General features: G+C 41.9%; 4 protein-coding genes across 12 annotated transcripts in view; 1 reads left to right on the top strand and 3 right to left on the bottom strand.

Annotated features, from left to right (window-relative positions):
* emsy (EMSY transcriptional repressor, BRCA2 interacting) overlaps window positions 1–26,074 on the top strand; it is a 30,028-nt gene extending 3,954 nt beyond the window's left edge. The window contains exons 6-24 of one of the 7 annotated variants that reach the window (XM_080749145.1): window positions 502–657; window positions 1,368–1,627; window positions 2,365–2,617; window positions 3,379–3,603; window positions 4,155–4,304; window positions 4,716–4,889; window positions 5,598–5,788; window positions 6,338–6,517; window positions 6,671–6,721; window positions 7,057–7,270; window positions 8,568–8,744; window positions 14,821–14,976; window positions 16,628–16,842; window positions 17,564–17,728; window positions 18,185–18,463; window positions 18,942–19,214; window positions 21,369–21,678; window positions 22,144–22,310; window positions 23,958–26,074. In XM_080749145.1, the coding sequence (XP_080605271.1) occupies window positions 502–657; window positions 1,368–1,627; window positions 2,365–2,617; window positions 3,379–3,603; window positions 4,155–4,304; window positions 4,716–4,889; window positions 5,598–5,788; window positions 6,338–6,517; window positions 6,671–6,721; window positions 7,057–7,270; window positions 8,568–8,744; window positions 14,821–14,976; window positions 16,628–16,842; window positions 17,564–17,728; window positions 18,185–18,463; window positions 18,942–19,214; window positions 21,369–21,678; window positions 22,144–22,310; window positions 23,958–24,152 (3,791 nt within the window). In that variant the 3' untranslated portion in view covers window positions 24,153–26,074. Of the gene's footprint in view, window positions 1–501; window positions 658–1,367; window positions 1,628–2,364; window positions 2,618–3,378; window positions 3,604–4,154; window positions 4,305–4,715; window positions 4,890–5,597; window positions 5,789–6,337; window positions 6,518–6,670; window positions 6,722–7,056; window positions 7,271–8,567; window positions 8,745–14,820; window positions 14,977–16,627; window positions 16,843–17,563; window positions 17,729–18,166; window positions 18,464–18,941; window positions 19,215–21,368; window positions 21,679–22,143; window positions 22,311–23,957 lie in introns of all 7 variants that reach the window. The other 6 variants (XM_080749143.1, XM_080749142.1, XM_080749144.1 and 3 more) reach the window with 6 other exon arrangements.
* Window positions 26,075–45,212: 19,138 nt separating this feature from the next.
* lrrc32 (leucine rich repeat containing 32) lies at window positions 45,213–50,542 on the bottom strand. 3 transcript variants are annotated; one of them, XR_013963038.1, is made up of 4 exons: window positions 50,405–50,542; window positions 48,876–48,989; window positions 45,728–47,742; window positions 45,213–45,544 (listed from the first exon to the last, which is right to left on the bottom strand). XR_013963038.1 is itself a non-coding variant. In XM_080748563.1 (3 exons), the coding sequence occupies exons 2-3, from the start codon at window positions 48,966–48,968 to the stop codon at window positions 45,832–45,834; spliced, it is 2,004 nt and encodes a 667-aa protein (XP_080604689.1). In that variant the 5' UTR covers window positions 48,969–48,989; window positions 50,405–50,542; the 3' UTR covers window positions 45,213–45,831. The 3 variants fall into 3 exon arrangements, 2 of the variants coding, with proteins under 2 accessions (XP_080604689.1, XP_080604690.1); XM_080748563.1 differs by having other exon boundaries at window positions 45,213–47,742; XM_080748564.1 differs by having other exon boundaries at window positions 45,213–47,742; window positions 50,410–50,458.
* A 19,300-nt stretch (window positions 50,543–69,842) lies between these two features.
* mpzl1l (myelin protein zero-like 1 like) lies at window positions 69,843–82,161 on the bottom strand. Its single transcript, XM_080749112.1, has 6 exons — window positions 82,037–82,161; window positions 79,386–79,555; window positions 77,753–77,960; window positions 76,707–76,836; window positions 73,927–74,032; window positions 69,843–72,857 (listed from the first exon to the last, which is right to left on the bottom strand). Exons 1-6 carry the CDS (start codon window positions 82,110–82,112, stop codon window positions 72,756–72,758), a joined length of 792 nt encoding a protein of 263 aa, XP_080605238.1. The 5' UTR covers window positions 82,113–82,161; the 3' UTR covers window positions 69,843–72,755.
* A 3,059-nt stretch (window positions 82,162–85,220) lies between these two features.
* On the bottom strand, window positions 85,221–132,931 carry rabep1 (rabaptin, RAB GTPase binding effector protein 1). The gene is made up of 18 exons (XM_080748833.1): window positions 132,825–132,931; window positions 126,775–126,903; window positions 125,838–126,041; window positions 123,920–124,080; window positions 119,265–119,384; window positions 117,718–117,853; window positions 116,361–116,539; window positions 113,006–113,122; window positions 111,983–112,447; window positions 110,339–110,443; window positions 99,924–100,040; window positions 97,657–97,755; window positions 96,685–96,825; window positions 95,896–96,085; window positions 93,063–93,118; window positions 91,874–91,972; window positions 90,356–90,472; window positions 85,221–86,709 (listed from the first exon to the last, which is right to left on the bottom strand). Exons 1-18 carry the CDS (start codon window positions 132,871–132,873, stop codon window positions 86,608–86,610), a joined length of 2,586 nt encoding a protein of 861 aa, XP_080604959.1. The 5' UTR covers window positions 132,874–132,931; the 3' UTR covers window positions 85,221–86,607.
* Between the last annotated feature and the right edge of the window lie 11,248 nt (window positions 132,932–144,179).

Below are 144,179 nucleotides of genomic sequence, written 5' to 3'. Positions count from 1 at the left end.
TATTGTATTTATGCACCATTTGTGCACTAACTAGGGATGGGACGATACGCAATATTATCGTTTATCGTGATAAAAAACACTCACGATAATCGTATTGTGGAGATTTTACTTATCGTGATATCGCCCTCCGTCATGCACTGGGATCAATTCATCTTTTATTTGCCGAGCTGCATTAACGGTACCACTTAAACCCTCTATAATTGGTAAAATGTACTTATAATATACGTACTTGATACAACCTTTTTTCACTCTATCAAATGTCTTTGCCAAAAAATTGCCGATCTACAAGCTCACAACGCATCGCACCGTGACGCGTTGTGAGCTTGTAGATCTGCTATTTTTTGGCAAATGTTCCGTCCCAGGATAATGGATTTTGATTGTCGCGATAATATCGTAAATCGTGATTTCTTTGATCACAATAATCATGATATAAAATGTTCATATCGTCCCATCCCTAGCACTAACTAAACTAAGGGCATGATGTTATTATCTTCCATGTAGTGGTGGTGTGTTACTCCTACACCAGCACCACGTGCACCCCCACCAGCGCCACGGCCACCAGCGGCACCATGGGAGCCGCGGTGAAGTCTCCACGGCCGCCTAGTCCCGCATCCAACGTGGTGGTTCTGCCCAGCGGGAGCACCGTCTACGTGAAGAGTGAGTCTCCCAAACAGTTTCTGCTTCGACACCAGTACAAGAACAACTCAGCAGTGGGTCATGGAAGCAATGTCTCTATGGAGAATAACATTGGGCCATCTTAGAATCGTCTTGTATAAGAATTGTGGTAGAAAAATAAACATATTTGATACTGTCTCTTTCTGGCGAAAATGTCATTAATTAGACGGCGTAACATTTTCTCTCTGTCAGTTGATGCTTCATACCCATATGAGTCAAGCCGCCGTGCTCATTTGTTTATTTTTGGAACACAGTTCTTATATGACGCGATATTAAACACGTCTATGTGAATTCAGAATGGGGTGGGAAATGGGACCCAGGAATGATGCATAAATTACATCAGACTTTGCTAACTAATTAGAAGCGCAATCCCTTGTTTCACAATCCCTGCAGTCTGTACTGCTTCCCCCTGATCAGCCGGTGCGCCTGATGGAGGGGAAAGGAACTGGTTGGAATAACGTGTTCCTTCCACGCGCTACGTCCAACAAGGGAAACTCCCCCGTCAGGTGAAAAGAAGTGGCCTGCTCACTCCTCATGCACTGAAGGAAGCAGGAGCTCAGTTCGAGGCTCTCAGATTAGGCAATTGGCACTGGTTGAAAAATGGGTTGCAAAATTGTGAAAACAATCATAGACAATCTCTTCAGTCTTTACCTTAATGTTCCCACTTCTCCTTCATCCTTTCCAACGTCAAGGCGTCAGCTGTTCGGACGAGGACGAGAAGCCTCGCAAGCGCAGGCGGACCAACTCGTCCAGCTCGTCCCCCGTGGTGCTGAAGGAGGTGACCAAGGTGGCTCCGCCCATGTCCAAGAGCATCACGGTGCCGGTGAGCGGCAGCCCCAAGATGAGCAACATCATGCAGAGCATCGCCAACTCCCTGCCCCCGCACCTGTCCCCCGTCAAGATCACCTTCACCAAGCCCACCATCCAGACCACCAACACCACCACGCAGAAGGTCAGTCCATACACGCTGTACATACTGTCCCGTGTTGTCTTACTTTTTATGCATAGAAAGGATGATCTTCCACAAGCTGTGCAGTTGAATAATGCATTATGTATATACAGCCATACATACTGTATGGCTCACTGTATGGCTGTATCTATTTTTGGAAACTTTCATCTATTCTAAACATTGCACATTCAGTGAATTATTCCAAGGCTTTTTTGTTCAAAAGCATACAGCTCATGAAAAGTCAATTTTTCAAAATATTACAATAATACACAAGACCACTCAAAACAAGGATTTATAATAGAGTCGACCTTCTCAGTCAGAGTTGCTTGAAGTGGGTAGTTTCCTCCATCAATTATGAGTTATGCTATGGCATCTGCAATGCTTTTTTACACAATATTCATCTTTTTTTTTAGATTGAGCTGTATGTAATGAGGGAGTTTATTTATATTTTGAGACGATACGTTCTTTGGAACTATAACTTGCCCCTACAGTTTGTACATTACAATATGTCAACCTTGGAATAAACATCGCCTATTCCATCAAGTGGTAGAAGTCGTAGAGTAATGTTTGTGTGTGTGCACATGGTGGTGATTATGAGCCAGTGTTAATGTCTTGACTGAGATATTTTGGTTGCACTGATGATGAACAGGAGGTACAATGGCATGCAAATACTAACATATTATGAACTGGATTACTCCAAAACTGAGGTTTGTTTCCTCTTGTGTCGTGTCCCCGATCAGGTGATCATCGTGACGACTTCTCCCAGCTCCAACTTTGTTCCCAACATCCTGTCCAAGTCTCACTCTCACCACCACAACGCTGCAGCCAACATGGCCAAGCTGGTGTCCAGCTCCATGCTCACCGCCTCCACCCACAAGCAGACGGTGGTGTTCCCAGGCCACTCCACCCCCTCCACACACGCCAGCCCAACGGTGGCCGTCACTAGTGTGGTCCCTTCCAGCCCCACTGTGGTCATGTCCACTGTCGCGTCCTGTACGTTCTTTTTTGTTTGTTTGTTCTGCACTAAAATGAATACATTTTTTGAATGTTATCCTCTTGTGAACAAAAATAGAAGGTTCTTAGGTGGGAAGCTGGCAGGGGTTTGTGTCCTTGAAACTGAAATTGTGGTGTGATCTCTTATGCAATCATTAGTGTAGAAGTTCACCGTGAAAACTTTAATTGTTTGTAATCTGGGGTTGGCCTCTGAAAGTGTGTTTCGATGACATCAGCCTGAAACAGTGAAATATATAAAAGAATAGAATCCTGTAGAAATATTGGGAGAACATTTTGCTCTAAACTTGTGATTACAGGGGCATTTTGATTATGTTTTTTGTTTTAATGTCAATAATATGCTACACAGAAATTCCTGAAAAATGACCTTTCCCCATTTTCCAGGCAAAGCATTTACTTTATTAACTCATTCACTGCCAATAATATTAAACCAAACCACTAACCATTGCCAGCTATTTTTTGTTTTCCCTTACCCAAGTAGTCACAGAATATTTTTCGATTTTTCGATCGATCCCCCGATCGGAACATGGACTCTCTGTGCTTCCATGAAAAAAGAGCTAGTCATTTGGGCCATCAATGACCTGATGAAGATCCTGTGAAATCAAAACATCAATAAAGTTTGCATGGAAAATGGTATGCAGGCTCTACCTCCTCTTCATATTAGTTCCATTGCCCCAGCACCCACCTGTCGATGTGTGTGTGTAAATAAGCATGCTCAAAATTGGTCTTTCCCATCTTATTAGGTATTCCCTCAGCTGGTGTGAAGGTGGCCTCAGCCAGACTCCCCTCTCCTAAGACTCTGGTGGGCTCTCCCACCCAGATCCTGGCCCAGTTCCCTAAGCAGCAGTCTCCCAAGCAGCTCCAGCAGGGCTCCCCCATGAGCCATACGATCACCAGTATCAGCCAGGCTCAGAGCTCCAGCACCTCGCCTGGCTCCAAACCCACCATCCAGATCAAACAAGAGTCCGGTAAGAAAGATCAGACCGTTTGGGAAGAGACAAAAAGTGCAGTGGTTTTCAACCCTTTTCATAATTATTTATTCTTCATTTGAGCCTCAGACCACCATTTGATGAGATGTAGCCTCTCAGACTCAAAACGAGTATTTTATTATCGTTGGATAGGATTTTTTCCCTCACAGGACAGATTGATCAAACAGGCAAACGTTGATCAAAATAGCAATTCTTCAATATTCTCTAATTGAGTAGACTTATTGTACATTAAGGAATGCAGATGTTTAACAAGAATGTAACTTTTGAGAGCGTAGCCAAATGGTTTCATTTGACACTCAAGAGTTAAAGATCTATAAGGGTCCATTTGGTTATCAACTCTCCATCATTTAGCTGGGGACCACCTTTAATCTCTTCAAGGACCACTAGTTGAAAACCACTGCTATAGTGCTTTGTTCATATTTCATATGGGAAATGGTAGACCCTTAACCTGTTATTCACGAGTCTGCCACCTGCATTCTGTGTTCAAATGAGAAAAAGGGTAAAGAAAAGTTCATGTTTTGTGTGTGTAGGAGTGAAGATCATCACCCAACAGATGCAGCCCAGTAAGATCCTCCCCAAGCCTTCGTCTGTAGCCCTGTCCAGCAGTAGCTCCACCCCCATCATGGTCGTCAGCAGCAACGGAGCCATCATGACCACCAAGCTCATCTCCCAGCCCACGTGTGAGTGTGTGTGTGAGCGCGTACGTGTGTGCGCCCGCCCACGTGTGCGCGTGAGCTAGAGAGATCGACACTATTGTGTTCCCCTTTTTTTGCAACATTTAGGGTGGATCTTTTTTTTTTTTTTTTTTTTTTTCCAAGTCATCAATATATACAGTAAATGTATTGGTTGTGCTTCTACCGTATTACTAGGTGTTGCCCCTGAACGTTTAGTGTGATGATGGCATATTGTCCCTTTTAGGCCCATATATGGAGATCCCTGATGTCATCAATATTAAGCCCATATCTGGGAATGCCCATACAGTATATGTACATATTGTGTCAGTCTCTGTTGTTTCAAGATTATAAAACAATTCAGTAGTAAATATTGGATTGCGCTTAGTTTCCCTGGACCCTCATATACTCTCTCAACAGCCACACAGACCACCTACTCCAGACCCACGGTGAGCCCCAGCATCGGCACCAGAATCACAGGCTCCACGGCCGGAGCCACCTACGTCAAGACCACCAGTGGGAGCATCATCACTGTGGTGCCAAAGTCTCTGGCCTCACTGGGGGGCAAGATCCTGACCAGTAGCATGGTGTCTGGTGAGCCTGGGAATATATATTTACCAATGACACTTTCTGCTAGGGGTTGGCGATATGGTGATAAATAGCGTTGAAACGATACAATGTCTCCACGATATGCCTTTTCAGAGATATCGTATATATCATGATACAATGAGGGAGCCTTCATTGCAGAATTAATTTAAACCTGCATTTTGGTCTAAATCAGTAGTTCTCAAACTTTAAAATGTCAAGGTCTCCCCTTAACTCTTGACAGTGTGTATGTGAATGAAATGAATGAAAATGCATTGCATTATAACAATGACCAAAAATAAAACTACTACTACTACTACAGTATACAAATGAAACCAAATGGACCCGTTTGACACAGATAATCTCAATATTCTCTGTGCTTCCGCGGGGGGAAAAAGTGAGTCAAAATGACCCTCCGTTTTCCAGTTATTGGCAGTTGAATATAACGGTCTAACCCAACATGCAGACGAAAATCAGGGAGCGGAGAACTCGACTAACATGGAAGTAGACAGAGCCTAGATTTTGCAATCACGTGACCTGTAATTTCTTTTACACTAAGACGTGATTGGCAATGTGGGCTTTCGATAAATAGACGAGAAAGACGTGATTGCCAATCAATGAATGAGTTAAGCGATATCACAGTCGAGGCTACAGCATCAGTAAGGTGGCAAAAAGAAAAGAACAATTATATGACACTGATATAACCCTGTGTTCCAGGTACGACCACTAAGATCACCACCATACCCATGACCTCCAAGCCCAACGTGATCGTGGTCCAGAAGACCACGGGCAAAGGAACCACCATCCAGGGGCTGCCTGGCAAGAGCGTTGTGACCACCCTGTTAAACGCTGGGGTCAGTGGAACTATGAGTCGAGTTGAGTTTCCATTCAAGGACTTTCAATTCAAGGTGTATTGTATACGTACAGGATTATTGAAGGGCATTTACACAAACAATTATACACAACACAGATCTTACTGTCTTACTGCAGTGGTTCTCAACCTTTTCAGGCCGCGACCCCCAAAATGATCACATTTTGAACTGGGGACCCCCCACCCTGAGAAGCACTAAGAGTTAATACATTTTGTATAACACGGTGAAAATAGCAGATCTACATGCTCACAACGATGTAGATTGACTATTTTCACAATTTCTGCCTCTAATATTTGACAATTTGGCCAATGCTTAATTTGCCATTTTAGAAGTATAAAAAAGTCCTTAAATTGTCACTTTAGAAATGTGCACCCTCTATACACTTAAACTTAATGTTGGTTTGTCTACTGTTGAGTGAGAAAACAATGTTGCACATTAAGTTAATCGTCTGGGAACCCCCCAAAATAATTTGGGGACCCCCCCTGGGCCCACAGGTTGAGAACCACTGTGTTACTGTAGCTGTTGTTTGCATGTAGACTGTGTAATATGCTGCACACTGAACCCTGTGCCTTTATGACGCATCAGGGAGATAAGGCCCTCCAGGCCGTCCAGGGAAGCAAGCCAGCCATCATCACAGCCTCCAGACCCATCACCAAGATGATCGTCACCCAGCCTAAAGGCATGATCTCCGGCTCCCAGGCCACCACCACCACCACCAAGATCATACCCACCAAGATAGTGTACGGACAGCAAGGCAAGACACAGGTCAGTAAACCGAGTGTCGCGCCACAACCTTGTAGATCTGCTATTTTTTAAATGGCATTTGTACAAGAGTCTTTGAATATTTTTGACCCGATTCTATAAATGTCTTCTAAATCCTTCTTCTAAATCAGTATTTCTCAAATGTTTTCATGTCAGGGACACCCAAAATTACAAGTATTTGGCTGCGGACCCCCATCTCAAAATATGGTATGTTGTTCCAGGGACTAGAAGCAAATATTTGAGTTACAAATGTTCGCTTTTAAAAATATATATTCAAAGACTTGAATATTTTTCAAAAATAGCAGATCTACAAGCTCGCAGCGCAATGTAGTATAGGTTTGCTTTCAACTAATGTTCTGTCTATTCAACTTGAGGTTCAGTTTTATTGCCACATCACAAGTTTAAAGGTCTCTAAAAGTGTGTGGTGGGTCTGCTACTTTAGCTGAATGTCTGCCCGGCCCATATTGGGGACGATAGGGTTAACGTGGTTGAAACAATTAAAATAGCTTATGCTATATACTATGCAAATGATCCCCCTGCAGGTGCTCATCAAACCCAAGCCAGTGTTCCAGACGGCGGTGATGAGCGAGCAGACCAGACAGCTGGTGACGGAGACGCTGCAGCAGGTGGCTCGCTCCTCAGACCTGGGCCACGTCCAGAGCTCTGGAGCAGAAGGCCTGGCCAAGGATGAGTCCAGCAGCCTGACGGAGAGCAGCGGCGCTGCCCCTGAGGAGGCCTCCCACAGCGGAGCACACGGTATGGACAATCTACGCCACTGTTTTTTCAAATAACTGTGTGCATTTCATTCTCTGTTAGTCATAGTGGAGAAGGCTCATATATTGAGGTTGCGAGGTTAGAAATCCGTTTTTTGTTCACATGTCATTAATAAAAGTGAACTAAACCTCCGCTCATCCCTTAACAAAACACTTAAATGTTCTTCAGGCAGCATGATGCCCTGATGGATTCCAAACGACCGAAAACTATAAAATTGAATATTTGCACAGAGGTTTGATTGTATGGTTGCTGCTGTTCGTCTGTCCTTGAAATGTCAGTGGGCCTCATTTACTGACTTGATATTTGATATTTTTATGCAAAGTAATGCAAAGCATCACTCCAGTCTTAGCTAGACTAACCCTGTGTCTTCCAGAGTCCTCATAAAAGTCCTTCTGCTTGTTTATAGAGCTCTCAATAGGTTAGGGTCAGCCTGCATCACAGAATCCCTGTTGTTTTTATGTTCCTTCAAGAGCACTAAAAGTTTATTAGATAGTCAGGCTTATTAGATATACCTACCATACTGCCCTTTCATGCCTGCTGGTATGTATTTATGGGTTGCATTTGTAGTCCTACACCAGCCATTTTGAGGACCAACACAGGTCTTTTGATTAATGTAGAACATTGGTTCTATGCCAATCAGACAAATTGAACACCTGTGTTGGTCCTCAATATGGCCGGTTTAGGACTACAAATGCAACCCATGAATAGGGCAGCAACAAGGGATCTCCACTCCTGTCTGTTCTGGGCCAGTGTTTCTTGTTAGATAGGCATGAGCATAATCCTACCCAAAATAAGATTGTAGATGCAGTGATGCAGCTTCCTTCAAAATATACTCCCAATCCAAATGATGTAAGGCATGACTTAAAGAGATTAGAGACACAGGCTCTGTTGAAGTCTTTAAACACAGCTGAAAATCCTACAGTATATTCTTAACCAAGCTTTTCTGTAGAATTTTTTCCCCTTTATTATTAATTTATTTTAATTATGTGCTTTACTTAGAAAGGAAAGTATTTTTCTTGTTTGCATCCTTTGAATCTGTTTGTCCAGTTTTTGTCTTTGAGCTTCATGTTTAGCATGAAGCGCGGCATACAAATAATGTTTATTATTGTTATTATACTAAAAAGCTGGATATTTGGGAGGCTTTCCAAATGTCTGGTCTTGCAAGGGCTAGGACACATTTGGATGATTCATGCTGAAAACCTTCTTCAAAAATATGACTTACAACAAAAGTGTTGTATGAAACCCCCTATTTAATTTGACCTCCGTTTGTATTTGCCAGACCCTCAGCCTGTAGTACACGTGGTGTCCTCCAGGGAGCAGGATTGGACCGAGCAGGAGGTAGCGATGGAAACCAACCCCAGTACTACTACTATCATCTACCAGGATGTGTCCGGAGGGGAATCCCAGTCTGCCACCTCCACCATCAAAGCCCTGCTGGAACTGCAGCAGACAACAGGTCATTATCTATCTCACACTGAACTACAGCAGACAACAGGTCACTATCTCAATACAGTAGAATTCAAAGGAGCTTTATTGGCATGATAAAACATAGGTTACTTTACATTGCCAAAGCCAGGTGTCAAAATATAATACAAAACTGTTGGAAAAGGGGAATGTATATACAGTACAGTTAGAGGGGTTACATCATTGTGTAAACAGAGCTATGTCACATTTATTCGTTATATACAGATATGGCTTTTTGAAACGAAGAGCAGCAATCTTTTGCAGTTGCGTTGGGACAAATACAGCAGCATTGTATTTCTCTAAATGATTTAAATACCTCAGATTTAAAATGTGTTTAAAGGTAGTAGTTGTGTTTATTTGTGCAGTAGGTCTAGACCGGTCACTCAGTGGTTTGTAGTGCTTAGGGTGGTTGTATTCCATTCTTTAGCCTTCTTTTATCGCAACAGTTCACAAATCTTGCTGCTGTGTTCGTACATGTATTTGTTTTTATTTCTCCCAGTAGGTATGGAAGTTTGTTGTTGTTTTACATTTGGATGTGAAGTCAAACAAAGTTATCATGCACATGTATTTTGAATTTAAACACAATTGAAAATGAAATGATAACATTCTGTAACATGTGTATTAGTATATTCAAAATAGCACACCTATCATCTATCTATTAATTCACAAGATCTTTGTATGTTTGTCTTCACTGTCCCGGACATAACTCGAGTGTCGTCTGACCTCATACGCTGGGGGTGTGCAGTGGTGAATGGCAATTCGGTCTGGCAAACAGTTTCAGGGAACCAGAAAACCACAAATATCTGTATCTGTCTGTCCCCGGGTCTGAACGGGACCTAGGGCTGTCACGATTATGACATTTTACATGACGATTAAGTGTCCCTCAAATAATTGTGATTATCTATTTAATTGTGTTTTTGTAGTTGACAATGGACCAATCCCCAATCACATACACACCCATTGTAACTGTTACAATGGGTGTGTATGTGATTGGGGATTGGTCCATTACATTTCTGTTTGGCTTGTAGGCTTTGATGTTGCACATGGCAGATATGCACAACCTAAATATACAAAGAAATGACTGACATACAGTATTTGACCTAACTTTAATTTATTCTTAAAAAAGAACATTGATTGTGGAAATATCCGATCTACAAGCTCACAACGTGACGCATCGCGACGTGTTGTGAGCTTGTAGATCTGCTATTTCCACTATTTTTGAAAATGTTTGAAAATAATATGAACCTTTTCCAACCTCGAAACGATTATAACAATTATGACAAAGTAATTGCGAATAGACGATTATGTAATAATTGTGACAGGCCTAACGGGACCCTCCAATTCTGCAGAGGACGCATCGAATCTCTGTCAGCTTGTGTCACATTTTCGCCGTTTGCAAAGTGGCAACCTGTAAAAATGAACTCCTTTCGTAACATAACAACTTTTTTCCATACAAATGGACAGTCATTGGTTAAGTCCTTTATATGAAAGTATATCACCCTGGGGAAATCCTTGACATAAACATGTTATTATAGACTGAAAGATTATAGAATATTTCAAAATTGGCAGATTTACAAGCTGCAACCCGTTCCTGTAAATGGCCTATTTTCGCTATTTCTGTGTGACAGCATTGTATGCTGTAAATCTAACAGTTTGTGCAAGGATTAGCCTCAGAATCATGTGTAAAATCCACATTGATATAGTCGCAAAGCTCTCAAATACTCAAATCTGATGTGGGAGTTGAGAAATCCATAATTATATCCAGACAATGCTTTTTAACGAGAGCCTGGATGCGTGCCCGTTTGAAATATGATGGAACAGGTCCCGTAGGCAGAGAAGGAAACGACATTAACCCATTTAGGCCTAGGATTATTAACTGCTTTAACTATTGAAAAATAGCAGATATACAAGCTCACAGCGCGGCACCGAGTGCCGCGCTGCGAGCTTGTAGATCTGCTATTTTTGAAAAAGTCGTAAAAATGTGTGCAAATATATGTATTTTCAAAGCGAAAGTTTGTAACTCAAATTTTGCTTCTGGGTGGTCCCTGGAACTAAATATGTTGAATGGGGGTCCGTGGCCAAATACATATCATTTTGGGGGTCCTTCACATGAAAAAGTTTGAGAACCACTGACACAGTAGTCTCTCAAGAACAGACTAACTGAGCTCCATTTAAGTGAAAAGGACCTTTTCTTTGACGATGGCTGGCCAGATTACTGACATAGAAACAGGTTTTTCAAAAGATCTTAGGAGGATTGAAAAGACACTTATAGAATCGGGTCAAAATTCTAATTTTCACGATTTAAAAAAAATAGCAGATCTACAAGCTCGCAGCGTGGCACTCGGTGCCGCGCTGTGAGCTTGTATATCTGCTATTTTTCAACAGTTAAAGCATAAAATAATGATACACAAAATGTGTACCCGTTCTGAATGGGTTAAAGAAAACCGTTCCAATGGGCTCCTTTTTTATGAGTCTAGTTGTATGTAGGAAACACGATGAGCATTTCTTATTAAAAATTAATTGGTCATCTTACTTGAATAAGAATAAACCAAAGTGTTTGTGCTGATAATTGTAATAGCTGAAACATGTACTGGTACGTGTCCAACTGTTGTGTTCTAATCACAATCAGGTGTTGGAATCCGATTTCATATGTTCTCTATTTTCTTGGTCAAGCACAACCGTTGGAAACCACATTGCGGGCACACGACCGTGTTTCCAGTAAAATGCACGACTGGAAACTCAATTGCCAAATATATTTCATAATCCATCAGCCAAGCAGCGCTCGCACCGACTCAAAACCCGGGCGTAGACCAACACTAATATAAATAAATAGATATCATCAATCATTGTGTTTGGCTTCCCTGCATTGAGAGTTTGTCTTTTTGTTGAACACAGAGTGCAGCGACGGCGTCTTTTGACCGGTTTGGGTGTTGGATTACTGATAAACGATACTCTTTTGCTTACCACCACCGCAAAAAAAGAAACAACCTATGGAAGTTGCATCCATCTATGGAACTGAATAAACAAATGCTCTGTTGTTTGGAAAGGCCTAACCTCATTGAAGGCTATTGAGCAGATAATACAACATGGCAGCCTTTTAAGGAATTTCCCTCAAAACACTGACCCCATTATATGTCATTAGATAGATAAATAGAGATACCGTACACCTTTATTAATCCCACAGGGGCAATTCAGTTGTCATGGCAGTGCCCGAGTAAACAGTAAACAGGCAGTGGTTTTCAACCCTTTTCACATCAAGGTAGGGGTGGGCGATATGGTGATAAATATCATTGAGACGATACAATGTCTCCACGATATGCCTTTTCAGAGATATCGTATATATCGTGATACAATTGAGGGAGCTTTGTAAAAAATCCTGTTTAATCGTTAATACAGAGATTCATTGCAGAATTCAATTTAAACCTGCATTTTGTTCTAAATCAGTAGTTCTCAAACTTTAAAATGTCAAGGTCTCCACTTAACTCTGACAGTATACAATTGAAACCAAATGGACCCTTATGGGTCCATTTGGTTTCATTTGTATACTGTCAAGAGTTACATACTTGTAAAGTTCAATTTAGACCTCCCAAAAGGAACCCAGAGAGTCTAGTTTTTGTCAAGTAACTTGAAAAATAACAATAAAAAACTATGTGAAAAAGAATTGTGTATCGTGATACAGCTTTGGAAAATATTGTGATCAGAGGCGTAATTTGACCAATATCTAGGGTGTTGCAAGGAATGGAGTTTGTCGACGCGAGTGAAAAATTTTGTGTTTTATCCGATTTTGGGTGTTTTTTTATTTCAGTTTGGGTGTTTATTCCCCACACAACAGTCTAACAAAAAAATAAGTTATTTTCTTAACATCATTAATTTTCAAGCCTAATATGTGTAATCTTTGAGTACAGTTTGGATATTGCAGGTATGTACAGGTATATTCATAGCCAGACAACCAGAGAGAGAGAGAGCTGATCACTTAACATTCCAATCAATCAACTCAATATTGTCGCCAGCTGGTTTCTGAGTGAAACCTAGACTCCAACAGTGAGCAGTTGGTTAATTCTTTAAAAAATCATAACTCTTGAATGGGCTAGAGACTTACTTTTTTCCCCTAAATGCTCAGAAATGCTAGGGTGAGGCCCAAATGACGCCCCTGATTGTGATATTGTATTTTTCCATATCGCCCACCCCATTATTTATTTGGCTTTTGAGCCGTGGACCACCGTTTGATGACATTTAGCCTCTAAGACCCAAGACTTAGAATATTTTGTAATCTGTTTGATACGATTTTGTCCACAATTCCTTGCTGGAATGATGTGGTACCTTTGGAGAGAAAAAAGTCAATCAAAATAACAATTGTGTAGACTTCTTGTAAATTGAGTAATGCAGGTGCTTGACAATAACTTCTTCACTCTTGAGAGTGTAAAATGAAACCAAATGGACCATTTGGTTACCAACTCTCCATCATTTAGCTGTGGACCACCTGGAACCCACTGGTTGAAAACCACTGATATACAGGGATTAGAAATGGGGTAAATGATTGTTTTACAGAGGAACATTTGGTTGACTAAATATTAAAAACAATAAGGTACTTTCTCTCTGGTGGAAGCTACAGTATGGTATCAATATTGTCCTCAGTTGTATTTATTCTTAGATAAGACTTTTATCTTTAGTTTATTTATTATATGGGAAAGTCCACTGAATTCTTGAATGTTCCTTTTTCTTTTTACAGAAACCGCCTGCTTCACCCTTATTTAATTACATACATTGACACCTGGGACATGCCCTGTACCGACACACTTTCTCTTTCCCTTTCCGCTGGTGGCCTGTGGTATCGCATTCTGACATTCTGGTCAAAACCCAGATCTCTTTACTGTAGTCTACCATAAATGTGAGTCCCACATTCTATAGAAGGCATCAGTTGAGTGTAGCAGGCAGGTAAAAAGATTCCAATGGTATGCACCGCGTGATCTTATCTTTGTTGGTGGTTTCTCATTGATCCAAGACAACACAATATTTTTCTTTTCCGTTTGCACCAACTAAACCCTATCAACAATCTTGGCCCCCTCCCCTTCCCTCTCTACACCAAATCTCTATCCCCTGAAAATAGGTGATCTACTGTACAGACGGTACTCATACAGTACAGCAGGGTTCCCCAATTAGTTTTCCCCAAGGGCCGAATAATGTCTCGGGTACCAAGCCGAGGGCCACAACATTGCAGGGGGCGACGGCGGCGTTCCTGCTACTTCAGCGACAGTTCAGATATCGTCTTTGTCGGGTGAAAATCTTGTATGTCCAAAACCGTTAGTTTTGAATTTATAATTTTTGAAATGATTTAAACTAGTGAAAACAGCCGATCTACAAGCACACGTAGATCTGCTGTTTTCACTACTTTTGTGCGACGGCCTTGTATGATTTGCGAAAGAACGTACAAATTTGGAGATACGAGATTTCCAGCCGACAACGACGATATATTAGTGTTGTTGCTGCTCTTATACCACCATTATTACTGGGGTTGGTGTGGGCCAGACAGTAGCCCCCCACGTGCCGCAAATGGACCGCGGGCCGCTTATTGGGGAACCCTGTCATACAGTATACGTCACTTAGTTGATTACTTCTACTGTATGTGGAGAGCCTTCGGACCATGTTTATCTCTCATCCTCGCTATAGCAGCTCAGAGCAGAGCAACCCACTCAAACTAAAGCAAACAAGCGACCCAAAAATATTCCCAGTTCTCTCTCGCTCTCTCTCCTCACAGCTGACTCTTCCCTCCACATTGTGCAGTTGTTTCCCCTGGACCCAGCAGCTATCACATCCTGTGTTTTTGGCAAACGTTGGCCTATTTTTTGCGGAATGTTGTCCTATTGTGACATTCCCAGAATACTGTAGGGACGTTATAACACAAATGGTCTCAGAAATGTCATAAAAGCTTAAAATTTAAAGCCTAAAGCCTCAACCTGTGATTTCTTCAGCAGGTTTGGAATGCTATTACCTATTTTCAGGCATGAGATTTTATTTTGCTTTATTCCATGCGCTAGGATTTTAAGTGAGAGTTTTGTCCCCCCTGACAGTGAAGGAGAAGGGGGAGGCCAAACCCAGGCAGCACACCATCGACCTCAGCCAGATGGCAGTGCCCATCCAGCTGGCACAGGAGAGGAAGCAGAGCCAGGAGTCGCCCAGACCCTCCACCTCGGAGGCAGAGCCCAGCACAGAGTACCTCACAGCAGGTGAGCCTGGGCCGCATGTATGCATACGATACCGACTTTGGAGAGCCACCTATGCCAGGGGTCTTCAACAGGGGGTCCGGGACCACTACTAGGGGGTCCTCAGCGTTACTACAGGGGGGGCTGCCGTATCTTTGTGTAATCGGATATTTTCTTTTAAGATTAACCACTTGAACCCTGCTTCATTTCTCTCTCAGCTAAGGGGTCCTTGGGCTGAGAAACATTGAAGAGCCCTGTCCTAGAGATGTTTCAAGATACCAAATATTTCATATATTTGAAAATTCGATTAATGTTTCTATTTTGAGGACATTTAACATACAAAGTGAACAAGGGGTTGGGCAGACTGCTGTCTGTCTGTCTTGAAAAATTGTTAAACATACGGTAGACATAATAATAAAACCTTCACAAGAAAAAATGAACTGTCCACTCGGTCTAAGAATACTGTGCTTCACAACTCCTTTTAGTGCTCACAGGCATTTTAATCAGAAAAATGTTCTTCTGGTTGCCTAGTAACTGTGCCAGTTCTAACCAGCTGCAGCCCAGACTTGGTCCAGATTCAGGTTGCTGCATAAGGTTCCAAGCAGGCCTGGGATTTCTTCATTTTAGGGGCAAGGCCACTTGGCCTTTGGTTTTGTCAATTCTTTGAGGGCACAATGGCCAAATGCCAGGGCAGGAACGCAAATCAAATAAAACACGATTTTAGTCCATTGAAAGAATGAATTGAATTTAAGGGTTAAAGATAATAAATAAATACATTCATGGTATTTACAATCTGATCCATGCTCAGCCCTGCACCAATCAAAGTCACTTAAACTCAGTGGAGTTAAGATGACAAGAAAGAGACACTGGTGTCTACATGACAAGAAAGAGACACTGGTGTCTACATGACAAGAAAGAGCCACTGGTGTCTACATGACAAGAAAGAGACACTGGTGTCTACATATTGACAAATGAGACAGAGGAGAAAGTGGTGCAGTCAGCTGGGGCATTAAGGCCACTGGCCTCAGGTCATGGCAGGGCAAGGCCAAACTGAGGATCAGCGACCGCCGTGGCCTCCCTGTCGTCTTTGCATTCACTTTGAAGTGCTGTGTGTGTATGCATCGCCTCCTCGTTCACGTCTCGCAAGTAAAGCCTGACTTGAACTTCGTCGTACGACGTGTCTTTGGTCACAATAATCGTGATATGAACAGGGACATGCTGGGCCCCTGATTCAGCCCGGGAAAAAGAGTTGGAGAGGCCCTCATTGCGCGTTATAGAGAGAGATCTCTACTCAAAGATTTGTGACAAAGTGACAAGCCAGTGGGCCAATTACATGAGTTATATTTCGTCGTTTCAGGTGGAAACCTTGTATGTCCAAAACAGTTTGTTTTGTATTTATCATTTTAAAAATGATTTAAACTAGTGAAAACAGCCGATCTACAAGCACACAACGCCTCGCACCGTGAGGCGTTGTGTGCTTGTAGATCTGCTGTTTTCACTACTTTTGTGCAAACAGTTTAATTTTTACTTTTGTGCAAACAGTTAAATTTTTTCCTAATGGCCAGCCTGGACCGGCCGGGAATGAACCGGCCGTTCGGGAGTTGTCCCGCTTTTCCCAATAGCCAGCACGTCCCTGGATATGAAATGTTCATATCGTCCCCATCCCCACACACAGGTAAAGGTGGCAGGGTGGGTGTGTCCTCTGAGGACGGCGAGGCGGTCCTGTCCTCCAGCCAGCAGCAGCAGCAGCAGCAGCAGCAGCAGCTGGTGGTGAAGCCCTTCAAGATCATCAGCCAGGTGGCCATGGTGGCCAGCAAGGCTGTCCCCACGTCCTCCTCCTCCGTAGCAGCAGCAGCCGTCCCCTCCTCCGCCTCACACCTCAGCCAAACGGTGAGGACACACGCCAAGACATAACTCCACCACACATCACTAGGGCTGTCACGATTATTATATTACGACGCGTTGTGAGCTTGTAGATCTGCTAGTTCCACTATTTTTGAAAATGTTTGGAAATATATGAACATTTTTCAACATGTAAACAATTATGACTTTTATGACAAAATAATTGTGATAGGCCTACACATCACCACACCACAGTAGGTTTAGTCCATCGCCATATAGGCCATGCAAACTCTTTGTGTCGTCCTAGTCACTAGACCATGCATGTTTTGAATTCACCAGGACAGGTTTGTGTGTTCAGGACTTTATTGCTAGAAACAATACTGTCAGTCTGTTAACCCCTCTTGTGGGACACATTGTGTATGGAGCATGTATGCACTTCACACTGGGTGTGAAGTGAGCGGTTAACCCATCTATAACACAGTTGTATGTATGTATGTATGCATTGCATGCATGTCCCCACAAAAGTACAACATCTGTTTGTCCCCATCAAAGTAGACCAATCTGAATGAATTGACTTCATTTCATTGTAATTAAGATATTCGATAGAAATCTATAATTCTTTTAATGCCAGATTTCGGCAATATGTCCCTGAGCTTCTCATGAAAACTCAGATTGCTTCGTCAGAACTACCTGTTGTATGATGCTACAGGTTGCACAGGGAAGCCACAGCTTCATTAGACTGTGTGTCTGTCGTTTTGTTCTTGAGCAGCAGCCTTCCGACAGCGTCGTCAGTAAGACTGAGACGGTCCTGGAGGCAGGGGAGCTGGAGGGAGACACCTTGGACCCCCAGACCGGGTTGTTCTATCGCTCCAGCAGCCAGGCCACCATCATGGAGCACCTGCAGCAACCCACCCTGTCCTCAGTGGCAGCAAAGGTACCCACATTCTTTACCTAAGGAAAATTAGCTTAATGTAAAAAAAAATCTCACTCAACAGTAAACAAACCAACATAAGTGTACACAGGGTATCTGCACATTTATAAAGTGACAATTTAAGGATTTTCAAGACGGTTTTAAAACCAAACTGGCCAAACTGTCAAATATTAAGTAAGGAAGAGGCGAACATTGTGAAAATAACAGATCTACATGCTCACAACGCCTTGCACTGCGAGGCGTTGTCAGCATGTAGGTCTGCTATTTTCACAATATGTATCTGTGGAACCGAGTCACATTAAATATAATACCTACAATTCCAAAGGCTTGTCAGTGTGGGGGTCCCCAGTTCAAATATGTTTATTTTTGGTGTCACGGCCTGCAAAAGGTTTGAGAACCACTGCTTTACACCACTGCCTGTCCTGTCCTCAACCCCCCCAGCCCCAGCCCCAGCCTCAGCCTCAGCCCCAGCCCCAGGTCCAGCTCCAGGCCCAGCCCCAGGTCCAGCTCCAGTCCGCCAGTCAGTCTGAACCCGAGCAGAGACGCCAGGCCATGCCCGTCGCCCCTGCCGCCACCCACGCCCCGCCCCCACCGATGCCCCAGCTGCAGAGCAAACCTGCCCAGCCCAGCCAGCCCTGCTCCTCCACCTCCTCCTCCTCCGCTTCCTCCTCCTGCGCCTCCTTCTCCCCCACCAAGAAGATTCCCAAACTGCAGCGAGAGCCCCTGTCGCAGACCAAGGTTATAAATAGTTTGGGATTTTTCCATTGTTGTTTAGTTTTAGTAAGTTTTGACTTTGTTTTTCTTTTCTAATTTAGTTAGTTATGATTAGTTTTTAGCACCGGTTTGATATTATAAATGTTCTTATTTTTGTGACAATGCTTAGTTTTAGTTTTTATTAGTTTTAGTTTCTTTTTTTCATACTTTGGGTTATTTGTCATGTGCAGGATTCAAGAAGGTCAGAGTAAGTATGCCTATTGTGTAATAGAAACGTGTAGAAAATATATACTGTATTCAGTTACCTAAGGGAATTTTGTCTATAATTTCAGTTTGTTTCAGTTAGTTATGTAAACAACGCAGTTATAGTTGGTTATCGTTTTATTCTCATGTTATAGTTTTTATTTAGTTCAGTCAACAAAAAATGTTTTCCCAATTTCAGTTTTCGTTATTTCTTTATTTAGTTTTCATTAACTATAACAACCTTTGCTCCCGACCCAAGCCCCTGCTGCAGACCCCAAGTCAGAGTCCCGTCGTGGTGGAGAGACCGTCGCCCTCCACCGTGGGCCCCCCAGGAGCAGCGGTAGGAAAGGCCCCCGGTGGGAGCGCCGCCCCCCTGCTAACGGCCAAGCCCCCCCTGGTGACGCCCCAGCTGCCCAAGCTCCAGCACGCGCCCACCTCTCTCCACAGACCCATCCACACCGTCATGTCCCAGCCCCCCCCGCTGCAGGCACACCATCCTATCAGCCTATCAGAGAAGGCCTCCTCCAGCCAGGTACATACCACCAGTGGTGGGGAAAAATTGCCTGTTTTAAAACTTTTACTTAAAGGCGAACCACCCATTTTCAACATTGAACCATGTCATTAATATACCTTTGAGTTGTTATGTGAGTTGTTCTGTGTTGCGTAGAACTGGAGGATTGATTTGGGGGATTGTATTGCAAAGTACACCGTGATGATGTCATTTTGTGATCCAACTCTCGTTAACTGGTCTGGTTGTCTGTCTGTCTGGAATGATCTCCGCACTCTGAGCGAGCCGGTCGGTAATGTTACATCGCGTCGTGATCAAAATTTAACATCGCAAGGGTACAGATGGAACCAAAATAATCCTTGGAAAATTGTTTATTTTGTTAAAATCAGTTTGTGTCTCTACTCTAATATGTATTTTTAGACACAATAAGCCCATTCCCAAGATGCACTGCTAGCTTTCATGGGCAGATGTGACTTATGGGGGCTAGTAGTGTTACTAAATAGTAATCATGAAATCACAGGCTTATTGTATCTAAAAAAGACATATTTAGCCACTTGTACGCATGCCCCCACCCACTGAAATCAAAATAGATAAAGTAGCTAAAACGACAGAAAGCAGAAAATGATAACATTTTAACACTCATCTTTTCTTTTCTCTAATTACAATCTAAAATATGAACTCTTGTTGTAAAAAACCCCACAAAGTTGTCGTTTAAGAACTAACAGTTGAGCTTGCTGTTTTCAATTTATTATTAGACAACTGGCAATAAAAAGCTGTGTGTTTTATTATGTGTGCGCTCGGTGGGCTGAGGCTATGGTCTTTTAACCGCAATACCTCAACAAAATGTTATAGCCCTTCAGTGACATTCTATTCTACGCAATATGTACCTTCTGCCAGAGGGTTATAAAACCTCTTTCTGCCTGGGATTTTCATCAACTCTGGTTGTTCAGAGGATTGCAGCCTAGTAGTAGAGATACACTGTTTAGGAACTCTGTAACCAGGCTGTCTGGAACAGTGGTTCCCAAGCCTTCCGGGTCGAAACCTAAAAAGAGAGATTAGACCGTTTGCCCCAGGACCCAAACTGGTGAAAATGACAGATCTACAAGCGCACAACGTGACGCTTCGTGCAGCGTTGTGAGCTCGTTGACCAGCTATTTTCACTACTTCATTTACTGCCATTTTGAAACAGCTCCCATCAGGGCTCCCCGCCAGAAGCCTCCATAGACTTCATAGTGCATACTTTATAGTGCACGGATCATGCACGCCCATGCACAGATGATGCACCATGTTTGTGCAGTTTGTTCACAGCTTTCAAACAAAAAAATCCGATTGGAAATCCGTTCAGGCATTCTTGAGATAATAGCCATTATGTTTTACATGTTATGTAATCAAAAATGGCCGCCCTGTTTGAAAGATGGGGTTGTATGGGGGTTGAACATGCAAAATCGCGATTGAAATCATGCGTACTAGATTTGATGGGGTCCAAAAATAATTTTTCAAAAAAACAAAAATTCAATTTTTTTTTTTTTTTTTACAAACTCGTCATACTAGTCATAGGCAGAGTGGACACACTTATATAACTCGTCAAACTAGTCATAGGCAGTAAATGAGTTAATTGTTATTGTTTTTTTGTTTTTGTTTTTTTATTCATGGCATTTCTTTCATTTGTTTGTTTGTTTAAAATGTATTTTTCTTTTTTTTATGTGGGAAAAGAAAATGGGATTTTCAGTCTGTGGCCCTCAAATTGGTCCCAACCCACAGGTTGAGAACCACTGGTCTAGATCAGTGGTTCTCAAAGTGGATTCCAGGGGCTCTGTGGGTTCCTTTAGGGGGGTCTAAATGGACCCTTAAGCCTCTATCATGTCCAAGGTGAAGAGCTATCACCTCACCGCGGTGTAGTTTTCTAGCTATCACCTAAACATGTATAACAAAGCCTAGGTGATAGCTAGAAAAGTACACAGCGGTGAAGTGATAGCTCGTCATCTTGGACTGTGATAGAGGCTTTACAAGTTTGTAACTCTGACAGTGTACAAAAGTTAATTTGGTTCCATTTGTACACTGTCAGAGTTAAGGGGGAGACTTTGACATTTGAAAGTTTGGGAAACACTGGTCTAGATCTCCCCTTCACGAACTTCATTTTTTTTCTCTCTTTGTTCTCAAACCGCCCTCTTATCCCAGCAGCCAATCATCACGCAGAGTGCCACCGTCACCAAGATCACCTTCGGCAGCAGCCACCACTCGTCGGCGGTGTTCAGCAGCAGCAGCAGCAGCAGCAGCAGCAGTGGCGAGGCCACCGCCAAGCTGGTGGTCCCTGAGGCCAGCTCCTCCTCATCCTCCTCCTCTTCTGGAGGAGGGAAGCCCTCCGTGTCCGACATCCTCAAGATCTCCATGATGGAGGCGGAGATCGACCCCAGCGTGGAGCCCATGGTGGTGGACTCCTCCAGCGACTGCAGCCCCCTGGTGGGGGGGAAGCCCCTGGCCGTGTCGGGTAAGGATGGGGACGATGTGAACGTTTCATGTCACGATTATTGTGACCAAAGAAATTGCAATTATCACAAAATATCCCCAACATCCATTATCCCGGGCCGGAACATTTGCCCCAAAACATAGCCGATCTACAAGCTCACAACGCATCGCTATCTTTTGGCAAAGAGATTTGGTAGAGTGTGAAAAATGACTGTATCAAGTATGTCATTTTCCATATTTTTTTCTGTTGATGTATTGATGCATTACCTTGATACTGGATAAAGAGCGTCTGCTAAATGCCTAAATTGTAAAATATAAATTGTCTAATTGGTACCGGATATGCAGCTCGGCAAATAAAAGATGAATTTATCCCAGTGCATGACGGAGGATAATTTCACGATAAATGTAAATCTCCACGATAACGATTATTGTGAGTGTTTTTTTAATCACGATAAAGGATAATAACGATTATGGTCCCCATCCCTAGTGTCGGGGGGACAACAGTTCATCAGCAGCTCTGGGTCTTCCTCCCTGCACCACCACCACCACCACGCTGCCCACCACCACCCCAAGGCCCAGCACTCAGGCCCCTTCAGCCGCCTGCAGGGGGGCCTCACCGCGCAGAGGAGCAAAGAAGACCTGGATGTCATTGAGGTATACGTATATAATAAAAACTATTCCCACAGTAGCCTCGGGATCCAGCCATTTCAAGAAGAAAAGCCTGGGCTAGCCCCCCTGTAACTGTGGTTCACCACATTTTAATTGTATATAACATGTATGTAGCCGTTCAGATATCTTATTTTACATCAGTACTGTTCATGTGAACTGGTTTGTTTAGGCTTATCCGTTATAATTATAAAATCTCTATTATTTATCACTCGTTATCCACTGTGGATCACTTCCTCATTTACTCAAAGCGGACAGCAGCAGGAGTCATGTCCCCCTCCGCGTCCATTCCAGACCCCGGAGGACCTGGTGAGATTTGCCGGGGGCATAGAATGTATGCGTTAGGCGAGACTATTCCCACAGTAACAAACCATGAACCTTTGCAGGTCACGAATGTTAATTTCAGAAGGTGCGAGCATATTTCTCAGAGCACACACACAGCAACACATCTAGTTGGAAATAAAATGCTAAGTGACAATTTAGCTGATGCAACGCTACCATACTTGGGTCAATGTAAAAGTTGGATTTTCACAATATATCGGGTCATTCCCTCTTTGATGGAATAATAATTGTCCACAAGGGGGAGTTGCGTTTCTGCTCTGTTGAAGGGACGCTACATAGAAATGAGTGGACTTGCAGTGTATCTCTACCTAAATAGAGTGATGAACACTGTAATGAACTTTTTGCAGTCCACTGTATTGAATCTCTGTATGATGATGTACAAATTACAGCAGACTTTGTCGTCTGCTGTCTTGATGGCCAACACCTAAATCCCAGTTTTCGCAGTTTTTCCCAAAGCCACAGGTTGCACACTAACTGCATATATGAATCATTTTATTTTCGTGTCTGGCTGCCTTTCACGGCCCTTCCCTTACAGGATTATTCAGACACAATTTAAAGAAGTAGTTTTTCCAGTGCCTACATGCTGACACAAAAATGATAAGCTAAATAAATAAACAAGATAATGGGTTATTATATTGATGACATCAGGGATCTCCATACCGGTATATGGGCATAAAGTGCTTATAGTTATCAAATAAATATTTAACTAAATCACCTTCCAGGGACATACCTACATGTACTTAGTTTTTCTTAAATCATGATTTATCATGATTATACAAATAGAATAGGCAGTACAATAGAAAGTGGGTTTCATCCTCCACGATATCTACACATAGTCTTTGATCTAATTCTGTTCCAGTGTATGGTCCCGTTTCAATGTGTAGTCAAGTGGCAATATTCCAGATTGAAAGTGTGCACACAGAGATCACTGGCTCTTAGATACTGTATTAGATTGTAATTTAGGTTTGGCATTTATTTCTTCCAGCCATTTCGCTCTATATTTTACCCAGTTCCTTGAACATCCCCACATTCACCCTCTCTCTGCCTGTGGATGTTTATAACCGTATGTATGCCAACATTTACCCCTGAGATCACGACTATTCCATTTCACATGGCATCGAGGCGCCAGCTTACCTATCTGTTGTCTTTTGTCCCTCTCGCCCTTCAGTCGTCACCGTAGCTACAGCATATCCAGTTTCTTGCTGCGGTGACAGCAGTGTATTTTATCCTATATCGTCTTACACTTAAATTCCCTCATTCTTCCTGCTTTCTCTTTCTGCTCTCCTCCTGCAGGTGATCCCTCAGTACTCCATCCTGCCAGACTCCAGCCAGTCCAACGTGGTGGTGGAACCCAGCGGCTTCCTGGAGATCACCAACTACACCAGCCAGCAGCTGGAGGAAGACAGCCCCATGGAGCAGGAGGTGGACAGCAGCAACGACGAGGCCCCGGCCACCAGCCCTGCTGACGACAGCTCTGACCAACCCTAGACCACCCGCCCTGCTGAGGATAGCTCTGACCCAACCATAGGCCACCAGTAGCTCTGGTCCATAGCGTTAGAAAGAGTTCTCCTTAACGCTATGGTACTGACGATCCCTTGTGCCTGCAGGAAAGGCTGCACAGCCTCTTGTCTGTAGTAGAAAATAAAAAAAATAGAGTTTCGCTACTCGCCAAAACAAAGACGGCTTTAGGGAGTTGGAAGACTACTTTCCTTTGTTGGGACACTCTGAGCCCCCCACCTCATGTCTAAAATACACTTGTTGGCCAGAAAAGAAAATATTTCACTGGAAAATCAATTTTCTATTGACAAGATCTGTACAGGCCGGCACAGTGGAGTAACTAAAAGGATTTTCTTCCAGTGAAATATTTTCTTTTCTGGACAAAATAGTGTCATTTAGACGTGAAGTGGGGGGGCTCCGAATGTTCCCACTAATGAAAGTAGGCTTTCAACATCTTTGAGTAGCGAAGGCTGATTTCAAGAGGCTGAGCAGCCTGGGCTACCGCGGCTGTGAGCGGCAACGCTCATCGGTGACAAGGAGAACTAACTCCTAACGGTATGGACCAGAGCTAGCCCACTAGCCCACAGAGGACCACTCTGACCAACCCTAGTCCCCCCACCCCCCAGACTGGTAGCACCACCACCAGACATCCACGGTTCTCTACTATACATGACCAAACCCAAAGGTCCAGTACAGCAGTGGTTCTGAATCTTTTTAATGTCAAGGACCTCCGGTTTGGTATGCATTAGGCCACTGCTCTTCTCAAACTTCTGAGACTTCCCCTTAACTCTGTTTCCATTAGTATACCGTCAGAGTTACAGACTTGTATGGGTCAATTAAGACCCCTGTGTAAAGGAACCCACAGCGTCCCTTGCATTATGCCAAGGAGCCCTCCCTTTCGATACTGACAATGATTTATCTCTGGGACAGAGGTGTTTTATTAACTTTGATAGTGGACAAAATGCTAAGGTCTTTTTAAAGTCCTTTTTCGGTTGAGAGGAATGGCGGTCTCAAAAGCGTCACCATGATGATCAACTGATCATGGTATTGTTTTGGGTTTGGATTCAATAATGTTTTAACTCGTCGTTATGCAGTGAGATGCTCTAGATATTCAACATAGGATATTTTTCTTTTTCTTTTTTGTACAATAACGAAGACTCGAAAATCGTTTTTTTTTTATTTTTTATGATTGCTTATTGAAGGGCATCGGCCTGGATGTGACATAGTGGACGGTATGTGAGTGAGCGAGGAGGAGCGCTCCCTTTCAGCTTCATCACGGTCGCCTGAGGAAGAAACATTCAGAGACACGTACGAGTAGGGCTGTCACAATTATTACATAATCGTCTAATCTACATAATCACGATTATTTTTCATAATCGTCATAATCGTTTCCATGTTGAAAAATGTTCAAATATTTTTTTTAAAGTAAAAAATAGTGGATGTATCGCGACGCGTTGTGAGCTTGTAGATCGGCTATTTCCTTTTAAGTATAAAGTTGTCAAATGTCATTAATTTCTTTGTATATTTAGGTTATGTGTCATATCTACCATGTGCAACTTCAAAGCCTAAAAGCCAAACAGAAATGTAATTGTCAACGACAAATCGTTAATCGCAATTATTTGAGTGACAATTAATCGTCATGTAAAATGTCATAATCGTGACACGAGGGGAGGGGAGATGACAGAAACGTTGCTCACGGGACAAAAGCGTGTCGACAAAAGCAGCCCTGTACAGTTTTACTGTTGAATCTCCTCCACACACCTTGCATTGTAACCCCTTTTATTTCAGTCACTTTGACCTCACACAAGATGCATTGTTGCAGTGTTTTCATCACCGTTTGTTTTGAGTCTTCTTAAAGGAGTAGTTCACCCCCAAAATGGCTTTTTTTCTATTGATTACTCAGGCCATGGAGAGTAGAGTTCAATAATATTTTTTGGTTTTTGTCACATTCCTAAGACTAAAATGTGATTACAATAAATGTACCCCCATTGATTCCGGATGGTGACCCGTTGTAACAAAAAACAAAAAATATTATTGAACTCTACTCTCCATGGCCTGAGTAATCAATAGAAAAAAAGTCATTTTGGGGGTGAACTACTCCTTTAATAACCCTTAAAGCCCTGTTTTATACTTTGTCGTACGATGGTACGACGATGGTATCTTCAAGCTCACAACGTGACACTTTGTGAGCTTATTGATCGGCTATTTTGGCTGGTTTTGAAATGTTTGGACAATTTCCCCCTATAATGAATTGCCCAAAATGGGGACGGCGGTTTGTCAGTGGTTAAGAGCAGCGGTTTAAATAGATCCCAGTTATTTGTTTTTGTACAAAGTGACTATTCCAGTACAAATGGACGTGTTCTCTTAGTAAGAAAAAAAACTAAGAGACAGAGACAAACAAAAAAGGCAAACACATTTGTGACTGTGTAGAATAGTTTTGTAAAATGTGAAAAAGATGATGGAGCAAAATTAATTTCTTACCAGAATGTAAAGCTGTAAAACCACCCGTTGGGCCCAGGAAGAAGGAACAAGGCCCTCGACGCGCGTGTTTATTATCGTCCATTTTAACCCATGTGCTGTAAAGTGATGACAGATGTACCACTTTTGTAAAGATAATGTTAATGAGAAACATAACATGTTGAGTGTTTTGCTTTTTGCATAGTGCATTCAAAAAACTATGCATTTCTTTTATACATTTTCCAACTAGAGAGGACTAGTAAAACTGTTATAATAATTTACTCTGCTTAATAAACCAGCTAGTCGAATACGTCAAGATGACTTTGACATGTTTGTTTACTAGATCAGGGGTCTTCAACGTTTTCAGTCCAAGGACCCCTTAGTTGAGAGAGAGATGAAGCAGGGACCCCCACAACCTTTTCAAAGATTCCATATACGTAATTTCATTGTTTGACAGCACAATCATCAGTGTGTTTTGGATTCATGTCAATTTGTGTTTTCAGATATTTAACCACTTGAACCATCAATACTTAATAACTTGACCTATCATTCTGTACTTGGTCTGCTCTTTTTCCCCTCTACACCAAAGCTTTTTGCCAAAAATAGCCGATCTACAAGCTCACAACGCCTCGCAGCCCGATGCGTTGTGAGCTTGTAGATCTGCTATTTTTGGCTAAAGTTCACAGAATATGTATGCTAGAAAAAAACTTTCAATCACGCAAAGATTTGGAGGACCCCCTAGGGGTCCCGGACCCCCTGTTGAAGACCCCTGTACTAGATAATTCAACTTTTTTCCAGTCAGGAAATGTTTATTCCGGAGCACGTGCGAGGGGCTGTTGTAGATTGTTTGTTCACAAGGAGTACATTATTTTCCACAACAGGTGCATACATAACGCAAGCAAGCAAGGAGAATTGTACAGCATACAAAATACGGGATTTACTGGAACAATTAATTACAGGGGTCACACAACGGACTGACTCTCTACACAACACAGACTTTGGATTTCTTGTAACTTAAGAAGATGAATTAGTGTGGTCTTTTGTTAACGGAAATCTCTTGCTCAGTCAAACCAGTTAATCTGAAGCAGTGCCAGCTCTGCCAACCTCGTTGTGACCTTGCTACGGTGTTGATGACTCGTTTTGGTCATAGTCTTTTAAATAAAATGTAATTACATTTTAGTCATCTGAAAAATGTTAGTCTAGTTTTAGTCGACTAAATCTACAGACAAATATGTATTTTGGCGGGACTTGACAGATTTCTTTTTGCTGAAAACAGCAGATCTACAAGATCACAATGCGTCTCAGCACGACACGTGAGCGCAGCACCAGAGTGCAACAAACATAAAATTACTTGTCTTTTAGTTCTATTGGATCTTTTCTCCACTCTTCCCCAAAAGGGTAGTTTTTAGTTTTTATTTACTTTTTGTGTGTGAAAAAAGGTAGTCGACAAACATTTTGTTGCTAACCCAACAAGTTGCTAACCCACAGAACCCATCGTCGTATGCATCAACTGCAACCAGGTTTGTTCTTAACACTTTGCCTGTGGTCTCGGAACAAGCATCCCAGCAGTAGAGGAGCTACATATCATGTTCAGAAACATTTTGAAGGTTATGAATTTATGGCATTCATAATTTATGTTGACTGTGCCTACCTTTCTCTCTTGACAGGACATTAATTACAGTTGGCCAGACACACTTGGAGGTTCTTTAGTTTATGATGACCATATTGGTCCGCTTACTGCGGTGGTTTATGCAACACTGAAGGGTTGTGAATCTGCTAATGCTGGAAGTCGAAACACACAAATAACTCATCATGGCAGAAAGCCAGCCACGAGGTACATTTATTGAGAAATGAGAAGTGCAAATGTGGGTCAAGTTCCTTGCTTACGCATTTAAACCGAATGAATGGACATTTTGACATTTTCAACTTTGACCTTTTGGAATAACTGAAGAGAGAGTCTTGACTTGAGATTCAGGTAAACTAAAAATGTCTCAAATCTCTTCACCACAGTTAACTGTACCAGCCAGATCTGGCATTGAGGCCAGTCTGTTTCCAACAAAGAGCAACATCAACGCTCCACAGTTCAAGTCCAATGATTACACCCGCAAATCCATCAGGTGAGAACATCTCCCTCTGCGCTCTTGCACTTTTTACCACAAAGAAGTCATTATTGTCTCAATGTCTCTTGTGGGAGTCGACAGCCGGTCTGTGGGCTTGTTTTGGTGGTGACTGTGGATTCTTTGGGTTGAGTGAGCCGGCCACACCGTCCAGCATGGGTCTGTTCTTCCCTGACTTTGAAAGTGATCCTGGGGGCTGCGGGCCGTCCTGCGGCCCAGCGTTGGTTGGAGCTGACCCAGAGACATGTGGCTCTGTTTAGGAGCATGCTAACCCCGCCGCTCCCCTCCCCCCTGCACCCCTGCCAAGATGAATGTGTGCCGCACGGTTCCAGTGTGGCTATACAGCTTTCCTTATGCTGCTGACTCACCTGGCTGTGAAATACCCTAAAATAATCCTACCTATCATAGTCCCATATGTCCCATATCGTCGGGTGGAAACCTTGTATGTCCAAAACCTTCCTTTTTTTGTTATTATTTTTAAAATGATTTAAAATAGTGAAATTAGACGATCTACTTGTCCAATGTCTCCAATGTCAAATTTTTTATGAACTATACATTCCAATACTGTAATTGAAAATACTGAAGGAAAATAATTTCCTCTTACATTGTCGTACTAAACAAGGTTTAGAGAAAACATTGCAGAATGGAGACGCATCAGCCCCAAGTACAGAACAGGATATGGGAAATTCCGAGCTTATTTATTTATAGTGCAAATACCAAATCTGCCAGCTTTTGGAGGAGGGTTTATTATAAGCAATGACCTGTATTTACTTCATGCATTGGCTCAGTGACCAGCTAGATTATTCACGCTTCATTTATTTATTTAACACATTGCTGCTTTAGTACATGGCGTGATGGGGAAAGAAACCAGCTACCGGTATGTCCAAATATGTACACTTTTCAGGAAAAAAACAAAACATGTTTTTACAACAACACAATACTGCCTCATCAAAGTCGGTAGAGTGGGTGACTGTATAGTATACGTTTTTTTTTATCATCTCTTCACCCAAATACAGCTCCAGTGGAGTTTTTTTTATAGCAGTGGCTTGAGGGTAGAGCGGCCGGATGGCAACCGCAAGCTAGATTACCTGTTCGATCCCAGGCTCCCCCAGAGTTGGTTTTGAAGTGTCCTTGAGCAAGACTCTGAACCCCTAACTGCTCCTGATGAGCAGGCTGGTGCCTTGCACGGTTTCCTCCGCCATCGGTGTATGGAGAAATCTATGTAAAGCGCTTTGGATAAAAAACACTAAAATAATACACCATTTACCTTTTTTTTAGATGGAGATGAAAAAAGTTGAAACATTGAGATTCTGTTTCTGACAGTGACGATACAACACACACACAGAGCAGGATTTGAACTCAGACTATTCTAACACAATGCCAGCGTGGTATACTGTACATGCATGAACTGATTGAGCCAACATCTATTGGGTGACTACTACCAGACTTGGTCCCAGACCTAGCTGGCAGGAAGTTGTTCGGTCAGAATCTAATTAATTGCTTTGATTATTACGATCCCTCGTAGCTCTGAATCAGTAGTATATAGTCTACTTCACCATGACTCGCCTCATCTGTAATGCATCAGTAGGACGAGTCAGAGTGATGGTAATGCTGACTTCAGCATGCACAGGAACTTTCACATATTATTCACATAGTCTAACGCACACACGCACACACATATGCACGTAGGTATATGACAAATTTGTAGTCGAACAACCAGTCTTGCGAACACAATTGGCATGTGTTCGGGGGAGAGAAGACAGGCGGCGATTGTGTTATTGGTAATTGCTTGTACTCCTATGGGCTGTGGCAGTGTGTCATCAGGGAGTGTTGGGCGGGAGGAGGAGGATGAAGGCCCTACGTCCTCCTGGTGGGGGAGTCAGTAGGATGCAACGGCAGCGACAACAGGGACATGTGTGTGAGGAGAAAATACTAAATTTGAAAAGTGGGTAAAATATTATCGGCTACCCTAAAATAAAACTAGAAGGGTACAATTCTGGGAAATTGCAAGTGTTTTTTTTTGTTTGTGTGTTTTTTACACACCTAGCTTATCCCAAGGGGGAACTTCGACACATTGCTGGCCTGGCCTGGAATCGTACCTGCGACAATCATTAGCCATTAGCCAACATTAGCCAAAAAAAGGAACATTTGCCAAAAATAACAGATCTACAGTACAAGCTCACAATGCAGAGAAGAATGTCAGGTCCATGGACCCCTTAGGTCACTGGGGGTCAGCGGCGACCTGCCTCACAGCTTTTTTCTCTCTTTTTCTATTTTGTCTACACTTTTAGTGCACATGAACTCATTATAAACTAATACTTCTCTGTTAGCTGCTGCAACATGGGAATTGGAGATAAGTGTTAGTTTAATACAGTACACGTATCTTTGTGAAACAAAATACCTTGTTCAGTGGGAGGTGAAGAGAAACAAGCTAATGTTCCTGCGACAACCAGGGGCTCTGGTTCCCCAGGCGAGCTCACTAACCACTCAGCTATGGCCGCTGCGAGGCGTTGTGAGCTTGTGGATCGGCTATTTTCGGAAAGAGGTTTGGTATAGAGGGGGAAAAAGAGTGAAAGGTTAAGTTTATTAAATATCGATGGTTCAAGTGGTTAAATATCTGAAAACACAAATTGACATGAATCCAAAATACACTGATGATTGTGATGTCAAACAATGAAACTATGGAATCTCTGAAAAGGTTGTGGGGGGTCCCTGCTTCATCTCTCTCTCAACTAAGGGATCCTTGGCCTGAAAACGTTGAAGACCCCTGGTTTAGGCATTGCTTGTAGTTGTACCACAGTAGAGGTCACTAGAGCCCGTTCTGCAGAAGGGGCTGAGCCTTGTAGCTCATATAGTCTCTCCTCAAGACTTATGGCCACCTCATGGGCATTGTTTAAGATGAGTTCAGCGGAGTGTGTGTGTGTGTGTGTGTGTGTGTGTGTGTGTGTGTGTGTGTGTGTGTGTGTGTGTGTGTGTGTGTGTGTGTGTGTGTGTGTGTGTGTGTGTGTGTGTGTGTGTGTGTGTGTGTGTGTGTGTGTGTGTGTGTGTGTGTGTGTGTGTGTGTGTGTGTGTGTGTGCGCTCCGTGGTACATGCTGTTCTGTCTGCGACGTTAGGAGGGGTGTAACCCTTTCCCCTCCTGTGTGGTTAGGCTCTCCTATATGCGGGGTAGCTTTTGACGGGGCATAAATTATATCGCACGAAAAGGAAGGAAGGTAGGTTGTGAACTTGTGAATATAACCCCCAGCCGGTACTCTGAAATAACGGAAGGGGAACACGGCTAAATTCAAGAAAGAAAATAGGATTACCAACTCAGAAGGAAGAACTACTCTGTGGAGATGGTATCAGTCTGTTGATGTCTTATAAACCTGCACTCTGAGTAGAGTTCAGAGTTCGAGTTACGTGGGTGCCAGTGGGGTCTTAGCTCCCATAGTTAAAGTCTGGGACCCCATAGTCAACAACCCCCTTTGGGGTCTCTTTTTTTCTAAGTGTGTTTTTTTTTTTTTTTTTTTTTTCGTTTTTTTTTTTTTTTTATGTTCCATTGGAAGAATTTATATTATTTATGTTAACTAGATATACTAAATAAACATGTTAGACAGTAAGACTGAACAATGACATCACACCGTTTAATCCTACTATTCATTTTATTATTATAAATCAGGCGCATTTAATGTGGGGTGTGAGTCTTCCTTTACCGTCCGGGTTATAACACACTCGCTGCAATGGTTCCTACCTTTCCCCCAGGGCCGAGGAGGCCCTGGATGCAGACCTACCCAGCTGCGTGGTCTCGCCATGGCCTGGGCATAGGCTAAGCTAGGAACCACAGCATCGAGTCTTTGCACTTCTAGCCACGGCCCGGACGGCAAAGGAAGGCGGACACGCCGGACAGCAACAAAAGACAAAACAACCAAACAAAACAACGCTGTCTTAGCAAGACTGTAGCCTTAGTGTGCCTGTGCCCGTGACAATGTTTTTTTTAGTAAATAAATATGAACCCGACCCGCCTTGTTTTGAGAAAGAAAAATACCCATTTTAGCCGACTTTATGCTACCAGAACGGGAACTTTTGGCTGGATGGCTCAGAGCTCAGATCATCAGATGGAGGAATTGGGAACTGGAGGCTGAGCAATAATGGTGAGTTAATATGAACAGAAAAGACTGCCTGGAGTTGTCAACATAGCCAATGTGAAGCCCGAATTAATATTGTGAAAGGAAAAATATGATTTAATATAGGAAATACCCGTTTTAGCCGACTTTATATCCGCGAAATACCCGATTTAATATGATTTAATATAGGAAAGTACCCGTTTTAGGCGACTTTATATCCGCAATTACCCGCCGATTTTAGGGCTCCCATAGCTCTGTGGGAATAACTCGATCACTGGTAGAGTTCACTGCATTTCATCCGTGTTCATGGTCATAATACACTGGAAAAGTTCTCATAGCAGTTTACTCTCTGGGAGACGAGATCAGTGGTCTGTCTATGACAGTGGTTCCTAAACCTTTCAGGTCGAGACCCAAAAGAGAGATTAGACGTTTGCCAGGGACCCAAATTGGCTATGTCAGTGTTTACTGTTGAGTGAGAAAACAATCTTATATATACAATTGAGCAAAAGCCGCATCCCACTTCCAAGCCCATTCATGCCCACTTCTCATCCACTTCAACTCAACTTCAACTCAACGGTAGGGAGAACGTAGGGAATAATACCGCCCATAACTCTATCATTGGCCCCCCGTTGCCATGGTGACCGGTGATTGGCTCGTATTCCCAGCTATGGGACCGGCGGATCCAATTTCAACCGAGGGGGGCGTAGCCAGAACACACACACACACACACACACACACACACACACACACACACACACACACACACACACACACACACACACACACACACACACACACACACACACACAAAAATAGCTAATAGTTAGCTCACAACTTTCCACTTTTCTCTTTCACCTCAATCGCAGCAGTAACATCCGTATACACCACTTGGCTAGGACTGATCACGTGGCACACGGAGTTCTTAACCGGAAGTGCGTCCGGCGGTCAAATATGTCCGACCGGAAACGTGCGCTGCGCCACAATAGTTCCGCCACAATAGTTCCGCCACAATAGTTCCGCCACAATAGTTCCGCCACAATAGTTCCCCCCCAAATTTTTTTTTTTTTTTTTTTTATTATTATTTTTTTTACTTTTTTTTTTCTCCAAAAAGTAAAGAAGCGGGCGTGGACTCTAGATGTGAGCGGCCCGAAGGGCCGCGAACCTCTAGTGTTTCACATTAAGCCAATCATCTGGGGACCCCCCAAAATTATTTGGCCCACAGGTTGAGAACCACTGATTTAGTCGACTAAAATCATATGATATTTAGTCGACTAAAACTAGACTAAAACTAGAACATTTCAGATGACTAAAATACGACAAAAACCAAATAGTTTTGTATTCAAAAGACTGACTAAAAACTACATCAAAATGTCCTGTCTAAATCAACAGTGGTGTGTGTGTGTGGACAGTGCAAAGGGCAGTCTGGGTTAGAAGCAGTGTTTATCTTGACAGCGTTACACCCAGACCACCAGCACTGCCCATAAAACACACCGACCGCTTAACAACAAACCAAATCAAAACTAGGGTTTTTTTCAGGACGTCATGTTCCTGGAGACGCCTCAAAGCCAGTCGAACAAGCACTCCCCTCCTCTTCACATAAACAACAGATGGAGTGCGTACTGCGTACCATTCCATTGTCCTGAGTATTTATCCTGTTTGTGTTTTGTTACGACCCATGTCTCTCGTCTCCCTTGTTTGGACGTTGGATTTAAAGCAGCTGTCGAGTGGTACCCGAATCTCAAGATATTAAATGATTGTTTCTTTATTATTCCGGGATTCCGTGTGGAATTAAACGTTTCACTGGATTTGTATAACTCACAGCAGGAAATGAGCGTCATTAGTCAACCCCTGACCTCTCTGGTGTTCCTGGGAGATAAAGCAGGGCATGGAGTGGACACGCCGGGGGATTACTTCCCTGTGAATAATGGGATGGTGTCTGCTCTTATCCTGCCAACATTGCTGAGCAAGAGCCAACGGCTCGAGCCTGGAGACTGCGGAGCAAGGCACAATCACTCAAACATGCGCTCACACATAGGCCAATAAACATACGTATAGATTATCACAGCCAACCCTCCTACAGTAAGTCAGTCTCTTGACTTGAAACAGATGAGCGACTGGACTGAGTCATCAGCTCCAGATTGACCTTAACCTTTCCCCGACTCGAAAGGTTTTTTTTTTTTTTATACGTTAGCAGTGCTGCTGAGGTGGGGACAGTGGTCGCCCTTTTGGTCAGATAAGTGACCTAATGGTCACTGTTGATCCCAGAATAGGGCGAGAATATCTGCGAGGTGAAAGTACTGCTACATGGTCACTGCATGGTTTGTTTTGTTTGTTATTGTTTTAGACAGTACAGTCCACAACAGTGACACTACTGTTTTGGACTGTAGCGTCTCTGTCACGTGGTCTTATGTTTGTCTATTATGTATTTGTCCTTATATGTCTGGTTTAAATGTTCTTTTTAATATCCCTCCCGCATGAAGCTACCCCTCTGGGATAAACAACATTTTTGGAATAGAATAGAATAGAATAAATAGTACACAGTCTCGCCCGAAAACCAGAACGCTCGCCTCGGGCATTAATCTGGCGGAACGGTAGAACGGTCCCTGCCTGGTATTCCTAAACGTATCCTCAGTAAACTATGCCTAAAGTGCGACGCGTTGTGAGCTTGTAGATCTGCTATTTTCAGAGCGCAACACCCGAACGCAACCAAACATAAAATGTCTTGTCTTTTAGTTCTACTGGATCTTTTCTCCACTAGTCCCTAGCTTTTTAGTCTAGTTTGTATTTGTCTTAGTTTGTCATTATAGCCTAGTTTTCATTTAGTTATCTTTTAGTTTTCATCAGTGAAAAAAAGGTAGGCTAGTTGACAAACAGTTTTGGTTAGAGTTTTAGCAGACGAAATTAGCACTGCCACACACCAAAGTCCCTTATTGTCCTTTTTATTTTTTCCTCATCCATCCCTCCCTCTCCTCTCTCTCTCTCTCTCTCTCTCTCTCTCTCTCTCTCTCTCTCTCTCTCTCTCTCTCTCTCTCTCTCTCTCTCTCTCTCTCTCTCTCTCTGTGTGTCCCATACACCACCACTCCCAACAATTGCATACTTAATGATGTCATGGTCAGTCCTTGAATGATCCGATGCGCCCTAAATAACTTGCTATGTGTTGAATGATGAGAGCTCTCTGTGGCTTGTATAATGTTTTGGGTCTGGGTTGGAAAATGTGACTGGTTCCATCAAAATCTTATCTCCCGGTGAATCAATGATCCTTAGTAACAGAATACATTATTCCAACATAGTAACATTGTCTGGTTAACTTGAAATAAATGCGTCCGGGTGGCACAGGGATTAGGGCCGATGCATACTCCACTTTTAGAGACAGATTTATTTCGGTTCGGGGAGTACATTTCCATAAGTTCCACAATTTACAATTTAGGCTTTTAGCAGACGCTTTTAATCCAGAGTGACTGACAATAAGCAAGGTAAAACATCAATACATCATTGTCAATACATCAAATGCATAGAAATAGTCATCTAAAAAAAGGAAAAGAGAAAATAGATAGACCAAGCACCTATTCAGTAAAAACTATTCATAAAAAAACAACAAATGCTATCTAAATTACATGTATGGTCATTGAGGGTATAGTAGTAGTAGTAGTAGTTAGTAGTAGTAGGCTAGTAGTAGTTAGTAGTAGTAGTTAGTAGTAGTAGTTAGTAGTAGTTAGTAGTAGTGTCTGAAGAGGTGAGTCTTCAGACCACCTCCATGATGCCTTCACATGTGTTTCCAGTTCAAATCTGCTGCTTAGCCAATCAAACAAACTATGAGAAACTTGAACAGGAAACGGGTACGTATGCCATCCAAGACGGAAATAGCAAGACATGCCATATCCACTTTACTTCCCGTATCTGCGTGATGCAACCGTTGTGAGCTCGGCTGCGGCGCCGGAAATGCCGCTCGCCTTCTGCGCAATGCACGATGGGATGTTGGAAAATTGTGGATATAATGTTTGCGATGATGGGAAGCCAGTTGGGGAGGTCTCTATAGGTCCACTAGTGTCTCCTACAGGTTGGGAGAGATAGCGTGTTCCTCCACACACCATCCTCCTGCCGAATGTCCTCACTGTCAGGAGAACAGATGACTCCATGTGTACAGGAGGAGGAGACGTGTGGTTTTCTAATGTCTACACCCAAAACCAACATATTAGGTGTTGGCTGTGACAGGGACTATACATGGGGGGGCTGGAAATGACTAAATGCTCAGCATGCTCAACATGTTAATCGCCCAACATGGGCCATTCACAATGAGCACTATAACTATAACTACCAGTAATACTCCCCAATTGGGAGATAAGCACCGTCAGGTCGCATGTATACACAAATTGGCCTGTAAGTGGCATGCAAAAAGCAACCTCATGGTGGCGCTAGAAGAGGGTAATGTGAGTTTTCATAGACCTGACGGTTGCAATAACTATAACTAAAAGAATATAGTTTTAAAAAGCTTTTAAGTCAAGTGAATGGAAGAGTTCACACCGCCTTTAAAAAAGAAAATACAATGGTGAATGATAGCTATAGTTATCTTTAGTTATAGTGCACTGTGTGAATGGCACTTTAATATAGTCCCGGGTTTCTATAAGGTGGCATATCATCCGGTTCCGGTTCCTTTTCCCATAGCTTTGTGTGATTGGCAGATTTGAAGCAGAAACACATATGAAGACGTCATAGTGTTGCTGTCGGGCAGAAACCTCTTACCTCCATATATCAACATTTTGTGTTTTTACTTCATAATACTACAGTGTCACTCAAAAGTAGCAAAAATAGCTTGTAGATCGGCTATTTTTAGTCGCTTTTACATTTGAATCCTGAAATGTCACTGTTTTGGACATGTGAGGTTTCCACAACAACGATATGTGTTTTCTAGTCTCATATCATGACATGGATATACAGTAATATTGACATACTGCCCAGGCCCTGTCCACTGCATGGACCAGCCTGCTGTAACAAACTGCTTACAATGGATGCGTCTGAAAGCAGCTGTTGGAACTAGGGCAGAATAACTGTCACTGTTCTGCTTGTTTCTCCCTTTCTCTTTCACACAGTCAAATCCTCAGTGTTAGTGTCACTCTAAGAGCGTACAAATGTACACTTTTTTTGTGCGCTCACAGTTACAACGGGTAAATGAACACCAAGCATTTTACTGTGTGCTTTTTTTCCCTGAGTGTTATGAAATGTTCTGAGTGCTTCCAGACTCCCGTGACAGGCAGCAGAGTCTATAGTAGGCTCTCTTGACACTGTAACTCCTTTTTGCACAGAAATGTAACTCGGTGTAAAAAAAGGAGCCAGTTAATTCCATCCCTTACTGCAAAATCCCTATGGGAGTGTAGAAATGGACCCAGGGGCCAATTCTGAGCCCTTAGGTGTATGGGATAGAATTACTTGAATCCCTGTTCCCCCCCAGAACCTCTCCTGTGCAGTATAACCTCTCTTTGCTATCTTATAAAACAGAAAAAAGAAAACTTGAATTTAGAAGAAATAAAGTTTAAGTGTAAGAGTCCTAGCGCTACCTTGCACAGGCCTCTAGTCTGTTGTAAAAGAGCTCCTTGATCTCCGCAATCCTGCGTAAAATGAAGGCTAAATTAAAGAATGATGACTCAACATGTGCTCACACAACTTAGAAAGAAAGTGAGGCCTGGTTCCAATTAGCAACCGCAAATATTTGCCGTGCTCCGATGTGATGTTATCTCTGTCCATCTCATAAACAAGAAAAAGGGGCAGGAATTCCACCAAAAGAAGCGCAAGAGTTCTATTTGAAAACTGTAGCTATTATGTCTAGACTGGGCAGTATGTTAATACCTCACAAAAATATTTGAATAAAGTTGTTTCTTCAGATTATGGATTCGTTTAGTTTGTCCGTAAGTTTATGTTAAATTTGTACTTCAAAACCTCAAACTGTAATGGAAGACCCTTCAGGGCTGGAGTCCTCTCAGCTCCACTCCACAGGGGAGAGAAGGTCCACTATTGTCTGGTTTATTTTGGGGAGGTAATGCCATGGAAGGAAAAATAAATCAACCCTCCCTGTAGCGATCCCCCAGTGTGGTCCGCTAGCACTTCCTAAGGTATTTCCTGTGACCAATATACTCGTCACATATACCCACGTTTATATTGACATGCACCGTCTACCGGTGGTGGAAAATGTACTCAAATGTTTTACTTTTAAGTAAAGGTATCAATACCGCAATGTAGAAATACAAGTCCAAGTCCGGAAATTAGAAATGTACTTGAGTAAAAGTACAAAAGCATTGGTATCAAGGTGTACTTAAAAGTACCAAAAGTAAAATTATGCAGAATGAACAGAGTTTTCAAATAGATCGAATTTCAAATGGCCAAAATGTAGGACTTAAGTAGTGTGTTTTGTAATAATAATAATCCAATAAGTAACAAATTAGTAAAGTTTTCAAATAATTGTGGTGGAGTAAAAGTACAATATTTGCCTCTGAGAGTTAGGGTTAGTGGAGTAGAAGTAAAAGTACAGAAAATGTGAAATACTCGAGTAAGTAAATGTAGCCTTGTATACTCAAGTACTGTACTTGAGAATACTTGTAATGTTATGCTACTTTACACCACTGCTCAAGCAAATTGTAAATGGTATCACTACAATATATTGATAGTTGAGATGTTTTAGAGCTGATGCTCTCTTATATTGCCAGAGTTGTTTGCAAAGTGTAAGGTTAAGGTAGTCGGGCAACAACAGAGCAGTGGTAGAAAAAGTACTCCCATTTTAAGTAAGTATCAATACTGCAATCTAGAAATACTCTGTTACAAGTAAAAGTCCAGTAACAACAATGTACAAAAAAAGTCCAGTAAAAATGTACAAACTGTAAAGTAATGAATTTGCTCATAGTGGCAACAAGGAAAAAGTGGCTTCAAGGCAAAGGGCCCTCCTGCAAAGATCCAAAAGATCCTTAGTTATTATAGACCTTTCTCAGTGCATATGGCTCTATCCAGGGACATGCTGGGCCCCTGATTCAGCCTGGGAAAAAGAGTTGGAGAGGCCCTCATTTTTTTAATTTTTTTTTAAATATTTTGTTGTTTTCGCGTGGAAACCTTGTTTGTCCAAAACCGTTTGTTTTGTATTTATCATTTTAAAAATGATTTAAACTAGTGAAAACAGCCGATCTCGCAACGCGGTGCGCGGCGTTGTGTGCTTGTAGATCTGCTGTTTTCACTACTTTTGTGCAACGGCCTTGTATGATGAACTAGGGCTTTGCTTTGCGAAAAAATGTATACATTTGAAACTTGGAGATACGAGGTTTCTGCCCGACAGTGACGATTTACTTGGAACGAAGGCCGATATTTTATTTTTATTTTTTTCCTAATGGCCGGCCTGGACCGGCCGGAAATGAACCGGCCGTTCGGGAGTTGTCCCGCTTTTCCCAATGGCCAGCACGTCCCTGGCTCTATCCCATATCCATGACAATCTTTTTTCTTTTCTTTTACAAGACGAGCCCACATGGGGTTTTGTCCAATTAGCAGACAGCTGGAATCAATTCAAACCAGCCCTCAAATCCAACAGGACAAAATGAGACAGATAGCTTCATAGCTACTTACTTGAGCAAGAGCAGTTAACATTTCTCTTCACCTCCCACCGAACAAGGTATTTTGTTTCACAAAGATACGTGTACTGTATTAAACTAGCACTTAGGCCTATCTCTTATCCCCCTGTTGCAGAAGCTAACAGAGAAGTATTAGTTTATAATGAGCACTAAAAACAAAGTGTAGACAAAAAGAGATCATCGGTTATAACAATATTTATTTAGGCTGGGTTGCCTCTACCCAGGGCCTGCAAACTTTGGAAGGCAGTCATAGTATGGATGGAATGGAATCAGAAAAATCTGAATCTTGATCACATGACTCCAGAGATAACGTGTAACGATTTATTTTTTTATTTTATTTTTTTGAGTTTTGATTTCTGATCATGATACTGAATCAGAAATCAATACTAGTCTATACCTATGGATGTGCACAATCAAAGGTATTAGCATTCTTTGAGTTATGTAGGCTATGGGCGTGTGTTCCTATGACTTATTGATCTCTGCCTATAGCTACATCAGTTACAACACGCGCGCACACACACACACACACACACACACACACACACACACACACACACGTGCACACTGTGCAGCTCCACTCGTCGTGATCAGGGGTCAGCGTCATGCTGGCTTGCATTGGACATTTTTGTCAAAATTCCATTTTTGCCATGGACATCCAAAATGAGGGGACAATAATAATTATTACCAGAAACACATAATGAGATAGCCCTGAATGACCATAACCATAAGGTCTGTAACTGAGATGTGCCGTAGTGTGAAAGTAAATCAGTGTCATACAAGAAAACCTGGAGACTTGACATTTAGTAATTGGATATTATGATCAAAATAAGAACATTATAATGGTGTGTAAAAAATAAAATCTAAATTTTGTTATGGACAAGACCAAGTCTTTTCCACGGACACATTGGTCCATGTACGGACATATTGATGACCACTGGTTGTGATTCACAGAGAGCTTGTCTCTGCAGCCGTGAGGGATCAGCGGGGCTGACACTCTTCTCCGTTGCATCAACGCGTTGTGAGCTTGTAGATCTGCTATTTTTGCCTAATGTTCCCCCCAGAATATGGATGCTGGGGTTCAAATGGTTAATAACAGGATTATGTGGTGGTCACATGTTAGCTCCAGGAAGATGTTTTATTTTGTGTGATGGTCACATGTTAACTCCAGGACACTATCAGTTTGTTTTAATAGCTGTTTGAGCTGTTACTGCAGTTCTGTTTGAGTTTTGAACCTCAACCTAGAACCTTCGGTATATAATCCCTTGATTTATATGTGGAGCCACACTGGCATGGATGTTACAGCTGACCTGAGAATGTAATACTTTATCATATTCTTTTAGAATGTAGATGGACAGTTTCTATGGAAGCTTTGAACACTAAAGGTTTATAAACCCCTGATTTATCTCTTGAGCCACAGAGACATGGAAGAAAAAAAATACCCCTTTATCATTTTAGACGCACAGTATTTCTACATAGTGGTGGTATTGATATTAACTTAAACTTAAACCCTCTAGTAAAACAGACCTGAGTTGCAACTGTAGCTACTTGGACTCATTTGGACTCAAGGTCGCTGGGGGATCTCGCCTCTCCTGCATTTGGGGTCCCACTCCCAGGGGGTGGTAATTGCCCCTAGTGTTCATATTTAACCTCAAATTCAGTTATTTTATGCATATTAATATGCATATATCCAATTAATATGATTTTAGATTGACACTGAGTGCATGCATCTCAATCCATTCCTGTCCATCTACATGCGATATACCGCATATTTAACATTCAAACAAAGAAAAAAACGAATTGAAAAAAATACAGCCCCTCACATATTAGAAGGACAATCTCAGTCACCAGTTTGTTTTCAATGAATCTATCATATTTCAAATTGAGTTTGAAGTTACAATAGGTTTGTATAGGAGGAGGAGGAGGAGGGGGGGGGGGGGGGGGGGGGGGGGGGGCGTCTGATAGAGTAAATAAATAGTTTTTCACTGTCACTGTCAGGGGTTGTGACATATAGAGTTTCTGCAAATAGAGGTGATTACGGCAAACAACTGTCTATTGCATAACTTGTTTGCATTATCAGATTTAGTAATTCGTTGCAGACGGAAAGGAAGGGAGGATGTGAACTAGAGTTTTGTTTTCTCTCTGCAAGATTTGTACGTGTTGAATGATCAAAATAGTTTTATGTTCTTTAGTCTGTGTGATCCTGTGAGAACGACTTATGGCCCGTGTTTGGATCATGAAGCTGAGAAACACTAGTCTAATCTACATGTTTATCTGTTACTTGAGTGAGCCAGTAAAGAATTCATAGTCTGCTGACAGTTTCTTGTCAATGTCTTGTCTTGTACACAGTAAAATCCTCACTGTTAATTTCAATTTTACTGTTTAAATGGAACCACAAAGGCTGTTAAGATCAAGATTTGTCTTGATTCAATTAAAAGAAAATGTCTTCCTTCAGAGAAAACAATACAAACAGATTCTGGTTACAATAATAGTGTAGCATGAAATGTAAATGCTTATATTCATGTATTATTTATTTGTATGTATCTGTATTAATGTACTGCTACCATATGCAAACAGACATCACACCAAGTAACTGGATTTCAAGGTCAGTCAGAAGAAATTGTATGCAAAAAAGAAAGAAAGAAGGTCATCAATATCACCCCTCCCAAAAATGACACTTCATTTACTTTACAGATAGTGTGTTTCAAAGCTTGTCGGGGAGCTGTTTACATGTGGCATGTGTAAAATCCTCTTAAGAAAATCTAAACAACAGACTTTCCACTTTTCCACAGAAAATAAAGTGTTTCCTCCTTTTGCATAATATTACTGACAGGAGAAAGTTTTTCCTGATGGAGTGTGGTGTGTCCCACCCATGTCCCTTCCTCTTCCACAGGGGGCATTTAGGGGCATTCTCCCATTTGGACATAAAACATGACTCCAATCATCAACTTCCTGCACCACCCTCCTCCGGACTAAGTGTTTTGTTATTGTCTAGAAGAGATGGGGAAATGGAGGACTTTAGTCACAGAGGGGAAAGAGGCCCTCATTTCATACATCGAGATGATGTTCGATTCTGAGGAATATTTGAGTGCCTGTTTATTTAACATTACCAGTAAGACGCACTAAGGGCGAGAAACAACAGAGACCGACACAATATGTCCGGATATGGGCATTCCCAGATATAATATTGATGACATCAGGGATCACCATATGGGCATAGAAGGGACAATTACGTAATTAATTTGCAAGTGGGACTCGCGTCGCGACAACTACACTGGTTATCATAAGACTGACACAATATGTCCATATCTGGGCATTCCCACTTATGGGCCTAATATTGATGACATCAGGGATCTCCATATATGGGCACAAAAGGCACAAGGACAGAATTCATTTGCAAGTGTGGTTGCCGTGACGCGAGTCACACTTGCAAATTAATTCTGTCTTGGCCATATATGGAGGGTGACATGAGGCGTGACTGACTGAGGGACTGACTGACTGACACACATGAGCTTCAGGTTCTTCATAGTAAATGCGACCTACGGTCACAAATATTGGCTTCCACGTCCTTGTATTAAAAGGTGCACCAACTGACCATATACAATAATAGCCAGCAAGCTTTAAACATGAATAGTTCAGGTACCATACTGTAACTATAGGTCTACATCTCTGAACAATGGACCTTGATTGTGACAAGAATATAAGTCATGTAGATTCGTGAAGATTTGTAAAACAATGCTGCACATTATGGAACTGATGAATAAGTGAATCTTAAACACTTTCAAATTCGTGGCCCCATTCAAAATAGTGAATATTGCATATCTGCAAGCTCACAATGTGACGCAGTGCAAAGCGTCGTGAGCTTGTAGATCGAATATTTTCGTGGACAATTGTGGCCTACAATAAAGTATATAATTAAGCGGTTAATGTTATTAATCTTTCAATATGTCGTTTCTTAAAACAGTTAATATAGAAGCAAGAAAGCAGGCACGATGACCGAGGGTTTGTCCGGGAACCTACAGTAAGTCGTGAGCTAGAATAAAAACCCAACATGTTATGATTAGGCGATTGCAAAAATGTATCATACATTTTCTGTAGTATTAATGTTGAAGGAAATTGCTTAACTTTTCAAACATTATAGTCTACAATGTTATCATCAGAAGACAAAGCATAAGTGAGTGTTGTTATTGAGTTTGTTATATGGAAACTGAATGCTGAGAACAGGATATTCCATCAAGATATTTGTCATATGTTGGCTATTTCATGTTCAGCATGGGGGGACGTGGCCGGGGGGGACCAACAACCTTTGCTTCTACTTATGTGCTGATGTTCAATGTCTTATTTATTTCAAGTGCTAAATTTGAAGGGAAATATATACCCTGCATCCTTGTCTATAAACGTCTCTGTGGCTCTGGGCCATATGAACCCTGTAGAACCATTAGGTCATCTGGGGCTGGCCTGCTAATTGTTCAATGGTGAAGCAGCCTTTCACCACAAACCTGGAACAATATTCCATGTTACATCAGACCAACCATAGCCGTTTTTAAATGCAAGTTAAAAACCTATTTATTTAACATTGCTTACTCCACCCCATGATTTATATACTCTTATTTTAATTGCATGTATTATATATTTTTATTTTATTTTATTTGTAGCCTAAAGAACTTTAAATATCCTGGATGCATGTATGAAGGTTGCTGTATAAATAAATGGTCTTGCCTTGTATGAACATACAAGTATAATATATACAAACACAACTCCCCTGAAGACTGATGTACAGTAGTAGTATTTTATTTACATAGTCTACTGTGTATCTAAACCACCATCAAAAGGAATGTACAGTACACACAAAATATTAAAGTGCAAATTATGTTTGTAAAAAAAAAAGGACACCTTGCTTATGTGCAAAAATAGATTATAATGATTCCCTTGGACACTGCATGTGCACAGTCACTAAGTCACAACATGACTCCCAAGTCATCAAAACATTAATATAGCATTATTGATCATTCTTGCTTCATGAATAATTTAGATTCACCACCTGTTAGTGTTTTGTGTGTGTGTATTGTTCAAATGTGTTTCAACGCAGCAAAAAACACAATACATTCTCCTATTGGCAGGGGTGAGATGCCATGGGCTTGCGTGGGCTCGGCGAGCCCACTTATTTTGCTGCACGCACGCGCGCCTCATATGCAGTTTTATGCACACACTAATTAACAATAAAAACAGCGTGCACGCATGACGTCATGAATTTAGAGGACCCACACTTCTAAAATTCATATCACGCCACTGCCTATTGGACCGCTGAAACTCGCCATAAGACCATAAATAACATCCAGTCAGTCTCTAGGCCTCCAGCTCATTCCCGCAGTCGTGACGAGGACACGCAGCTCGCTAGGCGTTGAAGGTGTTGTTGCGCTTGGGTCTCCTCGGGTGACACAGCTTCGACAGCAGCACCAGAACCGCCACCAGCACCAGCGCCACCACCACAACGATGATGACGCTCACGCTCCTGCTGTCCAGCGCGTGGCACATCTCCTGCGTCACCTGCTCTATGTTGACGGGCTCGGAGTCCTCCAGGTGGACGCAGGTCACCGTGTCGATGTCCGGCACCACCACGGCCGAGCGCTGCTGCACCATGTGGAGGAAGCGCAGGTTGCTGCAGCAGCGGAGCGGGTTGGAGCCCACGTAGAGCGTCTTGAGCGAGCGCTCCAGCACCAGCACCGTGTCGTACTCCAGCGTGACCAGGTTGTTGTTCCGCAGGTTCAGCGACTCGATGGACGACTCCCTGTTCCACGCGGGCAGGGTGGTCAGCCCGTTGGCGGACAGGTCCACGAACTTCAGGCCGCTCAGGGAGGACAGGTCTACGTTCAGCGTGGATATGTTGTTCTCCCTCAGCAGGAGGCCAGCCAGGGAGTTCTCGAGGCCGCCGAGGGAGTGCTGGTGGATCTCCAGGCCCGGGTTCAAGGACAGGTCCAGTAGCCTCAGAGGAGTGTTCTGAAACGCGTACTCGGGGACGACCATCAGGTTGTTTCCGGAGAGGTATAGGGTGTGCAACGTGGCGATGGAGGAAAACGATGAACAACCGGGTGGATGGTGCCGGCCCTCGCGGTCTTCCAGAGGTGGCATGCAGATGCTCAGATCATTCTGCTGCAGATGCAGGGATCTGATGCTGGGGAGTCTCTGGAATGTCAGCGGGTCCATGGTGTGGAGGGCGTTTCCTTGTAAATAGAGCTCTTCGAGGGACCTGAGTGTGTTTTCCGCAAAGGACACGTTCTGTAGAGCGTTGTGGCTGAGATCTAGGATTTTCAGTGCGTGCAGAGGGCTCTCACGGTGCACAGAAAGTGACCCCATGCAGTTATTGCTTACATTCAGGACCTCGAGGGATACCATGGTGCAGAAGAAAGACTGTGGTATGCTGCTGATCTGGTTGTAGCTCATGTCGAGGTACTTCAGCTGGGAGAAGTCCTGGTATCTTGAGCTCATGCCGGATGGATTGTGAGCTAAACATGTGTCGCCGAAGTTCTCCAATTCCTCCTCAGGTCCTGTTCGATCGACACTCTGCACCTGGTTCCGTGACACATTGAGGTACACAACTTTGTTCCTTCGTGGAATTAGAGGAAAATAAGACATTTTGTTTTGACTAAGGTCAAGGTAGAGGAGCTCATAGGTTACGTCGGAGTCTTCCGTTTGAAATACCTCCATGCTGTTCTTACTAAGATTGAGCACCTTTAACTGAGCGAGATTGAAATCGGTGATGCAAGTGATAGAGTTCTTTGACAGATCCAGTTCGGTCAGATATGCTAACGCGTCGAACGCACCGTCCTCAATGTCCAATATGACATTATTATGGAGGTTGACGTTCCTCAAGAATAAGGATCCACAAAAGCTTCCCTTGGCTACTTTGGTGATGCTATTTCCATTCAGAGAAAGATTTACCAGCGAGGGAGACTGGCTTATCAAATAGTCGGTCATCCCCGTATACAACCCATTGTTTGAAAGATCGAGTGTCTCCACGGCCGTGAGGGGCCCAATGTTGTTTTTTGACAGAGCAAAAACAGCTAGGTGATTCCTGGACAAATCCAGTACTTTTAGATTCACCATGTCTTTGAACAAGCCAGGCTGGATGAACTGGATCTTGTTAGAATGGAGATTTAGATGACGGATGCCAGTGTGGAACGCAAGGGTTTCTTCAGTCAGGTTTTGCAGCATGTTACGTGATAGGTCCAGCGTTTGTATACTATGAGGAAGATTGGACGGTGCCGTTCTGAGGTTAAGGTCACTGCAAAACGCATCCATCTGGACCTGTGAGCAAAGAAAGACAAACACACAAGTCTGATTATCTCGGCACACTTCCAAACGACTTGACTAAGACATATTACAGGCCAAATGTTTTAAAGCCTATGTGGAGAGTCAGTGTATCTACAGTATGTTTCTTGGCAGCCAGCCGGAATAATGTGAGGCTTGTTGTGGGGTCTTTCTCTGTTTCAGCCAGAGTTAGAGACATTATAGCGTCAATCGTTCAGTTTGGAATGTATTAATTGATTTTGTATAACAAGTGATTCAATTCAAGATATCATAAATATTTGTAAGAAACAAAGAAATTAATTGAAAATGAATTGACCCCAACCCTATTTGTTGTGACATCACTGCTGTTTTATTTATACAAGAGAGTTTTACAACAGTGTTGTTTTACTTTTTCCATAACTGTTTCAAACACACAACTTATTAGTGTTGCTTATAATTGAAACCATATGGACAGAGACCCTTTCTCTTAAAACAGCTCATAAAACTGACTCTCTCTCTCTCTCTCTCTCTCTCTCGTCCTCAAGTCAAGTACACTTAGGTTCTTGGCATACTTGTGGTATCTGAAGTCAGTGGCATTCCACAGTATCTGGGCCATGAACAACCTTATATGAGGTTCTCAATGTAAACAAGCATTCCTCATGGTGTTGAACTATAATGCTATAGTTACTAGTGTCGTCCTATATATTTTACAAATTTTGTTTTGGAAAACAGAAAAGACAAATGGCTAAATGGCAAGAGGCTAATCTATGTGTGCCTTAAATTCACCCCACCTCCCAGGGATAAACACACTTTAGGTATTATTAAGTTATACTGAGAACAAAGTCATTTAACTGGTTCCATTTTAAATCCCGTTCAGGTCTGTGTTGAGAGGAACAGGATTTGAAATATCATTTCTCATTTGAAATATATACCTGAAATCTCACTTAGAAAATACCTAAAGTAATTGGACACTGAATGTCAACGGTACGTTGATGAACAGTACATTCTTTCTCAGACTGTCTTGACTAATTTTTGTTCACCATTATACAGTTACACAATGTATCTCTCTGTACAAACACAAGCTACTCTGTGGAATATCACACACCACATTACATGAGACACTTTTGCAAGTGAAGTTCAACTCTACTTACAACTTGGCATGGAGAGAGCTGGCGTGCACTGCGATGCAAGGATGCTGTCACATAGCTGACAAGAACCGGGAGCAGCAGTTGGAAAGCTGCCATGGTGCTGGAGGCCAGAAGAGTCTAAAAAATGAAATTGTGTAGAGCTCATGAATGCAGGAAGTGTGCTGAAGGTGATGTGAAAGGCTTGCGAAGGGAAGGAAGAGGGAAGTAGTCCTACCTAGAGTGTGACACCGTGACTGACCTATGACAATGCTGTGCATGCCCTGAAATACAATAGGGGGGAATTCTTTTGGTCATTGTTTTCCGTGGCATTGCCCTCCATCATGCTACGTGTATCATACTCCCAAGGAAAGATGGTCTAAGCTTACAAAAGCTCACGGCTGTAAGTCAAATCCAAGCAGATTTTGGTCAATAATGCAGTGAATGAAGCCAGTGTGAAAGCTTGCGGTAAGACCTTTTGAGATCCAGCGTGTATGGTATATATATGATCTTGCCACTGCCACCTGTTATTTCGTAGGCACGTTTTTCCTCAACTTCCTCCTAAAATGTTGAAATGTTTACCCCTGAAGGACAAAGGGTAAGCAGAGTCATTGGCCGGGGGATTTCATAGATATGGGTCTCATCAGGTGTACAGTATCACAATGAGGCAGCTGGATGAAGTCCATGTGTCTTCTTTAAACCCGTGAAAGATTGTACTGACGGCTCATCTGGTCTCCTGTCTTAAGCAAGACCTTCAGTAATTACTGTGACAGTGTAAGCATGTTGTCATGCTCTGTGGAAGGTCTGTGGCACAGCTGGAGAAATCACTGATCCATTACCAAAATTAGAAGGACTATATAGTGGTGCCTTTAGCTGTATAACAAATTCTGCTTTCGTGCTGCTGTCAGATTAGATTCGAGAGGACGGAGAGAGAGAGTAAGTGGCTCTGCAATGATCATTTTGAACAAATATTGGGCATGGAAAATTTGGTTTGTAGAGGATGATGAGAAACACCTGAAAATGTGTGGCGCAATAATCATAAAATGCCTGAAAAGCAGCTTCACAGTACACAACTTCCAAGGCTAAACCAGAAGCATTACTTTTCAAACTTATCTGTTTGACTTTATAAAGTCATCCACCCTTTATCCACTGCGATTTAAATTGTAAGGTATGACATCGACACCTAATAAAGGCTGAAGGAGTATTAAAGAACGTTCCTGTTATAAAGCTTGTGTGCACACTGCTAGGAATGTGTTCATGAAAAGTGTCACCAATGTTAGGTCACAATGAGCTGTGGTAATTCAACATAGATGTTGAAGAAAATAAGGAGAAGGTGTTGAGAGATTATGATAGTTCTGTCCTGACACCTATACTATACTGTACCACTTTTATGCAAGCCCAAAGTTTTAGATCTGATTGGTAATCATTAACAGCTACTATTTCATGACAGAGAAACCACCAATACTTCCAACACACATTCCACTTAACCCACCCCCCAAAAAGCAAGCACAATCCTAGAGCACCATTTAAGTAGATGACCCATACAGTATATTTACCTCACTTTTAGTTGAGTACTTCTATGTGGAGAGCCTTCGGACCATGTTGATCTCTCATCCTCGCAGCCCACTCAAACAGCGCGCACAAGCAAACAAGCGACCCAAAAATACTCCCAGAGCTCTCTCTCTCTCTCTCTCTCTCTCTCTCTCTCTCTCTCTCTCTCTCTCTCTCCTCACAGCTGACTCTTCCCTCCACATTGTGCAGTTGTTGCCCCTGGACCCAGCAGCTATCACATCCTGTGAGAATATCCTGCATCATTCCTACCCCCCCCTCTCCCCTCTCCCCCTCCACTTCTAAAGGGAAATGCCATATATGGGATTTGGAAGTCTGGGTCCTGCTGCTGAAATGTAGTAGTCTCTCTCCCTGCTGCTCCTCTGAAAGACTGTCCCATCTGTCTCTGAGAACATTAGGATTATTCTGCTCAAACAGGATGGATAGTGGTTTTATCCTGGATCATCTGTGTGCATAGGAATTTCTTTCTTTCTTTCTTTCTTTCTTTCTTTCTTTCTTTCTTTCTTTCTTTCTTTCTTTCTTTCTTTCTTTCTTTCTTTCTTTCTTTCTTTTCCTTATATCCACATAATAGTACAAACTGAAACTGATATTTCGTTTTTAGATTATTTATAAGGGTTAACCCTTCTCAAACTTCTCATGTTTGCCACTTAATAGTTGGGATGGGTAAATGCAGAGGACAAATGTGAAAATGTACAGTGACAAAAAGTAAGTAAATGTATTGTAAATGATTATTAGCTGGTCAGCAGGACCAGCTCTTTAAACAGATTACATTGTCCTGAGACATTCAGGGGACCTAGGGGACCTATTTGCCGATTGGCTGTCCATGTCACATGGTCACCGAGCTCATGATCCATTGGCCAGGCCCTCCAGATCTGTACTGCTGTAATGACATATTTTGTCCAGCAGGGAGCACCATTCCTTCACACTGAGGCGGTGCCTGTGGCCAGCCTGCTTGTGATAAATGAAACAGAAGAAAAGAGAGGTCTATACTTGAGTAAAAGTACAAAAGTATTGGCATCAAAGTACAAAATGTTTGTATGATTGCTTGTAGATCGGCTATCATTCTTTGATTTTCACAAGTCATTGTTGACATCATCATCCATTTAAGCTTTATAATTAGCTTCATACTAACATTAACATTATTTTTCTTCTTTCAATTCTAAACGTAGAGATTAGGTTATGAAAGGAAGGTGATTAGGTGATGAAAACTAGCAAAACTATAGCAGCCATTCACTTTAATCAACGCGATGCATCCAATGTAATTGTGATGAGGATGTCAAACAAACGTTAATCACGTCGTATTTAATTATACTTCATCTGTTACAGATGATTGTCCAAATAAACCGTACGTTATTTAAACTGTGAGCCATTTATAGACAATATGCAGTGTTGCCCTGGGCATCGTTGTAGGCTGTAGTAGGTGATGTGTCACACCATCTGCATACCATCTGCATTAACATATGAACTGAACGAGTATGCAAGTTGTCAATGATTTAACTCTATGACCATGATATGGGCTTTGGTGTGAAGTCATGAAAATATCGTACCCTACACAATTTACAAAAGCAACACAAAGTACATTCATTGATGAGCTGCTTCTTCCTGTCATCTGATCAGTGTCCACACAGTAGATTAATTCGAGTTGCATTTTAATATCAAATGAAACAGAGCAAAAACGATGTGCTGAATGAACCAATGCGAGTCTTTGAGAATTACAGTTAGTATCTTCACAAATAATGAGCACATTTCTAGAGACACGGTAACACATTCATTGTACTAAATGACAAGAAAGCATATATTTAGAACGATATGTAGCAGTGAAATACCACAATATTTTGGAAAATGCCTACAATCAATACACTTATTTGAACACCTTGGTTACATTAAGTTCTGCATAATGCGTACTTTCTGCTTTTGGTACATTTCAATACAAATACTTTTTATACTTGTACTCAAGTAAATTTTGAATACAAGTCTTCCACTTGTATGATACTTAAGTAAAGAATGCGAGTACTTTTCCCACTACTGCCTAATAAGCATGCTAGTTTTAGTAAAATCAGACATCACAGATAGATTTATAGAGTAATAGGCTATATGGCAACTGTAAACTTAGCAGGAGTCCTCCAGGCTATGGGGGAAAGTAGCTGTTGGAAAAAGTACTCAAATGTTTTACACTTGCTTTTTTAAAAGTATCTTAAAAGTATCAATACTGCACTGTAGATGTACTCAGTTATAAGTAAAAGTCACACACACACACACACACACACACACACACACACACACACACACACACACACACACACACACACACACACACACACACACACACGGGGGGGGGGGGGAGTGACAAAATTCATAGATCTAGAACACAGACTTCATAGATATAGAACACAGAATATGTACAGTACAGTACAGTGAGGTACAGTATACAGTACAGTAAAGTACAGTAAGGTAATACGCAGTTATTACTGTTGTTTGAGCACGCCCGAGTTTTTTCAAAACTTTTTTTTTCCAAAAAACATTTTTTTCCAAAACTTTTTTTTTTCAAAAAACATTTTTTTTTTTTTTTTTTCAAAAAACATTTTTTTTTCATCTGACCAGCTTATATATTGACTGTGTCAATTCTTGTTATTATTATGTTGTTGTTGGTGGTGGGGGTTAGATGTAAAGTAGGTGGAGGAGGAGGCATGAGTATTGTATTATTTGTCAGTATCATACAAGGCTTGACTGGAAGGATGCTGCTGTATGGGTTCAGAATGGGAGGGACATTCCAAAGGTTTCACCACCAGTGGCATCGCGTTTGGTTGGAGGCAAAGCTCACTGTACATGCAGAATGCAGATGATACCCAACACACTTGATACACTCCCTGGGGGATTGTCTACCGTATTTCCCTGCAATCCTGGAAGTTTTTGTTTATCTATCAGGCTCAGTGACACCGGCCGACGGTGCATTCATCAGCTTTTTTCTCCTTAAAGCAATAAAGTATCAGCTACACTGAAGGGCCACATGGCCACTCTAAAAACAAACAGTGCTAAATGGCAATCAAATTGGTTCTTTGGCTTGTAGCCTAACTGTAGGGGAACCACTTTTAGGTTCCTACTAAGCTGAAGAACAAGTAGAGAACCTCAAAACTAAAAATGCAGGGGTGTGTGTGTGTGTGTGTGTGTGTGTGTGTGTGTGTGTGTGTGTGTGTGTGTGCGTGCGTGCGTGCGTGCGTGCGTGCGTGCGATGAGAGCATAAATCAGTAATCCAGTGAGAGTGACAGATTCTCTTTTGTCCTTATGTAGAAAATATCCCTTTCTTTCCTTTAAAATGTTCTTGCTCTTGTTAAGAGAAATGGCGCCCTCTTGTGCTGTAACCATACCCATGCACAGATGGCAGCATACACTGTCATACCATCACTCTTCAAACATGTTGGGTGGGTTATCAACAGAGGTCATCTCCATGCTGGCTTGTGGTGGACATGGTTGTCAAACTTTGGCCACTGTGACGGACATACAAAATTAATGGACAATAATATTACACACAAGAAACACACAAAGAGATAGCCCCAATTTACCCTAACATGTCTATAACTCTGAGAGTGTACACATGGAACCAAATGGACCCGTACGGGTACATTTGGTTCCATTTGAACACTCTCAGAGTTATTCTTGTGGACAACTAGTACTAGTATGCCATAGTGTCATAGTAAATCAGTGTCGTAGGGGGGAAAAAGGACTCCAGTCAATGACACATACAGTAGGATATAGGATTTAAGAAGTACAAATTATGTGACAACTTAACTACAACTACTGTGAAAACACAGGGAACTCAATTAATTGATTTTACAAACACGTGAGTTCATCAGCTCTATGGCCAGGGTACTACATAGGTGGTCAGAAACAGCACGAGAGCAAAGCCCGCCAGCAGGCCGGCGTTTTGGATGACATTAGAGGTCAGGATGAGGCACCAGTTGCCCTCTGCCTCCTCGTTCCCCTGGCTGACTTCCTTGCTGACCTCATTCATCTCTGGGAGCAGGTGTGCCAATGCCATGTAGAGGAACATGCCTCCAGTCAGGGCAAAGATCTGAAAGGATTCAGAATGGGTCCACTTGCAAGGCCCCACAAAGCCCAAGTAGCAGAGGTAGGCTAACGTGAAGTGTAAGACCTGAGCCTCTGTGATGCGCATGCCAGCGTTCACCCAGATAGTAAAGTCACTCAGCTTGAGTGGGATTTCCAATAGCAGAATGGCCACAGAGGTACTGATTCCAAATTGGACGGAGACGGCGAGGGAGGCGCTGATGGCTACGGCTTCAATCAAGTTCCTCAGTGCCATTCTGAAGATCAGGCAGTAGATGCCACCAGCAAAGGCCCTGGATAAGAAGAACAGGTAGAATCCTCCACAGACATAGATGGACGTGGTCACGGAGGCCTCGAGGTCAAAAGCCATTGGAATGAGTTGACACATGGTGCTTGAGCACAGCGTGCCAATGGCCAGGGCCATGAGAAACAGCTGCAGTCGCTTGCACCAGGTTCTCTCTCTGAATGTCCGCACGACGATGGCTCCCATACTGGAACACATTAAGATGAGGGTCACAGTGGGGTATCCGATAGTAAGCCAAATAATAAGCCACGCGTCTGGGAGCCTGCAGAGAGATCCGTCAGAGCTGCTGCCGTTGAGCTGTCTCTCGGCAGCAAGACCAAGCTGATGAATCATGGTTTGTCTCTAGGCTTCAGTGAGCGCTGGGAAAAAAAGAGAGGTCTGGAGAGAGCTTCGGCGTCTTTGGAGATTAGGTCTGAACAACTCCACTGACCGAATGCCCGAGATCTTAAATAGGAGGAAGGCATACAGTAGGTAAGGGGAGGGCAAGACAGCTCGAGATAACAGAATACAATAGCTGACTTCTAAGCCTAGTGTGAAACACAGATTTAGCGGGGACAAACATCTCTGTGCTTTAGATGTATAGCTACTCGTCAAAACATGGGCAGAAAATGTGCTGTGTCACAGTCACTAGAAGCAGAACTATCAGGACAGAGAACAGGGGGGTACGTGACACGCGGCAAATGGTCCGACAGGCCGCAAAATGGACAAGGCACTCGCTGTCAGGTCAAGTGTCAGAGCTCATGTGGAACACATCCAAACCACTTACAGTAGCTATCAGCTAAGACATGCCATCGTCTGAAGAGAAAACTATAATTTATTTTACCTATTCTGCTAAATCTGAAGGATGCCAAACATAAGAAGTACAACAATAAAGAACAGCCTTGAACCTTGACCTAACAGGTCAGATAATCACACACGTACGCTTAAAATAATACTAGGAAATTACTGAATGTCAGAAAGTTGAATTTTAAGGTTGCTACACAGGGCGCTATGGCCTTGGGAAGCAAACAAAAAGTATCTCGTCCACCTGTTTTGTGTGGGTGTACCTGCAGATGTTGTTTTGCCCACCAATGACTGGGCAATGAACCAGCTCAGTGCAGTGACTCATCCAGAGCTGCCAACATTGGACGACCCAGGAGATTAGAATTTTAACTTTACTAACTGACGGCTAAGATAAAAGGACACATTTGCAAAGTGTTGTAGTGATGGTGTGGTGGTCTAATCCTCAGGCTCTATGCACAGAGATTCCATGTTGAAATCCCAGTCTTCCTGGAGTTCACTGCTGGAGTCTTTCAACTTATAATAATTTATGGGTAACACACAAAAGAACTCTTCAACAACGCTAAAGCCCAAACCACACCAATGCTTTGTCATGCAACTCCTTGCAACAAAAATATTTTGAGGTCAACAGCACTTGATCTATTATCAGACTCTCAGAGATGTTCAAATCCCTGTTCTCCTACAGTTCAATGTTTTCAAGTCTAAAAAAAACAACAACTAAAGAATGCTTCAACAGTACTAAGAGTAACAGACATGAGCTATTAGTGACTGAGGCATAGTATGGTGGCCTAATTATTGGACCCTCAGCTTTGAGGCCTGAGTTCAAGTCCCAGTTGATCTGTGGTTCAATGTTGGGTGTCCAACTTTACCAACTAAGAACATATGAAATAATTGCCTGGTATATAAACCAGACTGCACTCAACACCACCCCCTGGCGGAAAACGAAGTGTGTGAAGTTTGCCTGGCGTTGCCAGCCTCTATCACACACTTCATTTTGGGAAGAGAGTCTGGGATTTCAGGAAGAGTTTTCATTTCTGGGGTTTGCCCCAAACCACATGCGTCTGTACTTCTACAGATTTTGTCCAAAAATCACGCAAATCGGTAGACAGTATCTCTACAGTCATGTGATCGACATGGATCTGTCTGATTGTCCATATTCCATCCTGATTGGCTGAGATTGGCTGTCAAAGTTTGTAAGATTGGTCAGTTTTGGACAAAATGCCTCAAATCACAAACTTCATCATGTTCTGGACGGTAAGCAGACTCTGATATTTTTCTCTATAATTTCATGAATAGACTAGAAAGAAGAAGTGTGGTTGCCGTGATGCGAGTCACACTTGAATGTCGTTTTATGCCCAAAAATGTATTATTTCTATTATTCCCAGGGTATTTTTCCACCCCAAAAAATACAATTCATTAACTTTAAGCCTTGGTTTTCATTTCTGTGATTTTCTGAGTGAGTGTGTCCGAACAATTCTCTCCTGAAAAGGGGACTGGTGTGATGTCTCACCAGGGCCCATTTTCCTATTGGACCCCCTCGAGAAGGGGGCGGTACTTTTTGGGAGGCTATATTTTATTGAGACTAGGCCTATATGAGGTGGAACCATGAGGTAAAGTGGTACTAAAATTGGAACGATACAGAGAAGATAAGTACGGTGCCATGCTATAATTGGAACGATACAGAAAAGATTAGCATGGCGCCATAGTATCAAAGACAAATGTGGTCTAGAACCGCAAACCGTGAGCTTACAAACCACTGACATAGGTCTACTGCCACAGAAGCATTGAAATGCTTTGTAAATAGCCATAACCATAGTAGTTAGACAATACCATGGGAGAGCATACAGGTCTTGATCACATAACAGTTGATATGCATTCTGTATTGCTTAATGTTTGGATGCAATCTGTTAGAGAAATATAACATTGGATTAGTGCTGTTAAAAGTCCTTGTGTTTTATTTAGTAGCATTATTTCAGTGTGTCCTGTTGTTTATTAGATTTTACGTTATTCTTGTGTTCCTTTCATTCTGTAGGCATTATTGTTCCTATATTTCCTGTTCTACTCTGTTACTGTCTTATCTTACCTCCCTGTGCTTGCTAGTTTTCTCCACCTGTGTCCTGTTAGTCTCTTAGCCAATCCCTGTGTTGATTGTCAGTTGTGTTCACCTGTGTCTAGTTAACCCTGTGAGTATTTAAACCCTTAGTTTAGTTAAATGCTTAAACAGTGTTCAGTAGCAGTAGCTACAATTTAGTGGTCTCAATATATGCCTATGTTTATTCTTGTGATCCTGTGTTTGGTGGAAAAAAAACATTGTCTATTAGATCTGCTCTGCCTCTTGACTAACACTTGAGTTACAGTGTAACTCTTACACCCTGATTAAAAGGGGTTTAGTATGTTTTATGGGAGTATCTATGATCTATGTCAGTATCTATGAAAAATGTCACTTAACGTCATGCTAAAAAAACAATGTCATACTTTCTTGTGAGGCTAAATTGTTTGCAGTACAGCTATCAGTTGTTTGTTTAAATAATTGGTGTTTTTGCAATAAATACATAAAATGGAAGTGGTGGTTTTCAATTTACGTAATTGATTAGAACAGCTCAAAGCAATGCAGTTCAGAAGTGTTCTCGAATAAACTTAATTTAGCTAATCAATGAAGCTATGGTTATAATACCACATTGAGAAACTAGTTGCAAACATAGTCATATTTTTTTATTCAAAAGTGAAAACCGCAAATGCACTTGATTTAACAAAAAACATTAAAGAAAAATGACTTGGTTGAAACTGCTATAGTCTTTCTTGATCATCTGAAACTAATAAAATGTGCTTTCAATGAACGTGTAAATCTGGATGTTCTAATAAGATGGTTTTAAAGAACAACCTAAATTGCAGTTGTCATAATGAACCCTGGTCATAAGAGGGTGTATCTAGTAGATTCAGTCACTCTGTCAGGGGTAGAGGTGTTTGCTGTGGATTTTCATCAATTGACCTGTCGGCTATCCTTTTCACTTTAAATATAACCTCAGACATAGTAATAGTGTGAAAATCCTGGTGTTCCAGTGGTAAAGCAGAGGATTCACAATCTGATGGTTGTGGGTTTGATTCTCACTACTGGAAAGTCTTCAACTTTGGTCTTTTTAAGGCGAAGAGCATGGAAGCAGCCCACCGCCCTCGTCCACACCCTCTTTTAGCTCTGGTAGGAGAGGGAGGGGCCCAATCTCTTCTTCACGCCCTCTTTTAGCTCCGGTAGGAGAGGGTGGAGCATAGATAAAGCCTGCCTCCAGGGGGAGGAGTTTAGGAAATTTACATATTGCCTGCCTCCAGGGGGAGGAGTTTAGGAAATGTACATATTAATTATTAATTATATAATTACATTTTAGAGGAAATTTACATATTAATTATTAATTATACATTTTAGAGGAAATTTACATATTAATTATTAATTATATAATTACATTTTAGAGGAAATTTACATATTAATTATTAATTATACATTTTAGAGGAAATTTACATATTAATTATACATTTTAGAGGAAATTTACATATTAATTATATAATTACATTTTAATGTATGATATTGTTGAGGGGATGGTTATTGTTTAATTGTGGCTTTACCCCATTGCACTTTTTTTGGTTCACCCTTTATTACATTTATTATTTTATTGAGGCTTTTGAGTTTTTTTTTACTTTGAGTTCTGTTTGAGCTTTTGAGTTGGCTTTTTGTTTTGTTTGAGTTTTGAGCCTGCAACCTTTGATAGATGAACCTTTGATTCATCTTTTGAGCCACGCTGGCATAGGAGGACAATCGGGAATGTTATATTTAACCCACCTTTTAGAATTCAAATGGACAGTGAAAATGTTTGTCTTGAGTTTCAAACCCCAGATCTTTCATACATAAACCCTAGACTTATGTCTTGTGCCATGCTGACATGAAGAAATAATCAGGAAAGTAATATTTAACCCACCTTTTAGAATTCAAATGGACAGTGAAAATGTTGATCATGAGTTTTGAATCCCAGAACTTTCATATTTAAAGCCTTGACTCATCTCTTGAGCCATGCTGACATGGAGAAATAACCAGGAATGTAATATTTAACCGACCATTTAGAATTCAAATGGACAGTGAAAATGTTTGTCTTGAGTTTCGAATCCCAGATCTTTCATATATAAACCCTAGACTTATGTCTTGTGCCATGCTGACATGAAGAATTAATCAGGAAAGTAATATTTAACCCACCTTTTAGAATTCAAATGGACAGTGAAAATGTTGATCATGAGTTTTGAACCCCAGAACTTTCATATTTAAAGCCTTGACTCATCTCTTGTGCCATGCTGACATGGAGAAATAACCAGGAATGTAATATTTAACCGACCATTTAGAATTCAAATGGACAGTGAAAATGATTGTCTTGAGTTACGAACCCCAGATCTTTCATATCAAACCTTGCTATATCTTTTGAGCCATGCTGACACGGAGAATTAAATAACATATTTAAAAAGAACTTGGTTGAAACTGCTATATTTTTACTTTTGATCATCTGAAACTGATCAAAAGGTGGCCATAGCTGAATGGTTAGGGAGCCTGCCTGGGGAACTGGTTGTCCCTAGTTCAAATCCCGGCTAGGATAGCAATGCCGATGTGTGTCCCTGAGCAAGACTCTTAACCCCTAATTGCTCGCGCGCTCCTTGTGGGCTGCAAAGCAGCTGGGTTGGGCTGCAAATACCGAATTGCCCTCGCGGGAGGAGTAGGTAACTATTATTATTAAACTAAGAATTTGTGCTTTCAATGAAAGTGGAAATATGGGTGTTCTAATAGGTTTTAAACAACCTAAATTGCAGTTGTCATAATGAACCTTGGCCATGAGAGGATGTATCTAGCAGATTCATAGGCCTATGTTTCATTCTGTATTAATCATAGTGTACAGTAGCCTATTTATATTTCATAGTGAATCTATTGAGGCATTTTTATTTTTTGAATTGTATTCTTTTTTTTTCTTGTACCCCATCACACGTTTGATTTCATCAGCTATCTTACTGAGGCTTTTGAGATTTGATTTTGAGTTGCTTGGCTTGAGTTTTCGTTAGTTTTGTTTGAGCCTTGAACTAACAACCTTTGGTAAATTAAACCTTTGATCTATCTTCTGAGCTACATTAGCTTAGAAGATACAAATGTGAACGTCCATCCTGATTGGCTAAGATTGGCTTCCAAAGTTTGTAGGATTGAGCCGTCTTGAACAAAATGCCTCAAATCCCAAACGCAAAGTGCAACTAGAAGCAGCGCTCTTCCGAGCACAGGTCTCCACCAGGCCACACAAATCGGCCTGTTATAGCGCCACCATGAGGCTGATTTAAAAAATGTGGGGCAGAGGTTCTGAATTAGCATCCAGGGAGTGTGTGTGCTCAGTTTGGCAGCGATCGGGCCAACGGCGCCGGAGATTAGCTGGTAACAACCAGGCCACACAAATCGGCCTGTTATAGCGCCACCATGAGGCTGATTTGAAAAATGTGGGGCAGAGGTTCTAGATTGGCATCCAGGGAGTGTGTGTGCTCAGTTTGGCAGCGATCGGGCCAACGGTGACTGAGATTAGCTGTTCACAAACTGCGAGGACGCACGGACGCACGGACGCACGCACGGACGGACGGAGGGGAAAACATACTCTCCCTCAGCCTTCGGCTGGTGGAGACAATTATCATGAAATCGGGCACACACGTTCCCACTATGTTGAGGAGGAAATGCCACTTCAAATTTTTGAAATCAGCCTCATGGTGGCGCTATAACAGGGTGATTTGTGGTTTTACCTTGATAAGCAGAATTATGATACATAATTCTGTGATTTGTGTACGAGGCTCATATGACCATATAAGGATATATTATGAACTGAACTTACAGTATAGACCACATTTTGGTCTGATACTGTGGGTTCAGGCTAATAGATTACAGGTCATAGTAACTTTGGTTGCCCTGACTACGAAATCATGATATACTGTATGTCACAAGTGGAAAATTACCAACTACGTGTCACTGTCTTCCTTCAGTTCCTTGTTATGATCTGGGAACGAATCAATGAGTCCCACGATCTTATACTGTCATAACTGTACTCTTTATATACATGTTAAACTTCCATTTTGGAGGAGAGAGATTTAGAAAGCTGCCACTAGGATGGTATGCTCACTGTCTGTCTTCCTTGTCTGCTCTCTTAAAATACAGCAATCTAAGATATACGTCCTTTGGCTCGTGTCTCTTATTTTGGTTATGGATTTTATCCATATTCCATACTTATTTAACTTAATTAATAATTTAACAATAATGGTCCTTCGTAGCCGCATACAGTTTGTCAACATTGGCCGACTGAGGGACGGAGTGTTCAGGCTGTTTAGCCATGGTTCACTCTCTCCCCCGGTGGAACAATGTTGCAACACGTATGAAAAAGTACCAGCCTGGAATCTCTACATTGCTGTATTTTCAGACAAAGGTTTTTATTGGACAACAGTGTTATCTTAGTTTTGGATTAATGTGGACCCGCGTGGACATCCATCAGCACCGAACCGTGTGACGAAGGGTTGGATATCTCCACCGATGCTCCCCGTGTGCGGTGCTTTGGGATCTCCACGCCTGGCAAATTCCTAAGATGATTAAGATAAGTACATATTTACTTAGTCCCCGTAACGTGTCGTGTCTTTGAATTTTGAATTAACGATGTTAATGTAATGATAATTAAGATGATTTTGAATAATGTTTTCTCCCCGTCTGGAGGAGTCCGAAAGCTCCTAATAATGTTTTGGTTTGACACGCGTCGTAAATTAATCCTTATCTGCTAGATACAGAATGGTCGTAAATCTCTTTGTTTCATCTTACAAAGTTTCAGGGAGGTGTGCACAATCCCTATTCTATTTTATCTATTTATCTGTTTGGTCTCGCTCTCTCGTTGTGATGAGGAAGCAGAGACAAATATTTTCAGACTTTAACTTTTTTTCGGTACAGTCGTTTTTGTCGTCGTCTTCCACAAGTTGTTGTTCAACTTGTTGTTTTGTCAGTTTGTTTGGACCCTATGAATGGTCATTATTTGTTTGGCTTATAACCTAGGGCGTGAGCTTTCTAGCCAGCCTGATTAAAACCGTGCTCCTTAGTCAGTTTGTGGTTATAGCTTGGTTGTCTGGACCCTATGAAGGGTCAGTATTTGTCAGTTTGTTACTGTTATGTTCACTGTACCGATAATACTGTGTTTACTCAACGCCTCTCACTCCCTCGCTTGCCCTCGCGAAGCAGAGTGGGGGAGTCAGAAGCAATATGTTTATCTTTAAGACTGTTTTTATGGACCAGTTCTGTTTTCTGTAATATTAAGTACTTTTAAGAAGTTTTAAAATATGTCTGAGAAATTAAAGTTAAGATTTAAGACTAAGAATAACTAACTCAAAGTATGATGTCTAAATTAATTTAAACTATTGTAATGTTAAGATTTTTACCTAATGTTAAGTTTTAAAACCTACCAGAGGCTTCTGGCTGTGTCTGAGTATAAATTGTCATTTATTTGATGACTTCTCTGTGAGAATGAATTTACTGTACTGTATGTGTGTGCGTGCATGCATGTGCGTGTGGGTGCTGCTTCAGTAACCCCCCCCCCCCCCCCCTCTCTGACTCCCATCTCTCTGACCATGAGTTGTGAGCGTGAGTGTGTTGCGTGAGCGTGCATGTGAGTGTGTGCGCACTTCTGAGTGCAGCGTGTGTGACTGTGTGCATCTGCCAAGGTCAGATTGTTTTTGTGTCTGATATCATGTTTTGGGAACATGTCTCTGTTTAGACCTCCTCTCTTCCATTTTCGTCAACACTCTGATTGTTTTCTGTCTAAAGTATTTTGTTGATGTTCCATCCTGTCTGTTATGATAAACACTTTAAAAAGACTTCATTACCCATAAATCTCTTGTTTGAAACTTCCTGTACCCTGGTTACCATAACAACCTTTAGATTCCATTGCTGGGAAGGACAAGGTCACGTCCCCTTGTTTCGCCTTGGGCGTCTTACTGGTACTAGACACAGTGTCTAGTAACTCACTACCCCTTAGCCCTTATTGATTTTCAAATTGAATATTTGAATAATTGAAATTATTTATGTAACTTTTACAACTATTGTTGTAAAAAAGGGGGGAGTGGGTTTAATATATTTACATTTAATTTGGTTTTAATTGATTTAATTTGGTTTTTCATTGATTTAAGATTTATTTGAAACTTAATTTGAAATATTTCTGTTTTCATGGGCTTGAGACTGGACGGAGAGAGGAATGCAGTGTGGGGAAGGAATCGGGTCACCGGAAAACAACCACGACTGAGGCGGGGTGCAGACGAACCACCACCTGGACAGGCCAGGACAGTGCATGCCAATCCACCGCATCGGCACGAGTCAATCGTGCCTGGTCGGTGAGTTTCTGTTGCACTGTTGAAGTTATGCCATGTAGTACAAACACTACCTGAAGAATTAAGTTGTCGTGAACAAATAAACTGGCCAAAGGTTCTCTGCTCCGTAGGAAACACCTGAAAGAAGACGACCCAGAAGAACCCACAGCTTCTGCATGTCCTCACCGCCGTCTCTCCATGCCCCACCGTCATCATCGTCATCCGATCACTGGACTTATGGACTTTTTTTCAATCTTTTATTTGGTTTCATTCTTTATTTTTATTTGTTTATTCAATTTTAATTCTGTCTTCATTCATCTGTAAAAAACGATGAAATATTTTCATTGGTGTCATGTCTCTTTAACTTTAAGGATTTATTACAGTCCTCTTTTGAAAATTTGAATTTCTAAATATTATTAAAGTCTTCATATTATTAGTATTATTACCCTGATAAAATGTTTAATGTGGAGGTCATATGAACCTCATACAAAAATTAAAGGGTAGATTGATAAGCAGAATTATGATAAATAATTCTGTGATTTGTGTACGAGGCTCATATGACCATATAAGGATATATTATGAACTGAACTTACAGTATAGACCACATTTTGGTCTGATACTGTGGGTTCAGGCTAATAGATTACAGGTCATAGTAACTTTGGTTGCCCTGACTACGAAATCATGATATACTGTATGTCACTAGTGGAAAATTACCAACTACGTGTCACTGTCTTCCTTCAGTTCCTTGTTATGATCTGGGAACGAATCAATGAGTCCCACGATCTTATTGCGACCGTCAGGGAGCAGTTTACTATGAAAACCTCCACCGTCCGTCCGTCCGTCCGTCCGTCCGTCCGTCACACCTTTGTGACCATCAACAAACGTCACACCTTTGTTGATGTTTAAATCGAAGAGTCTTGGTCAAATACTTCAGTTGGTTTCTGCACTGATCATTTATACCAGTAAGACTCCCTAATCGGGAGATAAGCGACCGTTGGTCGCTTATCTCCACAAATAGGCCAAAAGTTTGTTTTACCAATTATTACACTCTATGTGAACATTTACATCAACAAATCCCAAGTACTATGCAGAACGACCCATTTCAAGTTTTTAATGTACAACAATATTTAGAAAATAGGTCTACAAGCTGACAGTCCTCGTCCCTTATATTCCCATAGGTTATATGGAGATCTCAGTGTTTGTCAGTCCTTGTTCATTTATGCCCATATATGGACATCTCTATATCTACTGTAACAGTCCTTGTCCCTTTATGCCCATATATGGAGATCTCTTAACTGTAAGTCCTTGTCCCTTTTATGCCCATATATGGATATTCCTGATGTCATCAGTATATGAACATATATGGGCTTTCTGATATGCCCATATATGGAGATCTCTTAACTGTAAGCCCTTGTCCCTTTTATGCCCATATATGGATATCCCTGATGTCATCCGTATATGCCCATATATGGGCTTTCTAATATGCCCATATATGGAGATCTCTGTATCTCCATATATGGGTATAAAAGGATACTTCAGGTCTGACATCAGGTTTGTTTATATTGGGTTGCTAGGTTTGACATCACAAACTCTATGGGCCATCTGACCTAGAAATCTATATTTGGGCATAGATGACTCATCGTGACCTCATCACACGTCGACCGCACGTGTGACGTGCGGTCGACCGCACGTGTGACCGACGGACGGCCGGTGGAGGTTTTCATACTAAACTGCGACCTTACGGTCGCAACAATTCAGCTGTGTTTGCTCGTGTCATCATGATGAGGTCATAAATCAGCCATGCCCAAATATAGATTTTACGGGTTTACATGCTTACTCAGTTATTCGTTATGTGAAAGTCCTATGACGTCTATGATATCTGACATCATCATACATACATTCCCTTTTATGCCCATAAATGGAGATCCCCTCTGTAGAACCAGCCACTGACATCACTGTAATGTCAGGGGAACCAAATCCCTTTTATGCCCATATATGGAGATCCCTGTGATGCCAGGGGAACCAAATCCCTTTTATGCCCATATATGGAGATATGGAGTTCCCCGTGTTGCCAGGGTAACCAAATCCATTTTATGCCCATATATGGAGATCCCTGTGATGCCAGGGGAACCAAATCCCTTTTACGCCCATATATGGAGATCCCTTATGTCATCAATATTAAGCCCATATCTGTGAATATCTTTGGGTACCAGATGTCTCCATATATGGTTAAATGGTCCGATATACATCACTGGCCAGAAGACCAAGAAATGGTGCAACCTCGCCCTTTGCTTTTCTCCCTATAGGCATCTTACTGGTAGGTAGTTTAATGAGGAATGCAGTATGGTGGTAGGTAGGTAGTTATGGCCTTTGATGTAAGATTTTCACTTTCTAGGATAACTATATTTGCTATTCCCAGATGATGCCCTTTTAGGGTACCCCTCATGCCCATATATGGAGATCCCCAGGCTTTACTAATTAACATAAGTTTTATGCCCATATATGGAGATCATTGTCCCAATGTCATCAGATATATGGGCATAAATGGACACAGGCAAACTAGATGGGCTGTATGGATATCCAGATGTGTGATGTAAGTGTTTTATTCCAAATGTGGCACCCCACAGACATATTTCCAGAAACAAAATCCCTTTCATGCCCATATATGGAGATTTCTGATGTCATCAATCCCAGGCCCTGTAAAAAAACATGGTTGCTATGGTATGAGCAACTTATGTCTCCATATATGGAGATTCAACTTCAATGAGTAACCATGGCAAACTGTCAACTGCCCGTATGTCTTGATAATTGGTAAAACAAACTTTTGGCCTATTTGTGGAGATAAGCGACCAACGGTCGCTTATCTCCCGATTAGGGAGTCTTACTGGTACTGTCATAACTGTACTCTTTATATACATGTTACTTCCATTTTGGAGGAGAGAGATTTAGAAAGCTGCCACTAGGATGGTATGCTCACTGTCTGTCTTCCTTGTCTGACTCTCTTAAAATACAGCAATCTAAGATATACGTCCTTTGGTCTCTGTTTTATTTTGGTTATGGATTTTATCCATATTCCATATTTATTTCACTTAATTAATTTATTTAACATACCTATAACTCTGATCAGTTTCAAACTTTGGAAGCGCACTCCCTAGACTCCTAGAGGCCAAGGAAAAACTCTTTCACTGCTTTTTCACATCAGCCTTTTATAGCGCCACCAAGTTCAAGTTCATTTATTGTTTGTCCCCGAAGGGCGATTCGGTTGCAGCAATATATTAAAGCATACTCTGTCACAAAAGACACATAAGACACATAGAGCAATAAAAACAGGGTAGCAGTTCATGATCTCAGCCAAAAGTAAAGAACAAAAGAAAAAGCAACAATCATAGGCCATATATTGAAATTCGCATCATTTAATTTCTCCCAAAGCAACAGATTACCTCCTCCTCATATCAGCGTTTAAAGTCTTTATTGAAGCAGGCACAAAGGAGAACTTATGCCTGTTTGTTGTGGCCACTGCACACTCCAGGCGAAGGCCAGAAGGAAGCAGCTTGTACTCACAGCTGAGAGGATGAGAACTGTCCATACGAATGGACTTGGCTTTCTTAAGCATCTGTCTTTGGAAGACGTGATCCAGGCTACTGAAGTTTACTCCAGCGATCTTTGAAGCCGTTCTCACAATTCTTCCAAGGTGTTTTTTGTCTTTTATGTTCAGGTTTCCATACCAACAGATGATGGAGAAGGAGATAATAGATTCAATAAAAGCACTGTAAAACAGTCTCATTAAAGATTTGTCAACGCGAAATGTGGCAAGCCTCCTTAAACAATAGAGGCGTTGCTGACCTTTCTTGCACAACATTTCACAGTTAACGTCAAATCTCAGCTGAGGCTGATGTTTGCAAAACACATTTCTGTACACTACACTTACAGATTTGATGACTGAAGCAAAATAAGACATCTTTAATAATGACTTCTCATCTTTAAGTCATTACTTAAGTGAATATCTGTATGATCTTGCCCCCACCCCTAAAGCAGGGGGCCTGGGGGTCCTCCCCCTGACAAAAATGTAACATAGTAGATGTCATTTCCCGTGTAGGGTGAATTTTGGGAGTTTGATACCAAATCCAGGAGAAATGCCAATCCAGGAGCATGGCAGGAGATGGGGTCAAAATCCAGGAGCGTTGGCAAGCCTGGACTCATCTGTGGAGTAAAGTAACAGGACATCTCTCTCTCACTCTCTCACGCACGCACGCACGCACACACACGTGTAAATAGTATTGGCCCAAATTTCACTCAATAGCTCCCCAGGGTCCCCAACAAAGTTAGTTACATCATAATCATTTTAGCCACTTTAACCATAAACGGACCATTCAGAAATGGCTCATCTACAAGCTCACATGTTAAACCCTGGAAGTCCCTGGGACAAACTCCTTTCCAGTGGTGTAAAGTAATTATGTACATTTACTCAATTAGTGTACTTAAAGGGGAAGACCACCCATTTTCAATATAGAACTATGACATTACTATACCTTAGAGGAGTTGTATGGAAATAGAAAAAAGTTCCCCCCCTTCTGTATTGCCTAGAACTGGAGGATTGATTTTGGGTTTGTATTGTAAAGTACAACTTGATGACATCACACATTGTACTTTATAATACAAACCCCAAAATCAATCCTCCAGTTCTAGGCAACAAAGGGGGGGGGGGGACTATTTCCACACAACTCCTCTAAGGTATATTAATGACATATTTCAATATTGAAAATGGGTGGTCTTCCCCTTTAAGAACAGTTTTGAGGTATTATTACGATGCAACGCATTGCAAGCTTGTAGATCTGCCATTTCAAAAGATTTCTTTTATACATTTGAAAACATGAGTACTTTCTACTTTTGGTATTTAAGTACATTTTGATACCCATACTTTTACTCAAGTCATTTTTTAATTTCCGGATACTTTAACCACCACTGCTCTTTTCAGGTGGGGGTTGGAGGCAAAATCCTATCAGTTTGGGGGTCGTTGACACTAAAGTTTGAGAACGATGGCACACACGGTGCTAGTGCTCTTCCTGTCTGAACAGGATGTGCAGTGTATCATGATGACATGATCACTACATCGCTTTCCTGTTCTGACTAAATAAAGCATACTGTAGTTGTCTAGTAAGCAAGTTCCCAAACATTATTGGCTCAGGTCAACCCTGTAAATAACTTTTTTCAACCATGGCACACTGAATTACATTGTTACTTTATAGAACCTCACATGTCATATTACAGTACGTAAATAAAACATATGTAATCTTTTCCCCTAAGATACAGTATGTCACAAGGAAAACTGGAGAGAACATTTGTTTCAATTAGGACAGACTGAAAATAAATGTTATCATACTTGGCGTTTAACCGCTTAAACCCCAGCATTCCTATTCTGGCGGGAATATTAACCAAAAATAGCCGATCTACAAGCTCACAGCGCGTCACAAATTGGGACTTGGTGAACTGTAGGCTGAAAAAGAACACACTCAGTACAGTTTAACTCAGGTCTGTTTTACTAAGTATAGAGGGTCTAAGTGGTTAACTGGGAGAACCACCCATTTTCAATATTGATCTGTCATTAATATACCTTTGAGTTATGGTTTTTCAGTTATGATTTTGTGGTTTGTATTGCAAAGTACACTGTGATGACGTCATCACGGTGTACTTTGCAACACAAATCAATATGAATATGAAAATGGGTGAGGCACCCCTGGACTTGTGCCAAGGCACCCACTTTGAGAAACCCTGGTCTAGCAAATGTACTTGGCAACATTAAGTACATTTCTGGAACAGGAAGACAGCCGAATAAAGTGCTGATCAATGCACATTTTACAGTTGATAATAATCACAAGCACATTGGCCAGGAATAGGTTTTTTATAAAATTTGAACACTGGATACAGAGGAGATTTTTTTATGCGTATAAAAAGGAAAATACAATAAAGAAAAATAAATGAATCTTATCTTTTCTATTCTGAGCAGATGTTCAAGTAAAGCGTATGAAATGTAAAAGGCACTAAATGTACAACATTCCAGTTTTTAAAACACATAAAACACAAAAGGCAAAAAGGTCATTCAGGAGATAAAGGAAAAATAAAGTCACAGGGCATTTGTAGTCTTCAGAATGCAAGACATAGTGCAGATATTTTTACAACATAACATAACGAAACACTCCTTAACCATCCCAAAAACACAACATACTTTAAGACACACCAGAGCAGGAGGACTACCACACAGCCAGCGTTCATTCAAACTTAAAAAAAACGCCAAACAACATCTGCTGCACTTGAGATCTGATAAACTGAACATCTTTTATATTTTTATATATGACATCACTTCTACACAAACAAGAGCAAAGCGGCCGGCGTTAAGATGTTTTGTCAGCGTCATGCACACCTTTGCTTTTTTTTTAAATGAAGCCCAAAATATTAAATAGAATTAAAATAGAAAACATATCTGGGAATCCATTTACCGTTTGTGTACTGTGTCTGTCAAATAATTAAGAGAAAACATAAAGCATAATGTACTTACAACTTCCTAGTGCCTAAATATATTTCTTTCTAAGACAAGACGTCGGAATGAGTTACAGTAAATAGCACTAGATCTTACACAAGCAAGAAATATATACAAATATTGGTCAACATTTTACTGCATTAAGGAATCACTAGATGACACCAAAGGCAAGACTGGGTGTGTACAAATACGGTGACTTTGGGCAGCCAAACATTTACAAGGAAGCAATTGTTAACAAAAATGATTTTTTTTTTAAGAGTTTCAAGACATACCAGTGATTTGGAATGCAATTTAAAGCTTAGAAGCATCTCAAAAAGTACAAAGCTAAATATGGGAGTGTAATATTATATATTTGGCCCTTTACAATAAAACAAATAACACTTTTAAAGACATTTGTACAATGAACGGTGCCATATTTTAATACGTGAAATGCCTTACATGCAGTGTTTTTATAGTTTTGTTTTGTTGATTTGTAGTTTAAGCATGAGCAGTTTCTATTTATTTTACATTTCACCTTAACTGAACCTATTTTAACATATATTTAGAATGACGCATAAATAGTCAACCTCTTATATTCAACTGCCCTCAGGATCTATACTATAGTGACGACGACACAAACCAAACCTTTTTTTTACCTTCAGCTCTCCGTATCAATCATCGAAAACAAGCATTTTTAGATATGACGGAAATCATAGAAATTGCCGTAATGTGTATGTGTGTACACCATAATGCATATTATTTATATATGTACATTTTTCAAACAAGCACCGATAGTCAGAGCAGCCACTCATATAGTATGGGGCTTTTTTAGTGTGGTAGAAAGCCAGAGAGAAAGGCAGTATTTTCAAAAAGGTACCACAACAAAATGCTAGAACCTTAGCACAACATTTTTAAGCATTCACAGTAATAAAATGTCAGCCACACCATTATTTATTTTTAAATTGCTCAACTATTATTGGTTGAGTACCAAATCTATTTTGTAGGCTGCATGACTTTTCAATACAAAATGTTCACTGTCTGCTACCAAGCACAACAGTGGAGAGACCGATTTACAGTATGTGGCATGGAAGTCTTTAAATTGACAGGATGTTATGTTCAATACTGCAGTGATTCTTGAACCCCTTGAAGGGGTTCCGGGGGGTCGCCGAAAAAACAAGAAATATTGCTATTCGAAAACCGGCGTTCTGATCCTAGATGGGCTATTTTCTAAATATATTTACAAATCTTGACAAAATATCGACAAAGCTTCTCTTATGGTAGCCTGGCTCCAGCCCCTGAATTGCTAGCCTCGCGTTCAGGAGTAAAACTAAATGAAACTTCAGGATGAGCGTCAGGCTCCTCTAAATGGGGGTCTACATATTTGGGGGTCCTTGACCATACATTTTGAGAACCACTGACATTACATACAGTACACCCAAACCACTGCTAATGGGGCACGGTACCACAACTACAGCCAGCTATCACCACACTGGTGACAACTACTTATGTGTTGTATGACAAATAGCAAAATAGTGATCTACAAGCTCTGTGAGCTCTTTCACACAAACATATGTTTTGGACCTACAGTAAAATAAAGTATTTTGCATACCTACAAAAGGTGACAGTAACAGAAAAATCTCCTGCACACAGTCTTCAAATGCAACAAAATACTTCAATGGGAATATAACAATGTTTCGATCTATTTGGCAGATAAGCCTGATGAAGGTCTAATAGACCGAAATGTATTTTATTCTTTGCATTTGAAGACCGCTTGTGGGAGTTTTTCCTCTACCTACAGTATAATGACATGCCCAAATGTAGGGTAAAAATTAAAGTGGTAAAAAAAATCAGCTGACATTCATCTGGTTGTTGCAAATGAATGGACTTCCAGCCACCATTTCTACTGAGTTGTTTGATGTGTTGATGTTTTTGTATCATCACGATCCCTGCACTGTAAAAGCCAACTCAAGTATGTGGACATGCAAGTTGTCACATGCTCTTAACCTCAAACTGTAGTGTTGTTTGTGTTGTGTTTGTTTTTTAAAGGCCACTGTCTTGGTCCCTTAATGCTAGTTTATTACATGGCATGGAATGGAATGCTTTCAGAGGACAACTAAAAATTAATAAAAATCAAACCTGTGCCGATTCTTTCCTCATCCTTTTACACATATAACCCCTCCCCTCCCCCAGCCCAATCCCAAGAGCAGCTGATAGAGAGGTCTGGTCTTTTGTTTTGTTTTTTGTCAGTTTTCTTTTTTTTTGGTCCACATTTCCACACACCCTCTCCACTTCAGTTTTTCCTTATGTCAGCGTAGACCACTGGCTCCATCTTATGGAATGAGTTGGGAAGGTTGGTGCCTGAGTGATCCAGTTGGGCGTATATCACCGGCCCCTGTTCAAACAGAATGGAAAGAGGGAGAGAGGGAGAAGGAAAAGATGAGGAAATTAGTTGGCTCGACAGACAAGCACAATGGGAACCTAACAGTCGTGACATTTGTGATGTATTTTTACCCTGTTGTAGCTACAGTACCTTTTCTTACCCTGTAATCAGTATCTTTGTTGACTTAATTTGACCCGTGGGATCAATAAAGGTCTTATCTTATATCAGCTTGAAGTAGTACATTATAGCCTTAAAATAGTTATTGTCTTCATTTATTAAGTTATAAGTGATAACCCAAGGCAATAAATAAAACATTGAATGTGTTTTGTGTATATGTGCTTCAGAAAACTCTTTGCTGTGATTTGGTAGTCAAGGTAATTTTAACATCAATCTTTGATGATTGATGGATTTGTCTGGTCTGTCTGGACTGAAACCATCAGTTTTAAACTCAACATGAACTAATACAAATTATGTAACCCCAACCCAGGACCGGGACTAACCGTAACCAAAAGATTCGTACCCAACCTGTTGAGTTGTCATGGTCCACAATTCGGTCTCGAATGACAAAATACATGTCTTTGGCATGAGACCAGGTTGCATTTGTTATACACTCACCTTACATACACCTGCACATTACCTCAGCAGAACATCCACTAATAGACTCAAATAACAATTCAATAACACATTTCCTTGAGGGAGGAAAACCTGCCCTTTCTAAATCTCTCAGTTTAATTTCAAACAACCAACTGGTATATTAAAGTCAAGTCCTAATTTGACACCCGAGAGTTTGCAATTGATGGAATTATATTGCTGATACTGCATTCTTGATAAATTAGTTCCAAAGCCAGTGTTTTCTTTTTTGGCGCCATACAAGTCAACAATAAAGCATTAGGTAGTTCAGACCGCTTTGATTTAAGTTATAATGCTTATAAATGGGCTATTTTTTGCCACGTGACACTGTTAAGTATGAATCAGGCTTAAATCCATTTCATTTAGTCGTGAGTCTGTGGTCTGAGACATGCTTCAGCCACCTCCTGTGTTGTGTTGAGGTGGTGGTGAAGGTGGAGGTGGCAGCTCCTACCTGCACGGGGCCTGAGGGGCTGCTACATCTGGAGCTCTCCAAGCTCGACTCCACCTTCTTCCGAGGTTGAACCGCGTGAGAGCTCACGCTCTCCGTGGAAGTACATCTATTTAAGGTCGTTTGTGTGATTCAGCAATTTGGGGGAGGGGCAGTTCAGGAAGCATTGGTGGTGTGCGGCGAAATGGCAACGTTTGACAAAGACATATGGAAAGACAAGACAAAAAGAAAAAAGACAAGGAAATAGATGACACATGGACATGAGATGTGAACACAATAGCATGATTGTTGCTGTTGGCTGGGCACATGGCAGATATGCTTTAAAAAAAGGAATGCCCAGGCATTTGGCAAACTTAAAGACAATGCATGGGGTATGAACGGGCATGAGTATTTGGATATTATCATTATCCTAATGCAAGATGGTATTACAAAATGTGCATAATAAGGATGGGAGCTTCTGTATTAGGCTTGATGCACTTAAATGACCAAGTAAATCAAATATTAGGCTACATTGTGACAGAATGGCAAACAGAAAATATGCTTGTTGCACAATGGTGGTTGTAATGTGTTTCTCTTTTCTTTGTTTAAGGGCTTTTAATAACATATCCTTCCTAACATAACCTTTTCAACTAATTGATAAATGGGGAAACATTATGGGTCATTTTTTGATCAACATTTATAACTCAAGCCAACCACCATGCCCCTAGTATTGTATCAGATTAAATATCTGTGCAATTAATAACTTAAAGAACTGAACCTCTTCAGTAGAGCCTCAACCTCAATACACAGTAAATTCATCTAGTCTCCATAGTCAAGTGCTTTGTTTCAAAAACTCAAGATACAGTATGCATTCACATCTTCCTATTTCTTCTATCACATCTTTTCACTTTTCAGTGGTTAAAATATGAAAACTTCAAGGTAGTTCAACCCATTCTCGGTGCAAGCTAATGTAATCCTGGATATTTCTCTCTCTCACTCACACACACACACACACACACACACACACACACACACACACACACACACACACACACACACACACACACACACACACACACACACACACACACACACACACACACACACACACACACACACACACACACACACACACACGTTAATATAACATGCAACATGGCATGCATGTAATAAGAAAATAAAGAACATAACAATGACAGAAGCAAGGTGTGAGTTAGTGGTTAGTTTGACATGGAATAATGAAGGTGGCAGACACTGCAACAATTGACAGATGAATATTCGGCATGAAGCGAAGCTTGGAGATTCGAATGTGTTGTGTGATAATATAATATGTTTCGCTGAAAACAACAAACTTAAAATCATAATAAATTAAGACTTTACCTCCAGTGATTTACCTCCATTTTCATTCTATAATTTATCTTTAGGAATTTGGTTAACTCACAGGCCTGACCTTTCTCTAAAAATCCAATCTGGTAATGACTAAAATGAATAGTTAAAAACATTGTGGGCCTTGTTGGTCGACATTGCTTTACATTTTGCATTTGCTCTACAGGAAATGGAACACGGCTTCACATTTGTTTTTAGAACTTGAATTAATTCACAACACTTCATTTGAGAGATTAAATATCTCCTCTTTAGAGTCAGCAACTGTTAATTCCATTTGCATGCTTTCAATTAAATCTGCAGGCATCTATTTAACAGCTTAATCCCCATTTCTACAAATTCATAACACGTGAAGGGAGCTTGTGGATCCGCCGCTATTTTTGCTACTTTTGAAAAGTTGTTGAACATTTGTCTTTTTCACCTATAACATGAGTTCTAAAATAAGTTGAAAGTGGTTAAGCTAGGCTTATGATGAGACACTTCAAGTTAGAGACGGTTGCATTAAGCATGTGAGATAAACAGGGTCAAACTATATTAGGCGGATTAAATTTAGCATTCCATTTGCAAAGCGTTTCCCTTTAACACACACTTGTTATTGAAATAATCACAAAGCCAAAACACAGATTTACTGAACTCACCCATGCACCCATGCAGAAAGACATAAGGATGTGACGAACTGTCACTGAGTGACTAAGAAAAACCCAAAACCATAGAAAATAGGAACAAGAACGGGGGGAAAAAACGTATTTATGATCCCCTCAAACACACAGGCCATGAGCTCCTTTCAACACAGACACACATAATGTACCGGTGTATGTTCTGTACACAGGTACATTACAATACCTTTTTAAAGACAATGTAGTTTAGAGCCTGACCGACATATCGTCTGGCAGGTATATCTGCAATTATTGACTGCTGGGATCGGCAGTCAATCATGCAGCTCCCTTTAAAAGTCCCTACTTTTAAATAAGCATAATAATAAAATAAAAAAAATAAAACATTTGTAAAATAGTAATCTAAAAAGTAAAGTTAATTTTTGTATTTCACATGTATTTGCTTGCATGTGTATGTATTGCGATAAAGAGCTTTGATAGAGAAAGACATCTATCAAAATGTTATTTGTGTACTTAATAAAAAAAGAAAAAAAGAAAAAGAAAAATGAGGATCATCAGACCCAAACATCTGCCATCGTTCAGGCTCTAATGTAGTTCTTTTCTAACTAAATTTGCCTCAGCTCCACTAATTCAATGTTGGACTACACAGAGTGGATTGTGGCAATGTAAAAAAAAAAAAAAAGGAATCCACTGCCATGTGCAATCACTCAATACTGCATCACTTGAAATGTGAGACGATTATGATCTCAGGGAAATCGGCCCATAATTGTGACATCACTGAAAGGACTATTAAGTTGAAGGACGTACCCTTCGTACTCGAGGCGACTCTGATGCCTCTTTATGATGAGGCAGGTTACCACGGCGATAACGATGAGTCCGATGACGGCACCACACACAGCTCCCACGATGACAGCAGTGCTGCTCTGAGGGAGGGACTCTGGACAGGAAAACAGCAACGTTAAAGGAGAATTACGGACTAGCCGTTTTATTGCATATTATGTTATGATATCGCAGAATGATCGGTGCAGATTTTTTTTCTTTTCATCTCAAGTCTACCGCAGCTTCCGACCACGAGTGGTGGGACGTTAACGCTAAATCGCTTATTTGTATCGCTTGACAATTATAATTTTTTGTTTAAATCTGTCCTTCATAATGGCAGAGTTGTCACCACAACGTTTTGTCAATAATGGGCTGCCGTAATAAGGCGAACGGCTGCTAGATCCCAACCACCCCTACCCCAGTCAGAGCTAACGTGCTAGAAATGTAATTATTTTCTCCTCTAAGACTGGTTAATGGATGGAATAACATCGGATTAGGGTAAGAAACGCACCAATCTGGAATTCTCCTTTAAACAGTTAAACCAATGGTTCTCACAGGTCCCGGAACCACCAGTGGTCCAAATATCTTTAACTCTGGGAGTGTGCAAATGGAACCGAACGGGCCGCCACAAGTCTATTTGGTTTTGTTAGCACACTCTCAAGAGTTAAATTAACACTGAACAGTCAAGACTGGGGTCCCACTCTTGTGACAAGTTGTTTGTGGCTGTGCTCAAATGTATTTTCCTTCTGAGAAATATGAGCCCCACACACCACATTGAATACTCAACAAATCATTGATAAGCCTTGGCACCAGGCCAGGAGACCCACAGGGCAGGAGCCCATCTCCTGTTTCCTTAGCGTGAGGCAGCATGATGTACAAGTACACCCCCTGGACATGACACTAGCGATCAAACCCCGACCTCCCAGTCTCAGGGCAGACACTCTAACCACAAGGCCCCTGACTGAACTGTGCTCCCGCCTCCCATTAATGATTTGACAAACCATGACTACTATAGCATAATGAATATTATTTACCTCTTAGAACGACCTTGAGCTCTGTGCCAGACGGCGTGCCCGACACATCTGGTGGGTTCTTCACGTCACAGAAGTAGGTGCCGTTGTCGTTGAACTGCGCCTGGACCAGCTGGATGGAGGCGTCCTTCTTGTTGAGGTCTCCAATAAAGTGCACCCTTTCTTTGTACATATCCGATGGGAAACCCTTCCCATTCCCAAAGTAGAAGATCTGCAACAACAAGGGGTAGGATGAGACCAAGCGTCCCATATCTAGGCATGTCATCATGACAGGCAAACATTTTCCAAAAACACTGAAGATGTCCAATAATCTCACAATGTGTCTCCGGTTTGCATTGATTTATTTTTTGTAGCGATTATTCAATCGATTACTTTTTCAATTAATAGAATAATCAAGAAGTGCATTCATTCATTCATTCGTTGAATCAAGGTAAATTCCAATAGATTTGTTATTATCGACTAAATTGATTAGCCTAAATAACCACTTACCACTTATGTATTTTTTGACATACAATGGTGTCATACAAAAATAGCAAGCTTGTAGATTCAGTTAAGAGGTTTGGTGTAGAAGGAAAAAGGGAGGGGACCAAATGAAGAGCCCTGGGATACCCCCCATCATCAAGTATATACTGGGTTTAAATGGTTAAAGAGGTTTGAGGAAATAAGAAGTGCCCTTGAGCAAGACACCGAGCCCCTATCTGCTCCTACAACTAGATGTCTAAAACGTCTAACTACTCCAAACCTGAGGCTGAAAGAAAAACTAAAATTGTCATTGCCATCATCTCTTCACCAACTGTAATGAAAAAGAAAAACTTGTTGTAGTACTTGTTGCATGCATGTAACAAGTTCTCAAATAATGCCCAGCCAATAATGCCTAGTGATTTAATTAAATTGCCATTTAGAGAAAGGGGAACATGTAATCCAAAGACTTATTATTGTGACGGAGACATGGTGTTTTTTCAGCTTCTGAAGGGGGAAGTGAGCTGTTTACAGGAAAAGGCTGGAGTGGGATTGAATCCTAAACCAGCAGGGGGCCAGTGGTTCCTTCCAGAGGCGGAAGTCTTTTAACCCCCATTCCCTGTGCAGTAAAAACATTCCCATAGCATTTGAGTCAAACAATATTTGAAAGTAAATATTGTCACGTTACACTGATGTATGAGGGCTGCTTTTTGTTCTACACTTGAATCGATATGATTAATATAGATCAGTGGTTTTCAAACAGTGGTCCGGGGACCACCAGTGGTCCTTGAGGGGGTTCCAGCCAGGTCCCCAGCTAAATGATGGCGAGTTTTGACTCTTATAGATGTTTAACTCTTGAGAGCGTAAAATGAAACCATTTGGTTAAACACCTGCATTACTCAATTTACAAGAAGTCTACACAATTAGAGAATGTAGAAGAAATGTTATTGTGATCAATGTTTGTCCTCTCTCCTATGTTACCACATCAATACAGCATGGAATTGTAGACTAAATCTTATGCAACCAGAACAAAATATTTTAGGTTTTGGGTGTGAGAGGCTAATCTTGTCAAATGGTGGTCCGTGGCTCAAATGCTGAATAAATAATGGACCTTGACATGAAAAAGGTTGAAAACCACTGTTTTAAGAGATTAAGAGAGCAGATGAGAAAGGCTTACAGAATAGGGAACTGCATCGGATCCAGTAGGTCGAAACGTCCAGCTCACTGTGGCAGAACTGCTGACTACTTCACTGGACTTAAAGGAACACTTAAGGGTTCCTATGGTACCGTTCTCCACGATCACCTCTGCAGGGGTGTAAATGTCCACTGCTGATGCAGGCCTCGTACCTGTTGTAAAGATGGGGAGCACCAGTTAAAGCAGGGCAATACCAAGTCAGAAAAGTATATAATACAAAATGTTATGGACCGGGGCTACATTATAAATCATGTTCCTTCTTCCTTCTAGTTCTAAATGTCCCTAATTACACACAACGCAATGATTTACCTCCATGCTATACGGCTTGAATGAAACCGGGTTAAAAGAGGAAGCAACAAACTGAAAGAGGGTAGATGATCTGGGCGAGTTATTTTGCCCTACATTTTGAAATATCCAATGAACACAAAATGTTTCAATATCTCATTGACATAAAAGATTTATTGACAGTAAATTACATTTTTCTTTCCTAGAACACTGGAGCTTGTAGTTGTAAGTTGTACAGTATGAAGTCGGGATTCCGGAAAACAACAGACAGTATCAGAGCCATCTTTCCACATCATCATACTCCTTCATAAGTTATTCATTAATCCAAACAGCTGTGTAACTGTTCAAGATTGCATTGTGAAATAATATAACTATAAATGTGAGGCAGCAAGAATCCAACATCTGAGCCAAACTGTCAGTGCAAGGCATCACAATTACAGATCAAATGTACTAGTACTGACTACTGACTAGTACTGGTTCTCATTTTCATTTCACCCCCCATAACTTGTGGAGTGTACAAATGGAACCAGTGTGTACACTGGTTCCATTGTGTACAATTTGGTTCCATTTATGACACGCTCAAGAGAGTTACAGACCTGTTATGGTCATTCAGAGATATCTCTTTATGGCAGGGGTCTTCAACATAGACTGTATGGTCTTCAACAGGGGGTCCGGGACCCCTAGGGGTCCTCAGAGTTACTACAGGGGGTCCTTCAAATCCTAGTGTGATAGAAACTTTTTTCTAATTTTTTCTATTAACCACTTGAACCCTAGTGTTTATATTCTAAGAACTTTAGCCAAAAATAGCTGATCTACAAGCTCACAAGCTTGTAGATGCGAGGCGTTGTGAGCTTGTAGATAGGCTATTTTCGGCAAAGAGGTCTGGTGTATAGGGAAAAAGAGCAGACTAAGTACAGAGTGAAAGGTCAAGTTTATTAAGTATTGACGGTTCAAGTGGTTAAATATCTGAAAACACAAATTGACATGAATCCAAAATACACTGATGATTGTGCTGCTGTCAAACAATGAAACTACATGGAATATATGGTCCCTGCTTCATCTCTCTCTCAACTAAGGGGTCCTTGGCTGGAAAACGTTGAAGACCCCTGCTTTATGGGTTTCTGGTAATATTATTGTCCACTCATTTTGTATGTCTGTGGCAAAACCTCCTTTTTTTTCTTTTTAAACAAATATATCCACTACAAGCCAGCATGGTGATGATGACCCCTGAGCATGAGGCCGTGGCCACATTTAACCCTTATCTTGTTGCTATCATTGTGTTCAGGACAGAATAAGTATGTTTCTGCTGAGTGGGATTCTTTTGTTTCCGTTATGTTTCTGCTGAGAGGAAGGGAAACTACAGTGGACAGGCGGATATTTGCTTCCTTAAAATGTGTCTCACACACACACACACACACACACACACACACACACACACACACACACACACACACACACGACATTGAACAGCTAAACTGAACCCATGATATTGTCATAGTCTGTCAAGGCCGCCAAAATTACATTATCTATTATCATAGCCCCAAGTATCATAATTCACCAGATAATAATATTGTAACAAATCCCAGGAACTGGAGGCAGAGACGGATACAATATGTTGCTTTTAAGTTGACTAATGGGAACTACAATAAGACACACGTTACTACAGCAAAAAGGAAATAACCAGACAACTTGAATTTGTTTACGTTGCAGAAGCTACTAGCATTAGCCAATAGTAAACTGATAATAGTCGAGGTGTTACGCCGAATGTGGTGATCTATCGAACTCTAACACTCCCGTCCCGAGGGTAGTGTTTTTTCAGCGAATGGTAACGCCAGCCAGCCATATCATAACCGTATTGTAAATTATCACAACCCGCAAACATCGACTAACGTTAACGATTTTCAGGTTCAAACAAATACATTTAATTAAAACATTCTATCAACTCGTACGGTCTCACACATTCACGTGACGTCAAGGTTCACGACAAGACAAAAACAAGGCAAAACAACGACCCCTAGCGGCCACACAATTGGATAGGTCACCCATTCCGGAGTAACAACAAGGCAGCTCCTTGGCTGTAACAGTAGCATTACAGTGTTTCTGTGACTAATGTTACATATTTAACCGTTACGTATAAAAAATAAAAATAAACCTTGTAATCCAAAACGGATGGCGTCGGTTAACGTAAAAAGGCCCAAAGTAACTTTAAACATCAAAGAGATGCTTATCAGGATAGAATTAACCAGAGATAACGCTAGCTACTAACGCCCTACTGTCCCAAACCAAACATGTTTCACAAAACCTTACAATAATTATAATAATAAGCAATATTATGGCTCGTTACTTACCGAATACTACGCATAGCGTCAATCCGCTCAATAAAATACATTTCCAAGCAGGGTGTAGCAACCTTCTCGGCTCCATAATGTTGTAAATGTAAACACCAATATTTCCTCAAACACTGATTTTTTTTTCCTTCTCCTGAGGTGCCAGCTAGTTTCACCCCTTCTTCTTGTGACTTCCAGGAAGCTGTTTAGATGCATCGCTGATGTGTTGCTGCCACCTAAAGGCCCCCATGAGTATAAAGCAGTGGTTCTCAACCTGTGGGGGGTCCCCAAATTATTTTGTGGGGTCCTCAGATGATTAACTTAAAGTAATAAAATAGTGAAACTACTCATTTATTATTAGTCCAGTCATTTTAGGGTTAGACCTAGAACAAATTGCAATAGTAGCAAACTCAACTGATTTTGTATCCTCATTATGTCCTTAGTGAGGGAAAAAAAGTCCCAAGGAATCCCACCGGGGCAAAGTTTTGAAAACGACCTACCTACCTTCAATTACTATACACTACAATATAACGGAAAAAAATGACTGAAAAAAATCTGCTTTAAGTGGGATATGAGGGGTCAAACTAGGTGTTTTTAATTATTCTGAATCCATTGCAAGCATTTGTTTTGCATGAAAAACATTCCTTGGGCTAAAAACGGACCCCAAAAGACTGAAAATTGATGAAAATTGATGAAAATTGACGTTTTGAGTGGCCATTTCTGGCCCAAGGAATGTTTTTCGTGCAAAACAAATGATTGCAATGGATTCAGAATAATTAAAAACCCCTAGTTTGACCCCTCACATCCCACTTAAAGCAGATTTTTTTTCAGTCATTTTTTCCTTTATATTGTAGTGTATAGAAGTGAAGGTAGATAGGTCGTTTTCAAAACTTTGCCCCGGTGGGATTTCTTGGGACTTTTTTTCCCTCACTAAGGACATATTGAGGATACAAAATCAGTTGAGTTTGCTACTATTGCAATTTGTTCTAGGTTTGGCCTAATTTTGGCCTAAAATGACTGGACTATATATAGAATGTCCCATTTCAGGTTTTCATTATTAAATGTAAATGTACTTAGTTACTGTTTACACCACTGACCTAAACCCAACATAACCTAATCCTAAACCCAACCCCAAAAGCCAGAAACCGCACTCTCAGACCAGAGCAGTTTAGAACTGAAAGTTCTACTCTTTACTAACAAACCTTCAGGCCGCATTAAGTGAACCATCATCATTGCACTATGGTCTTCTTAAGCCCGTATCAGAGTCGGGTCCGCGGTGGTGTAGTGCCGTGTAGTCTTTTTGAGTCATAAAACTACAACGTTAACGCTCAAAAAGACTACACGGCACTACACCGCAGTGGATAGCCTTCCACCGCGGACCCGACTCTGATACGGGCTTTAGATTTTACGCGTAATGAAAAAATCTAAATACACTGGAATTTATTGTGTTATCATTTGTTACAGTTACCGACAGCATAAAAAAGTTCAAAATGATTTACATGGACTTCGATGCTATAAAAGGTACTGTAGGCTTACATTTTACTATGATGGGTTTATTAAATATAAATGTACACTGAAACATGCTGATAATTGAAATTTAAAATAAAGCTATTACTTTATTTGTGGTTTTGCTTTTGCATATTACTGCATATTAGTAAATCATTCTTTGTGTAACCTTTCCTAGACATGTTATTGTAGGCCTACAGTATGTGTCAAAATGGATGTTGTATATTTGATACTTAAATTGCAATACATGTATAGTAAATATGGGGCACATTCAATTTCAAATTCAACCTGTTCTAAGCAAATGCAATAAGACCTTCCCACATCACATACATATCAATCCACAAATGGTAACCAAATGAAGCAGTTTAAAAACAGGGTGCAAAATACATTGTATGTTGAGTGTCTTCATAGCAGAAATCCATGACCACGGTTTCAACATTGTGTTGCTAGGAGACGTGAAAACCCATATCAACATCCACATAAACACAAGAATAATGAATAAATTAAACAGAAGCTCTGGATCGCCTGAAATCATCTATAAATCTTGCTAGAAGTGAAAAGGACTTCCTGGGATTGTGGTTTTCACATTGAGCTAAAGGGATAGATGAATTAGTTGTCAACAATACTGCACATCTCTGTGTGCTCATTCATGGTTTTGTAAGCAGGAGTCTTCAACAGGGGGTCCACAAAATCTTTGTTTGATGAGATGATTTTTTTTACATTAGTCACTCGAATCTTAGCATCCCTATTCTGACTCGAACATTAGCTGAAAATAGCAGATCTACAAGCTCACAAGATGTGAGCTCTTTAGGTGGTTAAATGTCTGAAAATCCAACCTAAACACTGACGACAGTGCTGCCAAAGAAGTCTATGAAGCCATCTATGAAAACATATTCTGCAACACAGTTTTTTACAACATCTCCCCCTCATCTAAGGTGTTCTTGGCCAGAAAAAACATTGAAGAACCCTGACCTAGAGGTCTGATAAGAAAACAGTAATCAGTAAGATTATAGTAGCGCGTGGCAAATTATATTATCCCCCTGCTCTCTGCTTTCTGTCCGTTAGCCTGGTTAACATTTATGGAATGGGTTTCAGTACACCGTTCACTTTACTGGACTCAATAAAGATGATCTAGTAAGAGCATCTCAGCTGATTTAAAATAGCACACAGATAACATGACAGGTCATGACATGATAAGTCATTATTAGTGGTAGAACTGGAAAGAACAGATGTAACTGCCCACACCACTGCCTACAAGATCCTCAGTGATTCACTGGCAATGCAACAATGTTTTTTCGGTGCTTATTTTCGAATAGCTCTTAGACCGTGTATATGTTTTTGTATTTTGCAAGTTTTGTACAGTAGTTAAAGTAGACACCCTAATGTTAACTTGGCTTGCTTTAATCATTCATTAATACTTGTGGTTTATCAGTGAATAACACACCTACTGAACAATCAGTCGTCATTGAAGTGCAGTGACAACTGTCTTATGGTTCTCCCAACAAAATAATTGTAATACTATCACTAGTTAATTTTATTGTCGGTAGAATTCAACACAGAGCTTTCTTTTCTTTTGGATAGTGAACGTCTTCAGTATTTCAGTCACATGGCTTAATGAATTGCTGGAATGATTCCTCCTTTAAAATGGGTCTTCTTCCCACTGAGCACCAAACTTACAAGATATATTCCTGCCTTGGGATTTCCGAGATGTTCTCAAAGCAAGCGGCAAAAGATGTTTAAAGGAGGAGCCCTACATATCAGACAAGTTTGAGCCAGCCGTCCGCATTTAGAGTTTAAGAAATCTTTTTGCTTTATTGAAGCAGATGCAGAGAACAGCCATGGGAGTCAGTCAGTGTCACGTGACGTCAGTGTTGGAATTAATAAGCTACCATCATGAACTAAGCAGTATGATTACAAAAAGAACGCCTGATTATTTAGGCAGTCCAAGGATGGTTGGGTATTACATCACCGATTACACTTAAACCTGATCTATACCTAAGGTAGTTGCATGTTGCTGCAACGCACCAAGAATAGCAGATCTACAAGCTTGCAAACGAGTCGCGCTGCAACACATTGAGAGATTGTAGATCGGCTAGAATTGGTGGTGCAAAACACACATGCACAACTACTGTAAATATAAATCAGGCTTTACATATGCCAGGACATTGCCCTCACCTCAGTAAACAATATCTTTAGTTTGAGTGAAACAGTGCCGGTTGAGTGTTCCAATTAGTTCAGTGATAAAGTAAAAAAATCATGAAATCAGGAGGGAAAAAAACAACAACCATTAAAACATTAGCTAATGTTTCTTCAGTTTTAAGTCCAGTAGCTAAGGGGAAAGGATGAAACGCAGGACACAGTAACACAGACAATGCACACAACGTTCCACTTTTTCCTGGGAGAGTTATCTGCAAATCTTTCTCACAAAGTTCCTTCATTTAGCCTTTGCCACAGGGTGAAATTAACAAACTTAAGTTAGAAAACTCACGAAGCAAACAAGCCTAACCCCCACAACGCCCCGACAAGGGGACTGCCATCAGAACCCGAACATACACACAGTACCACCGGCGGAGGAAGTCGTGTGCATGTGATGCATACGAGTATGCATTCAACTGTTTGTTTACCTGGGAAGAGAGAGGGCGGCAGATGAAAAGTGCATTTTCTTTAAGAAGACAAATTTTTTTCTTTCTTTTTTTGGTTGAGCTAATACAGATACAGTCATATATCTACAGTAGAAACAAGGGACAGAAGACAGACACAGGAAGGTGGAACTTCCACTTGTTCTGTCGCAGACAGTTATCTTAGTTATTTACAATTTGTCATAGTAGTAGTAGTAGTAGTAGTAGTAATAGTGTTCTTCATTATTCTATCTGTGGTGTGTCTCCAAGAGTCTTAAATGTACAGAAAAAGGTCTTCCTTTTTCTCCTCAAAATCGCGACTTGTCCTTTTTTCCCTCCAAACACGTCCTTCCATGGTGGTTATGGGGAGGGCAGGGGGGACAGGGCAGAGAGGGTTATTGGGACCAGAGACAGAGGAGGATGAGGGGGAGCAGGCCTTGACGCTGCAGTTCTCCGTCTAGAACGGTATCATGTGTCCGGGAGCTGGTTGATGTCGGTAAGGTTGGTGTCGTTGAGGATGATTTTTATCCGGTCCAAGGATTCCGCCTGTCTGATTCGCTCCATCTGTACCTGGAGGCATGGATGGACGGCAAGGTTATTTTTCATTTGTTTTAATTATTATCATTGTTTTTCTTTTGGACTTAAAAAAAAAGAAAAAAAAGAAAAAAGAAAAAACATCTGAAAAAATGGCCGATCTACAAGCTTACAACTCGTTTATAAATTGGCTATGTTAAATTGGGACTCCCTTTTTTCCAGGTGTTTCACCTTGATTCCATCTAAACGCTAACATTTAACTTCACAAAATCTATGCCTAAACCTAAACCTAAACCTAACCTCACAGATATTATAACATCAAAACCCTGTCCGTCTTGTCGAACCACCTGGGAAAGAGTGAGACCCATTTTACATTGTGGCAATTTTTGTCAACAGGGCTTAAAACTGGCACAGCTAAATGACTTTTGTATGAAATAAAATGAAATGGCTGTTGGCTATTTTCACTGACAAGCACACAGGACTTTGTCTGTGAGTTGGTGCATGTGTGGGGGTTTCTGCTTGTGTCTAAGAAGGGGGGCTCCAAGGAAATAAATATTGGGAACCGCTCGTGTGTGAGACAGTGTGACACATTATGCAAACCACAACATTATTTTGATTAGTGTGGTTGCTGTAGGCAACCAGACTATTGTTCTTGTACAATTTTATTTCACCTAAAGTAACCCTTTTTTCTGTAAACTTTTCTGTAACCCCAAAAGTCCATTGAGTTTAGGGGTCGTTTTCTGTAACCCAAAAACCCCATCAAACATATAATTTTCCAAACTCACTCACGCTCTAACGCTCAACTCACTCACGCTCTAACGCTCTAACGCTCACGCTTATCTACGTTTATCTATTCACTCGCTTCAGCAACTGATCCCAAAGTTCACATGGTATTGGCCATTAGCATTATACCAACACTGACGGAGCCCGAATTTCATTTCTCCCAAATTAAAGCAGTTAATTAGCGTTTTCTTAACCACTTCTGTTGAACTCTGCTGTCTGTTGCCAGGGTTACGGTCCGTTCCTCCAGACCATGGGATCTGTAGCCCCACACACACACACACCCCTTTCTCTCACAGTTAGGAATGTTTCTGTCTCTCTCTCTCTCTCTCTCTCTCACACACTTTCACCGGGTGCGTTTGACATATTTTGGAGCACATATCTTCGAACGGGTAAGGTCTAGTTGAGTTGAATGGACTTTTTCTGTCCCTTTTCTGATTGGACATTATATTGTCCAATCAGACAGGATTGGTGATTAAGCTTCACGTGACATCACAATATATGCAACCACACTTGCGATTTCCCAGAATTGCACCTTCCTAGTTGCGTGCTCGCTTTAGAGAGCACACAACGCTTTAGCTTAGAGAACACACAATAGTTGTCCGCCACGTTTTTGGCATCCTACACATTTCTACACATTTCTACATCCTACACATTTCTACACATTTCTACATCCTACACATTTTTCGAGCTAGAAGTTTTGTTCAAACTTCAACTTGTTTTACGCAGTTATTAGTGCTTGTACTTTTCTCTTAATTTTCTTTTTAATATTTTTGCGATTCCCAGTGGATTCCTCTAGGAAATGGATTCTGTCTTAGCATTTATATTACCGCTTGGGCTCGAGCTGAATCGAAAGTCTGTCTGAGGAGGGATGTGTACATTTTCTACTGTGTAAACTTTGTGTGTTTTCAGCGAGCAACTGCTTTTCTAGCTGTCCTCCCTTTGGCTGGGTGGAAGTGACATGCACCCACTTGCAGCCAGTCTGTTTACATTATGTAGCTAGAGAGCTAACATTAGCTAGTCTAAAAAGCGCACAATCATTGTCAAGTACTATTGTGCAATTCTGAAGCGGGTGACAGATCGCATTCTGTCTGCCACAGTTTGCCAACTCATGAGGCTGTTGGCGGCTCGCTCGGGCACGCCTCACAGGCCTCGGTTGTTGGCACACCTGCCCTGCTGTCAAGTCATGTAAAAATCACAGCGGTATGGAGGCATGGTTTGCATAACTTGAGTTTATAGCATGTACACTTTGGCACACACTATTGAGAAGCTTATGAGACCTTCATATATCACAACCTTGTATCTCGATAGTTAATCTTTTTATGCTTTTTTTTTGTAAATTAATGTCGTACAAGATGTACAACATTAGCTAGTGTCCTAGCCTGGCTCCAGACCATAGACCCGGCTCACCCCACATAGTAGCCATGAAGCTTCAGTCTGATAATCAGGCTAATCTACAAGCTCACAATGCATTGCATAACGATGCATTGTGAGCTTGTAGATTAGCTTTTTTTTATGTGAAAGTGGGTTTTTATAAATATGTATACAAATGTATATACACATCTACCAATGAAAGTATTAATCAGATCCACGAGGACACTTTTTTCCATTTCCTGAAAAGTAACCGGTTTCCAACTACACTGCCTCGGTTTCAAATCGGTTGCTGAGCCAATCAAACAAAGCTACGGGGAAGTGAAGGTACAGTTTGTCACTTTCTTGAAACCCGGGGTTACAGTTCTACACAGAGCCTGGTATAATGTGACAAATTAAAGCTACAATTTAAGCAATTTCAGACCACTAGAGGGCACCAAATAGTAACTTCATTGTTTTAACTGGATGTATTAGGCCTGTAAAAAATACACAACATAATGCCTCTACTTTGAGGGTGAGCGTTCATGTTTATCGGCAGCGCAGTTAATGGGTTGGGACATTTGGGCTGTACTGCCTGAGGATCTGAGGCTAGCGAAATCACCGTCTTCCTTTAACTGCAATGCAGTGATCGGTTGCAAAGCCCAACTATACAGCACAGATTCATTGTCTGCTTATGGCCATAATAACGACAAGTATGGTGAAAGTCTACATCTACTTTGCCAACATGAAAATAGGGGTCGTTGAGGGGGTGTACAGTTAAATGACTGATCGTTAGGAACCAAAGTGACCCTTGAGGGTATGTACAGTAACTCAGGGAGTGTACAAATTAACCAAATGGCCCTGTGCTCTCCTAAGTAATTTTAGGCCTAGAATTATTGATTGCTTTAACCAGTGAAAAATAGCAGATATACAAGCTCACAGCTGCAAGCTTGTAGATTTGCTATTTTTGGAAAAAGTTGTGAAAATGTTGTGCAAATCTTTGAATTTATGTGTTTTCAAAGCGAACGTTTGTAACTCAAATTTTGCTTCTGGGTGGTCCATGGAACTAAATATTTTGAGATGAGGTTCCGTGGCCAAATAAATATCAGTTTGGGGGTCCTTCACATGAAAAGGTTTGAGAACCACTAACATAGTAGTCTCTCAAGAACAGACTAACTGAGCTCCAGTTAAGTGAAAAGGACCTTTTCTTTGACGATGGCTGGCCAGATTGCTGACATAGAAACATATAGGTTTTTCAAAAAATCTTAGAAGGATTCAAAAGACACATAGAATCGGGTCAAAATTCAAATTTCCACGATTTAAAAAAAAATAGCAGATCTACAAGCTCGCAGCGCTGCACTCGGTGCCGCACTGTGAGCTTGTAGATCAATACCGGTAGTTAAAGCATAAAGTAATGATACACAATATGTGTACCCGTTCTAAATGGGTTACATTTTCACTGAGGATTTTACAGTGTAGATCGGGGTCCCAGAGATGCACTACAGATGTGGGTCTCTAAGTGCGGTCCAGGTACCCTCTGACACCTGCTTACCTGCAGAGTCTGAGAAAGCTTGACAAAGTCCTTCTGCACCTGCTCACTGACGTCTAACTCTGTCTGTAGCCGCTGGGCTTTGTCTTTCTCCTCCAACGCGTGGCTCTCCAGTGCACTCTGGAAGCAGAGAGACAGGCAACATTATGACACACACTAGAGCAGGGGTCTTCAATGTTTTCAGGCCAAGGACCCCTTAGTTGAGAGAGAGATGAAGCAGGGACCCCCACAACCTTTTCATAGATTCCATAAAGTTTAATCCTTTGACAGCACAACCATGTCATGTCAATTTGTGTTTTCAGATATTTAACCACTTGAGCCGTCATTACCTAATAAACTTGGCCTTTTACTCTGTACTTAATCTGCTCTTTTTCCCCTCTAAACTTGTAGATCTGCTATTTTTGGCTACAGTTCTCATAATATGGACACTAGGGTTCAAGACAAGCAGCATGAACACACACACACACAAACTTGTAATTTGGGAGGTTGGCTTTAAGTTTAGTTTAGACTTTGGAATCGTCTCCAGAAGGACATTAAACTGGAGCATTGCATCCCTTTGGGGGGGATTTAAAAAGTTCAGTACAGACTTTACAAACTGAGGTCTGATGCCATTTGTATTTTTTCTGTGTTTTATTGTATTTTATGTTGTAATCCACGCTTCATTGCTTTCTGGGCCAGGGTTCCCTTGTAAAAGAGATAATCTAATAATAAAAGGTACGTGCACGCGCGCGCGCGCGCGCGCACACACACACACACACACACACACACACACACACACACACACACACACACAGACACAGACACAGACACACACACACACACACACACACACACACACACACACACACACACACACACACACACACACACACACACACACACACACAATGCAAGTAATAATGGCAGATGGGTGCAAGGGGGAAATACGTGATGATGAGTGTGTGTCTTAAAACTCTAAATCACTCTCCAGCTCAAGGTAGATACATTATGTTATAATGAATGATATAAAGTTCAACGCAGATAAAATATTAATGTTGCACAAGTCTTGACTTGAGTAAATAAAGCAATATGAAACCTGTCTGTACGCTGTTGAATTGCATTAAAACTACAACTCATACAACAACGCTTATTTTAATGAAGAAAACGTTATTTTACCCAGTCTGTACGGTACGGTTGACAATGTCAATAAAGTCCAAACAGATGACATATTATTTATTTCAAGGATCCTCCGTAACTCTAGAGAGTTTGTACACTCTCAGAGTTACAGACCTGTTAAGGGTCCATTTGGAAGCCCCTCAAAGCACCCTGAGGCTCCCTGGAATCCACTTTGAGAATCACATGTTTAGACAGTCGTGCCTTTGTAGAAGTTCAGACATCGTTGCAAATAATTACCCCTCTCCATCAGGAGACATAAAGTTTACCGATTGTAGAATTACATTTAGTGTGCGACTGCAGAATTATATTTATAGAAAATGTGATATGGTGGAAGTTTTGTCCCATCTACGTGTACAAGCTTGGCACCTTGGCAGTGGTGAGATCCCTGAGCTGTTGATCCAGACTGGTCCTGTCAGCCTGCAGACGGTTCAGTGCTTCACTCCTCTCTGCCAGGCTGCTCTGCAACTAGACAACAAAACACCATCAAAACGTTAGAAAAACGTGCCAGTACAGTACAGTATATACAGTCTTCCTTTAGTAACAAAACAGAGTGGCTGGATTTTCTTAACCACTTTTCTTTGTTGTACAACATCATCATGTAGTTAATTGATAAACCTCCACTGTTCCATCTCCAGAAACATTCTGTGCAGGAAAAGCTTTTTGATTGAAATGCTCCTGTATCACGTTTGATTAACAAAGTCACCTTGTGAATCATGTGTACATTGTTTACATCGAGTTTCAAAACCTCCACCACAGGCTTTTCACCTTCTCTACAGCAAAAATGCTCGAGGCTCCAAGGCCCATTCTTTACACTCCATTGATTTTCAAACTTTATGTGCCCAAGGGAAACCATTGAGCAAGTCAAAAGCTCTCAAGGTATAAATCTCTACACGGGATGGCCCCCTCATATCTATCTGAACTTTTGCACGATTATATTCCAGCCAGAGCATTGAGGTCTGCCAGCAGCAGCTGCTCTTGACTGTTCCTGGGCTAAAACGCAGGGGAGATCCCTATGGGCATAGGCTCTGGAATATCCTAGCCTTTACTATTAGACATGGCCAGTCTTTTGAGGCTTTTAAATCTCTTAAGATCTTTCAATGGCCTTTGATTAAACCTGAGGTTATTGCACTCATTTCATTTCATTTGTGGGTGCATATGCATGTTTTTATTGACGTTTTGATTTTACTGTGTACAGCACTTTGGTCAATCTCCATTGTTTTATATGTGCTCTTTAACCCAGTTTGGACGGGAACCCCTTTTGGGGTAGCTGTTTTTCAGAAAAGTAAGTAAAAAACCATATATTTTTTTCAGAAACTAAGTTCAGGATTTAGAAGGCTTTTAGAATCGGCCTCAGGTCAAAATGGGATAGATAAAGGCCCAAAATAGGAAAACCACGTTTAAAGTGGTAGATTTGTTTTTTTCTCCAGGTTATATAATGTACCTACGCATTGATGAATTAGTACATACAAAGTCACAACATAGTAAATGAAAACATTTAAGATTCATATTTTTGCTGAAAAAATATTGACAGGTAATATAAATAAGGAATAAATACCTGTTCCTTCTCTGTCTTTACTCGCTCCAACTCCGTCTTCAGGCTGGAGAAGGACGCTGTGGGAATAAGCATCATGACAACTGGTTACCACTCACACACACATGATGCTCTCTATTCATGCCCTGCAGTGCAGACTCCTGGAAAACTGGGTTGATTTACTGTACCAACAACACTTTAAAACTGTGCCATACAGGGGTGGAAGAAGCTGCTACACTCAAGAGGGTGTGAGATTTTGTGAGTGAGGGGGAGATCGGAGAAAGACAGACACTAGACAGATGGAAAGAAATAAACATAAGAGAAGGGGAAGACAATCTACGTACTTGTCAAAACCCAAAAACTATTAGACAGACATCAAGGGTTAATAAACTAGAAATTATAAACTATGTTTGTTCACACTAAGCAACACACACAGTAACGTGCCAAAGTGTTTAGAGCTATAAGGTGCAAACACCTGTGAGACCACACACATGCTATTGCATACACGTACCTTGTTAAGACTAAACAAAACACAAGCAGCTTTGAGTCAAGTTTATTTATCAAAAGTGTCAAATCACACAATCTGATTGGCTGATAGATGTGGTATAATAACCACATAACATGGCTAAGTATGATGGCTAATATCTACCAGTTCCAGGTCATTTTGTGGACAACAAATGGAAACCGTTACTGAAACTGTATACAACAAGGTGAAATCCACAACAAAACGTAAGATCAACTGTGATCTCTGCGGAGGCTTAGCGATGGAGGAGACGACAGAGCAATATCTCTCTCTTAAAAAGTCCTCCTCAAAAGAACAACGCGCAGAGAAATTGATTAAACCTTGGGGTGAGCAGGAGTAAAGCGAACGCCATTAAAGACATATGCTTAGACGACTGGTAGTCAGATAAAAGGTGAAGTTTACATCTTCAAACAGAATCAAAGGAGTGCTAAATGATGTTTTAAACTAAGAGAGTTGAAATGGAAAAAAAGAAAGAAAACATTTTTTTTCACCCTTTTTTAGAGCATATCCACAGTCATAATGGGGACATAAATAACAAATTAAGTCGAAAAAGCATCAATCTTTGTGTATTTTTCTATCAAAACTTCCTTTCAAACACAAATCACAATCGAGTAAAATAAATTTGAACCAATGATGAACAAGCCAATCAATCTTCCACACAGAACTAAGTGTCATTCATTATGCTAGACATTAGATGGAGGTGCTGCATGGTGAATGTCTAATTCTTTCAAAAAAGCAAAACAGAACACAAAAATATGTTTTTGAAAACATTTGCCGCGACAGAAAACTTGATTCAGCAATGCCTTGTTTGACATTTTGTTTGTTTTTGACTTTGTATGTGGACTGACTTGTCATCCAGGCAGGTAATGGAGTCTGATGCCAATGACCAAAATCAGCGCTCATATATGAGAGTATAAGGTCTGCATCTGTATGGTGTCTGACTGGAAATTCCATGCGGTGCAACTCACTGAAACACGCACGCACGGCCCCCATTTTAATAGGAAATACACATGGAAGTGTAACACTCTCAAAATACCATTTAAGGTGGTCTTTAAACCTTGAACGCCCCCTAAATGTGATATAATGACTAACGCCCCTTAGATGTGATACATCATTGCCTTAGTTATTATTGCTTAATTAGGCAATTATGCCGCATATGGTCTAATTACTATAATATCCATCAGTGAAATGCTGCTACTGCCTGATGTACAGGAAAGGACAGCATATATCAAAACCCACAGGAGATAAGGTGGAAATTGTTTTGTGAATCATTCACGAACACGTGAGGAGTGAGCAAGCTGAGCATGTTTCAGTCTCATACAATTAGTAGTGTGACAGCTATTAACACATACATACACACACACACACACACAGTGAACTCGGTGAAAAGTCTGATTCATACCTTCCAAGATGTCTGAACAACAGTTATCAATGGAGAAGAAAGAAGAATAGAAACATGGATATGAATGAAAAAGAAAATATCTCCAGAAAGGGTGAACATATTGATAAAGGCAATGTCACTGTGTTGAACACAGATGTGAACTGTTCTGGCCACACACATTTCATCTTCAACAATAAGATTCTGGAAGATGTTCTTCACATACTATAAATGCTGAAAATGGCCGCTCTAAATATTGTGGGCAGCAAGAACAACATAACTTCCCATGACAGCAATACAGCCTCTGAAATGGGTCTTTTAAAATTAGTAAACAATATGCATGCATATTATATATTACAGATGAGAGTATGCCTCTGGTATTGTACAGTTCAACCGTATGTTTCAATACTGCGCAAGTGTGCCTACATAAGCGGTTTCCCCAGTCTATCAGAGACCTGTTCTAGGGGACGTGTGAAAACCCTCGTAAACATCTGGGCAGCTGCTCACACTGCTAGGAAGGTGTATGATGACATTGCTGAGCTGGTAATAATGGATGAAAACAATTGTTTGGTGGTTTTGCTAGCTGACAGCTGTTTCTTGATAGTTTACGTGGTATGCAGGGGCAACGGTCCCAGGGGGTGTCCCAATCTAAATGATTGATAGTTAGGAACCAAAAGGACCCTTGCCGGTCCATAACTCAAGAGTGTACAAACGGAAGCAAATGGACCCTTACAGGTCCCTTTGGTTGCATTTGCACACTCTTGGAGATAAATTACAATTGAGGATGTCTAGACTGAGGTGCCAGAGATTTAAAACAAACTTTATTAAACAGGGATCCGTGGCTGGATGCATATTAAACTGGGGGTCCATGAAATAAAATAATAAGAGAATCCCTGGTTTCCATCCTGGAACCCTGTGGGATGACTACACAGATGTGGTGGACAGGACTAACTCACCAATCTCCTCCTTGCATCCTTCTATCTCTAGCTGCAGCGTGTCCTCCAGGTTCTCCTTCAGACACTGCTCCGCCTGCAGCTGCTCCTTCAGGAACAGGATCTCCGCCTTCAGCTTCTCCTCCAGGTGGTCTGCAGCCGTCCTCAGCGCCACCGTGTCCTCTCGGAGCTGCAGCACCAGCGCTTGGAGCTCCTGGCAGGGGACAATACATCCACGCGTGTTTTTTTTCGATAGACTGGGCTGTCACACAAATTGTTTTATTTCTACTGGAAAGTGGCAATAAAAGATATGATTGAGTGGAAACATTTTTTACAATTAAATGAGTTGGTTATAGATAGGGCACTGATGTCTGATGTAATTTATGCATCCTACCTGGGTCGCGTTTCTTCCCCCCATTCAGAATTAAGTAAAATATCGAGTCAAATACGAACTGTGTTCCAAAAATAGTTATCCCGGCACTAAGCTTTATGTTACTGTCACAGAATTAATTACTGTACATTTTCGCCAGAAATAGACTGTATCAATTATGAACGATACAGAGCCACCTCCCCCGACAATATCACCGGGACAGTTTGTTTATTTTTGGAGCACAATTCTTATACGAGACGATTTCAAGATGATCCAATGTTATTCTCCGTGGAGAAATTACTTCCGTGACCCAGGGGAAGAACCAGTGATTCTGCACTCTATTAGTGGAATGAAAGAAGACTACATGTCACTTCTCATGAGAACACCCATGACAACAATCAAAGTGTGACAGTCACAGAGTTGTTGTCCTACAGTTGACCTACTTGCGTGCTAGCGGGCATCTGGAAGTCCTCCTGCTGTTGGAGGTCTATGTGCAGCCTGTGTTTGCCCTGCAGGCTGTCGTTGTCCCTCTGCAAGCGGCTCAGCTCGTCTGCAACCTGCTCCCTGGACTGCAGCAGCACTGCCTGAACACAGCATGAACAGCAGAGTCCAGTCAAGTGTCACGCTTTGCTTCCCCCTTTTATAATTCATGGACAATGAAACCAGCCAGGCTACTGACTGGACAGGAATTCATGAGAGCAAAATAAGCGCTTTTTTGTTGCAATGAAACTGACTGGGGTTCTCAAAACTTCGGCTCGAGACCACAACATGTTGCATCGTGACACGTTGTGAGCTTGTAACTCTGCTATAGTCACTATTTTGAAAATGTTTGAAAAAAAAAAAAAACATTCATAGGAAAGGTAACATTTTTTTTATATTTACAGCATTCCCAAACACAGTTTTATGACAGAGAGCTCCTCCTGTATTATAAGAGGGGCGACACTCTGACATTTGTTTTAGAGTCAAAGGCACATACAGTCGGAGGAACATCCAAATGATTTGTCAGATCACTTTAGTTTGAGAAGGATTTGTTTTGTTCTGGTGGAGAGGTAGACAGAGCCTGAGGAGAGTGTCTATAGGGAATACCAGAACGCTCGCTACAAACACAGTCGCCCCGGGCGCAAATCCGGCATCTTCGGAACGGTCTACACATGGTATAACCTCAGTAAACAATGCCTTAAGTACCTAACCTTATTCCTGACTGTATCCTCCTCAGTAAAAAGGTGCCAAAAACCTAACTCTATTCATAAACTATGCCTAAACCTAAAAGTATTTCTAACCTTATCTTCAGCAAAACAAAGACAAGAACACAAGAACCGCCACAGCGTGCGGTCGGCAGAAAAACATGGGGACGAGCGTGTTTTGGCGTGAGCATTCCGGTTACCGTGACTAGGTAATGTGGGGCTGCTGCTCACCATTTGTTCTTGCGTGTGTCTCTTAGCTTGACTGAAAGCCTGTTGCAGTGTGCTGAGCAGAGCCTCAGACTCCTGGACTCTCTGCACGAGGCCAGATACCTAGAAAACATCACACAAACAGCCATCTCAGAAACACAACAACAGAAAGCTCTCCAAATATGAATCACGTGGCCAACCCATGCCAGTGTATAAGACACACACACACACACACACACACACACACACACACACACACACACACACACACACACACACACACACACACACACACACACACACACACACACACACACACACACACACACACACACACACACACAAACGTTAACAGTTTATTAACACTGTTCACAGAGGTGGCTCACATATCTGTGTGGTTTTCTATATAAAACATTCAGTTATGCAGCGATTTATGACTTTTTTGTACGATTTAGTATGCTTATTGATCATTTATACATTATGAATTCACCACCCTGTCTTCCTTATTGCACATTATATTTTACTTAAAATAAACAACAACAATTTTTCAACCGTGATTAATTCTCCATATTATCAGAAACTATCCTTGAACAAATATATATATATATATCCCTTTTAGATTGTGGAACTCTATATATTCTATTAAGGTTAACAGATTTAAGTACTCTGAGGCAAAAAGCAACCAATCCTGCAACCCTACTGTACACACTACACAGTATATGGTTGACTAAATAAAAATAGCTAAATAATGATTTAACCTACCATGCATGAATCAAAATGCTTGGTCTACAAACCCTACATGCAATATACCTAATGGTTGTTTACTCATTGAACCCTTTGGGCAAATGACTAACAGAAATCATCATTAAAGTCAATCATGCATGTGTGTACTGTACTGTATTGTTGATGCTTTCATTCAGACCTTTAGGTTAGTGCGTTCCATATTGTCCAGAGTATTTCATAGCTGGCGTCACAAGGGGTAGGAAAGTGGGACTGAGTTACCAAGGCCCAAGGTGGAGGGGCCCTAGTAACTTTAGCTATTGAAAAATAGCAGATATACAAGCTCACAGCGCGGCACCGAGTGCTGCGCTGCGAGCTTGTAGATCTGCTATTTTTTAAAAGTCGTGAAAATGTGCGCAAATCTTTGAATATATGTATTTTTTAAGTGAACATTTGTAACTCAAATTTTGCTTCTGGGGGGTCCCTGGAACTAAATATTTTGAGATGGGGGGTCCTTCACATGAAAAAGTTTGAGCATCACTGACATGGAAACACATCTTGGCACACATTTTCACGATTTTTCAAAAATAGCAGATCTACAAGCTCGCAGCGCGGCACTCGGTGCCGCGCTGTGAGCTTGTATATCTTCTATTTTTCAATAGTTAACATTCATGGGGGGCCCGCAGTGAATCCTTGTACCCAGGGGCCAGAATTTGGTGTGACGCCCCTGATAAGGCTTACAGTATATAGGTCTGATCAGAACACTCTTTTCATTCAAGTAACCAAGGATCAACTTGCTTATCTGGTTCAGGTATGTACGACCAAAATATCAGCTGCCAACGGGGTCACTCAAATAAATCACCACCCAGGTGGTCATGAAAAACTATGTTTTGGCTGCAAGGAAACCAGGATTCAAGATGAAAGACGAATAATTAAAGTCCATAAAGACCATATCGTCACTGTCGGGCAGAAACCTCGTATCTCCGAGTTTCAAATGTGTACGTTTTTTGGTAAAGCAAAGCCCTGCTTCATCATACAAGACCGTCGCACACAACTAGTGAAAACAGCAGATCTACAAGCACACAACGCCTCGCATAGTTTAGTAATTTCTTTAGATGATAAATACAAAACGAACGGTTTTGGACATACAAGGTATCCACCTGACAATGACGATATGAACCTTACTGTATGGCAGATCTTGTTTGCCAAAAAGACCATTGTGTAAAAAGCTAACTCTCTGCAATGAGATGGGCAATGAGACTACAGTATATATTATGGCAATAAAGCGTTATTTATATAACGTCACACAAGCGTGTCGCTTGCCAAAACGAACCGATCTACAAGCTAACGTGACACATGACGACACATTGTTGGCTTTAGATCTGATCTTTTTGACAAGTGGACTTGCATGTAGCAAGTACATTTTAGAGACCGTTTTAAACTCATACAGTGTGTGTGTGTGTGTGTGTGTGTGTGTGTGTGTGTGTGTGAGAGAGTGAGAGAGTGAGAGAGAGAGAGAGAGAGAGAGAGAGAGAGAGAGAGAGAGAGAGAGAGAGAGAGAGAGACCAGACCTTGGTGGTGGTCTCCTCATTGACCAGCTTCACAGAGTCTTCCAACTCCTGCTTCTCGGCCATGGTTCTATCCAGCTGATCGTTGGCCTGACGCAGCATCACCTGAAGTTTTTTCACCTGCATGGGAGAGACATTTAAACATACTTTTTACTAAATTACATTTATCTGTCGGATATAGTTACATTACAGATTTAGATTATTAATGATTAATCAAATTTTCAAAAATCAAAAATCTTCAAAAATATAAGATCTACAAGCTCACCACAGCTTGTAAATAGGCCCAAGTATAATAGGGCTAAAATAGTCAGGGAAAGTTAGCAGAATATCTGTCAAATCTGGGAATAAATTCCTTACCAAACGATTTCTTCACCAATGTGTTCATAAAGGTGTCTAGTAACATATCTAACAAAGATTGAAATTCAACATCCCAAGCAAAATGTTTGACAGCTAGGGTAATTCTGGGTCTCATTCACTTACTATACACTGTACTATGTGTGTGTGTGTGTGTGTGTGTGTGTGTGTGTGTGTGTGTGTGTGTGTGTGTGTGTGTGTGTGTGTGTGTGTGTGGATCATGTGTACCGATTTTTGTGACATTTGAAGAAAATATGTAGGAAAAGGAGCAAAAAGTGTGTTTTGGAGAAAATTCAAGATGGCAAATGGGCGTGGCCTATATGGGGAGATGCGTCATGACCCAAGGAATCCAGGGAAAAAATATTTTTAATTTTCCGACCTACGGTTCAAGAGTTACAGGCCAAAACGTAAAGTGGGGTGTTATGGCGCCACCATGCGGCCAAATGACACAATTATTTTTTATTTAATCCTTGAAATCATTATGAACCTCCTCTCCAAGTCTTGAAACTCTAGCCCCTATGGTTTGCGAGAGACAAATAATTGAATGTGAGTTTTTGCGATTCCCATTATAAGTCAATGGGGAAAATTAATTCACTAATAAATTAATATCAATTAAACTATAGAACCTTTCTCTTAGAAAAGTAATAGCCCACGATTCCCGAGTAAGCCGGTCGATTTGACATATGGCGTGAGTGTGTGGTGGCAAAACTGTGGGACTAGTGGCGTGCCGAAGTTTAGGAAGTTCAGGCTACATACACACAGACAGACAGACACACACACACACACACACACACACAGACAGACCCACACAGCCACGTATAGGGAGCCTGTGTTTCACACAGCTCCAAAAATCACTCCCAAATATATGCTTTAAGTGGGATGTGAGGGGTCTAACTAGGTGTTTTTAATTATTCTGAATCCATTGCAAGCATTTGTTTTGCACGAAAAACATTCCTTGGGCAAAAATGGACCCCATACACCTTGTGAAAAGTGATGACTCATCACTAAACCATCGTTTTTGTGCGTCTCATTTTGGCCCAATGAATGTTTTTCGTGCAAAACAAATGCTTGCAATGGATTCAGAATAATTAAAAACACCTAGTTAGAACCCTAACATGCTACTTAAAGCATATTTTTGGGAGTGATTTTTTCCCTTATAGTACAGTGTATAGTAAGTGAATGAGACCCAGAATTACCCTAGCTGTCAAATATTTTGCTAGGGATGTTGAATTTCAATCTTTGTTAAATATGTTACTAGACACCTTTACCAACACATTGGTGAAGAAATTGTTTGGTAAGGAATTTATTCCCAGGGTTTTATTAAAATTCCCTGACTATAAAGAAGTAGTTCACCCCCAAAATGACTTTTTTTCTATTGATTACTTACATAGCGTAAGAGACTTGAGTTCAATAATATTTTTTCGCTTTTTTGTCACATTCTTAACTCATTCCCTGCCAGGCCCGATAGTCCCGAGATTATTCCAATGTCTTTCCCCGCCAGGCCCGATAGTCCCGAGAATTAAAAAAAAAAAAAAAATTTTCAAAAAATTCTTTTTTCAATTTTTTTTTTTGACCCCCAAAAATGGAGTAGGCATGATAGCAATCGCGAAATTGCATGTTTAACCCCCATAGCAACCCCATCTTTCAAGCATGGCAGCCAGTTTGGCAGCCATCTTTGTTAAACATAGTGGCTGTTATCTCATGAATGCCTGAACGGATTTCCATTCGGATTTTTTTGTTTGAAAGCTGTGAGCAATGTGAACACACGTGGTGCATTATCTAGGCATGGGTGTGCATGATCCGTGCACACCCAATTACATGGAAGTCTATGGAGACGAATGGCAGGTGGGAGTACGGAGGTATGTTAAAATGGCGGTCAATGTGTTAAGACAATAATTTGATTACAATAAATGTCCACCCATTGAATCCGGATGGGGGCCCAAATGCAGACATTTTTACTTGTTTACCACCATTTGCATGAAAATAAAAGTGACCAGAAGTATCGGTTCTCACACATAAATTCTTATTTTCAGTAAACATTTTCAGGGCAGTTTTGACAAGGCTACGTACGGTTCAAATTCAAATTTACTGCGCAATCAAAATTGGTCACGGTGGAACGGCTCCGAGTCACCGAAAACCCCACAAGCTCAAAATGTCATCCATCCACTTTACAGCGCTTCTGAGTTCATGTAAAATAAGAAAACAGTTTTAAACCGTCAAAACCGGGAAAGCATCCGTGTCATTTGTAGACTTTAGCGTTGCCTGTTACAAAAATAGCAGATATACAAGCTTGCAGCGCTTCACTTCGTGCTGCGCCGCATCTGCTATACATCTCCTATTTTTTATTCTTTTTTGGGAAAAATCTCCAAATGTGTAGAGAACTACCGATTTAGAAGGCATTTGTAGAATCGGCCTCAAGTCTTAACCCATTTAGGCCTAGAATTATTTAATGCTTTAACTATTGAAAAATAGCAGACATACAAGCTCACGACGAGCGTGTAGATCTGCTACTTTGGATAAATCTTTTTAAAAGCGATCATTTGTAACTGAAATATTTGCTTCTGGGTGGTCCCTGGAACAACATATTTTGAGATCGGGGGTCCGTGGCCAAATTCATGTAATTTTGGGGGTCCTTGACATGAAAGAGTTTGAGAACCACTAATTTAGAAGAAGGATTTAGAAGACATTTATAGAAAAGGTACAACAACAACAACAACACAACACACATACTACAGTGAGTCCCAATATAACAGTGTCTGGCGTAGAGAGCAGGGACATGCTGGGCCCCTGATTCAGCCTGGGAAAAAAAGTTGGAGAGGCCCTCATTGCGTGCTATAGAGAGAGATCTCTCTCTATAGCGCTGCTGCTACTCAAAGATTTGTGACAAAGTGACAAGCCAGTGGGCCAATTACATGAGTTATATTTCGTCGTTGTCGGGTGGAAACCATGTATGTCCAAAACCGTTTGTTTTGTATCATTTTTAAAATGATTTAAACTAGTGAAAACAGCCGATCTACAAGCACACAATGGGCGTTGTGTGCTTGTAGATCTGCTGTTTATTGTCATACCTCCAGACAAGGTCCCCCTATGGGATAACCAGCGCCATCTGGCGCTGCAACAGAGTAAAACTCATAAGCTCCCGTACGAGAAATATCATTTGTCAGTAGGGCTGTCAATCACAAACGAGGGCGCCGCCCCCGAGTGTATAAAAGCCCTGCGGGCTATCATAACTTCCTCTTCCGCACCTCTGCTTACCTGCAACTAGTGTCGCGAACTCAGCCATATAAGTATATTTTTCTGTAAAGTTTAGCCTAAGCGTTGACTAGGAAGTCGGCCACTGGCCTTTATAGATTATTCTCCTGTACGTTTCTACTTCTATTCTTCCTAACAGTTCGGTCTTTTTCTTCACTTTCGCTTTGAGTCTTTACTTCTTCTCTGTACGTTCTGCCACGTGTCTCCCTGCCTTAGCTTAGCTTCGCTTAGCTTCGGTTAGCTCACGATGGCAGCTTGTCGACCTACAGTTAGCAGCCTGCTAGCTAGGGTACCGAAGAAGTGCGGCCTTCCCAGCTGCAAAGGCCTCATCGCCAATGAAGATACACATCCGTTCTGCATTGTCTGCATGGGGGTAGGACACGCCTTGGCCTCTCTGTCCCCTCCGGCCCCGGCCACGGGGGTGAACTGTGCTGAATGCCTCCAGTACGATGTTCCAGCCCTCGAGGCACGATGCGAGATCGCTGCCGCAGGCTACGGCCTTCACACCACGGTCTCCGCCGGAACCCTCCCAGACACCTCTCCTCGTGTGCCGGACAGCGCTGTACGCCACAGCGCTGCTTCTCGCCACGTGGTTAGGCCTCCAGCGGCCTCGCCCTCAGCTAGCTTCGGTAGCCCCGTTGCTAGCGGGTCTGCGGCCCCTGTTTCCACTGCTGTTTCTCCGACGGGCTCGACTGGTGCCGTGCCCAAGAAGAGAACATGCAAGACCGCCCACGTTGTTTCTCCGCCAGCTGCAACTTGGACCGTCCCCCCCAAGGAATTCCACCCTCTAGTCGTCGGTGACATTCCTCTCTCCTTCTCCGTCCCCCAGCTACGGGCTATGCGGCCACCTAGCCCCGTCTCCTGGCATGCTAGCGACGGAGACGAACCGGAGCTAGAGGACTGCGACATGGAGGAGTTGGACACGGAGGGTGAGTACTCGGAGGAGGACGAGTCCTCTTTCCCCTCCGGACAGGGCGGAGGCGCGGCCAGGGTGGTTCCTCATGCCGAGGCTTCCATCTCCGCCGCGTCCTCCCAAGCCCCTTCTGCCCCTCTCCCCCCTTCCATGCCGGCTGGGGCGAGAGGGGCAGCGGCGCAAGACCCAGACTCCATCCCCATGGACGAGCTCTCGGTGCTGGAACGCGCCACCATCCGTTGTGGCCTGGAGCTGCCACTCGGAGACGCGCCACTCGGACCACGGGCTAGGATTCCTCTCCTTGGCCAGGATTTGGAGTCCTCTCCCCCGCGTCGGATGGAAAAGCTCCCACTAGTCCCAGGCTTTGCAGAGGCCCTGCATTCAACCTGGACTACACACAAGGACCCCCCCAAGCTCCCCTTCCTGGTCGATTACCGCAACGCAGAGAAGGCGGGAATCCCCTTGTGCCCTCCCATGGACAAGCTGATGGCCCAGTCCCTGGTAGGGAGCCTCAAGCCTAGCCATGAGCGGACCGGTCCTGGAGGCCGGCCTCCCCTCAATCTGGCCGTGGGTAAGAAGCCTCCTGGGTTTGCCATAGCCTTTGATGACAAGCAGTCTTCAAGGGTGAGGAACTCTTACAGATCGTCCGCGCTGGCAGCCAGGACGATGAACGCCACCCAGCTGCTGCCTTTCTCCACCAGGCGCCTCCTCAGCGAGATGCGGGAGGTGCCTGACGTGTTGGTGGAGGAAATGGACAAGTCGCTGCGCATGCTGATGGACCTGAATGTCCACGCGATCGAGTGGCTTGGACATGGCATGGATTATTGCATCCAGGCGGAACGTGCCAGGTGGCTAGACAAGGTAAAGTGTCCTGGCAGTTCCGGAGAGGAGACCGAGAAGGTCCTGCAAGACCTCCCCGGCCACCCTACCTCCCTCATGGGCGGTGGACTGGAGCTTCTCCGCCAGGAGGTGGCGGATAAGAAGATCACTCTGGAGCTCCTGGGAGCCACGACGGACCCCCAGGTACCCAGAAAGGAAAAGAGACAGGGACGGAGCAAGGCCCCTGGTCAGGCTGACAGGGGGCGCTCTACCTCCAAACAGGGGAAACAGAACAATCCCCCTAGGACCCCCTCTTCTTCCTCCGCGGGACCCCCTCACACTGCAGTGGGGGCTCAAGCCCGCTCTCAATCCCGCCACCCTCCCAGGCACGGGATACCGGCCAGCTCCCACAAAGCCCGTGGGAAGCCGCCGCGAAAGTGACACTGGACTCTGGCGGGGTCCCCCTGAAATTTTAGGGGACCCCCCCTTGCAAGCGCAGACGTTTGGACAATACAAACAATTTTTCTCATGCCAAGAAATTAATGTTTATTCCTCCTCTGTGCTCTCCTCCAGTGCCTGTAATAAAAAGTGTGTTGATGAAACAATGCCTGTTTATTTCAAACCCACCTGCTTTACTACAGACGACCCCATTTTGCATGAATTTAACCAGTGTAGAGAAGTCCAGGCTGGAATTTCTTTCCACTCAGAAAATATCGCTTCCTCCAGTCATGCAGACAGGTTACAAGCAGAATATTTCTCTTTGCAAAATGTTCCCAGACAAGCTAATTCCTATTCACAGTGGTATAGTCTCTCTAGTATGCAATACCCCTCTGTCTCCACCGAGCGGCACTGTTATGCCGACTCTAGTTCAGGACAGGAGTTTGGTCTTAGCGTCAGGGAAGAAGCCAACACATATCACCCAGGGTCGGCCTCGTCTTCCCGCAAGGAAGCATATAAAGGCCTTAGCACAGGTTATAAACGTAAATACAATTCCCCGAGCCGGGGATTATGTTACTTATGCGATGAACCCTGTCCCCCGGGCTCCACGTTGTGTGTCGCATGTATTATTAACAAGCGAGGCTTCTTGGAGGTCACGTGTTCGTCTCCCACCGGATACGGAAATAAGCGTACCGGAAACGGAAACGCTCTTTCCGCCGGTGACTCCGCGCCTTCCGGCCCGGCGTCTAGCGGATACGTGCCCGGATATGGAACCTTTCCCTCCCGGCCCAGTAGTTCCGCTCAGGCGGTACAACCCCAAGGCTTCTCCGTTGCTCAGCAACACGTTAGCACAGTGTGCAGAGCAATGGAAACGTTGCAATCCGAATCACTGGGTGTTTCGGACGGTGACGCGGGGTTACAGACTACAGTTCGCGAAAAAACCCTCCCTATCCAGCAAGGTTATTTATACTCGAGCCCGCGGCTTGAAGGCCGATGCCTTGAGGGAGGAGATAAGCTCACTATTGCGCAAGGGCGCTATAGTGGAGTTATCACGCGACCAGAGCCGTTTAGGCTTCTGGAGCCGTTATTTTCTGGTTCAGAAAAAAGGAGGGGGGCTGCGTCCGATTATGGACTTACGTGCTCTGAACAAGCACTTGAAAAAGTTCAAATTCAGGATGCTGACGTCAGAGTCACTGATGAAATCAGTGAGACAGGGGGATTTCCACTGTTCAGTGGATCTGAAGGACGCTTATCAGCACATCCTCATTTACCCCCCACACAGGAAGTTCCTGCGGTTCGCCTTCGAGGGGCGCCTGTACGAGTACACGGTCCTCCCTTTCGGTCTTTCTCTGAGCCCTCTGGTTTTTGTGAAAGTGACCGAGGCAGCCATTGCTCCACTGAGGCATCAGGGAGTCAGGCTGGCGAACTACATAGACGATTGGATGATTTCCGCCGCCTCCTGCTCAGAAGCGGCGCGCCATACCAATCTGGTGTTGTCACACCTGAAGGCCTTGGGTTTCAACGTCAACTTTGGCAAAAGGATGTTGTTACCCTCCCAGCAGATTTCCTTTATAGGAATATCTCTGGACTCGGCCACCATGTCCGCTCGCCTCTCCCCGGAGAGGGTGGACAGGTTTCTGGCTTGTCTCGGCTCCTTCCGACTGAACCAGGTGGTCAGGTACAAGGAGTGCATGAAGTTGACTGGGCTGATGGCTTCAGCAGTGCAACTTCTGCGTCTGGGCAGGTTTCATATGAGACCTTTCCAGCGGTGGTCACTGGCGCTCAGGATTCCTTCCCTGCAAGGGTACAGGAAGGTGACAGTCAGCCAGGTCTGCATGGACGCTCTGGTCCCATGGAGGGACCAGGCGTTGTTGACAAGTGGGGTCTCCATGGGCGAAGTGGTGTCACGCAAGGTGATCACCACAGACGCCAGCCGCTCGGGGTGGGGCGCCACCCACGAGGGGCGCTCAGCCAGGGGTCTTTGGACCCAGGCCATGTTGGAGTACCACATCAACTATCTGGAATTAATGGCGATCTACTTGGCGCTCAAGCATTTCGAACCATTTCTCCGGGGTTGCCATGTCCTGATCAGGACGGACAACACGGCGGCCCTGTATTATCTCAACAAACAGGGCGGCCTCTCCTCGCGTACGCTGGATCAGCTGGCGCGTGAGATGACCCTCTGGTGCTTGCCTCGGTTGAGGTCCATCAGAGCCTCCCATGTCCCGGGCCTTCAGAACGGCGGCGCCGATCTGTTGTCCAGGGGGGAGCCTCGTTACGAGGATTGGTCTCTCCACCCTGCGGTGGTGAGGCAGATTTTCTCCAGGTTCGGTCGACCGCGAGTCGATCTCTTTGCCTCCCAGGAGAACGCGAAGTGTCCCCTTTACTTTTCAGTGAGGGGACCTTCTCCTCTGGGGATGGACGCGTTTGCTTACGAATGGCCACAAGGTCTTCTCTACGCGTTTCCACCCCTGGAACTGATTCTTCCCACTCTGGAGAGGATCAGATGTTCCAACCAGGAGGTTCTTCTGGTGACACCATCCAGGGGAGTGTGGAGGTCTCTGATCACCCCACTGCTCTCTCAACCCCCTTGGCGGCTTCCCTTGCTCAGGGATCTGCTGCGCCAGGCAGGGGACGAGATCTTCCATCCAGACGGCCTAGACCTGTGGGTTTGGCCCGTGAGAGGGAGAACCTGCTTGCAGCAGGCTTCTCACCGATGGTTGTAGCCACTATTCAGAGTGCTAGAGCCCCCTCTACTAGGGCTGTGTATGATGGAAGGTGGAATGCCTTTTTGGACTGGTGTGAGCTACAGGAGCCGGCTCATATAGCTTCGGCCCAGAAGGTGTTAGATTTCCTGCAGGACCGCCTGGACCTTGGTCTGGCGTTCTCTACACTGAGGGGTTATTTAGCGGCTATTGATGCCTGCCACCTGGGGGTGGCAGGCAAAGGCCTTTCTAAAATCCCTGAGGTGGTCCAGTTCATGCATGGTGTGGACCATTTGAGACCTGTGACCAGAGCCTTGTTTCCTGTTTGGGATCTACAAGTGGTTCTTGAGGGCCTTTGCAAGGCACCCTTTGAACCGATTGGGAGGACCTCTTTGAAACATTTAAGTTTCAAAACAGCTCTTTTGCTTGCCTTGTCTACGGCTAAGCGTGTGAGCGACCTTCATGCGCTCTCTGTGAGCCCTGATTGTATGAGGTTTCTCAATAATGACTCCAAGGTTCTTCTTAAACCTCATTTGAGTTTTATTCCTAAGAACCGAGTGGTCCCGAAGGAACCTGTTGTTTTGACGGCTTTCCATCCTCCTCCGTTTGCATCAGAGGAGGATAGGCGTCTTCATTGTCTTTGTCCAGTTAGGGCCCTGAAGGCCTACTGTGATAGGACGGTGGACAGCAGGTCTACTTCTCAGCTTTTCGTGGTCATGAATGCCCGTCAACGGAAAGCGGTGTCCAAACCCACTCTGTCGAGATGGCTTGTGGATGCTATTAGGTTGGCTTACACCCGGTCTGGGTCTGAAGTGCCGGAAGCACTTAAGGCCCACAGTACTAGGGGTGTGTCTACCTCTTGGGCTTTGTCCAAAGGTGTCTCCATTGAGGAGATTTGTGCAGCGGCGAATTGGTCTTCGCCGTCCACCTTTGCGACCTACTATCACCTGGACGTTGCGCCTTCTGCTATGGCGCATACGGTTCTGGGTGCTGCTGCCCTTCCTACTATGTAGTGGGGCGGCTCTCTCCCCTTCCTGAGATAGCATGCTGCTGTCTCTAGGATACGTGGGGGGACCCTGAGTTTTTCCCTTATATTATTGCAATTTTATAAGGTGGACCTGTGTCTGCCCTTAGTGCATAAGGCAGGCCTCGGTCTGTCAGGGTCTTTTTCTGTCTGAACACGCCCAGGCCCTGTGGGTCTGGGTCGGATCAGTCCTGAAAGGGGTCACGTCGGTTGACAGGACCTCCTTTCCGGGTGTGGTCGGTGTGCACGACAGTCTTGTCGGTTCATGACTTCTTGGGGAGTATATGAGTCCCATAGGGGGACCTTGTCTGGAGGTATGACAATAAACGTATAGGTTCCGAACGGAACCATGTTTATTTAATACCGGAGGACAAGGTCCCCCGAATAAAGCCCCTCGGTTCGCTAGTTGCGGGCGCAGAGGTGCGGCTTTAGAGGAAGTTATGATAGCCCGCAGGGCTTTTATACACTCGGGGGCGGCGCCCTCGTTTGTGATTGACAGCCCTACCGACAAATGATATTTCTCGTACGGGAGCTTATGAGTTTTACTCTGTTGCAGCGCCAGATGGCGCTGGTTATCCCATAGGGGGACCTTGTCCTCCGGTATTAAATAAACATGGTTCCGTTCGGAACCTATACGTTTTCACTACATTTGTGCCACGGCCTTGTATGATGAAGCAGGGCTTTGCTTTGCGAAAAAATGTACAAATTTGAAACTTGGAGATACGAGGTTTCTGCTCAACAGTGACGATTTACTTTGTTGGCCGCCCAGGCCCCAAAATGGAACAAAGGCCGACATTTTATTTATTTATTTTTCCTAAAGGCCAGGAATGAACCGGCCGTTCGGGAGATGTCCTGCTTTTCCCAATGGCCAGCATGTCCCTGGTAGAGAGAGAGAGAGAGAGAGTCAAATCACCTGGTCTCGCGTGTCGGCCTCCTGTCCTTGGATGACCTGCAGCTGTTTCTCGTAGTTGGAGCACATGTCACAGCGCCGGCCCAGCTTCCTGCCTGCGTTCTTCACCTAGTAGTCACATGATCACATCACATGACCACCCAGGTTAATGCATAGTCACATCAAAATGTTCCTCAACTACCTTTTTTCACTGCCAAAAAACTAAATGAAATCTAAGCTATGATGACTAAAACTAAGACTACATATATTTACAATTTTAGAGTCAGAGCATAAAAACAGAGAAGAGATCAAGTAGAACTAAAAGACAAGTCATTTTATGTTTGGTTGCACTCGGCTGTCACGCTCTGAGAATAGAAGATCTACAAGCTCACAACGCGTCGCTCTGCAAGCTAAGCTCACGCACTGTGAGCTCGTAGATCGTCTATTTTCATCAGTGTAAAATCAGGCATTACAACGCCATCAAGGCCTGCCAAAATGTTGTGTCCGGGTAGCTCAGTCGGTAGAGCTCTTGCCTTAAGACCACAAGGTCATGGGTACGATCCCGAGCACCGCCAACTCAGCGCATGAGTAGCACGGCTTGGGTGCAGCAAGTCATGGGAGCTGATGGTAGGTGTGGTGCTCCACCTCAGCAATCCATCTCCCAGGGATCTAGCGCATTGTAACAGGGACAGACTCCTGCGTGTTACCGGCTGATACCGACAATAAGCCACTCCCGACCTACTTAATTACTTCTTTTACACCGACACACAACTATGCTTAAGTTAGTTTTCATATAACACAGTAATAAAGCATTTATATCACCTAAACAGTGGCATTTCATTATACTATTCAGTTTTGACTCGTATGGGCTTGTGATTTGCCTGTCTACCCTATAGTTAGCTTAATACACTAATATTTGTGTTTTGTAGAAATAGCATTGATATTTTGTAGAAGCAGGAACAACAGAAAGCAATTACACTGTAATCTAAGGTAATCTAAGGTAAGCCAGTAAGGAGGTAGGGTACATTTAATATTGAATACTGCTCAAGGCATGAATTTGTTTTATCACTATCTATTCAATACATTCATTTATCAGTGTCCCCACTATAACCTCTCTACCAATTAAACTATGTGAGATTGTATTTGACATTAAACCGCTTTCGATTTAACCTATCCAGGGACAAGCCATTAGAATTCTAAATATATTGTATTAGCACTTAAATATAATTTATATTTCATCACTTCTCTTAAATGTGCTACCCTGCATATAAAATGCTACTCTGAACCGTACAGCATAAAGTTTCTTTGCACCATTATAACTGCCATTTCCCATAACTTATATTTAACCTTCAATAAAGGGTATTTGTAGTGATCCCCACAGGGATATGAAACACTGCATTTGACAGAGCGATGCACACGTGGAGCCACTTGTCTTTCAGTGTCTTAGCTCAGAGACTAATCTGTCTGTTGGAATTGCACGATAGGGAAAATGACGTTGGTGTCCCTTCCTCCAATTTTCCTTGGATGTATGCGGAAGAAGCGTGCTTCAGAATTCCGGTATCTTGCCTTCCATGTTGCCTTCCTTTTTTTTACAGACGCCCCAGCGCCGGAGGAGGCCTCTACCTTTTTATGCCTATGAATAAACCCCTCCTATACATATACAAACACCTCTTGCTGGAGCAGGTTCCACTCGCTGTCGCTGACCAGCCGGTAGCCGCCCGGCGGCAGGTAGGCGTTGTCCACGGCGTGGGAGATGCTGGACAGCAGCGACGCCGTCTCCTCCTGCTCGGGCGTCATGGCCTTGATGGCCTTCTCTTGGTCCTTGGTGAGCAGGAAGTGGCTGGACGTCAGCTTGATGGAGCTCACCGACATGGAGTCGCTGCCAAAGCCCTCCGAGGCCCCCCCGCAGTCCGCCCCCACCAGAGGCCCAAAGTCCGACTCGTCCAGGTGGCCCGCCGACTTGGCCTTGTAGCTGTGGCCCCCGAGGCCCCCGAGCAAGGAGGAGGAGCCCAGGCTGTCTGTGGACTGGACCCGCCGCAGGCTGTCTTTGTAGGGGTCCATGGGCCCCCCGCCGGCCACCACCTCCGTGTCTAACGAGTGCATGGAGCCGTGGGCGCTGTGGTTGGCGTGGATCTGAGAGAGAGAAAAAAGGGGCCGTGGTGATCTGTAAATAAAGGATTCTTCTCGACATTTTACATTTCAAGGAACCCCCGTATCATATGATGCATTAGGCCACTGACCCCCATTTGATAAGATTTGTATCTCTGGGACAATCTACACTGTACAATCCTCAGTGTTACTCTCAGAGTGAACAGATAGTTCCATTTGTACACACACTCATGTGGTACAGACATGTTAAGGGTCAATTTGGTTCATAACTAGCAATAGTTTCGCTGCCAAACCCCCTAAAGTACTCTTGGGGGTTCCGAGGACACCAAGTTCAAAATCAGTGCTATGAATTACAAAGAAATAAAATGCTTTTTGAATGAAAGGGGTCAAATGAATCAGGAAAGTCTAAAATGCTAAAACAGCATGCTTTCTTGAAAGGTTAATATAGTGCTGATTGACTTATAACCAGCGGAAGACTTATGTTATTATGTTATACTGCGGCATGTGCAAACAACATCCAGCATATAATATGATGTAAGCTGTGATAAGGAGGAATGCAGTGAAATGGCATGTTCTCCGTACCTCTTCAACACTTAGCCCCAGAAATAAATCATCCAAAGGCTCAGTGTGATCTCCCCTGGAATCCTCATCCAACTCCTTGACTTGACTAAGACTTAACCTTTCTTTCTCGTCTTCCTCCTAGAAAGGGAAAAAATAAACAGGTTTAGAAGTAAGTCTTACATTTACTCACAAGTGTAACCAATATAATCATGTAACTACAGTATTGATTATAAAAGTCCTCCTAATAGGAAAGTTACCCGACTCAAAACTTAAGATTTCTAGCAATCAGCTTATCATCTGAATTCCTTTCCCACAAACATTTTAAGAAATAAGCAGCAATGGCAGTTTACTGTACTTCACTTTACCTGGCAGATTGTTTCTTAAATAATTCAATTGAACTACTGTACTTTTTGAGTTATTTTCTCAGCTCATTTACATATTATTATTCAGCATACAGAGTAACTGAAAATATATATTTTTTCTCATTATTTATGATATGGAATTTTATGTACACTCCCGTTAGATTAATGTGTGTCTAGTTATGTACGTAGCATGTACTGTGCATGAATTACACAGTATTCTGCATTATCTTTGCACTATTAACTCTTTTACTGCCATGGAAGAGTACACTCATCAAATATATTATTCATATAAATAGTCATACAGCTACATAAACACTGTGATATTGTATACACTAGATTTCTATCATGCCTACTACATTTTTTGGGGTCCAAAAACCCCAAAAAATGGGGGGAAAAAAAAAATTCTTTTTTGAAAAAACATTTTTTTTTTCTTTTCAAAATGGCGGAAATTCTCGGGACTATCGGGCCTGGCAGGGAAAGACATTAAAATAATCTCGGGACTATCGGGCCTGGCATGCAATGAGTTAATAGCAACTCTTTATATTTGTTGGAAAATGCTAATTCTATTGGTTTTTTAAATCTTCTTAGCCTATTTTCCTTTTACCCACACTGCTGAGGAAGCTCAAAGTACACTCATTTCACTGCCTGCAATGTTTTTCCAAAGCTGAATTTTACATGCATAATAAAACACAGTGAAGGGAGTGACTACAACATAAAGGCAGTTTTTCTTTTGAGCTTTTATTAATTAAAATGTCATACCAGTACGAGTTGAATAACTACAAAGACAAAAATCCTTCATTAGAGAGGGAGGGAGGGAGGGAGAGAGAGAGAGAGAGAGAGAGAGAGAGAGAGAGAGAGAGAGAGAGAGAGAGAGAGAGAGAGAGAGAGAGAGAGAGAGAGAGAGAGAGAGAGAGAGAGAGAGAGAGAGTGTGTGTGTGTGTGTGTGTGTGTGTGTGTGTGTGTGTGTGTGTGTGTGTGTGTGTGTGTGTGTGTGTGTGTGTGTGTGTGTGTGTGTGTGTGTGTGTGTGGCCTCCATAGTAAAGGCGAGGGTGGTCTGGGTGTTCCCAATTTCGAATGGGTTTATATTGCTACACGGCTCTCCCATCTGTTGAATATGCTGAACAGTGATGACCAGTATGTGAGAATGCTTGCTCGTTCTTCTCTATTCTTGGACCTAAAAAGACGCAAGGTCCCTATGGCTCGTGGCTCGGACTCTAACTTCCTTGGTTTTAAGAGAAAACCAAATGGAAAACTGGACAGTCGCTCCCCTGGCTTTGGTGTGTGGTCAGACTGGCCGGACCTAAATGACTTGTGTTGCTGGGCTGATGTTACCCTGGAGTGGGTAGGGTCCAACTCTGAGGTGGTGGCTGTCTCAGAGAATGTTATATCTGACCCCAGTATCTCTGTGAGAGCAACTATGACTGTGTGTGGAACAGAACACCATCTTCCACTGATTAATGCCCGAGGTCGCCTCCTGTGGGCACAACAGCAAAGGCAGAGGCAGCACTGGACTCAGTTGAGATTGCAAGGGAAGACTGCATGTCTCCCTGATGCAGACCATTCTGTCTCTCACTCTGTGTTAAAAAATGTTGCCATAGATGAGTGCATCGTTGTCTTTACTTTGAAAGCAAGATTACAGGTTTTACCAACTAAACTTAATCTCTCCATCTGGTTTCCAGGCAACCATGCTCCTCACTGTATTCATCATGGCAATGAGCAAATAGCCGAAACCATGTCCCACATCTTAAATGGTTGCCATGTATACAGGGGCCTCTACATATGTAGGCACGACAGAATTGTAGATTTGATATCAAAAGATATCTCTTCTATTTTTAGGTCCTCCATCATACTGTATAAGCACACTGCTGTGAAGCCGAGCATGTTTAACCTGTGTAATGATGATTCTATGTTCTCAAATATTACAGCTAACACTCCTGATGTCTTTGTTGTAAATGAAACCCTTAGGGAGGTGTTTATTCTCGAGGTCGGCTGCACTTTTGACTACAGCTTGGAAGAAGCCTTTCTAACCAAAGTGCTGAAATATCAACAGCTAGTGCAGACCATCTCACAGCTAGGCTACAGATGCAAACTTTTAGTTTTTATCTTTGGCAGCCTAGGGCATGTGCACAAGTTGGTTGTGAGGCGCTTACAAATGGCAGGCCTCTCCAAAAGGAGGGCCAAACAGTTAGCAAGGTTTTGCTCAGTGTCAGCCATTATAGGAAGCCGCTCAATTTGGAGGAGGCGTTGCTTCCTTTACCCATGACTTATGTCCGCTGTCTGACATGTATTGTATGTAACAATGATTAGCCATTTAGGCTCTTTGTAACTGGCTGTTCTTTCATATTATCTGACTGCACTGTCATTGTTTATGACCTTTGTATGAGGCTTTCTTGTACTTCTGTTTATGTGGTCATAAATAAACATTTCAAATGTGTGTGTGTGTGTGTGTGTGTGTGTGTGTGTGTGTGTGTGTGTGTGTGTGTGTGTGTGTGTGGGTGTAGGGGTGTGCAATTCTTTTTTTTAAATAGTGAAAATAGCTGATCTAATAGACTGCAACTCGACGCACCACGGCACATTGTGAACTTGTAGATCATCTCTTTTAGCTATGTTTGCGGTATACCTTTTTACAATACAGCTTAAGTGATTAATCAGACTAATCAATTTTGTTTAAAAAGTAAATATAATCCATCTATAATTCTACTGTAAATACCATTTAGTTCTTATTTTATTTTCCAAATGTCTTATGATATCTTTTGAGTATGAGTTGTAAAAGGGACCTCAATTTAAACAAGTCCAAAAGCTTTCTTGTGGTGTTTATCTTTTTAGTTGACCTTGTTGACCTGTACTACAGTCCTGTACTTTTCATATGCAAACCTCTAATAAAGTCTTCAATCAATCAATCAATCAATCAATCAATCAATCAATCAATCAATCAATCAGCCAATCATTCGATTACAGATAATCAACAGAATAATCGCTGATGAAACAATGGACAGTTGCAGGCCTCATCGTACCTGGTCTTTCTTCTTGATCTCCTCCACCTGTCGGAGCTGCTCTGAGGACAGCACGCTCTCTATCCTCTGCATGTCTCTCATCAGCATCCGCTGGGACTCCAGGAACTGGTCGTTGGCTCTTTGCCACGTGTGCTTGAGCTGGTTGTGCTGCTGCCGCTCCAGCTCCAGCTTGTGGCACACTGACGCACCAATGAAGCACCCAACAGACAATCAGAGAGTGGAAATGAGGCCAAGGCGAGAGCACCTTTATGACGTTATTTTTATGGCAGGGGTCTTCGACGTTTTCAGGCCAAGGACCTCTTAGTTGCGAGAGAGATGAAGCAGGGGCCCCAACAACCTTTTTCATAGTTTCCATAATGGTTTCATTGCTTGATAGCACAATCCCTTTTCATCAGTGTATTTTGGATTCATGTCAATTTGTGTTTTCAGATATTTAACCACTTGAATAGTCAATACATTTCACTCTGTAGTACTAGTATGCTCTTTTCCCCCTCTACACTAAGCCTCTTGTGAGCCCTGTAGTAACTCTGAGGACCCCCTGTTGAATACCCCTGTTTTATGGTATTTTAAGACAGAGAGGAGGGACGATGTGCAGGAAGCAGCGGTCATCGCCGTGCTGGCGTGTGCCGTGTGGTGGACATTTTTGTAAAATTACATTTTTACCACGGGCATACAAAATGAGCGGACAATAAAATGATCAGAAACACATAGAGCTAGCCCTGAATGACCATAACAGGTCTGTAACTCTGAGAGTGTACAAATGCATCCATTTGGTTCCATTTGTACACTCTCAGAGTTATGGGGGTCCTTGAAAATAAAACATTTGAGAACCACTGTACTAGGGGTAGGCCTGTGACACTATTTCAGTGTCATAAATATTCTGAAGAAAACCTGGAGACTTGACATCATTCAGTAATTGGGTCTTATGATCAAAATAGGTAACAACTAGAAAGGTGCAATTCTGGGAAATTGCAAGTGTGGTTGCAGTGACGCGAGTCGCGAGGAATCCACTGGGAAATTAATTTCGTCTTACAATTTGTATTATATATTGTGATGTCAAGTGAAGCATGACCAAAAACTTCACTTCTCTGTTGAGTAAAAGTTAACAAAAAAAACTCGGACCTAGAACAATAGTGTGTATAGCAACCACACTAATTAAATGATGTGTAAAACAGAAAAATCTCACATTTGCCATGGACAAGACCAAGTCTTTGCCACGGACACGTTTGTCTATGTAGGGACTAATTGGTGACCCCTGGGGCAAGAGGACAAACCCGGCTCCCAAACCCGGGAATATCAAACCCAGAGGGTTTGAAAGCAGAAGAACCAAAAATAATAAACTAAATGGAGCGCTGACCTTCGTGGAGCTCTTTCCGTAGCTTCTCTGCATCTTCTTGTAAGACAGACTTCTGAGTGTTGAGCACGGCCACGTACATCTCCAGGTCCGTACGACAGGACTTCTCGGCCTCCAGAACGTGGTTGAGCTCCTTCACCTACAGTACGTACACAGGGCACACCTCAAACCTTTGGCATTGTTTGTTCAGGCTATCTTTTGTGCAGATCTATAAGCTCGCAGAGCTCCACTTTCTGCCGCACTGGGAGCTTGTACATCTGCTGTTTTTGAAAGTTTTTGAAAATTTTGAATAAGTTCTCATTTTCTTCGGGGGGGGGGGGGGGGCACATCCAACCCCAAACCAATACCATGTTTAGTACAATGTAAATGCTGTAAAACACGTACAGTAAACAATGCAGCCTTTTTCCTCTACGTTACACAAACTAGCTGCTGTTTTATTTTTCTACCACTGCGCCACCCGAGCACCCATGCAAAGAGAGATTTAATCAAAGATTAAAGATTTGATTAAATCTCAATTTGCACTATGGCTACGAGTTGTACGAGTGCTTTATTATCTTTTAACTTGCATACTGGGGGTGAGCCACCGTTTGATCAGGCAAAACCAAGCAGCCTTCGGTCTTCAACATAATCCGCCAGAAAAATATTTTGGACTGATGCATCTTCTAATCTCTAGCCAAGGAAAATATTTGGATGTAACCAATCTCTGGCCACATTTTATCTGAAAAAACAACCCTTTTTGAGACCAGCAAACCGTTTGCCAGAATCTGCAACAACCGCAGTGAAGAGTTCACTGTATAAAGTACATTCAAATTGAATTTGCATGGGTGGGATGCCTCAATGCTCCGTGACCACAGTGCATTATCTGCCAGGGTACAGGCTAATTGTGACTTGGCAAACTCAGAACGCTACAGTATGTATGAATAATGGATGAGCAATGAGAATTTAATTTAATTAAATTACTGCTGATAAATGAAAGTCGTTAGGCCATATGCATTTTCAATTTGCCTCTATTGACACATGCATATATTAAAAAGAAACGTGCAATCTGTGACTTTTAAGTACTACCCCAGGATTCGAACAGGAGTCTCCCGCATGAGACAAATTTCTACTGCTCAAGAAACAGGCAATTGCCGCTTGACCTGGGGAGATATTGTTACGCTACTAATAAGCTTCAGACAGTCCTACTTGTCAGCCAGTGGGCGTCCCACCCAACACCAGGGTATATACATGTCTCAATGAACGGAAGAGTAGGGAGACCACCTCAACGAAGTGTCCTTGAGCAAGACACTGAGCAGGTTGGTGCCTTGCATGGTGTCCTCCGCCATCGGTGTGTGAATGTGTGTGTGAATGTAATGCACAATCTATGTAAAGCGACTTGGATAGAAGGCGCTATATACTGTAAGTGCACCATTTACAGTATAACAATTCTGACAAATGGGAAGATGGAATTGTACATGTTTTCCACAGGAAGCCAACTGACTCATGTCAATAGTAATCAGATTCTCAGCAACATCCTTTGTCCATTTGGGCATCAGAGACAGTGCACCAACCTTGGAGGCTTCCAGCTCCTTCACCCGGTCCTCTGCAGTGGACAGCTTGGTTTTAAGTGCTGCTATCTCCGTCTCCAAGGGCATTACGACCGAACGCAGCTTCTCTGCGTCCTCCTGGGCCTTGAAGAATGAAACACACATAATTCCATATACATGGGGTCTTCAACGGGGGTGTCCTCAGAGTAACTACAGGGGGTCCGACAAATCTTTGTGTGATGGGGAACATTAGTCGAAAGTGGCAGATCTACAAGTTCACAACGCCTTGCAGTGCGAGGTGTTGTGAACTGGTAGATTTGGTATTTTCGGAGAGTTGGCGTTATAGAGGGAACAAAGTACAGGGCCAACGGTCAAGTTGTCTAAATATTGAGGATTTAATAGATTTAAGCTGGTTGCACACTGCTGTGTTTTTTCGTTGCGTTTTATAAATCTGAAATCCGCAAAAAAGAAAATTCAGGCCAAGGAGAGCGAGAGGACAGAGAGAGAGAGCAAAGGGACCCAGTGGCGACAGTTGCGAAAATCAGAAAAAGTCAACTCTGGTCCGAAAATAAATACGAAAAGGACGGCAGTCTGCGAACATGATTGACATAGCGTGAGGTTGATTTTTTTATTACGTGCTCTGAAATTCGCTCCGATATTTGAAAAAAATCACACCCGTGTGAACTGAGCGGTGGTTTACCCACCTCATAGATCATGTGTACCGATTTTTGTGACATTTGAAGAAAATATGTAGGAAAAGGAGCAAAAAGTGTGTTTTGGAGAAAATTCAAGATGGCGGAAAATCTATCCTGGCGCAAATGGGCGTGGCCTATATTCCGATCTACGGTTCAAGAGTTACGGGGCAAAACGTAAAGTGGGCCGTTATAGCGCCACCATGAGGCAGAGTGATGTAATTATTTTTCGATTCATTCTTAAAATCATTATGAATCTCCTCTCCGAGGTTTGAAACTGTAGCTCCTATGGTTTACGAGAGAAAAATACTTGAAAGCATTGTCCCATTATAAGTCAATGGGGACAATTAAGCGTCGTTTTTTGCCGATTACGTCGGCATGGTAAGGCGGATCGGAACGAAAGGTAATAGAACACCATTCCCGGCCGAGCCGCACATTTTGATGTATATATTGCGCGAGTGGCGTAAATGGTGCGGCACTAGTTACGCGCCGAAGTTTAGGCTACATACAGACAGACAGACACGGACGGAGACCCACACACACGGCCACGTATAGGAGCGTTGTGACCACCGCTCAAAAAGCGTATTCCCCAGAAAAACGCAGCAGTGTGCAAAGACCTTAACTGAAAATACACATTCCCATGAATCCAACATGCGTATTAATAGAAAAGATCATGTGACAACAACAAAAAAAACAATGAAGTGCTGTCACACTAGTCTATGAAGCTATATCTATGAAATCTATGAAAAGGTTTAATCTGCAACACAACTTTATACAGTATGTAGTGGGGGTCCCTGCTCCATCTCTCTCTCAGCTAAGGGGTCCATGGACTGAAAAACCTTGAAAACCCCTGCCATATACCACATGAGAGTTCTATGGTTACGACTCTAGAGGTTTACAGTTTATAGTCCTAAAAACCTGGATGTGAGTTTGCAACTGGTTCCAAGTTCCAGCTCTTCTGTCCCACAGGGTTTATGATTTACGATTAAAATACAGTATGTGGTTTATATAAGGCTAAGAGAATCTTACTTGTTCCACCACATACATTACTCCAGTTAATTTCTCAACAACGCTGTTATTTCCTTTTTTTACTTATAATGACAGCATGCATAATTCAACAAGACAAAACATTGACCTAGACCACAATGGAAGTCCGTTTTTGTTGTTGTTTTTCTCTAGATTTTGAATGAATATGTATTTGTTGCAGTGCATGACCTGTTATATAATATATTTTTGTTGAACTACACTATTCAACAAAACTTGTTTTCAGACAAGCTGCCATTGTTCTTGCACCCACTGATTACTCTGCAATTGACCTGTCCATTGTTGTAGCCTGGAGGGCTATTGGATTGGCTAATTGGAGACTAATTATTTGTAGTTAGGCCAATCAAAGATATACTTCATCCCATAGCCTGGAGTGGAGGGATGATTGCGCTGGAATTCAATTGGCTGGTTCAATGTTAGTCCAACTGGCCGACCGATGCTGCAAGTCCGTCGGTCAGTCGTAAAAAGTGTATTGATTTGTGGAAATTGCCATGCTGAACAAAACATTAATATTATAAACCTTTCGCTTGCTACAGAGATTATTTTCTTAATTTAAACCCCAACCCACTTCAAAAATGTTAACTGGAAATTTACTGTGGGAACGCATGCTGGAAAGAAACTTACAGTTTTGTCTACACAAAGACATCATCCTTGTTATCATTATTTACTTTTCTATTGAGCGTTGTTAGATGGTAGATATCCTCTTAGGTATAGGATTCTTGCAAACACACAATGGACATTTAAGTTTCTACTACAACAGATGACATCATTCTAAGTGTATGGTCATTGTTAGTGCTACAGAACCATTCTTCTCTCCGTGCTGTACGAGAATGGGGTCTGTGACATTTTGGGCCATGCCCAAACTGTTCGTTCTGTCCAAGACGAGGTGGTGCTCATAGTTCAGGGACCCGTTTCCTGTTTCTGTAGAATTATACGGGGCTGTCCGACTGTTGTGATACCAGAAACGATGTTCTAAATGTCACATTTTGCTAAAAACTTTCCTTATTGACACAATTCAACCACGTTAAGTGAGAGAAGACATGCACATCCCTAACCCAAGCAATAACGCTTGCTTTATTGCACTAAATAACTCAGTAACGTTTCAAGCACAAAGCTCTTCCTCAGACTGGAGCCCTCAGTGTGCAAGTGTTTATTTATTTATTATAACAATTCAACCATGTACCAGACCCTGTCTCAAGGACAGTGAGTCTGGGAGATGGCACTTGAAAAGTGTTATCACAATATATATCGGTAAAACATTATTTCTGGTTTTCTCTAAAACTTAGAAGGAGCACTTAACTCTTATAGTGCCAATCCCGAACTAGTTCAGGATAGTTTGGACCGTATTAACGTCCAGGGTGCCAATCCCGAACTAGTTCGGGATTTATTATTTATTTTTATTTTTTTCGAGACGGGCCGGCGGGCGTCATCTGTTTACACGGCCCGCGAGAGCGTCGCGCCGCCGATATTTGCCATCCACTCCAATGCAATCCAGGATCTTTAGAGCTCATTTTCTCTGTTCCATGCATATCCATGAGGTGTGCAAGGTTTAATCACGGCTAAATCGCCGAAAATAGGGCTTCTAAAATGCTTGGTAGCCAATAGCTAACTTCAAGCTAACTTCATTCTGTTCCTGTTCATGCACAAAGGAAAGTGTCATCATGGCTGCGCAGGGCTTGTGCATATACAGCATATGTCTATGGTGGATTCTATGGCCATTGGGCGCCCTCTAGTGGTGATTCTGGGCACTGAAAGGGTTAAAGGAATAGTTCACCCCCAAAATGACTTTTTTTCTATTGATTTTTCTATCAAGCCATGGAGACTTGAGTTCAATAATATTTTTTTGTATTTGTCTCATTCCTAAGACAAAAATGTGATTATAGTAAATTTACCCAGACGGTTTCCCCATCCAGTGTCATGTATTTGGGTCCCCTTCCAGGGACATGCATTTGGGTCCCCATCCGGAATCAAAGGGGGTAAATTTACTATAATCACATTTTTGTCTTGACAAATGACAAATAAAAAAGAAATATTCTATGGCATGAGTAATCAATAGCAAAAAAGGCATTTTGGGGGTGAACTACTCCTTTAACCCATTTTCAACCTTATCTTCATATAATTGGTCATCAATTGACATAAAAGGATTCCAAACAAGCCTGGTGGCTTCTTCCTCTCCTTCGTATTTAGTTTCCTTGATATGTATTGTTTTATTTTTTTTATAACAATGTGCTAATAAAACTAAACTAACTAAACATCATCAATGCCATGGGGATTCCAAGCTAATAGAAACTATAGCCTTCCTCGTACTGGAATGTTAGCAAGCTGAAATAGAAGCCATTGTTCTTGCATTAATAAAAGAAAAATGACAGAGTGGAGGGATGCAAGAGTGATGTATGTCTACTTGTCTGTCTCAAGTCTAATGTAGTGCAATGTTTGTCTTTGTAGCCTTTATAAAGTATTGTTTGTTTAATATGTGTTATGTAACCACACTTTAATGATGATGAATGATGTCGCCGTTGGTGGAACCAAAATGTGAAAAACTCCAGTGGTGTCCTTTAACCCACTAAGACCCACTTAAACCATTATTTTTTAATACTTTGGCTATTCAAAAATAGCAGATATACAAGCTCATAGCGTGGCACAGAGTGCCGCGCTATGAGCTTGTAGATCTGCTATTTTGTTTTTAACTTGAAAATGTGTGCAAATCTTTGAATATATATTATTTTAAAGCGAACACTTTTAACTAAAATCTTTTCTTCTGGGGGTACAAAATATCTTGATGGGGGTCCGCGGTCAAATACATATTATTCCAGGGGTCCTTGACATTAAAAAAACTTTGGGAGCAGCACATGTACAGAAACATACGTTTTTCAGAAAACCATTAGGATTTAGAAGACATTTTTAGGTATTTTTCAGGTTTAATGGGTTAAAAACGAGGCTCACTTTCTTCATCTCGTCCTCGAGGTTCTCCTCCTCCTGGCCCTCGGTGAGCCTGCGTCTCAGGTCTGCCATCTCCCTCTCCACGGCCTCGCGGTACTGGTTCCACTGGGCTCGCTCCTGCTCCAAGCGCTGGTGGAACTGCACCTCATACTCGCACACTGTGTCTGGAGAGACCACACACACACACACAAGCACTTCAATTTTGGCTATTTTGAAGGCAAACGGCCATCCCACACTAAGAATTATAACTCGTAACTATTTTGATTGCATGGCTGTCAGCGCTTCTATCGTCTGAAATTGCTCTGAAACTGATCTCAAAGATATCATTCAAGCACCGTCGTCGTCATAGTTGTGGTTACACTTGTGGTGTCAACTCTGCCATCAACTTGAGTTAGAACAAAGTAAATATATATATTTTTATAGTTATCGCTCTTGGTGTGGAGTCTGTGGACAGCTCTTAACGGCCTTTCCAATCAACCAAAAGTGGTTGATTGGAAAGGCCCTGCATCTACAGCCATTCCCAACACTGATAATCCCTCGCTCCAGGCGAGCACTGGGTGAGCTTAAGACCTCACATGCCACAACATATTTGTTGAATATTATAGATTAATGGAGGCAAGCCAATAGGAAAGAAGGACTAATGAAATGTTTTGCCGATATCGTTAGGGAAATTGGAAAAATTGCATAATCAGACATAATTAGCACATTTCAGAGTCCTGTTTTGTTTTGCCTGTTATAAAAGCTTGCCAACTTTGCCACTGTAATTTGATTTAAATGAACTCGCCGAGTAAAATATGAAATGCCTGCTCATCGCTGGCCGTGGGATAATGGAGAAGCATGCGTTTCTGTGTTGAGTTTCAGCTTCTCTGGAAAGCAGAACAAGTAAATGGGACATGGCGGTCTGTTTGCAGCAGGGAGAGGATGTGATGTTGCTCATGATGCGTGTTTAAAACAATGAGGAGTCAGTCAGTCAGTAGCTTACATTCACTGTGTTACAGACCAGCTCCTCCAGGGCCATAAACTGTACAATATTGAAAGGCATAATTTTTTGAAAGGTATTCAGACTGTGTAACTAATTTATTTAAATTTATTTGTGTGTTTGTTCACAAATGTATATTTACAGCCTGTTGTTGGCGCTTGGCAGATACAGTACGTCAAGACTTGAGAGAATATCTGTTTCCATACGGACAGATCGTAAATAACTTTTATACTTAACATTTGACCAATTAAAACCCTATTCTGGGGAAACATTCACCAAAAATAGCCGATCTACAAGGTCACAACACGTCACAAGTTCCACGTTTTGAGCTTGTAGATCTGCTATTTTTGGTGAAGAGGCCTGGTGTACTGTTAGGCTGAAAAAGAAGTACAATGCAGCTCAGGTCCGTTTTACTACATCTAAGTGGTTAAACCGAAGTTGATTTTAATCAAATCTAAATATTATCAAATTATTCCTGCGGCACCCAAGTGACTCGCGTCAAGGCACCCTAGGGTGCCATGGACTGCACCCACTTTGAGAACCCCTGGTGTCTGTAAGGAGTCATTACATCAGCCAGCAAAATACGCAAATCTAGGTCAAATACCAATTAACTCCAGCACACCCACAGCTTTGGACTGACTCTGGACTCTGAAGCATGCTACCAAGTGACCAGCCCAGCTCTCCTCATTGTTACTTTAAACCATAATGTATGGCATTCTCAGCCAACTTATGATTAAGTGTCCATGTTCTCACCTCAAAATTGTGGATTAAATCTTCAAATGACCGGATCACAGATCATCACACCGAGGCAGCGATTGATTAACTTCCAGTAGTCTTTATTGGATGAGATTTCTACATCACGATCCTTTGCCATCAAAGTATTCACACAAAAAAATGCAAATAATGGTCCATACTGGGCTACTAATTGGTAATATACGTTACCTTTCATGATGGCCTGCAGTGAGGCCACCTCCTCCTGCCACTGGCTGCGGACCTGGTCGATGGCCTCCTGCTTGGTGCTCTCCGACAGGGTGGCCACGGCCTTGATGTTCTCCATGTCCGCCTGGGACTGGGACAGCTGAACCTGGACACTGCTCAGCTCAGCCTGGGCCCCCTCCAGGGACGCCGCCTGCCTCTTCAGCTCCTCTGGAGAGATTAGGATAGGGTGGGTGGTAGCAATTAGTGGTGGAAAATTAAATCCATTCATAGATTAATTGCGATGCGGACATGGACAACATTCACAAATGTCAAAATAAGCTGCTTAATGTTTTTTTTGTTTTTTTTAATAAATGGTAATGGAAGTAAATGAATCTGTTTTCATAATGGATCATTAGGAAGCACTTTGTTTATTTGTCACACAGTGAGGGGAAAATAAATCATGTATTGGAATTGAGATGCATCGTGATGCATCGGTAATCAATTTATAATTGAATCGTAGCCCCTGAATCGGAATCGAATCGAAGGGTACCAAGAGATTTCCGCCGCTAGTGGCAATCCAACAGGGGTGGCGAGAAGGACGATAGAAGATGTCATGAAGAGAAGAGGAGGCAAGCGGGATCAAACGAGAGGGAATAGGGACCAGAATAAGGATGAGCGAGGGAGGGAGGAGGGTGGAAGTAAGGTAGCGGTAACAGTTGAAAGGGATAGAAGATGGGAAGTGAGTAAAACAAAGCAGGAGTGGCAGGGTTGGAGAGAAGCCATACAAGGGCAGTGTGTTGACATACTTTAAGAGAGCTACATAAAACTGGCTTAGCCAGTCTTTTACAGTCAGGACATGATATGAACATGACAGGAACAAAGTACTTCTGCACAGACAAGGGTCCCCGGTCCAAGGTTACTGTAGAGGTTTGGGGGTTAGTAAGTGAGGTGTAATCCTTACCTTCCTTGGACAGGTAGAGCTCTTTAAATTTAGCCCGTTTCTGGTTGAACTCTGCCTCCAGCTGTTGCTTGAGTTTGATGAATTCTGCCCTCTCCTGCTCCAAGGCTGCCACTCTCTGCTGGAGCACCCCTGGACATCAGAGTCAGACACACAGCACAGCAAGATTTATTAAATGAAAACCTGCTTTCTGATATAAGTCAGGAAGAAATGAGTTCCATAAACCAGTCTCAGACATGGATAAACCCCTGTGTTGGGCTGTTAATTGTTGAATGTAAATAATTGATGTGACTCATTTATTTTACACTGACTATTCATTGCAGTTCCAGATAAAATATGCCCTTGAGTTGGTCTGTTCCGGTGGAAATAATGAGATTGTATACAAGTAAGAAGTTACTTAAGGACTGAAATGTATTCCCTCAAGCATTCACTTAGTCACTAAATGAATCATTGAATGAGGGCTTCGGGCAGGTTGAACAGAACTAACAGAACTACAAATTAATAGTTTTGGTCACTTTTAGTAAAGCGCTTTGTACGTCATTGCGTGCAGTGTTGTGTACCGAAGAACACAGATCTACCAGCACACAACATGTCCCCGCGTGAAGTGTCCTGTACTTGTAGATCTGTGTTCATAAAGAGACAGTGATGGTAATCACAACAACTGAGGCCAAATGAGTCCCTGATTCCAGTGAAACAAAAACAAATCTTTACAGGCCTAAGCTTGTCTCCACAGTACACTAGCCTTGTCTTAGATGTACATCAGGTTTGACTTGATTACTTGTGTGCTGAACAATGCCAGGATTCAAAGCAATAACATAATGATTAAAATGATGTAGGGTGTATACCGGTAGCTAAATATGAGATGTTTTTAATTTCAGGCCTGGGCAGCTAGCGTAGTGTCCAGGCTGCCATTTCAGCCTGACAGCGGGGTCGCAGGTTCGACTCCCAATCGTGACGACCTTTCTGCGAGTCACTCCCCATCTCTCTCTCCCCATTTCCTGTCAGACTACTGTTCATCATCAACAAAGGCAGAAAAAGGACCACAAATATCAAAAACATAATAATAATTATTAACTACAGAAATGTTGCCATTGATCACAACTCATTTAACACCCTTTCTTAAAAAAATAAACATCCTAATGTCAAAATCCAGACATCCCAGCATCTGCGCTACAAAGTGCAGGTCTCGATATTTTTGTCGCACAACAGGGATGAAACAACAAAAATCCTGTCACAAGCTGTCTTTTGATCTGGTCTCTTACAGAGAAAAGCCTATTCATCTTTTAATTTTCTATAAATAGTCTGAAAATCCTCAAAGGCTTTTGCTCGACTATACCGCCTGAGTTATACTTGGTTGCTTGTGCTTTGTGTCACAAATTATGATTGCGGCTTAAAAACTGCATTGTATGGTTTTCACAGAAACATGGCTCAACGGACCCCTCGGTTCCTGGCCCAGAAGGACACTCCATTCACCAGCAGGAACAGACAAGAGTCAGGGAATAAAGAGGCAGATGGTGTCTGCTTCATGATCAATAACCTGTGGTGTTCAGATGAGCTGGTGATGATTTCTAATGGTTGTTCTCCTTATCTAGAACACCTCGTGATAAGATGCTGCTGTCCATTTCATCTCCCCAGAGAGTTTCCATCGGTTGTGACTCGTGATTACAGCGGCCATCTTTAGACCAGACCTGGCTGGCAACACGCAAAGCGAGTTACTGGATGAGTTTTATCGGTTACAGATTACACAAGGTGCACGGCACGCCTGAGAGTGCACCTTGTGTAATAATGGCTGCATCACTAACACTACACCCAGAGGATCATCAGTGACCCCAGTCACCCACTGTTCAGAGTTACCGTCCGGTATCAGGGCCGATGAACTATTTCTATCCCCATTTGACTTGTCCAAACCAAAGAGTCTAAACCAAAGATCCTGCGTTAAAAAAAAGGTGTGATTAATCTGGACAGTTCTGATCCAGGTAAAAAGTTCTGAAATTAAACCATGACTAGAACTCAAAATAGTGACATGGACTATACGGTACAGACTTTGACTCCCACAAGACACCATTGCACAAATACTGGTACACAACATACTATTCATTTTACAGCCACTTTTGTCACACACGTACACACCCCCCTATATTGAAACTTCTAGGCCTAACTGTATCTATTTTTGTCCACACTACTGGGTAGGCTCTAAGCACAACGATGGTACTACCTGCAATGTATTACAAGTATATGTGACAATAAATGAAGCCTTGAAGATTGAACCTTGAATTAGCAAGATAAGCCGGAATGATCCACCAGAAACTTAACAACTTAAACCCTAGCAGCCCTGTTCTGGTACAAATGTTCTGCGAAAATAGCAAATCTACAAGCTCATAACAATGTGAATTGTGGCAAAGTGATTCGGTATAGAGGGAAATACTACAGCACTACCTAGTATAGCTAAGTACTAAGTATACAAAGTTTAAGTGGTGAAAGTAGTGTGTTAGTGTGAACTGTGAACTGGAGGATGGAATATCAGCACTCACTTCAAGGTTTATTTATTTACAGGCTGTCTGTAATGAAAGTATCTTTACAGACAGGCCTCTGAGAGCAACTTTGAGGACCGTGCTGGTTATCTCTTCCTTCAGTTTTACTGCTACTGTACATCCAGAATTTACATTAACAATTTTTCAATAACTGTATATTAAAATATTAGAAAAATAAGCCCTTTCACTTTCCCTTTAACTAAAAAAACTGATTCTTAAATGTTTGAAAAATGTCACTAAATAGGAAGGAATTAAGCTGTCCCTATCAGCTAAAAACAATGTTATACATCAATGTGTACATGAAAGAAATATAGGTGCTGTCGTAGCTTTTTAATAACAGGGAGGGCCATGCTGAATGGAGCTCCCTCCACTCAACTTGAATCTTGACATTCATCTGGCTCCAGCAGGTCATTTGCACTCAAGTGTGACAGTGTGATTGGTGTTAGAGATACGGAAACACCTGTTCTGCAGTTTCAGTCAACATTACTGTCTAAAAGTGATCTACCGTGAGCACTGCATTACTCATAGTCTTTAGGAAAATGTACACCCACACATTAGCAAACGCCAACATCACCAGCCTAATAAAAGGTAAATGATGCAAGAAAATAGCGCTTTTATCCAAAAGCGCTTTACATAGATTGTGGTTTACATTCACACTGTACATACACAGATGGCAGAGGAAACCATGCAAGGCACTAGCTTTGGTCCAGAGCGTCAGCGAGTTCTTACAACTACCACATCGGGAGCAATTAGGGATTCTTGTTCAAGGACACTTCGACACTAACTCTGGGGGAGCCCAGGATCGAACTGGGAACCTCACAGTTGCCAATCCGGCCGTTCTACTGACCACTTTACCCCTGAGCCATTGCCGTCCCTAGTATAAGGTATGGTCTTGTTTCCAATGTTGATTAGTCCATGCACTCTTGAAATCAATGGTTAGGAGCGCACTTTCAAGAATGAATGAATCATTCATGTTCCCCAGGACCAACAACAACAACACTAAGATTGATTTGCCTGATTATCTTTTCCAGACCAGACTTACAAGTGCCAGCATCATGACATCAAGGAACTAAAACATACAAAGAGAGAGAGAGCAGTTGATAATGATACGTGAATAAAAGATTCCTCTGAAACCATAAGAACAGCTAACACGTAAAAGTAAACGTGTGTTATAAATACAATTTATTATTATTATTGTTAATGGACTTGGTAATACAAACGATGATATACAACACAACAGCAAAAACCTCCTTTCAATCAAGAAGGCAAAACTGAGGTTGTTGGTCCAGCTGTAATGGTGTTATAAGATCCGACATTGCACAGCCAGACAGTGCTGGGGCCTGGGCCCTTTTAATAGACTTGATAACTGAAAGACATTCTCGCATCCTCTTTTTACAGACTTGCATGACTAAACCTCATCATGTTCCAAAAGACAAGATCCACCATGATGTCCGCCTGCCTACGCTGAAAGGGTCTTTCATTTGCTTTGCATCCATCCTGTATGACTAACACATTCTTTTTTTTTTTGTTATCAAATATTTTTATTTTCCATAATCAAAAGAAAAATGCAATTAACAGACAAACAACACAAACAATAGTAAAACAAGAAAAGGAAAAGAAAACCCACCCACCCCCTTTCCCCGGACCAACACGGAATGTACAATAGTGCATGCCTGTGCTAGGCTGTTACCACTATATAGTGATTTCTTGAATCATAGCCTTAAGCTTATCTGCAATGTCCGACCACATATTAATGTTTTCTTCTTTTGCTCCGTGTAACCTTGCTATCGACTGCTCTAAATATACTATATCTAGAAAGGTTAAGGCCCACTGGCGAAACGTTAACGTATGAGGAGGTTTCCACCGCGTAGCTACCATCTTCTTCGCCGCCGTTACACCAGCAAAGAAGATGCGCTTGCGTATATTGTTTAGTTGCAACTGTGAGACGTCATTTAATAAAAATAAAGAAGGAGAAGATATGATATTGATACTAAAAATAGTTGAAAGTTTTGAGGCAACCATATTCCAGAATGACGACACATTTGGGCATTCCCAAACCATGTGAAGGAAGGTACCAATACTATTTGAGGCGCAGAGAGTGCAGTTGGGATTATTCAAAATCCTCATAGCACATAGTCTGCGGGGAGTTAAATAAATCCGATGAGACTAACACATTCTTGTGTACAAAACCACCTACGCTGTACAGGGTCACCAGAAAAACTGGCATTATGCTTATGAGATGTACTACAAGAGATTGATTAATATACATATACAATATACATTGTATACAGCTCTGTAACAGCTAAGAGATAAATTGGACAATCCACCGAAACAACACTTCATATAAGAGCATTTGGCACCCTTGTCTCTGGCTATGGGAGATACTTTCTCATATTAACAAAATTAGAAGGAAACTGTCAAATATCATAAAGACATCCCAGGTGAATTCTGGTTAACAAAGGACTTCCGTTAGCAAGAATGCAGTGGGATGTAAGTAAACTGGTATCGGCCCCCACACTGGATCTCAAATTAAACTTTTAGGGACTTTCCAGTGGTGGGTTAATATTTGTAAAAACAGACACGAAAACACTGCCAGACTGCCAGTGAATCATATGTATTGGTGGTTCTTGGCATTACTCCTGTCCTGTGGTGAATCTACAACAGGATAAAGCCCACCCCCAGTCTGATTGAATACTTCATTAGCAGTTTGCATAGGAAAAGCACAGAACAGCACAGTTCAGATGCAAGGTCTACTAATAGGATTTAAACCCAAGAAAGCACTATATGGCTTGTTTACATTGGGGTCCTTTTGTACTCAATTCATGGAGACATTAAATGACAAATATACACAGCACTATACAAAAAACATCATACAACACAGTCAGAAATCATAACAGTCAGAAATCAATCTGCAATCCATGGAGTCTATGTTACTGAACACAACCTAGTGTACTATACAGTCATAACCCACACAAGACCCTGTGACAGTGACAGTGTGTCTCCTCCATACATTATTACATAACAACAGGTTTGTGTTGTTAAATTTAAATGGCTCCAACAAACCTGTCAATGAGCTACATGTCAGGCCCTTTAGGTTAGATCTGTCAGCAGAGCTTAGATACACTAGCTGTCCCTGGTATTATATTATGAGCTAACGTTAGCTCCTATACCACAACTCATCATTCCAAAACAACGTCATTAGCAGCCAATGACTCTCTCTTTCTCTGTTGTTATTTGGGCGACAAGAAGCTGCGATATTCTCCCTCTGCGTGCATGTGTCACTGAAGCTAAATGCATGCAACAACGAGTAACTGCAGACATTAAAGATTAGCTGATAATAATGACAGCACAGTTGACACGTCGGCTGGCTGCTTGCTGCTGATGCTAGCTAATGTTTATGAGGCCGAGGATGATGCAGACAGAGGCCGTTGGCCTGGAATGCTTATAGATATCATATAAGAGCCCTGTTCAACACAACATCATTCACACATAAGCCTGCGTTAAAACCAGAACATCATTTACCGTCATGCTGGGACGGCCGGGGAGATCCCGGGTTGGCCTGATCGGCCATGGCTTCTTACAGTGTCTGGTGACAGTGAACACCAGTGCAGTGAGTGTGGATATAGAGGCTGCTAGGAGTGTCCAATACAAGAAGAAAACAGGCTAACATCACAACCGGCTGTCAAGCTGCCGCTGCTGCAGCGCCGTGGAGCGTTCCGGTCTGGTGTTTTCACAATAAAAGTTTTGATGACCACAGAACTGATAGGCGGGCACGTTGTGATATACAAATACACATATTTATAATATATATTTATTTTTATTATTATATTTTGTATGTATTTAATTGAATTTTAATTTGTATTATTATTATTATCTTTTTTTTCCACAATAATTCAATAATGGTTCAATAATGAACCATTCACAAGATGTGCACTGCATGTGCTTGATGATATTGAATGTTTTTATCTGGTGGAAACCAGATCTTTAAAGAGATGAGTTTGTGGCGAGACTTTCAGGCGACCTATTTGCCGATTGGCTGTCCATGTCACATGGCTACCGAGCTAGTTTCATGATTGGGAGCGGCCCTCCAGACGATGGGTGGACAGTACTGCATTAGGGCCAATAGCAGGGGACTTTACCTCTCCTCCAGACTATGGAATCCTGGACTGGTGTAATGAAATATTTTGTCCAGCAGGGAGCACCATTCCTTCACACTTCACAGGCCAGGCCCTGTGGTCACACATTTCTGGACACCAATGCCTGTGTAACATCCATGCATTCATACAACTGCGAGTCTGCCGCTGCGTGCTTGATTTGGCTGTACACGCTGACTTGTTCATCAGGAAACATGCTCCCTCGTCGATTGGATTTTACAAAACAGACCCGCGTCGTCACATTGAATCCTGTTTAAGAAGAGCTTAAAACACAACTTTCTAATGTTACATTGATGACGTGAGGAACGCTAAAGTCGTCTTGGTTACATAGTAGGCTATGCGAAAATAACAAAGCTCAGAGTCGCAAATTCAATGATCGCTGCATCAGCACACACAAAACACGGGCGTGAGAGAAGTAAATGAATGAAATGGACATCACGTTTAGCCGATTCAACGATTCCAAAAGTCATACGATTGGAAGTTATTGCTACATGCGTCTCGCTGTTGCTGCTGTTTTGTCAGGCAACAGCCAGGGTCCAGGGAGTGCACAGAATTTTAGAGAGGCATGGGCTGACATTTCTAAAAGGGCCTTTTCATACGGATAAAAGTTAAGGGCTCAAGCCCCTTTTGCTGTATGTGCGCACGTGCCTGGCGACCAGCGCATCACATTACAGACTTATCATTTCAATCCGTTTCTTTGCAAAAACACATTTCTTTTAGAAAACATTTGTATTCTTGTTTCTCCCAGTGTTATGGTTTTTAATGTGTAAATATAGCACTTTATTATGGGGAAAAACGTGTGTAGGCCTATTTTCCTTTTTTAAATCGCTAAAATAGCGCATTTTTGAACACATTTCCTTAACGGTTAACGGTTAATTAACTGATAAGGCCTGACGGTTATCGGTTAAGAAAAAATCTCCATTTGGCCATCCCTAGACATATAGCCTACAGTAAGTTAGAATATTATGAAATATACATGAGAAAGAACACCAACACTAACTTCAACACACCAATCCACCAGATTTTAAATTGACTGTGTGTCGATTCTTGTTTATGCTACTTTTTGTGTTGATAAATTTAATACCTAGGACCGCAATGGAAACAAGACCACAAGGACTTTTTTTGGTGTAATGACTGTAATCCTTTTTATACAAAGTGTTTTGACTGTGCTTATGCTGTACATTTCTGTTGAATAAAATATCCATCCATCCATCCATCCATCCATCTTCAACCGCTTATCTGGAATCGGGTTGCGGGGATAACAGTTCCAACAGAGATTCATTCAATTCAAGTATGCTTTCTATTTATTACTCAGTGCTCAGAACCGGTGTAGAGCCACTGTAGCCCGCCAACATCCAGTCCTTATATTGGGCCTACTCGTAACACCTCATCATCGCATGTCATCATCGACATGCGACATGCGACTTTAGGGAGACCTCGCCCTAAAGGGGTGAAATATTTAACTTCAATTTCCATTTTTGTCAATTAAAATGACAATTGGAGCCACACATCATTTCCTATTATTTAATTGTGAAATTTTATGAGGAGGATTTGACAGAAGATAGATAGATAGATAGATACCTTTATTATCCCAAGGGGGGAAATGTGTTGCCCAGAGGCAGCACAGCAGTATAAGGTTATTTACAAAGTTACAGAGAAGTATGAAAAAGATAAAAAGAAAAAACAAGAACAGAGTATAGATAGAGCACAGTAAGTACAGTAAGAGCAAGGTACAACAGGAAAGGGAACGAATATATGTACATAAAGTGTCTTAAAGCACGACTATCAATATAATACAGTGCCCAAATCAAAGTGACCATAACAGTCAATGCTAGTTAGTGCAACAACAAGTATCTCTACATCATGTCAAACACAAGCAGAAATACAAAAAAAAACTACTATCCCAACCTAATAGTGCAGTGTCCAAAGGTCAGAGCGATAAAAACAACTAGCAAAAGAAAAAGAAACAAGAAAGGGTGATGCGGCAAGACGCACAAAAAACACCCTCCCTGGAAGGTCCTTAGAGGTCAACAGCATCTGTTCACAATAAAATAAATAATATATGATCTGCATCGACATGGTGCTGCTGAATGGGATCATTTGAAATCAACTGATCTGTGCTGGAGAGAGGCCAAAACAGTGAAATATGCCAGTGTTTTTCAAACGTTTTAGCCTCAGGTCACCCCTGCAAGTTTAACTTTTTCATCCAAGGCACCCCTGAATTACATTGTTACTTTATAGAAACTTCACATTTATGCCATATTACAGTATGTAAATAGGTAAATCTTTCCCCCTAAGATACAGTCACGTCACAGATACAGTCACAGATAAGTCACAAGGAAAACTTAGACTATCCGTTTTGTGGCAAATACAGGTTTAACTGGACCAAACCATTACACAACACAGTTGCAGGTGCAAGCCAAAAGGCGCATTTATTCACAGATTTGGTTTACAGAGTGAAAGAAGCGGTGTAAATATCAAAAAAAATGTTCAGGGTTAAGGCAAACTGAAATAGTCTTCTTCTTTTCACTGAGGCATATACTAGAGTCTTTCTCCCCCCTTTCATTGATGACCTGTATGAGCTATGACTCAACCCTCTATGCCCACATAAGACCTCCAGAATTGAGGGCCGAAGTGGAGGCTATCTAGAACTTAGCCTTGTGTAGCCAGAATCCTAACCCTCAAGAAAAGTATAAGCAACCAAAAAGAAGCATGACATCTTGGGCATCACAATAACAGACCACAAGCTGCCATGGTCAAAACAACTGACCCCTGACCAGTATCTCCACCGGGGAAGGTCAGAAACTGGGAGCACTGAGGAGCCACTGTCTGCACAAGTTACAGGTGTACTATTCATGGAATAGGCCTCACGCAGCTGAATGTGTGCTCCAAAAACAACACATCTTGGTTTGCTTGACAACATCCAAAAATAAATCCCTCAAAATAATTGGAGTGGACCAGGACACCGGCTGTACAAAACGCTCCACAGCTCCACTTACCTCCAGGCAATGCTGCTGCCTCCACCATGCATGCACCAGATGACGAACCACCCGCCACACCAGACCATGCTCACAGCCTCCCAGACTCCAGAACAAACAGGATTCTTCTTCTGCGCACACTGCTGTCCGTGGCATGGAACAGCCTTCCCAGAGCCATGTCATCAGAACCATCACAGATAATGGTCTTCAGGCCTTCAAATGCAGAGCCCTGACCACCCCTCTCATTAACTGTTGAGCTGCAGGGAGCCTATAATTGGCCCGACTGGATATAACTGTATTCTCTGACATACAGTATACTGTGTACAGTGTGTGTGTGTGTACAGTGTGTGTGTGTGTGTGTGTGTGTGTGTGTGTGTGTGTGTGTGTGTGTGTGTGTGTGTGTGTGTGTGTGTGTGTGTGTGTGTGTGTGTGTGTGTGTGTGTTGTGTACATCTGCTTGTGCATCAGAATCACATGTGGGAAGATCCACATGGGATTGTTTCCAGATGTGAATATAACAGCACATTTTTCACAAACAAGACTGTTCATGGATGGATTCAGATGTGAAAGGTCATGTCCACATGCTTTTATATCTAAAATAAAATGGGTGAGGGATGTTCACCCGAATTCATATTGACCAATATTTTGCAACGATTTGCTCAATCCAGTTATGAGATAAATGGATGTTTTTGCATCTGTCATCCTTTAACATCCCTACTTCATAACAATCAAGCAAAGTCATAGTCATTTAACTTTTAAGCCACGCCGTATTTAAACTTTATCGGCTAAGACGTGTAGGAGGAGCTGTCACAAATGCCTGGCGTAACATTTTATTGGCAGCAAAGTTGGAATGCATATTCTGAATGTGCATACACTCAGATAGACGCATACTGTATCTGAGTTTACAGCATTCTCCACATCTGAGGGAAGAACCTTGAAACCTTATGTATGGAGCCAGGGGTGTCGCACCAAATTCTGGGCCCTGGGTACAAGGATTCACTCACATTTTGTGCTTTAGCTATTGAAAAATAGCAGATATACAAGTCTTTGAATATTTAAAATCCTTCTAAGGTTTTTTTTAAAAAGATATGTTTCTATGTCAGTGGTGCCCAATCTTTTTCATGTCAAGGACCACAAAATGATATGTATTTGGCCACGGACCCCCATCTCAAAATATTTAGTTCTTGGGCCCTGGTAACTCAGTACCACTCCCCCCCCCCCCCCCCCCCCCCTTGTGACGCCCCTGTATGGAGTCATCATGTGTGCTTGAACGTTTGTCTTTGTGTAAGAGGGAAGGTTTCGTTGAGCTAGCTATAGTATTTTAATCAAGGCAAAACATTTTAGGGCCTTTTTTTTTTTAAATAAACAAGGTTGCTGTAGCGTGCCGTTGTGCACTACTGCAGATACCCAAAATACAGCTTAAAGCTACAGTAACAATGAGTGCAAATTACGTTGGTTTTGAGAAATTGGCATGTAACGCTATAGGGCTAAGCGAGACAATGTATAGGTTTCGGTCATAATGAGTATCACATTTTGTCTTTTGTGAGACCACTCCTTTACAGAGCATATTAATTTATCACATTCCACAATGATGTTGTTGGTGGATGTTCATCTAGCCAAGGCTGTAAATTTAGAAGGCATGTGTGGCCTATACCAGCAGGAAGGCAGCATGTGGCATACCACATGATCAAACTCAGGTTCGTTCCAATGATATCTGTGACTCATTATCATTTGATATTTTTTTCTTGTCATGTAATCAACAGATTTTCATATGGGAAGGAATAAATGTCATTTCATAACTGTCCAAAATGTATGTGTGTGTGTGTGTGTGTGTGTGTGTGTGTGTGTGTGTGTGTGTGTGTGTGTGCGTGCGTGCGTGCGTGCATGCATACGTGCGTGCATGCATACGTGCGTGTGTTAATGTGAACCATGGCCCTGAAATATGTGACATTTCCTTTTTTTTCTCTTCAATGCAGTTGTGAAGAAGAATAATTGGATTGAGAAAATCTCATCTAAATTGTTACACATGCTTGCAACAGAAACGTGATTCAAAATTCTAAATACTCATTGCACACTAATCAACTGGGTGCTATTTCATGATGATGAAACATAGTTTATAAGTTATAAATTGTCAGTGTTTCTTATTCAATTGGTTGGGTTGGAAGCATATTCCATTTTCTTTCATTCATTTTCAGTTTTTTTTTTTTTACTTTTTTTTGTATGAGAGGTATCTTCTTCATTGCACTTGAACAATATGTCTGTACATGTCTTGTCTGCGTCAAATTTTAGATTTTCTTTTTTGCACACCATCATAAAGTTCTTTGTTATTTTTGTCATCAAACCCTATTACTGAATGTCAAGTATCCAGGCTTTCTTCAGAATTTTTATGACACTTATTAACTATGACACTATGGCACATTATGAGTCCAACTATAGTACTATTGGTTCTCAAAATGGTTTATTTGCAAGGACCCCCTTAGCTGTGAGAATGTTCAAATACAATCAAAGGGTCCATTTGGTTGCATTTGTACACATACCTGTTATGGTCATTCAGGGCTAGCTGTTTATGTGTTTCTGATAAGACACTCCTGTTATATGTCTGTGGGATTTTTTTCTTTTTTTTTAAGGTTTGTTTTGGGGCTTTCTATGCCTCTATTCGATAGGATAGCAGACCGACAGGAAATGGGGAGAGAGATGGGGAATGACATGTGGCAAAGGTCGTCCAGATCGGGAATCGAACCGGCGACGCCAGCAGGCACCACAGCCCAGCATGTGGCATGCGCCCTGACCACCAGGCCAGCGGGCGCCCCATGTCTGTGGGAAATTTTGAATTTTGACAAAGATGTCCACCACAAGCCAGCATGTTGATGACCCAGGCATGCACTTGAAACCTCCAATTACCACTTATGGTTATAATTATATATTTTCTTGCTTAAACTCCTGTCTAAATTAACCTAACCCTAATCTGAAGCCGTAACCCTAGAGAGTTATAGGACTGACAACATTTATGTCCTCACTATTCAAGACTTTATTCAGCTTTCATCTGATCCACATTGAGATGAATGTATGAATGACATTCGCACGCACGCACACACATGCATGCATGTGCTGTGCACACAGAAATGGCAGGAGATGGGGTGAGTAGTTACGTCCTTAGTCTATTAAGGAAATGAGTTTATAACACAGAGGCAGACCAAAGAATACATAATGACTTCCCCAAATCTTCTAATCTACAGTCATCAATATACAGAGCACTGTGACACAGCTGATAGAATCCAAGACTTCTCTGAAAAGTTAAGGTCACTACAGGGACACAAGAAGAGTGCGTATACCAAGGAAGAGTGGGCACCTCGATGCAAAATTTGCCATTTTGACCAAAATGTTGAAAATAATAATAATATGATAAAAATGGTCTTAAAGTATACATGATGTGATCATTATCAGAACTGAATAAATCCTTCAAGTTCTTGATTATGCAAATGTAGAAATATTAGACCATGATTGTTCAATCAATCATGTTCTAAGCATGTACACTTTATATTACTTAAGACCATTTCCCATATATATTTTTTTTTTTACATTTTGGAAAAAATAGCCACTTTTGCATCGAGGTGCCCTTATCACTGAAATTAAAGCCATCCCTGAAAATGTATGCCAATCATATTAATAGCATTATTAATATTCTGTTGTTTGCATACATTTATTAGTGGCCAAGGCACGAAGTGCCCGAAGGCCACTCATTGATATTGGACTTCATCTTCTTCCGCCACTTTTTCACTTGTGGCTTGACCGTGCAGTCGCTTTTTACGAAACTCGGCAGTATGGCAGAGGACCATGCCAAACGGCTAAAACGCGAAGCTTGCAACAATCGGCCAAAGGGTGGCGCTGTAGGAAGCCTTTGAAAAATGCCAACTTTGAACAGGTAAAGCTCATGCTCTGTTTCAGGTCCAGCCATGAAACCTGTACACACTTATGCGTCTCCTCATGCCGAACAACTTTTACACTCTGACTTTTGACCTCTGACCTTTACCTCTCCCACAAATTTGAATTATATGAAAAACAGTCAAAATCTATCTCCTCCTGGGATTTTCGCGTAACGTACGCAAGACTTTTTTTACATGAACTTTGGACCAATACGGTCATCACACAGCGGCCGGATTTCTTTTAAAGCGAAACATTATTTTTTTATAATTCACTGAATAATGCAGTTTCATGCAAATTATTCTTCTGCCTCTAAATCATACATGCAAAGTGACACGTTCATGGCATTTGGCAAATATGTAGAGGGTTAGTCCAAATATCACTGAAAGCAATCTTACTCCAATTGGCCAAAGGGGGGCGCTATATGAAGCGTTTGAAAACTCAAACTTTAAAGGGGCATAAGTCATGCCTCGTTTCGTTTGAAGACATGCAACTTGCTTACACGCGTGCCTTGACTCAAGCGGAAGACATCTGTGTCTTTGTTAAGTAAGCTCCGCCCTTAGATTTTCCGCCATTTTGAGCAGTTTGTAAAACACTTAAACCCGCTTTTATTCCGGAACTTTCGCGTCACGTGCACGGAACTTTTTTTACATGAACTTTGGACCAATATCTAAAGATCTGTCAGATCGGATTTTTTTCAAATTGAAACATTCATTTTTAATGATTCAATCATTATTGCAAGTTGTATGCAAATTATTCTTCTGCCTCTAAAACATACATGCAAAGTAAAATGTTCATGATGAACTACTGTGGAGGGTTAGTCCAAACATCGCTGAAACCAATCTTACCCCAATTGGCCAAAGGGGGGCGCTATATCATTTTGAAAGAAGGCGTCAAGTACATTAAATGAAACCTTTTTTTTTTTTTTTATGACAGGTCTATTATGTCTGACTGCCGTAGTGTAGTGGTCAGTGCCTGTGCCTGATATACGGACGGTTGTGAGTTCAAACCCCTCATCGGGTTGAGTTGATGTTAACATCCTGTATGCCCTTGGCATGTATGTATGTCAAACTCTTTAATGTTGACACGTCTGATCTAACTCCAGATCACGTTCATGTTTAAAATGAGCCCTTCTCTACCGGCCGTTATTTTTCTGTTCTGAGTGAAAGAAAATATGATCATTCGAAAATGTCAGAAATACTCAGATTACATTTACTCAGGTTGATTTCACCCCAAGCCTCCAAAATATAAAAAAGAAATCAATAAAATCAAGGCACTCAGCCTACATAGAACTTTTTTTTTTAACAAACATGGTTAATAGATCCTGTGGCTGCCTAGTGTAGTGGTCAGGGCATATGCCTTTCATGCAGAAGGTCGTTGGATCGAATCCCGCCTGGGGTTTATACAAGTATAAAACCGTGATATTTGGTAGACTTTACAGTTTGGTTCCTTGAACAATGTCTGATATGGAGCCTTCCTAAAAATGTCCCCCAACCCCCCTTGATGCATATTTTAATATCCGCCATTACTAAATAATGTATTTTGCATCATAAATCCTGAAACAAGCATTATAATACAAACTGTCATGTCTACACCTATGTTGTGATTTCCAAGGATTGCAATGATATCATGAACCAGCTCAGTGGCTTAGTGGTTTGAGTGTCTGCCCTGAGACTGGGAGATCCGGGTTCAAACCTGGGTCGTGTCGTGTCATACCAAAGATTCTAAAAAATGGGATCCAGTTCCTCCCTGCTTGAAACTCAGCATCAAGGGTTGGATTTGGGGTAACTCCCTACGACATACTAGCGTCATGTCCAGGGGATGTACTTGTACATCAAGCTGCCTTACGCTACAGAAACAGGAGATAGGCTCCTGCCCTATGTGATTCATGGCTCGGCCGATTCATATGGTCTTTATAGCTCAGCAAGGCTTACTATGTACATCATCAAACTGTGCATAGTATCACAGTTTTTTATGTCTGTTGCATATAGGCCTACAGTCTTTTGCATACATGTTGTGTAGAGGCCAATTTGTGCTTTTACCTATAACCACCGATTAGTGTAAAACTTTGTATGCACACTTCCCAGAGGCCAAGGAAAAACCTGTGCCCTGCATTTTTCACATCTGCCATTTATAGCGCCACCAGAAGGCCGACTTACAGTAAGTAAAACATATTCTTCGATATTACTCCTTCAGATTTTATCCGAAAATCACACAAATCAGTACACAGTATCTCTACAGTGATGTAATCATGACAGATTTGTCCGATATCATATTTTCTATCTAATTGGCTAAAATTGAATTCCAAGGTTTGCAGGATTGCTCCTTTTTGAACAAAATGTCTCAAACGCAGCCTGCTATGTGTGTGAGATTTTGCACACACATTCCCACTAGGCCAAGGAACAGATGCCACCCTTCTCACATTGGCCTGTTATAGCGCCACCAGCGGGTCAATTTTTGCAAAACACATTTTTGGAACAAAATGCTTCAAATCCCGCATGCAGCGTCCGATTGCCATGAAAGGCCCAAGAACACGTGGCACCCTTTTCACTTTGGCCTATTATAGAGTCACCACTAGGCCAAAAAAAAACGACCTGACCTGCCGGAGTCCTGTTCGGAAGAACACTGCTTCTAGTTTTTCTTTGATATTCTTCTTTGCTTTCCCTTGATGCCTTTTTGCTTTCCTGCTTTTTATGCCTTGGACACTTTATCGCTGCTTGCAGCTATATTTGTGGTTTGAAATTGTAGCCATTTTAGTATCCAATAAAGGTTTAATTAATGCTAATAATACCCCAAAACCTATAAAGCAGTGACAAATGTATACAATTACAGTGGTGATGAAAAGAAAAATATAGTTTTTATTTTGCATATGAGTATACAGTATTTCATGGTGTTCGAATCAAACACGCTTGTCTTATTTTTTGTCTATTGGACAGTAACAGGAAACACTGTAGACATTTTGGACAATGCTGTCCATAAGAGCATGTGTTGCATATAGATAAAATGGCCATTTTGTACCACTGTGTTCATACAGATAAGAGTGACTAAATAATACCAGTGAAATTCTTTCTGCTTGTCAAATGTTCAAGGTATAATGCTTTTAAAGGTTAGTTTATTTGATGCTAAACATTATAATTATAACATTATAGCAGAACCAGATAGAGTATTGTGTGCTTTGTTTTGTTTTGTTTTGTTAAATTATCTTCACAAAGTACTTGTCATGCATACCAAAATAACCATGATACTTGGTGAGAAGTGAAAAGAGGAAGTGATGCATCTTCTTTCCATCGTAGACTATACACTCTAAAGCAGAATTGCAGATGCCATTAAGGCAAGAGAACATAGAGCACTACCTTCTATAATCTGTGGGATTATTCTATAACAAGCTCATTTGTGTGGCGGCAGGTTGGAGCACCAATGGATATTATGCGTCAATTCCGTGAAAACCTCTGGCTCTGGGTTATCATTGTAATGCTTGTGGTGTCATTGTTGATAAGCTTCATCTTTCTCCTGATCAACAGATTCTGCATTACCAAAAAAGGTGTGTTGAATATAGGCAGGATACTTTTTTTTTTCTGAGGAGGATTTCGTTGGTGTAGATCTCTTCTTGTTTCTTGTTCTACCTCATATTATTAGTTGAATGGACTTGTTAAAACATGATTTGTGTCCACATAGTATTGAGTTTATGAGTTGTTACTATTACTTTCAATGTGACAATGGGGGTATCCCTATTCTGGGGACCAACATTCGGCACAAAAAAAAGAAAAAAGGAAAAACAGATCTAGAAGCTCACAGCATTGTGGGCTTGTAGATGGAGTAAAACAT

Source organism: Nannobrachium achirus (assembly GCF_963921795.1).
Source record: "Nannobrachium achirus genome assembly, chromosome: 19".
NCBI classification, from domain to species: Eukaryota; Metazoa; Chordata; class Actinopteri; order Myctophiformes; family Myctophidae; genus Nannobrachium; species Nannobrachium achirus.
Note: the sequence above shows the minus strand (reverse complement) of the source record. Positions and strands in the feature narration are given on the sequence as shown.

What these genes read in the sequence shown, in the direction of transcription:
- lrrc32 (XM_080748563.1), bottom strand. Translation starts at nt 48,968, where the DNA reads ATGGCAGCTTTCCAACTGCTGCTCCCGGTTCTTGTCAGCTATGTGACA. An exon ending in AGCTCTCTCCATGCCAAGTT is followed by an intron (nt 47,743 to 48,875) that starts GTAAGTAGAGTT and finishes CTTTGCTCACAG; the next exon opens with GTCCAGATGGATGCGTTTTG.
- mpzl1l (XM_080749112.1), bottom strand. Translation starts at nt 82,112, where the DNA reads ATGGAGCCGAGAAGGTTGCTACACCCTGCTTGGAAATGTATTTTATTG. An exon ending in CCGATGCAGTTCCCTATTCT is followed by an intron (nt 77,961 to 79,385) that starts GTAAGCCTTTCT and finishes TTGTTGTTGCAG; the next exon opens with ATCTTCTACTTTGGGAATGG. An exon ending in AGTCGCCTCGAGTACGAAGG is followed by an intron (nt 74,033 to 76,706) that starts GTACGTCCTTCA and finishes GACCTTAAATAG; the next exon opens with ATGTACTTCCACGGAGAGCG.
- rabep1 (XM_080748833.1), bottom strand. Translation starts at nt 132,873, where the DNA reads ATGGCCGATCAGGCCAACCCGGGATCTCCCCGGCCGTCCCAGCATGAC. An exon ending in TGGGGCTAAGTGTTGAAGAG is followed by an intron (nt 112,448 to 113,005) that starts GTACGGAGAACA and finishes TCTCTCTCTCAG; the next exon opens with ATCCACGCCAACCACAGCGC. An exon ending in GGGATCTCACCACTGCCAAG is followed by an intron (nt 90,473 to 91,873) that starts GTGCCAAGCTTG and finishes CTCTGCTTCCAG; the next exon opens with AGTGCACTGGAGAGCCACGC.